General features: G+C 49.9%; 2 protein-coding genes across 2 annotated transcripts; one reads left to right on the plus strand and one right to left on the minus strand.

Moving 5' to 3' along the window:
* Positions 1 to 7,307: 7,307 nt before the first annotated feature.
* Rimbp2 (RIMS binding protein 2) lies at positions 7,308 to 113,137 on the plus strand. The gene is made up of 21 exons (XM_032887187.1): positions 7,308 to 7,458; positions 26,761 to 26,848; positions 34,793 to 34,907; positions 52,487 to 52,591; positions 58,678 to 58,728; positions 66,850 to 67,054; positions 69,813 to 69,949; positions 70,961 to 71,037; positions 72,815 to 72,924; positions 76,170 to 76,982; positions 82,338 to 82,489; positions 83,452 to 83,901; positions 85,154 to 85,300; positions 86,822 to 86,980; positions 91,313 to 91,430; positions 98,363 to 98,547; positions 99,132 to 99,300; positions 100,754 to 100,857; positions 102,263 to 102,334; positions 110,793 to 110,927; positions 111,397 to 113,137. The coding sequence occupies exons 4-21, from the start codon at positions 52,490 to 52,492 to the stop codon at positions 111,421 to 111,423; spliced, it is 3,213 nt and encodes a 1,070-aa protein (XP_032743078.1). The 5' UTR covers positions 7,308 to 7,458; positions 26,761 to 26,848; positions 34,793 to 34,907; positions 52,487 to 52,489; the 3' UTR covers positions 111,424 to 113,137.
* Positions 113,138 to 119,245: 6,108 nt separating this feature from the next.
* Piwil1 (piwi like RNA-mediated gene silencing 1) lies at positions 119,246 to 135,631 on the minus strand. The gene is made up of 20 exons (XM_032886854.1): positions 135,554 to 135,631; positions 135,156 to 135,270; positions 133,858 to 133,983; positions 133,232 to 133,446; positions 132,796 to 132,917; positions 131,607 to 131,687; positions 130,941 to 131,138; positions 130,567 to 130,678; positions 129,292 to 129,418; positions 129,084 to 129,201; positions 128,654 to 128,768; positions 127,419 to 127,606; positions 126,972 to 127,044; positions 123,800 to 124,000; positions 123,583 to 123,686; positions 123,081 to 123,151; positions 122,807 to 122,960; positions 121,180 to 121,305; positions 119,482 to 119,629; positions 119,246 to 119,362 (listed from the first exon to the last, which is right to left on the minus strand). Exons 1-20 carry the CDS (start codon positions 135,629 to 135,631, stop codon positions 119,246 to 119,248), a joined length of 2,589 nt encoding a protein of 862 aa, XP_032742745.1.
* Positions 135,632 to 143,121: the final 7,490 nt, after the last annotated feature.

Below are 143,121 nucleotides of genomic sequence, written 5' to 3' on the forward strand. Positions count from 1 at the left end.
CAGGAGGTGTTAGTGCACACCTTTAATCCCAGCACTCAAGAGGCAGAGAGCAGGGGCAGAGGGCAAGGGCCCGAGGGCAGAGGACAGAGGGCAGGGGCAGAGGGGCAGAGGCAGGTGATCTCTGTGAGTTTGAGACCAGCCTGGTCTATAGAGTGAGTTCTAGAACAGTCAGGGTTACACAGAGAAACCCTGTCTCTAAAAACCAATAATAGTAATAATAATAATAATAATAATAATAATAATAATAATAATAATAATAATAATATGGTTTGTTGAGATGTGGCTCAGTGGTAAACTACTTGTCTAGGATGCATGAGACCCTGAGTTCAGTTCCCATCACCAACTAATGACGAACGAAAAAATGACTAATGAATTTAGGAAGCCCATTCTCTCCTAAGCTGGCTCTCCATTAAGCACACATGTGATTGAGGGCGATGCGACCCCACTGGCTGTTTAAAAGGAGAGACAGCTGTTTAAAAGGATACGCCAGTCTGCTGAGATGGGAGCTAGGAGCAACTTGGCTATGGTAATATGGCGACACCTGCAACCAATACTGAGTCGGTACTCACGTGGGAGACCTCAGAGGTGGCCTCGGCTCGGATTTAAGTAAACATTATGTGGAAGCTAATTCTTCTGGGACCCGTCACGGCAAGGTGTTTGCTTAAATTTTCAAAAGCTCTTGGCACTGAATTCAAACGTTTTTAATGCAACCTCTTTCCTGGGTCGGTCCCTGTGTATTTTGCCTCCTTCTGTCTTGGAAAGGCTTCATTAAAAGGCTGGAGAGGGGCTGGAGAGATGGCTTAGCGGTTAAGAGCCTGTGCTGCTCCTATAGAAGACACGAGTTCGGTTCCCGGCACTAATGCAGGTAGGCTCACAACTGAATGGAAACAAAAGGAAAGGACATACCTGCTCCTAGAGACGGTGGAGGGGAAAGTTTATTATAGATTTGTAAAAGAGCACAGCCAGAGGCAGGCACATCTGGGAGAGTCCAGAGTAGATATGGCCAAACTGAGCCATGAGGAAAGGGGAGGAGAACCTGGTACAGTAGCCAGGAGGCCAAATGAGTAGACAGAAAGGACCAGATAACTAGATGGGTGGATTATGTAGAGAAGGGTAGCCTAGCCCCAGGCTGGAGAAGTTTAAGGTAGGGGGTGGAGTATGCCAGCCCAGAGGGGTAGGGACTGAGGGGTTGCAGGGTGGCTGGTCTTGCTTTGATATGTTAAATAGGCACCTTACCATTTGTCCCACGTTTGAAACTTAACAACTGCCTCCGTGAAAGCCTACATCCTCTTCCAGATGCTGTGGGCACTGCATGTACATACACAGTCTCCCCCATACACATAGTTAAAGATAAAAATAAAAAAAAGATTGAAGTGGTAGAATGAATCTAAAGGTCCCACAGCCCCCAGTCTAAAAAAAAGAAAAGAAAAAAAAAAAAAAAAAGATTGAGAGACTCATCCCACAGTCCTTAACATTTTTTTTAAAAAAACTAATTTGTTTACACGTATGGGTGTTTTGTCTGCACGTATGACCATGCACTATGTCCAGGGACTAGTGGTGCCTGCAGAGGTCAGGTAAAGGTGTGGACCACCATGGGGTTCCTGGGAATGGAACCCAATTCCTCTGGAAGAACATTCCAGTGTGCTTAACCACCAAGCCTTCTCCTCGGCACTCTGCTGGCCTTCGATCTGATGTTCAGGACCACTGACAATGAGGCACACCACCCGACCGCTTCTTACACAGAGTTTGAGCTGGGCTAGCCTCCTGATCAGATGAACCCAAGCCCAAGAGGCTGATGTTCTGCCGAGGAAAAGCTGGGCGTAGAGAAATGTGCGCAGAGTACCTGGCAAGCCATTTACTCACGGGAGAGCTCCATAGACTGCTTTAAAGAATTCGGGCAGGAGATGGGCAGGAAGGGCGGGGGCTGCACAGCTAACTCCCAAATAGATTTTGCAAAGCCCGAAGACATAGACTCAAACCCTGGACAATGATGCTTCATCAGTAAGTTTCACGTGGCACCAGGGGCTGCCAGCTTCGGACTTTGTCTTCAAGATGAAGGAGACAGGGAGCGGAGTGGACAGGGCACGGGTCTATGCCCCCATCAGCTGTGCTGACCTAGCTGTCACAGGCTTCTGCTTAGACTGCAGACGGGCGGGCTACAGAGAGTCCGTGCAAGCTCCCTAATGCCCCTCTGTCTTCCACATTTCCTTCCTTTCTGAAAGTGGCTGAGGAGTTGTGACAAGCTGTCACATGTATTGCCTTCCTCGCTCCTGCCCGGCTGACAATCATGGGCAATCCTTGCCTGCAGAGTCCAGTCCCAGTCTCCGCCTCAGTCCCTAAAGGTCCTCTCCTTCTGTCCTTCCAACCCTTCAAATTGTCCTCTTTGATAAGATCAGCAGGTATATGGCTGCAGGCTATCCTTCCCCAGTGTGGCCTCATTCTAACTGAGCTGGTCACATTGGACCCGTCTTCAAAGAAAAGTCACATAATGAGATCCTGGAATCTTGACCTAGGGGGATGTGGTACAAGTTGTTCCTCACATGTTGCTTATGAGGAACTTTTACTGGGCTCTCGGATGCTGGGTGAGGTGACGTTTTTCTAAAGGTTGATTGGTACCAGTGTGTTGTGTGTGTCTTTGCTATCCAGCCTTAGTTCTGAGAATGGGCAGTGCTACCAGGCCCCACCCAGCTTCCCTTGAATCCACAGATAAAAGACACACACACACACACACACACACACACACACTTGTTAGCTTTCAATTTGCCTTCTTGGCACAGTTGCCGGGCATTATTAAACTTCTGCCTATAGGAGCAGCCACAGACCCGTCACTCCTCCCGAGACCTCACATGGCTGCTTGGCTTTTCTCTTTCCAAAGCATGGCAAACTCTCTCCCTTGTGTCTGTTTCTCTTCCTCCAGGGACCCGGAAGTCCCGCCCATTCCTCCCGCCCAGCCCATGGCCTCTTTACTGACAGATCAAGAACCAATCAGGATAGCATCAGAACCATCCCTATACCAGTGACTTCCCCTTTCAGAAGCAGGTTTCCTTTTGGTATAGTCACATGGGATGTGAGCCACTCATTGTGTGGGTCACGAGAAGGAGCAGATACACAGTAGAAAAATCCCGTTGCCATACAAGTGGAGGGTGGGCTCCTCTCAAAGTAATTCCAGATGAGACTCGGTTCTCAGAATTCCCCAGAGGATACTTGGCCATGCCTGGTGAAGGGTCTGGTTGCTACTGCTAGATACAGTGTAGTAGGAAATTATAATCTTAGCCTGTATAAAAGCCACACAATCCAGGTATTTTAAGCCGTACTACTAGATTGGGCAGATCAAGGGCTATACTAACCTACTTCTCAGCTATAAAACCCCTTGTTACTTGCTGTTTCTCCTGGCCATGTGGTTCTGGCCCAGGGTTATCTTCCTCCTCTTCCAACTTCCTCCTTTTCTCCCCTCTCCACCCAAAACTGCCTCTCATGAATCTCCAGTCCTACCTTTCTCCCTCTACTGCCCAATCACAGGCTCTAGCCTTTAATTGACCAGTTAACTCGGGGAGAAGGTTCACACGGCATTACTTGAGTGCATGAGGACCTGCTCGTCCACATTTTGAGGAAACCATATTTAGCATTAGAATACAAGCAGCACTAAACCAGCTCACTACAATGTAGCCAAGTGCCCGATATCCAGGGAGAAGGTCAAGGTATTTGGTTGGCCGAACCCCAGATACCCAGCCCAACTAGGTCTTCACCAAAGATCAAGGCAGGAAAAGGTTAAGGAACGAGTCTGACAGGAGTTGTGTCTGGGAATCTGGATCATCCTGAGGAGGGCAAGGAAAGTGGAAATTCATTTGCCACGAAGCCTGGCCTTCAGATCACTTTTCTTCTCTGTGGCAGATGTCTTACTTGCCTCTCCCAGGAAGTAACACCCCGGCATTGGTACCTTATCATCTCCCTCCCAGGGAGGGAATGACCTCCTGTTTGCCGTGAGCAAATACTGCCTCTCACTAAGGTCCATTTTCTCATATTGTAAATAGGGGTAGGGAAGGGAAAACCAGCTGGCATTAAGTTTTTGTGCTAAATGGATCTGTGACCGGCTTGGGAGGGAAGTGGTATCACTTACTTGACTGGAAAAGTCAGAATTGTGGAGCTGGTGGGGAGGAGCTGCTCGCCAAATGACTGCCCAGCCGTGGGGTCAGCACTTGACTTGCTGTCACCAGGGTGGGGTGCTAGCATCTTCAACAGCCGTGCTGCAGCCATACTGAAGTGAGAGGCTAGAAGAACATGCGTGAAGTAGACACTGGAGCCGGTGCCCTGTGCAGCCTCACACACAGGAGTGTGCTGACTCCCGACAGGCAGAGGAAGCCGTCCTGGGCCTGCCTGGCCATTTCCACTTCACAGCCAAGCCTGGGAGTCATTTGAGTGATAGATTTTGTTAGCAGCAACTTATAAAGAGGCACGGTTTCAGGACGGACCGTGTGCCTCAGGGGCTTCTTGAGAATTTAAGGTCAAGGGCTAGGACTGTAGCTCAATGGTAGAGCATTTGCCTAGCATACACGAGGTCATAGGTTCAGTTCTCAGCACTGCTGGATTAGACCGAGTACTTGGTACCCAGGTACCCAGGCTGTGGGTTTCATTCACAAACATGAGATTTCATACCCAGCTCCCGTCCTCCCTACCTGGTCTTGGCAGAGTAGCTAAGGAGCATCCTGTAACAGGCAAGGTGTTGACAACTTCTAGCGTGTTTCTGGGCACTCGCTATGGATTTAGCAAAATGTCCATCTGGGTTATGTCAGTTTGTCCAAGCTTCAGGGGTGCTGCCTCTGGCAGCCCCTTGAAAAGAGTTACGTAGCCTTGACTTTGAACCCACCCACAGACGTAAATCACGGCTGATTTTACTATGCCCCTTCCTTTGAAGGACTCTCCCAGCTGGATTAGCAAATGTTCCTTCTCCTTCGAGGTCCCAGAAATGGTATCAATGGCTGTCAGTGCTCATAGGATCTGGAGTACCAGTGGTTGACGTGATTCTGTCACCGGCGATGGAAGCCGACTCCCGGCAGCTGTGTTTGTTCACGTGGGGAGGTGCGGCTGTTGGTGATCGTAAAATATTATGATCCCATATGTCTCCCCAGATCACAACCGTGGAAGTGCCTGCCTCTGCTTTCATCTGGTGTGCGTGTTGTCACCCTGTTAAGAGCTGTCCTCGCTGAGACAAGGAGGGAGGGCTCGGTGGTGGACTGACACGGGTTCAAACGCAGTTGCAGGAAGCCCAGGCTGGTATCTGTCATCTCTGGGTGATCTCGACCACTGTCATGTTCTTTGATGATAGATGGGTTCTCTCCGGGTGCTCTCTGTAGGGCACTGATGATACATGTGATGTGTGTGTGTCACCCCGTAAGGCTCGAGCTCTATCATGCTCACTTTGCAAATGGAGAAACTGAGTCATGGGAGGTTGAACAGAAGCTTGGTTTTTTTTCTTCTTTTATCAAATTTAAAAAAGTGTGTGTGTGTATGGGGGGTGGCATGGCATGACTGCCATAGCATATATTGTGGAGATGGGAGGTGAACTTGTGGGAGCTTCTGTGGTCTCCAGGGATGGGACTCAGGTTTTCAGGCTTCCCAGCAAGTATCTTTTCCTGCTGGGACTCCTTGAGACTTAAAGCTGCTCTGGAGGGAGGCAGTTTGGTTCAGCCTATGGTGTTGTTCTTACGATGCTTCAACCAAGGCAGAGGTGGCAGTATTGTCTGTGGACAAGTCCTAGGAAGGGAAGGGGCTTGTAAGCGATTAGTTATCATTATTTTTTTTTCTTTTCTTTTTTTTTTGGAGCTGGGGACCGAACCCAGGGCCTTGCGCTTGCTAGGCAAGCGCTCTACCGCTGAGCTAAATCCCCAACCCCTAGTTATCATTCTTTTTTTTTTTTTTTCTTTTTTTCGGAGCTGGGGACCGAACCCAGGGCCTTGCGCTTGCTAGGCAAGCGCTCTACCCCTGAGCTAAATCCCCAACCCCGTTATCATTCTTTAAAGACAGCTGTGTCTGATTCTCTTGCCCTGTTGTAAGTCACCCCAGGCCTGTGTCTTCAGAGGATCCCTACTCCTCAATCCTGTGGGTCAAGAGCAGTGACACCCTTGGACAGGATCTTACTCTGGGTATGACATAGGCTTCCAGGCAAGCTGTCACCTGGAGTTGACAATGTCCTACAGGGACCTCTGCTCCTATGCTCACTCTGAAGTGACCCACCTTTCACTCACATGACTCTGGTGGCTCTGGTAGTTAGACACTGAAAGCTGAGATGGGGCAGAATTAATTCCTTCCTGGCTGTGAGGGGATATTATAGCCCCTCATGGAACTTCTAGGGGTTGCCGGTTTGTGGACACAGAGTCTGTTTTCTCAACGGTATTCCTAGGACATTCCTCCTGGCATGTATCCATGTCTAAATGTCCCTTTGTTCATAAGGAGTCCCGGTGTGTTGCGGGGAGAGCTCCCTCTCCTGCAGGACTTCATCTTAACGGTCATGTTTGCAGCAGCCTGACTTCTAAACGAGGCTGTCTCTGGGTGGGTCAGTGGGTCAATGTGTGACTTTGCATGCAGGGAACTCAGGGCATCTGACAGCAGGCCATGGCTCATCTGTGTGGATAAGGTCACAGAGTCTGACAAGGTGACAGGCATCTCCTGGCCTTGTGGCCAGGCCTACTGCTCTCACCCTGACCCTGGGTTTCCATCTCCATTCTTTGTCCCAATCCTGCTGTCCAAACTTTGCTGAGATTGAATCAACTCGGGGGTGGGGGGTGGGGGGGGGAAATGCCAAAGCTGCTTGCTCAGCACTTTGCCTTGCAAGGAATGCAGTCATTGAGTAGCGTCCTAGAGCGGGGCTAGGAGAGAACTGTTGGGAGCATCTCTCCTTCCTTTCTAGGTGTATGGTGTGGAAAGCCGCACCTTGCCATGGCCCTGGAGTGTAGAGCCCTTAGACTCCGCTCCTCCCATTTCTGAAGACTACCCATCCTCCAAGCTCTTCCCTCTTCTCTGTCTTCCTACCCTAGGCCCTCCCAGAGTCTCCCTTTCCTGATCCCAGCTCCTCTCTTCTTCCCTCACCCCAGCCTACCCCTCCCAGTCCCTCCCTCACACCAGCTCCTCCTGCCTTTGATCTTTTCTCACTGCAGCTACTCTTTCACCTCAGCTTCTCCCTCCTCCCAGGGGGGACTCTCACTGGGCTCCTCCCTTCTTCCAAGTCACCCCTCACTCCACTCCTCCCCAGCCCCATTGTGCTCATGCTCCATAGTTGCTCAGACAGTTACCTCTGGTGTGTAAGCCTCCTTGTCGGGACCTGAGCTCTGCCCACACCCTTCTGAATAGCTCCTTCATCAACTGTCTGGAATCCCAGCCGCAGGTGCCATCTGTCCCCCGACAGCACCGTCTGATGCCGCTTCCTGAATTCCTGTCATCTGCGGGGAGACGAGTGACAAGAGGGTAAGGTGGATGTTTCACAAACAGAGTAGATCGCGGGTCTCAGGGCTCTTGGCAGCCACCTGAGTCACTGGGTAGGAAGCTATTCTGAGCTCGTTCCTTGTGTCTTAGCTGTTAACGAAGATCCGGCTACACAGAGCACAGAGCGTGTGTCACCAGGGGAGGTCTGCCATGGTATTCAAAGGGAAAACAATCTTTGTGTTAAAAATGGAGCTGTTCAAAGTTAAGACACGCGTGCAGCGGCGTAGCCTAGGCCGGGGAATCTAACTCCATATTACCACTTTAGATTCCTTTTTTTTTGCCCAAAGTATGGGACTGATGGGGCAACTGCCTCACCAAGTAGTTGTCATGACAACCACAGAGTTTCCTATTGGGCACCACTTAGCCTGACTTGATACCACCACCATATTTATGGAAGCCACCCTTGTCCATTGACTTTTGTGGCTATAATAGGAGCAGCTGCCAGTGAATTCTACCAGATATAAAGTGTGCTATTTCCAGGGTCTCTGACTGTGTCTCTTTCATGGCTGAAGCTATTGGCTTAGGCATGAGTTGACTTTTTTTATCTACCATCTTCCCAAGGTCAGAGCCATTCCATTAAAATGCCTGCTGCTAATCAGAAGCCAGCTCCAGGTAGGCTTAGTTTTAGATTTTAAATACCTTTGTATCATTTCTGAGAAGTATTGCTCTCTGGTTTTTGTGTGTCCCACAGAAAGTGTTTCCTCTAATAGAGGCCCAGCCCTGACTGTGGATGAATGTGTGTATGCCTGGGGGCCGTGTGCAGTTCTTGAGCACACGGCCTGCAGTTAACCTAAGGAGAGGACTGACTAAGAGGCCCCAAGATGAGGTAAGGGCAGCGAGCAGAGGGTTTGGTGTAGTCTGGCTTGCGATGTCTCAGTCACTCCTGCTACACAGGATGTGACGGTCATTGTAGAAATGTCCGTTTCCTCTCAGGGCTTTCATGGTGCACCTTAGCGTCCCGTGGGATGTGCTTTCTCTCACAGTAGAGGGAGAGGTCTCCAAGGGCAGCGGAGTCAGGGTGGATGGTTCCACAAGCAAGCTCTGGGGTCAGAACACTTGGTTTGAATCTTGGCTCTACTGTCACCTTTCTACGTGACTCCAGCAAGTTAGTGAGCCGCTCTGCATTGGTTTTCTATCCACCAAATGGGGATGATGGTGGCACTGGAGCCATGGAGTCATTGTAGACTTCGAGTGAGTCAGAGTTTAAGAAACGTAAGACGGTTCAGGGTGGGTAAGGGTGTCTGCTGCCAAGCCTGATGACCTGAGTTCGATCCTTGGGAATTCACATTGTAGAAGGAGAGGACTGACTCCTCGGACCTCCACACATGCACCATGATGCATGTATGTGCACATGATAGTGTGTGTATGCGCATGCATGCACATTCGCACATGCACCCACACACACAAATATTTAGTGTGTTTTTGCTCAAGAATACCTTCGCAGCCAGCTTCTTTTGTTTCTGGCTCATTTCATGTGTATGTGTGTGTGTGTGTGTGTGTGTGTGTGTGTGTGTGTGTGTGTGTGTGTGTGTGTGTGTGTGTGTGTGTGTGTGTGTACATGAGTATGCAGGTATAGATGCACGTGTGTATGTGTGTGTGCATGTGCGTGTGTGTGTGTCTGTATGTGTGTATGTATGGTATACACATATGTGCAGGTATGTCTTCAGAAGTCAGAGGTTAATCTCGGGTACCTGTTTTTAAGTATCCTCTGCTTTAGATTCGTTTTATGTCTGGAGATCGAGTTTCTCTCTTTTGGGACTCACCAAGCAGGTTAGGCTGGCTGGTCAGAGAGCCCGGGGATCCCTTTTCCCACCTCCCTAGCACTGGGATTGCAAGCATGTGCCACCATGCTGACCTTTTTTCATGGGTCCTGGGTACTGAATTCGGGTCCCTATGCCTTAAAGCAAGCACTTCACCAATGTGGGCCATTTACCAGACCTTGATTCTGGCTTTTATGTCCTTTGGACTGAGTACCTATTGCTGGGCAGTCATACTTGAAGGGTGATGGTAGCAGGGCTGTGGGTTTCATTCACGAACATGAGATTTCACCCCGGCTCCTGTCCTCCCTACCTGGTCTTGGCAGAGTCGCTGAGGAGCGTCCTGTAACAGGCAGGGTGTTGACAACTTCTAACGTGTTCCTGGGCACTTGCTATGGATTAGCAAAATGTCCATCTGGATTATGCCAGTTTGTCTCCGGAAAAGCTCTGTGAGGTAAATAAGACCCTCAGGAACTGAAGGTCACATTGGACTGACGTAAGAGTCCCTGGGGACTGTAACTGGGTACCACTTGGACAGTGCGCATGACTCTTGTCAGTCTAGAGCAGTGGTTCTCAACCTTCCTAATGCTAGCAAAGATGCTTTAACACAGTTCCTCAACCATAACATTATTATCAATGCTACTTCATAACTGTAATTTTGCTACAGTTCTAAGTCATAATGTAAATATTTGTATTTCCCAATGGTCTTAGGTGACCCCTGTGAACGGGTCATTTGACCCCTTCCCCAAGAGGGGTCTCGACTCACCAGTGGAGAACCACTCACTGGTCTAGGTGCTCAGAGAGGTGCTGACCACTGTTAAGGGTCAGCACAGACAGAAGACTGTCATGGATGCTTGCCCGTGGATTCGTCTACTGACGTTTGTGCTGCCCTATCTTACTGGCTGTTTGTGCCGTCTGAGTCATCAGGCAGAGCTGAATCCTTAGAGTCAGGATCGAGCATGTACTACTGCTCACTGCACCCTTAAGATGGCTCTGTGGACAGAGGACTTCCGCTCTAACCATAAGCCTTCAATGTCACCATTACTGTGGGATGCTTCCCTTATAGTTTAGCTAAGCCATTTTCTGAGAGTGCTCTTTATCATTGTATTGAGGGGGGAAAAAAACCTTTTCTTTTATGAATATATTTACTTTTAGAAAGAAGAGATAATTTGTGGCAAAAGTAGCTTGTCATTCATTGTGGGGACATTTGGCTGATTTTGTTGGGCCGACATGTTTTCTGATGGTGCTGGAGAGATGGGTCTGTGGTTAAGAGCACTGGCTGTTTTTCTGGAGGACCCAGGGTCAAATCCCAGCAAGATGTGACAGCTTGCAACTGTCTGAAACTCCAGCCCCCTCACACAGGGATACCTGTCTTGGGATCAAACACCCCCCACACATGCAGGAAAACCACCCATTCACATAAAATAAAAATAAAGGAAATATCATATAAAAATGTCTGCTGACGCTTACCCCATGGAAACAAACAAATCCAGAGAATCTGGGCTCTTTGAGTCATTCTGTCCCACACATGTGACAGGAACATCCTTTATAGTATCAGCAACTCTTCCCCCACCCCACCCCACCCCACCCCAACCCCAGAACTGAGGACTGAACCCAGGGCCTTGTGCTTGCTAGGCAAGCGCTCTACCTCTGAGCTAAATCCCCAACCCCTTAGCAACTCTTCTTAACTTCACTCCCGGGGCATGGCTTCACATCACATGGATTAGGAAAAGAGAAGCTGGAATGATTGGGTACAAGCCACGCTAGGGCAGCCTTTCTCAAATCTCTCCCATACCACGGTGAGTTTCTAGCATTCGTCTCACATCTCAAAATGATGGGGCCACGTCTTAACCCCATCCAGGATGCCTCGATAGCCTAGATTAGTAACCTCCCTTCCCTCCAGCGTGGGAGCTGTCATCCTCCAGTTTTGCTGCCTGCCTGGGAGGCTTCTGTGGGCTTTATTGTGCCTTAAGGCCTTAAACTGCCTAAGCGCTTTCCTCAGTAAGTCTTAGTGCGAGACGAAAACCTTAGACAGGCGTAAATCGAGATTTGCCTTCCTAAACGATTTGTACCGCCATACTTCCGAGCCACCTCCTCACCACGGTGGTTTAGCTAGAAAACCAACTACATCATGCAACACTAAAGGAATCTAGGGCTTGGAGGATGCTGCAGGGGCATACACACACGTGCTTAAGAATGTAGCTCTCTGTCTTTAGATAGAGTCTGGCTGCTCCAAGCTCTACTGCCTAAGGGGAGAGCAAGGAAATCCTGATCCCTCAGCGGCTTTAGCTGTGAAGACTCAGGAAAAAAAAAATGCTGAGATTTTGCAGCTTGCTCTCCAGGTCGCTCTCTCTGCAAAAGCAGGTACAAGAAAATGTTCCTTCTACATATGGGATGTTCACAGCAGACCGCTCGCTCCACTTACCAGTACCAGGGGGCAACAGGAAGCAGTTGCTCTCACCCTCCCTAATGCTGCAACCCTTAAATATAGTTCCTCATGCTGCAGTGACCGCCCCCCAGCCATAACATTATTTCGTTGTTACTTCACAACTGTAATTTTGTTTCTGTTATGAAGCATGATGGAAATATCTGATACACCAGGATATCTGATATGCGATTCCCAAAGGGGTCGCGACCCACAGGTTGAGAACTGCTAGAATAGAAGCACAGTGGGCCTTCAGGGCTCCCTTTTTTTTTTTTTTTTTTTTTGGAGCTGGGGAGGTGAACCCAGGGGTCCTTGGCTTGGATAGGCAAGCTCTACCACTTTCTAAATCCCCAACCCCCAGGGTTCCCTTCTTATCAACAGAGGTGGCTGGTCCTGGGGGCAGATACTAAGGCTGCTGACACTTTCAGCTCCCCTAGCATGACCAGGGTATCTATATGAATTGTCACATTTTCAGAGTGTGAGTTAATAAATTAAGCACCAAAGGATTCTTTCATACAGCTGTCGTGTGCATGTATGCACACCTGCGTGTTTGTGTGTGTGAATGAATGAGCCCACCTGTAGCTATGGCCGCACGTAGTTTTGCCACCTTGGGAACGTTGCCCCTGGAGCAGAAAAAAAAAGATAAAAGCCAAGTACGCTGGCTTTAAATCCCCACCCAAGGAGACAGGCACGTTGTTCTTTGTGAGTTTGAGGTCAGCCTGGTTTATAGAGGGAGTTCCAGGTCAGCCACGGCTACATAGCGAGACACTGCGCCCCTGCAAGACCCCCCCAGAACAGAAGTAAGCAACAACAAAAATGTAAACAAGAAAGTTGGCAGGAAGAAACAAGCCGTGGTTCGGTGCATGATTAACGGTGTCACCAGTGCGGTGGTGTCCCTGCTCCTGATGTGGAGCCCGAGTCATTCTGAGTCAGGCTCGCCCATCTATCACTCCTTCCTGGCTCTGCTTCACAGGACCACAGCTGGACCTCCAGGAGGGGTAGCCTCCAAAATAAGACGAGAAGCCAAGTCACAGCAAGAAAAGGAAAATCCAACGTATTAGCATTGGGGGGGGGTGCTTTGTGGAATGTGCTCTCAGTTCGATCGGGTTTGTATGAAGTCACTGCGAGCTTTGACCATTTCGTGTTACCTCTCTTCTCATAGTATGTCTGGAGACCCATGCTTAATTCATGACCTGGGGCACTGGGACTGGCTGCCCAGGGGCTTCTGAATCTGCTGAGGCCCAGGCCCAACATAATGTCTTAGACTTCTGTTGTACTCCCTGGGCTTCGGGTGTCAGGGAGTCAGAACAACAGGTTCTATCTCCCTGATCACCTTGTTTTCCAAAAAAGTCTCCTGGACCAAAGAGATGTCTCAGTGGGCAAAGCACTTGCCACACAAGAAGTATCAGGCCCTGGGTTGGAATTCCTAGAAGCCACAGAAAGCTGAACATGGAGGTCCATACTTATATTCCCGGTGCACCTAAGGAGAGACAGGACACAAGCACAGGTCTAGCTTGGCATACATGGCCGCAGAGAAGAACAACACTGCCTCAGATGAAGCGGGGAGGGAGGCATGACAGCCAAGGCTGTCCTCTGGTTTTCCTAGGAGGGCCAGGATGTGTGTGTGCCGAATTCCCATAGGCAAATGTGCAGCACGCACACAAAATACACAATTTAAACATTTAAAAACAAAGAAAACAATTTAAAAGCTAAAGATTAAAACGGTATAGCTGGGAGAACAGCTCAGTTGGGAAAGTGTTCGCCCCGCAAACGTGAAGACCCGAGTTCAATTCCCAGCACACATATACAATGCTAAGCTTGCGACCTGCTCCTGTGAGGCCAGGGCTGGGAGACAGAGCCAGGGGGATTCCCTAAGGCTCTCACCCTAGCCCACTCGGTAAGCTCTAGGCCAGCCAGACACTCTTTCAAAAATGGTGGGCAGACCCGAGGAATGACCTGAGGTTGACTTCTGTTCCCCCTCGCCCCCAAATTCCAAATGGCATTGTTGGGAAATAAAGCTGTTAGATGCAGTTTGGTCCAGAGACAATCTCAACTATGGCCACAGAATAAAGCAACATTTGCCCCAAGAGATAGAACATTCTTGAACCTTGTCCTAGCCTCTAGGAGCGTCATGTGACACATTGCTAAGGCTGGGCACTGCTTGACTGTGTGGCCCAGGGATCCGAGGACTCTCTGGGTCACACCATTAGTCCCAGCCAGCTCTCCTGTCCGTGCTGAGCGCAAGGCCCGCAAGCCCCCAGCCGACAGAGCAGCCTCCTTCCCCTCCCTCCAGCCCTCTCAGTGGGCTTCGAGAACAAAGGACTCTGTATCAGAATTGAAATCTTCAGACTGGAACATTGCCTGCTCTGGTCTGAGACTCTCAGGAGTGAGCAGCATGCTAAGGGGGCTGAGGAAAAGAGAGGGGAGGGTGATGGAGAGAGGAGTCTGTATTAGTCAGGGTTCTCTGGAGTCACAGAACATATAGGTAGTCTCTACATAGGAAGGGAATTTGTTAATGACTTATGGTCTGTCGTCTAAGTCCCCAACAATGGTCAGCAGCAGCAGTGACTGGAAGGCCAAGGATCTAGCAGTGGCTCAGTCCTACAAGGCAGGCGGGCGAAGAATAGAGAGGCTCTTCCTTCTTCCAATGTCCTTATGTAGGCCTCCAGCAGGAGGTGTGTCCCAGATTAAAGGTGTGCACCACCACATCTGGATCTGGGACTTGCTTTGTCCCAGATGACCTTGAACCCAGAGATTTCCTTGCCTTAGTCTCCTGGGATTCATAGCCACTACTCCTCAAGGTCTCCATGCCAAGATCCAGGTCAGAAACTTGTATCTCCCAGTCTCAAGATCAGGATCCCAGGCGAGCCTTCCAATTCTGGATTGTAGTTCATTCCAGACAGAGTCAAGTTGGCAACCAGGAATAGCCGCTACAGAGTCCCAAGGCAGGCCTTCTGGTGGCCAGACTCTCCATAGCTCACTACCTTTGAGGATTCCGCACTAGCTTGGTGGTGCCATCCAAAGAAGCAGGTAGGGCACTATTGCGAGCTTGGCTCTGACTGTGCAACTGGGAGCTCCAGGGTGATGGCCTCACGGAGAACAAAGTCTCACGTAGAACACAAGACATGTCTTCTCTATAGGGTCTCAGAGGGACTGGTGTGAGGGAGACAGAAAGTGAAGGGAGTGAGGATGGAGAGAAGGGGGAAGCCAAGCTGCCTAGTGGCTAGACCAAGCATGGCGAGTCTTCCTGGTGTTCTCTGATAGCTTCAAGATGAATGGTAGATCAGCATAGGTGGTCTGGCAGCTAAACCAAATGCCGGTCACCCTCAGTCAACAGCAACCTTGGTGGATTCCTCTGTCTTGAAAAATTCACCAGAGTATATTGGCAATAAGGATGGCTTGCTACCTTCTTTTATTAAGGATGTATTTTATTTTAATTATGTGTCTGTGTATCCTTGGGTATGCATACATGTCCGGTACAGGTACCCATGGAGGCCAGAAGAGGGTGTTGGAGTACCCAACCCTCACAATTGGTTGGGTACAAGTTGGTTACAAGTGGTGGGGTAGCAACCAAATTCAGGTCCTCTGCCAGAGCAGTGTGCATTCTTAACCACTGAGCCATCTCTATAACTCCCACTTCTTGCAAGGTAACCCAGCCTCCAGAACTCTTGGCGATGGTAGCATTCTTAACCCAGTGTCATCTTGCAAGATGCACCAATGTCTAGAACTCTTGGGGATGAAGTTGTGACTTGCCTATCTTGATTTTAACATTTTGATAATATTTCTGTCACTCTACTGTGCTGTCTCCTTGGGGGTCCCAAGACCTGGGAAATGGGGAGTTTTTTATTGAAGAGAATGCAAGCTTCTCTTTGGTCAGCATGGGATAATTCCTTGTGACATATTCTGTGTTTTCCAGTTCCTAGCTCATGGGTGTTGGGAAGGCCCTTTCCCCTGCAAACTCATAGTCTCTTTACCTACTGTTGGTTTCGTCGAGTCCTAGCATTTCTCAGCAGTGTGGTAGTTACAGGGTTAAATCTCTGAGCTGGAATGGTCACCCCATTTCCTTTATGTTCCTAGTAATGTAAAGCGTTGAAGGTATATTTTTCTCATACCGCAAGACAGATCCCCCCAAACAGAAGTGAATATGTATGTGGGCCCTTGGCTGATCCATGTCTAAAAAATTTAAAACTAACAAGTACTAGAAATTGATCAAATCAACAAGATAATGGTTTATGTGTACATAATGTAAGGCTTTTGGAAATAATAGGGCTGTGCATTGGCAAAGGTGTGGGACAATATGGAGCCTCCAAGAGGGGAGGTGGATCCTTTCTGGAACTCCAAATAGTCTTGCATCTCCCACAGAGTGGAAGATTAAAGGACAACCCTGGGGGTGGGAGACAGTAGGGAGAAACCTGAGGGACAGATAGACAATATGGTCTGGGCTTCATTGAACATATGGCTTGGTGTTTAAATTTTAGCTTTTATTTAGAATTTTAAGTTAGCATACCAAGTTGTGGATATTGTCATGACATCTTCATACATGTATGCCATTATAGTTTGTCTTTATTTGTCCCCTTTGCTGTCCCTTTTGCCCCCCTCTTGCTGGTTCTCTTCCTCCTTCCAAACAGCCTCCCTTCATCTTTGTGCTGTATAGATTCCATTACTCCTGCTATCTATTTCTTTTTAAGATTTCTTTTATTTTATGAGTGCTGGAGTGAAGGCCCCATACTGCTCTTGCAGAGGACCATAGTTCGGTTCCATGTGTGTGTGTGTCTGTCTGTGTGTGTGTGTGTGTGTGTATACACATGAGTGCAGTTGAGTACAGAGGCCAGCAGAGGGCGTCAGATTCCTTGTAGCTGTAGTTGAAGGCAGCTGTGATCTGCCCCTCTGTAGATGCTGGGAATCGAACCCTTGTCTCTGGAAGAGCAGTAACCACTGAGCCGTCTCTTTTACCTTTCCTGAGTAGTGGTGGTGGCACATGCCCTTAAATCCCATTACTCGAGAGGCAGAGGCAGGCAAATCTCTGAGTTTGAAGCAGGCCTGGTCTACAGAGTGAGTTTTAGGACAGTTGGGGCTACGCAGAGAAACCCTGTTTCAAAAAACACAACAAAACAAAATAAAACAAAAAAACAACCAACCAAAAACAAACAACCAAACAAACAAAACAATCCCTGTCCCCCTCAAAAAGACTGCCCTTAAGATCTTTTCTTTCTTTTCAGGCTCCTCTTTCTTTCATTTTTACACACACATACATACACACACACACACACACACACACACACACACACACACACACACACACACCCTTTGTCATTCCAAATCTGGTTTATTTCCCTTGAATATGAATCCCTGCAATTCTGCCTGTCTCCCCGCAGGCATCATCACTCCTTTCTCTATGTATCAAATCTCACCATGAACCCCACCCATGCTTTCTGCATCCTCTATACCCACTGGTCAGGCATCACCTCTCGGGACAGGCCCACAGCAGGGTCCCAAGCGTCTTCCCAGATCCACACAGCATTGACTTGGGTTGATGAATAGCAAAGGCAGGCCAACCGGGCCTCTGTTGATTCCTGTCTGCCACAGGACCCTGGTGAATGAATCTGGGGGGACAGCCCTGAGCCAGCCAGACCTCAGTCACCACCTTTGACATCCACTGGGGTGGTTGCTGAATGCACGAGAGTTCTGGATTATAGCATCTGGCATTTCTCTGCCCTGCCATGGATCTGACAACACCAGTGTCACAACGAGGGGATGATTGTTTTTGATAAAGAAAGGCTCATTCCTTTAGTGATTAATTGTAACTGTGGGGTTTGGGGCTCTTTTTGCCCATCAATCTTTTACCTCCAATCCATTTGCTACCTTGTTTTCTGAAGAGATTAGGCGTTCCTAAAGTTAGGGGATTTAGCAGATCCACAGTGATTGAGACTCACTTCTGAGACGAGACTTAAGAGGGTGTCGGCGTGAAGCTGAGCAGAGCTTTGTAGACTTGAGGTGATGTCTCATGTCCTGTTGTCCCCGGGGCTCAGTTCCTCAGAGAAAAGGGAAAATTCAGAGTTCGGAGTCCTAGAGAAGCTACAGTATCAGAGAGAGAGATTCCCACTGGGTCCATAGAGCGACTGCCAGTCCAAAGGTGCAGCTCACACATGGCACCGTCTCTAGCTAGATAGTGCTCTGGCTTTCCATGAGGCCATACATTTTGCCTAGTGCTGTATGCCGGGTCTTAGCTGTGGCTAGTGGCATCTGGCTGCCCCCTACCTCATCTTCTTGGTCATCCATCAAAGCCCTACCTGCTTCTGATTCTCCCAGAATCCCCGTTTTCATCTCCTTGGGGGTGTCTCCGCTCTTGAGATAGCCATGAACTCTCCCCTTTCTGGGCTTGCTTCAAGTCCCCCGACAGCCCTGCTCCTCTCTTTTTCTTTACTTAATTTTGATTTGTCTTTTCCTAGAACCGAATCCATCTGGTGTGCCGTGGTCCTTTGTGTATCTCCCCAACTAGATCAGGGTTTGTCTTGGGGGGTTCGCTGATACTGACAGCATTTGGGGCTTCTGGTCATAGTCACACAGTCAGAACATTGGGACACTTCCTTCCTCAGAGGGGGATTCTCAGTTTGCGAAGCGTCTTGTGTTAGGAACCCTCCAAGGGGCTGCCCCCGCCGTGAAACCCTAACGGTGAGCATCTAATCATTTGTTAGACTGCCAATGTTTGCAACCGCCCAAAAGCCGGTGTGAGGCAGCGTGGTCCTCAAAGATATGATACAGTCTGAGTCCTCCAGCCCACTTCTGCGTTAGCCTCACGAACTGTGGCGGCTTCAAAGGAAACCATTGCAACTTCCCCTGCGAATAAGCCACAGACCAGATGGGCTTTTGAAAGTCTGGTGGGTGCCGAGAGCTCATTTTTAGATCAGCTGATGGGTAGAGCTACGGTAAAACAGAAGGAGGAAGTTGGCGTCTTGGGCTTGAAAACTGAAAACAGCGGTGGTCAGGCTCACAGGCAAAGGATGTGAAGTGAGGGGAGCAGGCCTCTAAAAGAGGGCATAGTCCCAGATCAGATGGTGGGCACCACTTGAGGGTGTCTGCAGAGCCTCCCTGTCACCTGAACATAGTCTCTGAGGGCACAACTTTGGGAACCGAGGAGAACCTGGATGTGGTGGGTCCTGCCTGTTCTGAAATGTTCAGCCTATATCCTGGAAAACCTTTTTATCTTTATAAAGTACCAAGCACCGGATGTTTCTGTTATAGCAACAAAGCAGAGCAAGACAGACGGTATAAAGAGTGAATTGGGTTCCACAATAGATTTGCTCTGTGATCTCCTTAAGTCTCTTAACCTTTCCAAGTTAGCCTCTGGAAGAAGTCTATAATTAGACAAGTCCGATGACAAATGTGTGACCATTGACAGCTGATTGTGACTGTCTAGAAGTGCAGGTTCAGCATTTTTCAGATTTTTCAGCCTTTTTGGGGATTGCGGGGCGGCGGGGGGGGGGAGAAACTATCAACCCTTATTTTCCTATTAAATTTCTTACCTTTCAGTATTGGTCAGTATTGGTCTAATCCTTGAAAACATATAAAGCTTGTAGGCCAAATGCAGTCATCTGTCACCATGCGGGATGTCTTTACTCCCTAGGCTGCGGGGCACACTTTGGGGAGCTGCTTCTCCCTAAGGCTCTATGGACACACTTCTGTCAGCTTTCAGAGTCAGCCCAGTGACCCTGCAGGAAGCAAGAACTACGTGTTTGTTGCCAGTGCTCCCAATCAGTCAGAGCTTAACATTGTGCTTAACGTTGTCTTTTTTTTCTTTTTTCCACCTGAGTCCTGCTCAAAAGGGGGGCAGCTTCAGAACTGACCCAGGCTTGTTTCTAAGCTGATGTCTCCTCTGTATCTTGTCTAGTTCAGATGGGGTGGGGTCACCTCCTGTCATCCCAGGCACTGGGAGGCCTTGCTCTGAGTACTGGAGCTTGTGGACTTAGTAGGAAAGGCTGTTCCTTTGTGATCTGACAGATGCCGCGTGAATGACCTTGGGTGGAGGAGGCTGCATCAGGGAAATGGAGGCGGGAGCTGATTTTCTATTGGACTGTACCACAATCTGTCACGTAAAATATGGTGGCCGTAGCAATGCCCAATGGACTTGCCAGGGTGTGGGTCATGACGATCACTTCTGCCGGAGAGAGCAGGAGGGATTAGGGACATTAAATAACTTGATGGTATAGCATAGGTAGAAATGAGGTGTGTGTGTGTGTGTGTGTGTGTGTGTGTGTGTGTGTGTGTGTGTGTGCGCGCGCGTGTGTGTGTGTGGTGTGAGAGGGCTAGAGATCTCCCTGGTCCTTATTGAATCTTTGCTGGCCACTGGTCATCAGGATCTTAAAGTCCAGGCTGTTTTGCTTAGGGATCATGTGGGCTCTTGGAGATGTCTGGTCTGGATGAAGGCTGTGGAAGAAAGAAGAAGCTTTCTGGGTATCTGTAAGCATGGCCTGTGCCTTGGGTGGTCTCTTTGTAGTACCTCATCTAAGGCCTCCAGGGAGCCTCATCAGATGGTTTCCATGGGGGAATAATGCTATGGTTGGTGGGATATAGGCCATAGGGCCTCATAACCCACCCCTTCAAGCCTACAGCTAGTTTATACTAAAGCTAAATGTAGGATTATTTTACAGTCTCCAGTCTCAGAAGACATTTGCCAGAAATGTATACAGATGTCCACGAGCTATACACACATTCAAGAATGTTCTTACTAACATTTTTTTAATTTAAAATTTTAATTAAAATTAAAAGCTTCATTTTTTAAAAATCAAGGTCTTATTATGTAGCCCTAACAGACCTGGTATTCATTATATACCTCAGGCTAGCCTCAGATTCATGGTACCTGTCCTGCCTCAGCCTCCTCAAGTGCTGATTTTACAGGGGTAGACAACGTGTTATAGACATGTCTATAGACAAATGTCTATAATATTTTAAGCATTTATTTATTTATTCTACCTATCTTTTTTTTTTTTTTTTTTTTCTATTTTTCGGAGCTGGGGACCAAACCCAGGGCCTTGCGCTTGCTAGGCAAGCGCTCTACCACTGAGCTAAATCCCCAACCCCTCTACCTATCTTTCTATCCATCTATCACATCTATCTATCTATCTATCTATCTATCTATCTATCTATCTATCTATCTAATTATCTGTCTATTTATCTATCATCTATCTATCTATCTATCTATCCATGGTTAGATTAGCATAAGGAAAGTCAGTCATCCATCATTCTTAGTGGTTAGTCTTTGGGAAGGGAACAGGTCTTTCTGAGTGCTGATGAAGTTTTCCTCTGGCACCGAGGTTGGCTACTCCATATGTATATCTTATACCATAACACCTACTCAGGGACCATTTGTTGTACCAGCATCCTCATCTGCTGGCTTGCCTGAAGCCGTCATCTTGGGGAATTAGCAAGGCAATGCTGGAGGCCGAGGGCTAGAAGAAGAGGTGGAAAGGCTGGTAGAGCCTTAATGGAGAGTGCCACTGTTTCTAAACCATTGATAAATTCTCTCTGCAAGAAGAGCCTTTTAAGAATGTCACTTAATGTTTTCAGGGCCTTGTTATCTGTGGAGAGACCTGCAGAGACTCATCTTTTACAGTAACAGAGTAATTGATGCACCGTACTTCCCACACTAGTGGCTGGTAAACTCCAAGCTTAGCTGTACCACGTAGCAGCAGACCAATGTCCTAGGTGTGGGATTCCAGCTCTAATTTTCTCCTCTCAGTTTACTGTTCTGAGCAGTCTTATTGCATAGCTATTTTATCACAGGTACCCTTCAGTCCTTTTTAGGCATTAGGACCAGTTTATGTGTTCTTGTGTGCAGTTTTGGATGACAATTAATGAAGTCACATTTCCTGCAGGGATATATTTCCCAAAGCCACAGGTCATGCTGACGTTGCAAGGAACAAAATTACCCAGAAGTTCTCTTAGGCAGGAGCTAAGCATCACAAATTTCAGAAGGTTCCATGGCTGGCTTTCCCAGTCATTGATGAGCAATCACAATCTCATGCATTCCATCTACGGCATTACCAGTTGTGAATTTTTAATATGAATAGAATTAAACAATGCATGACATTTTGGGCCCAGCTTCCTCCATCCAGCAGAATGCTTTTGAAGATTTTCTTGGAGTAGAAGGATATAGATGCTTAGAACTGCCTTCCCTCCCAATGCTTCAGGAGGGCAGACTGTTGTTCGAGCAGCAGCCCCCTCATTCGCTTAATGGTATTTCCTATTTAATTGATCTGATGAGAATCGCCAAGAATAGAAGGGTTAAATGATTTCCTCCTGATCACACTTGGACTGGTTGGGACTAGACCTCCAGTCCAGGCTGTCTGGGTTGTGACTATTCAGATTATCCAGCAGGCAGCAAATTAGCTGCCTGTCTCAGCGTCAGCTCCTTAGGCAGATGCAGCAGGAGATGGTCAGGACCCTGGACAGAGCCAGCATTCCTCCAAAGAGGTGCTGAGAATTTTGTATATCATATTATATTTATATCACATTTCCCACCCCCTCCTACTCCTCCCAGGCCTTCCATTTCCTCTCAGAGTCACAACTTCTTTAATCGTTATTGTTATGCATGTATGAAGGAGACAGTCCTTGCTTGTCCAAACTTATATTTGATGGCGAATGTGAATGTGTACACCTTATTCAGGGTGAACCAGGGATTAAATACCCTTTTCAGGAAGGAATGCCCAGGAAGGGAAGCTCATTGGCCTATCTAGATACCTCAGTAGCATGGAGAACTCCAGGTTTTTATGCTACCATGACTGATTGCCATGGTCCTTTCAGAGGGGTGTCATGGTTACGTGTTTCAGATCCTGCCATTCTCTACTCCTGCCATTCTCAATTCTGAGATTCCCTATGGTCTGAGCCTGCTCAGCCTTACCAGGTCTGTCTGGTGGCACGGTCCACTTGCCCCACACACCATGAGACCTTTCATGAGTTCCTATTCCTTGTCCTTACTCTGAGGGCCTCTCTCACTTGTCTCTCATTCCACACGTATCTGAGGAAGACCAGAGTCCACTCCTACCCTGTGGTCTCCCACAACCAGCTCCATTTCGACATCTATTGGTTTTACCTGTCCTATCTCTTCCCCATGAGGCTGGGACAGGGGCTCTGTCTAAAACACACGTGTGTCAGTTGTTGTGGTAAAATCTACAACACAAATAAGCCCGTGCAATGGAAACACAACTCAATCAATATGGATGCAACCTGCATGCCTAGATTGGGCAGATCTACCATTACACTGCTCTATTCCCCAGCTAGGAGATCCCTTATAACTTGCAGTTTCTCCAGGCCACGTGCTTTAACTCTGTCTTCCTTCCCTCTGTCTTCCTCCACCATCCCCTTCTCTCTCAAACTTTTTTCAGCTCCACCTTCCCTTCGACTGCCCAGTCACCAGCTCTAGCCTTTATTTTACAAGTTAAAATGGGGAGAAAGTTTCCATGAAATCACCCGAGTAAATGATTCACTCCTCATCCTGGGCAGCCCCTCTTGGGGAAGCAGAATTAGCATCAAAATACAAACATCAGAGCAATCCACAACAGTCAGGAACCCACTGGGGCCAGAGTCTAGAGGAAGCAGAACCCACAAGTTCTCCAGAGAACTTGCTTTCCCTGTCTTGCCTCAGTTTCCCTATCATTCACATTATCACTGAACCGTGTATCAATACATTGAGCATTCTTACAGGATGGGAGATAATTTAAGCCTGTTTTCCCCCCTTGGAAAGCTCTTGGCACGCTCATGCTCTTTGGAAACTAGGAAAACTCTGCTTAGCTCTCTGTGCTGTGGCAAGAGGATAGGTCAGTCTGGGAACTGTAGACTGGCTGCATTATATAAATGAACCATCAACGGCTGAAGCCCAAGGTCAAGGATCTGGTTGGTTCTATATTATTAAAGTTCCCTTCATGCTTGCTGGTGGATGTGTCTTTACATGGCAATGTGTATGGGGGACAAATTGAAGGAAGAAGAGAAGAGAAGAGGAGAGGAGAGGAGAGGGGAGGAGAGGAGAGGAGAAGGAAGGGGAGAAAGAGAGAGAGAGGGGAGAGAGAGAGAGAGAGAGACAGACAGACAGACAGACAGACAGACAGACATTGATTTGCATTATTAGAATTGATTGCATTGTTATAAGGAGACCTTACTGATCTCCCAAGAGCCCTGTCTACACATATTGCCACATTGAGGACCCAGGGTTTAAATTTGGAGAGAATAGAATTCACCCCACAGGAAGTGCCCACGGCCACATCAGGCTCAGATGCAGGCACCCCAGAACCCTGCATTGTCTTTCTCCCTGCACAAGGGCAGCTTCTGCCCAGCAGCTGTCTGTGCTCCCCCTGACTCATCAGTATTTGGGTTCTATCTCTGTCCGATGTCTCTAATAAAGCGCCCCACTTTCAAGCCAAGTCCAACCTGTAGACATGTCTATTCTGGGAACGAGTACGCTCTGCGTGTTTTTATTTGATTCACTAGACCATGTATCAAAAGGCGAGTAACCCAGAGAGGAAACTGTGGTTACAGCTGCCGAAGGCACAGCATCCCTGGTGACATTGGCCACCCTTCTCCCCGAGCTACTCCTACACTTGGGCTGGGTTGCAGCCGACTGAAGTGGGCACACCCCATCCACCACCAGTCTAGAATGTTCTTGCGGGTGGCCCAACTGTCTTGCACGTCCCTCGAGGGCAGCTGAGATTCAAGTGATCGAGCAGTCCTTGGCTCACTCCCTCATCCTAGTTGGAATTTTTTCCCCCCATAATTTAGCTTAACACATCAGAAAAAAAATCTCACCAGGTTTTTCCTCCTTTGTATACCAATGATTACTGAAGGTTTGATAAAGCCTTACTCTCTGCTTTGGCTTGGAGGTTTTAGGCTTGGATTCCCAGAGGTGTGAAGTCTAATCCTGGGACTCCTGGTCACTTACCTGAGCTGCTCCTCACAGCCGTGTGTCTGTCTGCAGGGTGTGTGTAGATGGTGCCTTTCCATCTGCAGTGCAGACCCTGGGGCTTCCATACATGTCTCTTGTGGGAAGGGCTATCCCTTATACATTCTCAGCCTGCTCATCCTGGACCCTGTTCCTCTGCTGGCCTTTGAACTTAAAAGGTCAAAGATTCTAACTATGGGCATCATTTGAGAGTTAACCCTCTGAGGGCTAGGGAATGGCTCAGTGAGTACAGCACCTGCTGAACAAGTGCGAAGACCCTGGGTTCGATCCCTAGAACCTGCTCTTTAAAAAATGCCAGATACGGGCTGGAGAGATGGCTCAGTGGTTAAGAGCACCGACTGCTCTTCCAGAGGTCATGAGTTCAATTCCCAGCAACCACATGGTGGCTCACAACCATCTGTAAAGAGATCCGATGCCCTTTTCTGGTGTATCTGAAGACAGCTACAGTGTACTTATATATAATAAATGAATAAATCTTTAAAAAAAATGCCAGATACGTGCTCCAAAGTGGTAGAGATGGGAGGGGAGGAGCCTTTAGACCTGCTGGCTAGCCCAGGCCATTAACAGTCTCCAGTCTGGGGGAGAGATGATACCTCAGAAAACAAGCTGATGATTGTTGATGTGTGACAATTAAAGTCATCCACCTGCCTCTACCTGTATGCACCCATATGTGAAAATGCACACGCACAGAATGAACTATCCGAGGCAGCAACGAAATCTGTGCGAGTCAGATTGCCTGATTTTTTGCAATGCTATTCCAGGTCAGAAGAGACTGGGGTTGGGGAACGGGGGGGAGGGAGGAACCTTGTTCCCCGAATCACTCCTCAGCACAGTCGTGACAGAGAGTGAGTCACAGTCTCTCCAACTCCGGGCTGTGGGCGTATGTAGCTGAGCTTAATTACTGAGCCCTCAGCTGTGGTCAGCAGCCGGTGGCTCCCACCTCCACAGGGTGTCTATTCTGACACGCAGCAGGGCCACATGCACATGTGTGACAGTGGTGTCCAGAACTGACTCGCTCTGAGGAAACCCTACCTTAGGTATCAAACCCCTAGGCCTCCCTACCACTTCTCTCTGTGGGCCCTCAGCTCAGCCATCACCCCACACTGCTCGGTAGAGATGGGCTCGGCACGTTATGGCTGCAAACCTACACACTCCAGAGGCCTTCCAGTCCCGAGCACACACCCCATATACACAGTGGTCTTGGCTCATTAGAGTAGTGACTTCCCTGAGTTCTCTCTAGCATCACCCATGATGGCCTTTAGGGTACGTCTTGCTGTCCATGAGTTTAGTAGGATAAAGGTGAGGACTGGCGGAGCTGTCTCTGGGTGCTACAATGGACGCACGTCAGGACCGTGTGTGTGTGTGTGTGTGTGTGTGTGTGTGTGTGTGTGTGTGTGTGTGTGTGTGTATGTGCTATGCTGCCGCAGGAAACACCAGAACCCGTATGGCTTAAGCAGAAGCATTGGAGACACAGTGCCTCTTCCAGTGCCTGCTCTGGGCTTCTTCGAGGGCAAGCAATGTGCCTCCATATTGAAATACTCACCTTGTACTATTCAGCCACGGAGCCTGCTCGGGCTTAACCTGCTTTCTCCCTCATTCGCTCCCATCTGTCTCTGACATCGGTACCCAGGATTCAGTCTTCGCTTGGTTGGTCTGTGTTCATCACCCCTTTCTGTGGCTGACCCCTACCATGGAACCTAGGGTTGAAAGCAGCCCTCTAAGTACCAGTTTACAACTGGGCTGATTTGAGGACACTGCAGTAGGAGGAAGAGGAGGTAGCACGCCTTTCTCTTTGTTGGCTCTGCCTTGGAGTGGTATCTCCAGTCTTGAATTAAGACAGTTACAGCCACTGGACCCAGCAAGATGGAATTTAATCAGAGAAATCAGTTGGGCCTTTCTACGGCTGCTAGAAGACTGGATGTCGGAGCCTTGCTCCCTCCGTACCCAAAGCAGCTCTATGGTCACGTGACGTCATGGTACATGGTCCCAGTCCCTTTCCGCAGCTAGGATATGCATGGCTTGGGTAGAAGAAAAACAGGGACTCGCCTGGCTGAGGGTCCCAAGTTAGCTCCAGGCCTAGTGCTAGTCTCTAAACCAGAACTACATCCCCCAGGCTCCTCCTTGTCTCACCACACCCTTTCCTTGTTTTCCAGGAAGATGAACTAAAGGCTTCTGTGCAGAGGGAGCATCTCCTGAGGCCCCTGGAAAGGCCTTCCCTTGAGGGCCCGGCAGCATGACCAGGTAATAACACCACTGCTAACCCCACTTGGCATCCCTCCCAAGGGCCTCAGAGGAGCCTCAGGGAAGGAAGGGCTTGTGGGATGGACAAACTCTACCCAGATGAATAGGCCTGGGACCTCAGTCTGCCAGAGCACCCCACAGAGTCTCTCAAACATGAGCCTCTACACAAACACCTACCAGATATCTATCCACACCAGAGTAGCAACGGTCTTTCCTGAATTCTGTCTGCTCCTGTATCCTCTTCTCCTCACCTATGGTGGGGATGCTAGCCAGGCCCCAGCACTCCACCTGGCCCCCATAGCTGCTGGAATTCGTGCCAGCCTACTGGTTTTGCTTACTGAGATGCAAAACGGTTTCTTAATTAGCCCCACTCCCTCCCCGCTTGTCATCCTGCCACGATCCCCTGAGCAGATGGAGCGATCTTGGCTTCTTCAGTGAGCTCCCGTCTGTGATGCCCATAAATACACGGAGCTCTGGTGACCTTGCGCGACCTTGGTGTCTACCGCTCCGCCTCATTCACTAAGCTTTAGACACCCCAACTTTTTCCGCAACTTGGAACTTCAATCTGGTCTCAGCTCCAAATGGTTTCTGGGCTAAGAGGGCCCTACTTTTCTCCTTTTCCCAAAGCCCCAGCCACTGATGCTGCAAAATGTTCCCCTGAAGCTGCCTGTCACTACCAGCCTGAAAGCTGCCTTGCCTCTCCTCTGGGACCTTGTCTCACCTGGGTTTTATGTCCTTCAGTCTGTCAGTCCTTTCTCCGTTTGACATAGCCTCTCTCCTCTGCCTGTCTGTCTCCTCTGGTCCAGTCTTTGTTGTCACCTCCATTGCTTAAGGCTCCAGCATGTGGACTGCAAAAATTTTGGCAGTATTAGCTAAGTCGTGGATTAGTGCTTTGGGGTTTTGGTTTTTCAGAGTCAGTGCTTTGCCAGGTATATCAGATGGTTCTAGAACTCACTATATGTCCCGGCTTTAACCTCCTGAGATCCAGAATGACAGGCCTGCACAGGGCAGCCTTTACTTTGTTTTTACTTTCAGTTTGGGGGAACGAAGCCTAGGTCCTGCTAGACAAGGGCTCTGCCATGGAGCCACACCCCCAAGAGTCACACCCCAAGAGCCACACCTCAAGAGCCACACCCTCAAGAGCCACACCCCCACCCCAAGAGCCACACCCCAGGAGCCACACCCCAGGAGCCACACCCCCAAGAGCCACACCCCCAGGAGCCACCCCCAGGAGCCACACCCCTAGTCCCAACTGGTGGTTTTGAGCTGCCGATTTCAAAACTCTGCCTGACTGCATTACACAGAATAACCAAGCTCTTAACTGTTCGGCACCTGTGTTCCCGACCTTTCCATTTAGAATCTTTTTTAAAATGTGGTTTTTGGATTAAGGCTATAGGTCTGTGGTAGAGCATTTGTCTTGTATGTTAAAGGCCCTCAGGACCACACAAAAAAAGTTTAGGACCAGCGAGATGGCTCAGCGATTTAATAGTGTGAGTGGAGAAAGGACCTGATTGGGTTCCCAGCACTGATGTCTGACTCATAGTCTGTAACTCCAGGTCCAGGGGGATCTGTCGCCCCCTTCTGGTCTTGATGGACATTGCACTCACATGTATACAAACACACAATTAAAAATAAAACCTTTAAAATATGTGTGTGAGGTTCTCCCCGCTCAAGAAATTGTAGTGTTACTAAGAGTAAGCATCCTTGTACATTGCTGGTGCAATTGGTAGCCAGTGGGGAGCAGGCTGGGGGGGGTTCCTCCAGAATTTAGCTAGGATTGTATCAGATCCAGCAATCTCACTTGGGGGGGGTCTATGCTTTTTTAATGGCTGCTGTGGTAAAATACTCTGTCAAAAACAACTAAGGTGAGAGGATTTATTTTATAGTCCACCACTGCAGGGGAAGTCACTGGGGCAGGAGTTTAAGGCATCTGGTCACATTGTATCCACACACAGTCCAGGATCTGCCTAGCTGTAATTGAGAATAACCAAATCAGATTATTACCCACAGGTACATGCGGAGGTCTGTCTCTCAGGTGATTCTGGATTCTGTCAGGTTGACAGTTAACATTATCACAGGGCGTGTGGCCAAACCAAACAAAATCAGGGCCTCAGACCTGTGTTTGTGTACCTAGGAGATAAATTTCCAGTGGTCCAAAGATGGAAGGAACCCACAGATCTCCCGATGATGAATAGGCAACCCACCTTGTTTATCCTAAAGACCAGAAATGTCTGCTCCTGTGGCCTTCTCGGCATACCCTTTTAAAGGCTTTGAGGTACTGAGTGAGCATACCTTTCCCTCCCCCTCTGCTCTGTGAGGGTGACAGAGGAGCCTGATGACTCACAGGGTACAGATGGTAATGGCACACTGGCAGGGGTGTGCCCAGACCTTTCCCACTCCCATACCAGCCTGACTGAGGTTCTGTTTTCTGTTTGTCCACAATGAGAGGCCATTCCAACTTGAGCAACATCACAAGAGGACCTTAGGGACATCAGGGCAAGCCTGCCACCTTAGAATGGACACTGAACAATCAAGCCTTTTACTTGTTTGTTTGTTTGCAGACTGGGGGTGGAAACAAAGGTCTTGTGAATGCTGGGTAAGCGCTTACCACTGAGCCACACCCCCAGCCCTCTTTTAACTGTTCATCTTGAGACTGGTTCTCGAGTCGCCCAAGGTGGCCTCGTCCTCATTCTCTCTCCAGGCAGGCTTTGAGCCATCAATCCCCCTTACTAAGTTTCTTGAATAGCTGCGATCAGAGGCCCAGCTTTGGTTGTACTTACACAAGGCCACTGGAGTAATCAAATTTGAGACAGGAAATGGAGTGGCGGGTGTCTGAGGCCAAGGGAGTGGAGGTTGGGAGTCGTTGTTTAAGGAGACAGAGTTCTGGACATGAGTGACAGTCCTGGGGGGCGGGGAGAAGCAAGCTTGTTCAGTATCTTCAGACTTGAACATAGTTGAGGTGGGGGGCGTAGATATTTTAATCACATTTTGAAAATGAGTGTGCTTTTCGGTTAGTGCCCTTTACCCTACTCCCATCAGCCTCTGTTCTTCAAAGCAGTTCTAGGGAAAGACACAAAGAAACCCAGGCACACTCACACTAAGGACACACAGGAGGAAGCTCAGTGACCTTTTTAGCCCGGGAGTCAGTTTCCATTGACAGTGGCATTTGTTTTAAGCATCAGATAAAGAATGGTAGGGCTCGTAAGGAGCTGAGCTATGGGATAGCTTCATTCCTATTTCTTGAGTCACTGCCCACTGTGGAAGGAGGTCCTGTGGGTTTCTGGGCAAACCGGCCCTCCCTCAGAAGCAGATGCGGTCCCAGCCCGAGGCGACGTCTTTGCCCAGCCTCTGAAATGCGCTTGACGTTCCCTACTTCTGAAGAGCAGGACTTAGTTCAGCTTCATGTTTTCCTAAAGGCCAGAGACTTCTGGGTCTCTACTCGGCACTCCTTTTTAAACAGGCTGTTAGGGAGCTGGCAAGATAGCTCCCGAGTTAAGAGCACTTAACGCTCTTGCAGACCACCTGCGTTCCCAGCACCCATATCCGGGAGCTCCCAATCACGTATCACTGAGACATCTGATGCCTCTGGTCTCCGAGGGCACCTGTGCTCGTATCTATATTCTCACATCCAGACACACACACACACACACACACAATTAAAGTTATAGAAATGAAATCTTTTTTTTTTTCTTTTTTCTTTTTTTCGGAGCTGGGGAAGAAATGAAATCTTTTGACTAGGCTTCTAAGTGCCCAATGAGAGTACCTCCCTTCCGCCCTGCAGGGATGAAGAGAGGAGCCTGGTGACTCATGGGGGCCCAGACAGGAACAGCAGGCTGGCAGAGATGTTCCCAGATCTGTCCCGCCCCCTTGCCAGCCTGGCTGGGCTCTGTTCTCTTCCCAGTTCTGGGTGAGCTAGCTTGCAGGCTCAGAGCCTTCCACGGGAGACAGCAGCTCACCAGATTTCCCGTGGGCTGAGCATCTTGTGTCCTCGAGTAGCTGGGAAGAGGGGAGTCCCAGGACAGCATTAAATGTTACATCTGATTCATAGTAGCACAGGAGCTTGTCCATACAAACCTGGCTTCCAGGAAGACTTCAGGGGTGGTCCCGTCAACTCTAGGTTCCTTCTTTACCCAAAGGAGTTGGGCCTCCGATGAAGGCAGTGTGTTCAGGGGGTTACTTACTCTTTTCCTTCCTTCATGCTGGACTGGAATTGCAATCTGCTTTTTAGTAGACCCCCGTGAAGAGAACAGCATTAATTATGGATATGGGGGCGGGATATGAGACTCCATACCCCTTCCTAAGCTTACGTAGAGCTGAGGGATACCGGGATCCAGATGTGGTCTAGACCATTAAACACTGGATCAAGGTCCCCCTGGTGGACAGTCTGCCAAGGAGCGTCGAGCCTGGAAATGCAGTACACAGAAAGCCCTCAATGCTCTGGGGCTTGCAAAGCCACCTGTTTACTGATTTCACAAGCTAATTCTAATTCCTTCGTTGGCTGAGCTAGACAGAGCTCTGAGCTGTCCCCAGGCAGGACAGATGTCCCACGGCAGGTTGACATTTGAGGCTGTCGTTTGCTTTGGGTGGCTGTAGCTAAGTGTGGTAAGCGTCTCTCTGCCAGGCACCTTGCGGCTCCCTCTACAACCAGCTGTGAACCGGAAGTGTTCGGACAGATACCCAGAGGCTGGTATTGCCAATTGAGCTTTGTCTGCCTGGTGGGGCAAGCATGCAGGCCTGGAGGTGCTGATCCACCTCTCCACCCCCCACCCCCACCCCCGCCCAAGCCAAGTGTTGTTATTGGTTAGTCCATTGCTCAAGGACTGCTGAGCTGCAACCTGTAAATCCAGGGGCCCAACTAGCAGAGTCCACATCCCGCTCTAGAATACCAGCATGCAAAGTGACGGCGTTAAGTCGCTTTATATAATTGAGAATATTATATGGAAGTTTATGACGATGACAGACAGACATTTAGGATTTCGTAGGCTAAGCAAAGGAAAGCACAAGACTCACCCTAGTTTCCATCTCCCGGTTTCAGATACTTATATACGCAGGGATCTGAGACATTTTATGTTTGGGATGAAGGAGAGCTGTGTGGCCTTGTCTCTGGCCATCTGGAGCCCACGCCGTCTGTCCTGGAGAGGTCTCTCTGGGTGCCTGCCTTCTTGCTTTGAATACTTCCCTTTTGCAGGAGGCAGCTTGGCTCAGTCCCCAGAGGAACGTTCTAGACCAAGTGCATCTCTGATAATTTTAAGGGGTGCTTTACAGTCGTGGGAACGTGGGCTGCGAGCCTCACACCTTTGTACAGACACACATCTATCCGTCTCTCCATCCTCATCCCCCACCAAACCCCCACCCACACACCATGGGCTGGGCTCTGCTGGGACCTGTGAACCAAAGCGCTAGGTTCCTGGTGTGTCCTGGGCTTTTGCCAGTTAAGCCACTGCTACTCACCAGGCCCCGAAGTGGCAGCAGGGTTCAGAGGGCTTGCGTGTCAAGGTAACAGGTCTATGCCCTTCCCATGAAACCAACAGCCACTTGACAGAGCCCCTTTCTGCCTGTCAACTCCAGGGCCCTTCTTTACCCAGAGGAGTTGGGCCTCTGATTAAGGCAGTGTGTTCATGAGTACTTACAGAGGAGAGTCCTGACTGGGCCTACCAGCTAGAGAGGGACCAGATGAGATCCTGCCCTGCTGAGCTGTGCCCTGCATGGGTGGTGGCTTGTGTGCCCTGCATGGGTGGTGGCTTCTGGCCCAAGACAACAGGCTGGTTCTTCCCCTCTCTGAGCACTGTATGCTCCGTGTGGCTAGACGAGGACCAATCAGAACCTTTCTTACATCATTTCGTGCTTGCTCACAACAGCCGTTGTCACCGGGCTCTGGTGTCATTGGGGATTATGGCACATGGGTTTCTCAGTCTCAGCAGTAGAGTAAAACAGAATCCATGTCCCTGGTAAAGCAATGGAAGAAACTGAGTCAGGGTCCTCGTGAAATGTGGGTGGTTACTGGACAGAGGCTCAAGAGATGTGGGGTTGGGAGTTGGGGGGTGTTGGGAGTTGGAGTATGGCCTTCAGACACAGCAACAGGGGCAAGGCTCGGTAGGACCTCACCTGAGGGAAGGACCTCACGTGAGGAAATAGAGAAGGCTGTATTTCCACAACTGTAAGGACTAGGATAGCTCCCCCTATAAGCTGACATAGGATTCTGTCCTGTTACAAGCTGAAGCAACATGGGTGCTGTCTGGGGGACCTTGCAACAGGAGCCGGCTTCTGTGCAGGATGCAAGAGACCTGTTTGAAGAGAGAGAAAAAAAAAAAAGCAGTGTGGCAAATTGGGAGTGGGTAAAGACAGGTGGAAGGATGAGGTTTCCATTATCGTCTGTGGTGGGGGCAGACTGCCAGGACAGATAACAATAACAGAGCTGGGTAGGGACGGGAGCGGTGCATCATGGGAAGGCACATCATGGCAGGTAACCGAGTCCCTAAGTGCAGAAGATCGGGGGTGGGGATGAGTTTGATTTGCTTAGGGGATGGAAGCCAGGGTGTCCTCAGCACGTGACATGCCAGGCCAGCAGAAGAGAAAGAGATCTTGCAGGGTCTGGAAGATTTGAAGAGTTTGGATTTTATTTTGATTTCCATGGAAACCCCAGGAAGTTTCTAGAAGGGAGAAGCAGGGCTTGAAAACATTTCAAAAAGCCTTACGGGTCTCCACATGAGACCAACTTCTGGCTTCGCAGAGCCCCCCACCCCCCACCCACTTGCTCTCTTGACGACTGAGGACATAAAACATGGCAGCTTCCAGCAAGCCTATGCCCTGGGGTTGAGGTTCAAGTGTGAGGACCATTTGACTGAAATAGACCACCACATCCTCCAGGTTTGTTGCCGGAAGTCTTGGGTGCCAGCAAAATTACTTGCATGAGCTCCTGCATACCAGTCACCTCCATGACCCCTGGTAGCAGCCTCTGCAAGCACCAGCGGTGCCACGCGTCTGCCCCCTTTCCCTTGGAGTCAGGGAAATTGTCTGGCTAAAGGAAAATGTTCATAGCTCGTAAAGTCTCTGTGACAACGAGGGCCTTGGAGGTAGAAAACAAGGGTTTGTGACAGTCTGTTCTGACATGCTGGGAGGAGGGAAGGAAGCTAGGAGTCTGCCCTTGGGTTGCAATGTGTTGTTTCCTCCTAAGAATTAATGAGCCCAGTGCAGGGACATCAGTGGACACCCTGACCTGCTTTAGAGAAACCACGAGAGAGACAGAGAAAAGGGTATTTTTGCCATTTTTTATCCATTGTCAATACTGGGGAAATGTTTTAAGTGGAAGAATGGGTGCTTCCAGACAGTCTGGGAGACACTTTCTTATCTGTTAGGATTCTTGTGGTATAAGGGACAGGAAACGAATCTTATTGGCCCGAGTAACTTGGGTGGAAAGGTAAACGGCTTCAGGTATGGCTGGATCTAGGTGCTAAGCCTTTCTCTCTGTAGGTCTTGGCCCTCCGTTTTGTCACTGAGCTCATCCAAGATCTGCTCTTCTCTTGTGGTGGCAAATTGCACAGAAGTTATAGACTTTACTCTCAACTGGGGACACTGGGAACAGAGTTTCCTTCTTACCAGGTTCTCACACGAGGCTCACAGGACTTCCGCAGCCAATGCTTTAATGCACGGAGAGAATTACAATATCTCGGGGATGGCCTATTACCCATCTACCAGGACTGGGTTGCATTCCAAGTTGGAACCAATCAGTATGGGTGTGATGAAGATGGGAGGGGACGAGGGGATGTCACCTCTGGGTGCCGGGTGGCCCTGCCTTGTATGAACAAACCTAGGCAGTCTGTCCAGAGGAACTCAGGGTTCTTTACTGCTCCAGAAGGGATTGTGTGGGTGCTGGAGGGGACCAGAGTGGTACCCTCTCACATTCTAGGATGATCCTAATGGCCTCCGTGTCTCTTCTGCTCACAGGTGAAGGCCGAACATGCCTGGCTCTCCGTGGTGACCTGAGAGGAGAGTTCGATTCGCTGTGAGGGAGAAACGCCAGCTCCAAGCCAAACTGGAGAACTTGGAACAGGTCCTGAAGGTAGGACCTTCATGTACAGTGACCACCCTACTGCAGCCAGCAACAGGGTGGGGGTGGGGAAGTAGCCAAGGGCTCAGAAACGCTTCAAAGTTCAGGGCATTCGGGGCCACACTCACTGTCTGTGGTGTAAATGTGACAGTGGGAGGCCGTGTTTCTGGAAGGCACCCCGACTTCATGGTCCATCTCTGAGGTTGCTAAACAGAGCTGAGCCTTACGCAATGCTCATGAACCACAGCGTGGATCACCGCCTGCCCTACTGGTCTTTTTGGTTATTTGCTTCTTTTCTGGTGTGACCCTCATAGCCACAGGTCAGATCAAGTAGCATTGTGGGGCCAAAGCCGGTTCACTTAGAGACTTGCAAGAAGTGTATGTCCATGCAGCTCTCTAATGGAGATATAACCAAGCTCTTCTAGGCAATTGGCTCTTCTCTGGGCTTCCAGTTTAGGAAGCTCTGAAAAAGAGAGTGGGGGGATGGAGGAGAAGGGGAGGGGGAGGAAAGAAAGACAGAGAGAGGGGGAGAGGGGGAAGAGAGACAGAGAGAGACAGAGAGAGAGAGAGAGAGAGAGAGAGAGAGAGAGAGAGAGAGAGAGAGAGAGATTGAACCACATCCGTGATTAAGCAGTTGACTCCACCCACTGGGTCTTCTCCAGGACACAGGCTGCCCCACCACCACCACTACCACCACCACCACCGCCGCCTGGCTCACCTCTCTCTGTGTAACAAAGAAAGCATCTGGCAGATTAAATGGAGGTCATGCCTTGAATCCTGCATATCTGGAGCCAGCTCATGAGGGTGACCAGGAAGGACAGTTTAGATGGGTCACTTGGTGATGCTAGGGGTACCTTGCTAGGTATAGGAAGGGGTGTCACTAGTGCTACACCAGACCTCCTGCCATGCAGGTCAGGACCCAGTAGTAAAGACTTATCCCATGCTAAATGCTGGCAGTACTGAGATTGGGCTGTTCCTAGATACCATCTGAGCCAGCTAAGGATCTGAAGTATTAGTTCAAGTGACAGTGGACACCTGGGTCCCAGACCACTTCCTTAACTGTTTATATATATGGTTCTTACTTCCTTTATAGCAGATGGTTTTAAATTAATTGATTTACTTTACATCCTGGTCACAGATTCTCCTCCCTCATTTCCTCCAAGTCCCTCCCTTTCAACTCCCCGATCCATTCCCCCCTCCCTTTCTCCTCAGAGAAAGGGCGGCCTCCCATGGATCTCAACCCACCTTGGGATATTAACTTGCAGTAGGATTGGGTGCACGTTCTCCTGTTGATGGTAGACAAGGCAGCCTAGTTAGGCAAAGTGAGGCAGGAGAGTCAGAGACAGCCCCTGCTCCAGTTCTTAGGGGTCCCACATGAAGACCAAGTTACACATCTGGTACATATATGTAGGGGACCTGGGTCTATCTCATGGTCAGTTTTTCAGTCTCTGTGGGCCCTCATGGGCCCAGGTTAGTTGATTCTGTCCATTTTCTGTGGTGTTCTTGACTTCTCCAGCTCGTTCGATCCTTCCTCCCCCTCTTCCACCAGATTCGCTGAGCTCCACCCAATGTTTGGCTGTGGGTCTCTGCATCTGTTTCCATCAGGTACTGGGTAAAGCCTCTCTGAGGACGGTTATGCTAGGCACCTCTCTGCAAGTACAGCAGAACATCACTAATCAGTGTCAGGGGTGGGCTCTGTCTCATGAGATGGGTCTCAGTTTGGGCCAGTCATTGGTCGGCCATTCCCTCGATCTCTGCTCCATTGTTGTCCCGGTGCAGATCGTTGGCAGGAAGAGTTGTGGGTCAAAGATCTTGTGGGTGGGTTGGTGTTCTTATCTCTCCATCGGAAGTCTTGCCTGATTACAAGAGCTGACCATTTCAGGTTCCATACCCGTGCTGCTCAGAGCCTGAGCTGAGGTCAACCTCATGGATTCCCTGGAAGGTTCCCTTGTCCTAGGTTTCTGGCAAATCCCAAAGATGCCCCCACCTTGATCCCTCCTATTCCCCTCCCTACCCCCTCTCCCACACAGTTCTCGCCCTTCATTCACCTCCAATGTCTATTTTATTTCCCCTCTGAGTGAGATTCAACCATCTTCCCTTGGACCCTCCTTGTTGATAGTTTCTTTGGTTCTGGGAAGTGTATACTGTACTTTATGGCTAATATCCACTTATAAGTGAGTACATGCCATGCCATGCGTGTCTTTCTGGGTCTGGGTTGCCTCACTCAAGACGGTATTTTCTAGTTCCATCCATTTGCCTGAAAATTTCATGATGTCCTTGTTTTCAATGGCAGAGTAGTAGTCCATTTTCTAAATGTACCACATATTAAAAAAGAAAATCTATTCTTTGGTCGAGGGACATCTACGTTGTTTCTAGTTTCTGGCTATTTCAGATAAAGTTGCAAAGAAGAATTTTCATGAAGCCCACCTGACCAAAGCACGGGGAGGGGTGTAGACAGACAGACGGGATGGAGCATACACAGTGTGGTTTGTTTTTTTTTTTAAGACTCCAGGGAGAATAACACAAAAATGGATTGGGGTCCCTCTTGTGGGTCAGGCCAGTTAGGTAAGGCTCCTTCTTGGTCTGGATCCCTCCTGACTGCTGTGTTTTAAAACTAAATTACTGACTGGTGCTGGAGAGATGGCTTAGCAGTTAATACAAATTGCAGCTTTTACAGAGGTCCCAGGTTTAGTCCCCAGCATCCATGGGGTGGTTCCTAACTGTCCCTACCTCTAGTACAAGAGACATCTGGCACCTTCTTCTGGTACCAACAAAGCATCCGATGCCCATGCATGCATGCATACATACATACATACATACATACATACATACATACATACATATATACAACACACCCATAAAGTAAAAATAAATAAATCACAAAAACATAGTAATTTGAAGCTAGGGAGCTAACTCAGTCAGTCAGTGCATAAGCCTAAGGGTCTCAGTTTGGATCACCAGAAACCCAGGGGGCGGGGGGTGCATCCCTGGAGCTTGCGGACCAGTGGTCTGAATGGATCAGTGAGCTCTAGGTTAAGAAACAAATGAGCGAGAAGCTCTGAGATGTGGCTCAGCTGGTAAGGGGGCTTGCTGCCAAGCCGGAAAGCCTGAGTTTGATCCTTGTACCCCACGTGGCGAAAGGAGAGGATTCCCAAAGGCTGCCTTCTTGTATCTACATAAGTGCGTACCCTCTTCCACACAGCACAGACCTGCACACACACGTAAGTAAAAATAATAGCAACAGCAACAACAACAGTGTGAATAAATAAATACGTATGAAGATGGCGGAGAACAGTGGAGGAGGACAGGGCTTCTCTCAGAGTCTCCCTTGGCTCGGTGTATCCATGGAGACCGGATATAAACAGAGATGTGAACCATCACACAGTTCCCACCTTTTGGGAGAAAGGAGCTGTTGTTTACCCAGGATGACAAATCAGGAAGCTAAGGAATGGATTTCCCTCCCTTGAAACGTGGGAGCTCATTGGCAACATTGTCTCTTTTTTCAGAGCGGTCTTGTTTGGTTTCTGTTGCTGTGATGTTGGGGAAGTCTGGGCTGGAACCTGGAGGAGCTTTACTCACTGGCTTGCTCTTTAGACTTTCCTCAGTTCACTTCCTTCACCATCAAACCAGGATTACAGGCATTGGCCCTAGTACACTGGGTCCTCCCGTATCAATCAATTAAGACAATTCTCCTTGCATAGGGCCTGATCTGGGCCATCCCTCAGTTGAGACTCCTTTTTAAGATCACTCTTAACCATGCTAAGTTGATAATAAAAACTCACCAGGGCAGGGAATCATGTTTGGGGACGGACAAATAGCCAAAGGCAGCACATGGCTCTTAAGGCTCTCTTCTGAACTGTGAGCAGGAAAAGGTGGGAGAATGGGTCCGGCCAGGCTGCCCTCACACAGGAAGACTCAAGAAACATCTTAATGGTAGAAAGTGGAAAGGGAACCTGTGAGGTCCCCACCCCATCAAGTCCATGCCATTTTAAACACCACGAGATGCTGTCCATTTTCCATCGGGGGACAGTAGCTGGTTTAAGGAGACTGCTCATCTACTCTCTTTCTGGGAATACTGGGTCCTAGGTGTCATTGTCAAAGGGATAGAACCATCGCAGGGTTTCTGAGTGGGATCCGAACAGCAAGATTTTCCAGTGGTGGGCTGGAGAGATGGCTCAGTGGTTAAGAGCACTGACTGCTCTTCCAAAGGTCCTGAGTTCAAATCCCAGCAACCACATGGTGGCTCACAACCATCTCTAATGAGATCTGGGGTCATCTTCTGGCCTTCAGGCACACATGCAGACAGAAAGCTGTATGATGTATACATAATAAATAAATAAATATTTTTTTAAAAAAATATTTTCCAGTGGTACCATGGCCTGTGAGGGGACTGTGGTCACTCACAGATGTCACTGGGTAGTGACTATCACCCACCTCCCCACACACACACACACACACACACACACACACACACACACACACACTGCAATAGCAAGCTGACCAAGTACACGGCACACATAGTCTTTCATGGTGACGGTGCTCGAAGGAAAAGGCCCATGGGCAGACAGGGTCAACGTCTTAGATATGCATCTTAGATATGTGCTTGGGATCTTGCCAAGCAGAGGGAGGATGTTTCCAAGTGAATAGAGGTGGGGGTATCATCAATATCAACAGAATGGAACTCCCACATAGAAACACAGGACGTCTGAGGAGTTGAGGTTTTGTCCTCGGGATCTTGGGGTACCCAGTCTGTTTCTTACTATTACAGTGATACCATGTGACGGACTGTCCCCAGACTCGGTGGTTTAAAGCTGTAGACATCCACTGTTGTTCTCCAGTCCAGGTGGGTGGGTTGTTGGTCTCAGTGTCCAGCCAAGGCTGCTGCTTGTATCTGGAGGCAGCCCAACCCAGCTGGACTAGATTACTGTGCTCTGATGGCCACCTAAGTCCTACCTAGCTCCTAGCTCTCTATCCTGTGAGGTCTGCCCAGTGGCATGGGGGACTAAGCAAGGCAGGAGCAGGTATGTCCCCACAGGGAGCAACTTGCATCTGGTACAAGGCTCTGCCACCATGTTCTGGGATGGGGTCCCAAGCAGGTTCTAGGCTAGCCAGGTCACAAAGAAATAGAGAGAGAGGATATCCCATTACCAGACACACGGGTGTGGTGGAATCTGGGTGCCTTATTTATCACATCTGTTCCCGAGAGATGAGGGGACCAGACAGGAAGTGGCAGCGGTGCCCATCAGGGTGAGAGGAGTTCATGTTCTGGATCTGAGTTCAAGGTGGAGGCCACAGGAACTGCTGTCAGTTGGAGGTGGCAATAGGAGTCAGGGCAGTGTTGGGGCGGAGTCAAGGCAGAGTCGGGGCGGAGTCGGGGCGGAGTCGGGGCGGAGTTGGTGGGGTGGAGTCAGGGCATAGTCGGGGCGGAGTCAAGGCAGAGTCGGGGCGGAGTCAGGGCAAAGCCAGGATGTTATGAGGCTTGGATATGGGTTTTAGCAGAGCTTAGGGACCACCCTGTGACAGGAAAACAGGGCGAACAGCTGGACTTGGCAATCCCTTTGTGTTGGAAATAGTTCATGGTGACCACAGGATCCTCAGTGCAGCGGACTCTAAGCTCACACTGGGACATCCTCACCAACCACTGGGAAATGTCTTCACGCACTGTTGGATGGAACATAAGGAGGAATTGACCCAGTCAGTCTGATGCGGGGAAGGTGATGGCAGGCAGGGGTGGGCATTTGTGTCTGTCAACGGGACTCATCAGTCAGGTGTCTGGTGGTCACGGTTGTCTGAATCCTCTGACCTTACAGCTCACACTGCCTTCCGAGTGTGATGGCGCGGACCTGACGTCCTATAAGGGAAGGATGCCTGTCTTAGGTTTTACTGTTTGACATCAGTCTATGGATAATTATTCCAATGGCCACGTATACACGCTGGCTTTTCCATTTCCAAACACTGCTCTGCCACTTGTCTTAGCCCTGATGGCTGAAGACACTAGATGTTGCTTCCCTGATGGCTCCTGACAGAGAGAGACCGAGAGAGGCATGTCCTTCACACCAGAGCACACAGCTGGCCACTGGCGTTTGAGGGCAGTCTTGCGAACTTCGCTTCTGCACCGCCCCACCGCAATTCCTGGTCTCTGTATCTGGTCCCGAGGGTTGGGAACCACCGCGCCGGGGTGTGAATTGTGCTGAGAGAAGCTTTATCCGTGCTCGTGAGTGACAGTTGCACAAACCCTGGTTTTCAGATGGAATTAGAGAGAGGCGGACCAAAGAGAGGCCGCCAAAGCCCAGAGATTGCATCTTGATTTTCACACCGTATTTATTTACTTTACATGCACAATGCGTGCTTGTATGTATATGGACTCAGGTGTGGAGCATGTAGCCAGGGGACAATTTGGTAGGAGTTGAGCCAAGTTGACTTTTAGAAACTGAACCGTGGTCATCAGTCTTGGTGGCGAGCACCTGTACCTTATGAACGAACAAACTATCCCAGCAGCCCCTAAGGACACTCTTTAAGGGTCTGTACCTCCTTCCTCTCCCCCAGTTTGAGATACTAAGCTACTTTGGGTGAAAATAGATCCCAATTTTGAGAACTCTCATGACTCATCGTGGAGAGTAAATCTAATGTGTACGTGGAACGGGAAATCAGGCACACCGAACAGCAATAACCTGCCGTGTTCCCTCCCGTGTCTGCAGATGCAGACTCAGAACCCTGCGTACACATGCGCGTGTGCACAAAAAACCACGCCCCCATTACCACTACCATGTAACAGAATCCCCAACGTGATTTTCCAGTCATTATGTGGAAGACCGGCCAAGGGAAGGCATGTTTTCTTCATGCCTCTATTCCAACAGGACACTCCATAGCCCGGGACCACACACCTCTGCTTCCTGAGGAAGGAGAGGAGGGGAGAGCTCAGCTAGCTCTGTCTCTGTATCGTTTGGCAGCCATACTTCTTCAGGAGGTTGCCCTTGACATTCGTAGGCAACTTAAGCGCCATGTTAATCTTGACCTCCAGCTATAAATACCATTGCTTTAAAAATAAATCGTGCTGTAGGCTAGTGATTCCCCCTCTATTGTGTTGTAATTCGTGTTGCTTTCGGATGATAAGGCTTTCTAATTGTGTAGAAGGTCCTCTGGGAGCCAGGCATGGCACTGGGTAGATATACTGCCTTTGGGGAACCAGGGCTTTTTGTTGCTCTTCAAGGGGGCCTGTATCATGTATGCTCAGGGATAGCCAACACTGTGACCATGTGGACAGTGTCTTAGTTACTTTTCTATTGCTGTGATGAAACGCCTTGACCAGGATAACTTACAGAAGGAAGGGTTTACTTGGGCTTACGGTTCCAAAGGGTTCAAGAGTCCATGATAGCTCCAGGAACAGAGGCTGAGCTCTCACATCTTGAGCTCACACATGAAGCAGAGAGACCAAACTCAAAGTAGTGAGAGTCTTTAAATTATCCAAGTGGCATAATTCTCTCAACAAGGCCACATCTCAAGCCTTCCCAAACAGTGCCACCAACTGGGGACCTGGTATTCAAATATCCTATGTGGGACATCTCATTCAAACCTCCACGGATACAATGTGCGAGACAGTGAGAACTGCCCCTCGGCAAGATTCCATAGCTACCAGTTTGGCAACTCTTCATGTTCCAACCTGTGTGGCAGAGGAGCAAGAAGAGAGGCTTGGTGGCCTAACATACTAGGAAGGAGGGCGGGAATGACTTTGTGACACTGTGGGGACACTTCATGCTATGGATGGGACCCATGGGAGACTCACAAAGTGGAGGACTCATAAGAATAAAATGGAAGATCAGGCCAGAGGACTAGAATTGGTTCAAATACTGCTCTGGCCACGGGCTTCCTGTATTAGCTATTGGACATGTTGCTGTAATAAAAACATTTCTGGCGGAAGCAGCCTAAGGGAGGGAGGGTTCATTTTGGCTCATGGTCTGAGGGGCTACAGTCCATTGTGGTAGAAAGTCATGATGGTAGTCAACTCTACAGAGGCAGGGGCTTGCAGCTAAAATTCCTTATCTTCTAATATCTCAGTAGGGAGGGAAACAGAAAGTGATGGATAATGGTGTTCCGAGAGAGAGAGAGAGAGAGAGAGAGAGAGAGAGAGAGAGAGAGAAAGAGAGAAAGCCCCAAGCTTGTAAAAGGAAGAAATAGAACAAAAAATTAATAAAATAAACAGCAGAAAAGAAATTGAAACTATTCTTAATACCTTAATAAGTCTCAAAACTGAAAACCATACACTAAATATCTATTAACCTCTGTACAGTCATATATCCTCAGCATTAAAAAGATTTATTTTATACATGTGAAAAAAAATGGTGTTCTGCTTAACTTTTCCTTTATTTTCTTTCTTTCTTTCTTTTGGAGGCAAGGTCTTATGTAGCCCAGATTGGCCTAAGCTTGAGGCTGACTTTGTATTTTCAATCCTCCAAAGTGTTGGGATTATAGATGTGATTACAGATGTGTACCATCATACCCAGGTCCATATGCCCACAGAATATACCATACAATGCAGGGAACTGAACCCAGTGCTTCATGTATGCTAGGCAAGCATGCCTAACTAACTAAGCCTTAATTTCTCTGTTTCTTGTTTGTTTGTTTGTTTGTTTGTTTGTTGAGATAAGGTTTCTCTGTGTAGCCATGGCTGTTCCAGAACTCACTTTGTAGACCAGACTGCAGCGCATGTGTGCACGTGTGCACACACACACACACACACACACACACCAACCTCCTTACCCCCAACTCAATTTCTCACTTTTCTTTAATTCAGTACCCCCAGCCCATGGGATGGCACTGCCCATGTTCAGGATGAGGCTTTCCCTTGTCAATTATCTCTGAAAACACCCTCAAAGTCGTGCCCAGAGAGTGCCTCTCTAGGAGATTCTAAATCCAGTTGTCAATAAAGATCAGGTCATCCAGAGACGGTGTCTGTTCCTCTCTGTCTGTGTGCAGGTGATCAGGTTGAGCCCCAGAGAATTCCTTGTTCTTCTTAGTCTAGTCGTGTCTCTCCCTCCTGAGGCAGTGAGCCCAGAATGTACCAGCTGGGTTGATGGGTCGTGAGAAAGGGAACCTCTTCCATGGTCACCCACAGCCTGTGATTCACTACCTATTTCAGAGACATGCACGATCTGGGTGAGGACTTGCAGCATGGGTCATGACTGCCTTGGCCAACATGAAAAGCAGACTCATCCTTCTCTGTCTACATCTCAACTCTCGCTCTGGCCTAGGGCTGGCTGTCAGATGCATGAAGTTCTCGGCTCCCCCAGGTTCTGTCTCATTTGTCCTTGTGCCTGCTGCTTACCTGGATCCATGACCTTCAACATCAAGACTCTCCTCTCCTCTCTTATCGATCTATATGTCTGTCTGTCTGTCTATCTATCTATCTATCTATGTCTGTTTCTATGTGTGCACATTCATGCTGCACATGTGTGCAAGGACATGTCTGCTAGGACAACATGTGAGAGTCAATCCCCTCCTGCCACCTTGTGGGAACCAAGGGTTGAATTCAACCCCTCAGAGCCTCTACCCACAGAACCATCTCCCCAACACTTTGCCTTCCTTTTTTTTTTTTTTTAAGATTTATTTATTTTATATCTATAAGTACACTGTAGCTGTCTTCAGACACACCAGAGGAAGACTTCGGATCCCATTACAGATGGTTGCGAGCCACCATGTGGTTGCTGGGAATTGAACTCAGGATCTCTAGAAGAGCAGTTAGAACTCTTAACCACTGAGCCATGTCTCCGGGCCTTGCCTTGACCTTTTTTGAGGCAATGTCTCCTGTCGAAGCCAACGCTCACTGATTTCATTAGACTGGCTGTCTAGTGAGCTTGGGGGTGGGGGTGGGGGTGCATTTGTCTCTGCTTCTCCAGTACTGCAGTTACAGATGGGTGTGACCACAGCCAGGTCTTTCTGTGGGCGCTGAGGATCTGAACTCAGTTCTGCATGCTTGCGTGGCAAGAACTTCACACACTGGACTCTCTTCGTGTTCCTCCTCCCACTCCTATATTTGGCTGAAGCTTCTTGTCACCTTCTGTGTCATTTGACACTCCTTGAGCTGGGAAGCCATTTCGCCAGAGTGTGTGACATATGAGGGTGCCTCCTCCAGAAGTAGGAGTCCTTCAGGTGAGCTAGTGTGGGTCTGGTCACAGCGGTTTGGTTTTGAGGCCTCAGTCATCACTAATCTCCCCCATAGTCAAGCCTGTTGCGGGTTCTCTGCCCGTGGCCACTGGTTAAATTTCTTAGCACATGTGCACACATAAGTGGAAGCACCTAGAGTGATTGGGGACATAGGTTCCTTCAACTTCCATGGTGCCATTATAGCAGATGTAGTGTGGAAGAATGCTGGCAGAAGCTGTAGAGAGGAGAGAACAGAGCTGTGGGCTGGAAGAGTGGCCCCGACTGCACTGTCATTCATCCTTCCCAGCCACAGAAGCTCCAATCCCATTGTGTGGTATCACAGGTCAGCGGAGGAGAAACGACATCAACTAAGCACAACTAGATAGCCAGCCATGTAGACACAGGAGAGAACTGTGTGGGCCTAGAGACATGGTATGGACTGAGATCTGCATTGGGGCTGTGGTGATTTGAATGTGCTTGGCCCAGGGAGCGGCACTATTTGGAGGCGTGGCCTTATTGGAGTAGGCGTGTCACTGTGGGCATGGGCTTTGAGACCCTTATCCCCTAGCTGCCTGGAAGCCAGTCTTCTAGCAGCCTTCAGATGAAGATGTAGAACTCTCAGCGCCTCCTGCACCATGCCTGCCTGGATGCTGCCATGCTCCCACCTTGATGATAATGGACTGAACCTCTGAACCTGTAAGCCAGCCCCAATTAAATGTCCTTATAAGAGTTGCCTTGGTCATGGTGTCTGTTCACAGCAGTAAAACCCTAACTAAGGCAGGGGTGGTGCTGGTACAGAAGTAGAGGTCACAGTGGCTAAGCCTGGTGTTGAGGCGGGCACGTGAGGAGCTCAGGCCAGTAGCAAGGCTAGGCCCTGCATTTCTTGCTAGCTGTGGTACAGTTTAAATTTTCCCAAGCTGGGTGGTGGCTGCTGTGCCTTTTACAGTGTGGGGGAAGGGGATGGTTTGCCTAGGAGCTGTCTCTCAGGGACTGTGAAAGAAGGGGCAGGGCCGGAGACTAGGAGATGAATGATCATGTCTCTACACACACAGTGTGTGTAGAGGAAGACTGGGGGGCAAAGAGGCCTTTTACTGTCTAGGGTACTGAATGAAGACAGAAGGAGACCAGGAATGGCTCCCAGTTCCTTAGCTAGGGGAGCTGGTTGCTTGATGCTGGTATCTGCTGAGGTCTTCCAACATCTCTGGTAGAGAAATCAGGATTTGTCTCTGGGATAAGCTAAAGCTGTGTTTTGTGTTGGACTCCTAAAGGCTCACAAGTAAAGACTGACAATAAACAGAGGGAGAAGATTCTTCTGGGAGCCGAGCGTATAAGTGGTAATGAGGATGGGGAAGCAGGTCTAGGAAGAACAGAAACAGTGGAATAGCCGTTGCCATTGTTACGGACCCATGGGAGCAGTGGGATCCCCACAAATAGATGTCCAGGGACCGGGAACCTGTCATGTTTGCAGGGGGATTCAAAGTGAGGGGGGCAGGCCCAGAGCTGATGGGCGTATGGATGTTCTCAATGGGAACGTGGGTGGAATCTATTCTTTCTGGAGGTCCTGTGAGCACGGAGACATATGTGGGACAATACTGAGAGGACATGGGTTGGCTGGACAGAGGGACATGGGTTGGCAAGGACATCTACTAGTCAGGCTTTTCCTCTAGCTGTTTAAAAGGCCTCAGTCTATTGTCCTTTGAGGATACACTTTCTACCTCAACCCTGTGTGTGTGTGCACACACATGCATGCATGCACATGTGCATGCGCCTCTGTGTGTGTTTGTGTGTGTCCATGAACACATGCACGTGTAGAGGCCAGAGAACAACCTTGGGCGTCTTTTTCCAGGTTTCGCAATGGCTGTTCTTGGTTGTCAACTTGACTACCTGTGGAACTGACTAAAACCCAGTGGCTGGATACATGCGTGAATGATTTTTCTTAATTAATTCATCTGAAGTGGGAAGACCCCCTTTTACTCTGGATCTTTTGGGGTGGGCAAGACGCCTTTAATCTGGGCCATACCTTCTGCCGGCAGCCTGTATAAAAGACACGGAAGAAGGAAGTTCACTCTCTTTGCCTGTTTGTGCTGGCTCTTGATGGCAAGTCCATTCTGTCACTAGCATTAGAGCCTTCTTCTGTGGTATGCTGGTGTTTACTGAAGACTAGCTGGGACATCAGCCTCACCGACTTAACAACTACTGGATTCTTGGTCCTTCTGCTGGTAGACAGCCATTGGACTAACTGGACCACAGCCTGTAAGCCGTTCTAATAAGTCTCCTTTCTCTATATACACAGATTCATTTTATACCTTCTGTTCCTCTGGAGAATTCTGAGCAATCAGGAATTGTTCACTGTTTGTTTGAGACAGGGTCTCTGACCCCGAGCTCTCCGATTAGGCTGACCAGCAGCCTCTACCTCCCTAGTGCTAAGATTATAGACAAGCACCACTGTAGTTGGCTTTTTATGTGGGTTCCAGGGTGTGAACTCAAGTCCTAATGGCTGGAACCATCTCCCCTGTTCCCTTATATCTTTCTGCCAACACTTCCCTGGGGGAGGCAAAAGCACCTTACCTCTACCTGGTGCTAGGGCCACATAAGCTTTGCGCCTCCTAGCGGGAAGCCTGTGTGTCTGCTTCCCTGGCAACCTCTGAGGACCCAAAGCCTGCAACCCGGCATCTGGAGCCTTGTCTGCGATTGGCTATCCATCTCCTGCATCCTCGTGAGGCGCTTGGTCTCCTCCTCTCATAATCACTTCCTTGCTCGCACTAAATAAAGAGCGCCCGGGCTACATTTAGCAGCGCCCACTTCCAAAATAAACAGAAGCACAGAGATTAGCTGAGATAATAGCTCAATTAAACAGCTGCAAGGCGGCCGGCCACGCACAGGGTCCATGGCGTGGGAAGATGTCCACGTGCCCCTCTTGGAGTTTGGAGATGGCCATGGTGGTGGTCAGGGATACACAGGTTCTGCGTCTTGATATTCCCAGATGGTGTCCAGGCTCTGCTGTGTTCTAGCTGTGTGGTGGTCAGCAATGAACTTGCCCTCTCTTGAGTCTGTTGTGGAGTAGCAACCACAGCGGCACCAACTTGATAAAATGCTGGCATGTGGCTGGGCCAGCCTGTGTCTCACCTCCTGCCATCATGTTACCAAGGGCTCCGTGGTTACTTGTGGGGCTAGCAGCAGAGCTCCTGGTCACCTCACTGGTTGGTGTTTGGAGGGGCTGTGGTTTGAATGTAAAATGTCCCTCATAGGAGCATATGCTTGAACAGCTGATTGCCAGATGGTGGCGCTGTTTTTGGAAGCTGTGGGACTGTTAAGTTCCACTGATTGGTGGATGTATGCCACGGGGTAGGGGTGGGGGGCTCTGAAGGTTATATCATCACCCCACTTCTGGTCCTAGTCTCTGCTCCCTTCCCTCCCTATAGAATTTAATGGATGTATCCAGGATCTCTGCTGTTGTGGGATGGGGAAATTGTCATGTCTTGTATCCTAAGAATGCATTGTGCCTCTTGCTGCTGGTCAGTAAAATCACACAGAGGCTCAGGAGAAGTAAAGGCTACAAAGAGGATGGTTAAGAAATCTCCAGACCCAGTTAGGCAGAGGTGGTGCACACCATTAATCCCAGCACTTTGGAGGCAGAGGCAGAGGCAGAGGCAGGTGGATCTCTGAGTTCAAGACCAGCCTGGTCTGCAGAGTGAGTTCCAGAATAGCCAGGGATCCACAGAGAGAAACTCTGTCTTAAAACCCTCCCCCCCCTCAAAAAATTCTCCAGTCTCAAACTGGAAGCCACAGCAAGGCAGGACCAACCAAACATAAAGACCGGCAGACATGAAGAGCCTAGGTAAACATCCCTGTCCCGTTTCCTGCTCAGGAAGTCAGACTGGAAGGACACAACACTAGAGCAGGCAGCAAGGGAGGGTCCAGACGGACACATTACCTGTGGGTCTCCTGTCCAAGGATTCAGTTGATATGAATGGAGATGTCTTAAAAGCACACACCTGTATCGAAGGGTGCAGCTTTATTCTTTCTTGTTGTTCCCTTAACACAGTGTGACAGTTTACACAGTATCAGGTGTACTGTGTCATCTAGATATGGTGGCAGGAGGAGGAGGAGGAAGAGGAGGAGGAGGGGGAGGAAGAGGAGGAGGAGGAGGAGGAGGAGGAGGAGGAGGAGGAGGAGGAGGTGGTGGTGTATGTCAACACCAAGCTTTGGTGTGTAGGGGACTCGAGAAGCTAGGGCTTGGATCTCCCTAAGGTTCTGAGAAAAACCCCCAGGATGCCTTCAGTGGCTGCCCGGTGGTCTGCTGTCTTCACCCAGATGGAATGACCCAGCTCAGCCCCAGTGTGAATATGTTACAGCAACTCTCTTATGGGATTCTGTTCAGATCTTAGGGAGTTCTGTTTTCCCAGCATCCTGAGTTCCCAGGAGCATTTCCATAGCAACAGTGAAACCATCACTTTTGTCTGCGGAGGTGCAGGATAATTACAGCTCTGGAGTTCCCTAGGAGTGACTTTTGGAGACAGTAGAGGGGACACAGAGGTCATGGTGCCTGAACACTGCACTCAGGGAAGACTTCACTTTTCCAGGCTGATAAACAACCAGCTTAAACCCTTTTTGTACATGGGAAAAGAGAGGCTCAGCCCAGGCTGAAGACTCGGCTTAGCAGTAGAGTGTGTGTGGAGAATCTGCCAGTGAGGGGCTAGGAGTGTGGCTTGGTGGTAGAGTATATGCCTAGAGGAATCTACTAGTGAGGAATTTAATGGTAATGGGAGAACTTGATTCAGTGGTAAAACACCTGTAATCCAGTGAGGGGCAGGAGGCGTGATTCTGTGGTAAACCCCTGCCTAGAATCCCCCAGGGAGGGGTGGGACGTGGGGTGTGGCTCAATGGTGGCTCAGTTGAGGCCCCTGCCTAGAATCCCCAGGGTGGGGCTGGGGTAGAACTCCAAGGTAGAGCATGGATCAAGAGTGCTGTAGGATAAGAATCCTTCACCACGATGGCAAACAGGCTTCTTGATATTTCTGAGGAGAGTGGATCTTTTGGTGCCGAGAGGTGGCGATGCTCACGGGACATTGTCACTTACCTTCCCCCTGAGACAAGCCTCTTAGTTCATGATTTAGCTGAAATTCTTTAAAACTCTGACATCAGGGGATGGGGTGTGTGTGGCTTAGTTGGTAGGGTACATGCTATTTGGTGTGGGCCCTGGATTCATCTCCAAGTAACGCACAGAACAAGGGTGACTGTTTACACCTGCATCCTAGCCCTGGGAGTTGGAAGCAGGAAGATTAGAAATTTAAGGTCATCCTCAACTACAAAGTTAGTTCCAAGCCAGCCTGGGCTAGAGATTGTCACGGTGCTACATGCATATTATATGAGTACTTTAGAAGCTGAGGCAGGAGGATTACAAATTCTTGGCCACCTGTCACTAATCAGTAAGTCATTCCAAAGCCAACTAAATAAAGATAGTAAAGGCGAAATAACAACAAAAACCCAAGACTCAGTAAAATTGCCAGATTAAAAATAAATTACAGGGGGCTGGAGAGGTGGCCCAGCCGTTAAGGGCACCGGCTGCTCTTCCAGAGGACCAGGGTTCAATTCCCAGGACCCATGTGGCATGTCATACCTCTCTGTAACTCCAGTTCCAGGGCTTCTGACACCTTCCCACAGACTCTCATGCAGGCAAAATGCCAATGAACATAAAATAAGAATAAATTAAAATAAACAGATAAATAATAACAACTCATCAACCAATTCAAGCAGCCAGGACGGGTTTCTATCCCAGGTGCTAGGGTACCCCTTCATCATAACATGAGTACATTCCTGATCCTCAGAAGAAGCCAAGAAGGAGGGTCACGGATCTGAAGGGTTGACTGCAGATAGAAAAGCCACATTGATGGGGCCGCTGGATGCTTCTGCTTCTGGTACCTGAGTGTTGTGTGTTGAAACCTTCCTGCTTCAGAAGGAACTTGTACTTGGAGGGGAAAGGTTCAGCCTTTAAAGGGTGGGGTGATGGCTCAGTGGATAGAGTACTTTCCGTAGAAGTGCGAGGACTTGAGTTCAGATCCCAAGAACCCGTGAAAAACCAGGCCCTAGCCTGGAACTCAGCACTGAGGATGGGGGAGCAGAGGCAGAAGGCTCCTGAGGACTTCCTGGCTAGATAGTGTAGCCAATCAGTGAGTTTCGGATTGATGATTGACCTTGTCTCAAAAGTAAGGCTGTGGGTGATAGAAAGACACCCAGTGTCCGTGTCCGCCCTCTTAGGGCACACGCAGGGTGTATGCAGCACATACACACACACACACACACACACACAAACACACACACACACACCATACACACACACACACACACACACACACACACACACACCACACACACATATACACACACACACACACACACACACACACACACACACACACACACACACACACACACACACACACACACACACACACACACACACACACACACACACACACACACCACATACACACAAATACACACACCACACACACATACACACACCACACACACCCACACACACACCCCCCACACACACACACACACACACACACACACACACACACACACACACACACACACACACACACACACACAGTTAAAACTTTTGAAAAGTGGCCCCAGACGTCTCATAATATAAAAAATAAAGAAGCAAAAATTAAACGTGAATGTCTTGTGTCCAGCAGTCTTCATGCTGAGAAGTACCTCGCACATGACTGGGATTCCGGAGAGGGCTCGAGGTGATCAGAGATCCACAGTGAGCCCCTGAGCTTCTGAGGGCTTGAACCTTGTCTTTCCAAGGAGGATGGCTGGGTGGTTCCAGGTGAAAGAGAAGCCCACCCTTTGCGTGCTTTTATCCTGGAAGGATGCAGCTGACAGCGAGGGTGAACACATGGGTCTCTGGGGTTCTGTGGATTCTGATGTCTGTCCCGGATAGATGGGCACTTTACCTGTTGTGTGAGGCCGCGCCTCAGTTTCCCCATGATCAAAAAAAGCGACACCTATGGTATTCACCTCCGGTGTTACTGGAGGGTCGTGCGATTTTGCTGCGGATAAGAAGACGGAAGCAGGGCAGGCTGGGCAGGGACAGATATGAGCGTTGTCTGCTGGTGTTTGCAAAATACCTGCGCTAAAGCAGAGGGAGAGACGTGAACGCCTTCCCACGCCACGCTGTGGGAAGAGGAGGTTCCCTCTGCCTGAGCCGCAGCTCTGCCAGATCTCCTGCGCTGTGAATATAGACAGCCGAAGCAGGGGAGGGTGCCCGGGGACCAGGGTTTCCCAATCTCTCTGCCTCCCTGGGAAGAAACCTTGGGAGAGGAGGAGGCGGGCGTGTCGTGCCGCTCCTGGGGGTGGGGGTGCAGAGAAAGCCTGCTGTACCGCCATGCACGGTGGTGGGCAGCAGGTGCTCAGGGGCCTCCCTGTCCCCACAGCATATGCGAGAGGCTGCTGAGCGAAGGCAACAGCTGGAGTTGGAGCATGAGCAAGCCCTGGCCATTCTCAATGCCAAGCAGCAGGAGATCCAGCTTCTGCAGCAGGTGAGCCCAGGAGGGTGTGTGTGTGTGTGTGTGTGTGTCTGTCTGTCTGTCTGTCTGTCTGTCTGTCTGTGTGCCTGTGCGCTTCGCCGAGAGGGTGGGGTGTGTGTATGTGCTGGGCCTGGGAGGGTGAAGTGTGTGTGTGTGTGTGTGTGTGTGTGCGTGTGTGCACGCGTGTGCATGTGAACATGCTTGCTGGGTCTGGGGAGGTGGTTCTAACTGTGCACCACTTTGAGTCTTGATGGCTGCAAAGCCCCTTCATGGCCTTTAGTCTCCTGTGGGCTCTGGTTTCCCCTAGGCCTACTCCAGGTACTGTCTTGTAACCCACAAACCTTGCAAAGCGGTCCCATCAGATGCTGGGCTCTGTCAGGAAAAGCATGTCAGAGCAGCTCCTGCAAGGGGCGTGTCTCATTTCAGCCTCCAGGAAGCGGCTGCTTCACTGCCTCCCTGATTTCATTCACTCCAGCCTGGGATGAAATCTTGTCCCAGGGAAAGGGAAAGGCAGGAACCCAGGCTCTGGCTGGGATCGTTTGGCACATTCCTGACATGGCCTGTTGGGACATCACGGAATAGCTGCTGTTGGGTGTTTTTTAACATGTGTTAATAAGTGATAAACCTAGCTGTACGTATGGCAAGATTCCATTAGGTAGGTAGATATATGGGTGGATGGATGGATAGATAGACAGATAGACAGACAGACAGACAGACAGAGGACATAGAGGAGATAAGAAGTAAGAGAAGCCAAGAAAACAGGAGACACAACAGGAAGCAGGGTATACCTCCCACCACACTATAATGGTGGGTAGGGCTGAGGAAGCCCATCCCTATCTCAGTCTGTGCTTGCTTTGCTGTCCTGTCTCTTTCCTGGGTAGGAAGGTCCCTATTGCAAGAACAGGGGCTGAGAGGAGGGAGCATTAAAGAATTAGAATATGGAGACCAGAGACTGACTGGCCCTCATCGCTCTCCTCTCTTGCCTGAAGTCTAGCATGCCTACCTCCTGGTCCCATTCATTTTCTTAACAGCGAGCAATTGGCCCCTGCAGGGAGAGCGTACCCACAAAGGTACCAGAGGTACAATACCACCCACACCTGAGCATCCATGGAACTCGAGGCTAGGCTGTGGGTGTTTTTTTTCCCCGGCTCAGTACTGGCCAGGATGAGTTGAGAGTGGAGTGGGTGACTCCTGTACCCTCTGCATGACTCCATGCCAACCATCAAATGGTTGGCATGACTCTTTGCTCGCACAGGGAACAGGGACGCTTGGTGCCAATAAAAATCTGTCTGCTTTTCCAAATCAGAGTCTATCAGCCAGAGGCAACAGGTGGCTGACTTTTGAAACCCCTTTTCTAGTCGATAAGCGAGACTTTTTATTAGGTAGAGATTTCATTAAGCCACTGTTCATGGAAACTGTCACAACCCTACTGCCTGTCACAACAAATTGGCCAGCATACCTGAGAAACAATATTTTGTCAGGATATTATTCTTATCTTCCTCTCGGGGGCTGGGAGGGACAGGAGGCCTCTTGTCTATTCATTGTAGTTTGTAAGCCACGTCCCCAGGCTGGGTCCATCTGAGACAGATAAGGAGTCTGCAGAAATACAAAGGATGTCTCCTAAGGGCGACAGGATATGGCTCCTCACGGATGGCTCCCTGGGAGCCTAGGGTGATATTGACTGAGTATCTATCAGATTTGAGAAAGGACCAGCCCCGCCTGTTTACTCATTTCCTCTCTCTGTCTCTGTCTCTGTCTGTCTGTCTCTTTCTGTCTGTCTCTCTGTCTCTCTCTGTCTCTGTCTTTCTCTGTCTCTCTGTCTCTGTCTGTCTCTTTCTGTCTGTCTCTCTGTCTCTCTCTGTCTCTGTCTTTCTCTGTCTCTCTGTCTGTCTCTGTCTCTGTATCTCTGACCCTCTGTGTTTCTCTCTATCTGTGTCTCTCTCTGTCTCTCTGTCTCTGTCTCTCCTCTCTCTCTCTCTCTCTCTCTCTCTCTCTCTCTCTCTGTTTCCTGTCATCCAATGTCCTTGAACTTTTTGTCCCTTTATCATGGTCTTTAGTTTGGCCATATGGGTACCTCTTCATCTGTGGGGATGTAGGAAGAGAAACTGGATAAAATCAACTGCCAATTTTGTAATTTCTTAGAAATGATGGTTATAACAACAACAACAACAACAACAACAATAATAACAATATCAATATCAATAATGGCATAAGGGAGGGATGGTGGAAGCCGAGTGGAAGGAGACCGTGAACTCTTCCCCAAGTTCGTGGTTCACTTGGTCCTCTCTGGATGGCACAGTCTGTCCCCTGCAATGGCTGATGACTGCTTCCCTCACAGTGCTGGCTCTGCGTTAGACACAGAGCCAATTCAGAAAGGGAACTATGGTGTCCAGGGAGCCCCTGACTCTGCCACCCCAGGGTGGAGGTAAATGAAGAGTTTCACGGCAAACGCATCAGCCCCATCAATGACCATCACCTTGAAGGGAACCAAAACCTCTCATGGGTTTGCAAGGGTCCCCAGGCTGTTTTGCATTACCTGTCATGGTGTAGGAGTTTGCTCCCAAGAAAGTACCCTCTTGGCACCAGCATGGGACACAGGTCCACAGTGGACAGTGTCAGGATGTGTCTGTCCACTCGTTGATTTGGCCATGAGACCAAATGGGTTTCTAGGACAGGTCATCTTGTAGCGGGAGCTCAGTGATCACTGGGCAAACTCCAGAGCTGGGGAGCTAGGTTGGCACAGAGAAGCTGTCCCCCAACTCAGCCTTTATCTCAGTGCCTCCAAGAGATAGAGATGGTGAGTGCTTGTCACTACACACTCCTACCCTTGTATCATTCTGAGTAAACTATGACCATGGCAGTCAGCCTTCCTGGGACCTGGGAAGGCTCTCCTCTTGAGAGCCTGGAGTTGCAAACTGGCTAGATGTCCTGTGATGTGAGTCTGATCCCACAGAGACCTCTCCAGAGCCTTTCTGTGACCCTAGAGTACCACTTTCATGGCTGTGAATTGTCAGCGACCCAGGCCACCCGTGCCCTCATCCTTACTGTCTAGTGTCTGTGCAAAGGTTTTGTACTTTAGAGTCACAGCTTCCAATCCCAGGCCTGTTTCTGAAATGGGAAAGCACAGAGGAGCCAGCCAGCATGGGCTGCATAACATATTCTTTGCCGATTTCTGCCCCTATGATGGAAGTCTAGGCTTTGTTGTTTTACGTGGGGGAGAGTTGGGATATGCACAGACCGACATTATACACGGACTCCGGAGAGCATGGACTCTACTATTGTTTGTGCTGCTGGGGATGGAAGCCAGGACCTTGTACATGCTAGGCAAGTGCTCTGTCACTGAGAGGGCGCCTGAAGCTTTGGCATCATTCCTCTGTTTCCCTAGACATGCCCCCGGGATGTGGACATGTGCCTGTCAACATCTCAGCCCTGATGAGTGTCAAACTCGAGGCTCCTGTCTGAGGCCCTGTAGCTCCAATAGTTACAAGAGTCTCATTTAAACTAAAATCAATAACAGTAATAAAAAATAACAAAAAGAGTCTTCTTAGCTCCATCCTACGCCTATCGTCCTGACACAGGATGGCTCCCAGGGCAAGTGTCCTATGCCTGTGTCTTGTATCCCTCCTGTGTGCATGTCTGTCTTGAATCTATCATTGTATGTGCAGACTATTCCTTCCTTCCTGACAACTGCCCCTGCAGGTGATAGGTCCCTTCTGGGGAGCGCTGTGTGCTTCCTGGAGAGCCATAACTCTTCTCTGTGCTTCTCCATCTGCAGGCATCCTGTCTCCCACGAAGGTCACACTACCCCCCGCCCCCAGTGCTGGCAGTGGCCCCAAAATGTGCCTCGCCTGAGCTACTGATGAGATTTTTTTTTTTTTTGAGACTCTGGAACTGCCAACATGGAGTGTTAAATTTAACAATCTATTCCAATCGCCCAAATGGCCCAGCTTGGAAGTGGCCCATGAAAATGAACTCCTGATCGGCATCCAGAGGCAGAGATAGAGTCGCTGCTGCCAAGTTGGCCCGGCCTCCCCGGCCTGCCTGAGTGCTTTGTTGATTGAATCCTGACAGTTGAAAACTGTCTTTGACTCGATGACAAGAGATATTTATAAAAATCTCTCTGCTCCCTGGCTGGTTCCTCCCTACCCCGTGCCCCCATTTTGTTATTTCTTCTGTTATTGTGGCTGTTTTTGTTTTGAAAGGAACAATTTCAAGTGTCAGCGCGTGAGCCGAATTCAATAACCGCGTGATTAGTGGGGCCGGGTTCTAGCGGCTCGCCTGGCTCTTAGACCCTCAGTGGGGATTTGTGAGAATGAGACTCGAGGCGAATGAGCTTTTTGGGAATCTTGGGCTTATTCTCCTTTGAGTCTGTGCCACGGAGCCAGGTTCTTGTCTCGGCCCAGCCCACACAGAATCTCACAGTGGCGGAGATGAGGTAATATTCAGTTCTCACCCTCCCCAGTGCAAGGTCCAGGCTGATACTCTCTGGAAATGGAAACCCCGGTATGAGCCCAGCTGGGCACATGGCTTCCTAATTAGAGCAGGTGATGAGGCAGGAGACTGGAGTGCCAGGAAGCAAACCCTTTCACAAGCTGAAGGGCTGGGCCCTGGGGGCGTGGCTCAATTGTTACGTTTGTCTAGCATTCGTGAGGGCCTGGGGTCAACCCTCAGCATGGCGTAAGTCCATTTGCTGTGACAGCATGTGCCTGGTCTCCCCCACCCATGGGAGAAAGGAGGAGGAAGATTACAAGTTTGCCTTTGGCTACGTGGTGAGTTCGAGGCCAGCCTGGGCTACCCAAACCTTGTCTCAAAAAGCAACAATAGAAAATGAAACTGAGGAATGCTTGGAGACACAGATGAACCCAGCTTGGTCGGATATCCAGCCTGGTGAGGCAGAAGCCTGAGCTCTCTTTTTACTCTATCCTATGCTGCGTCAGATATCCCGAGCCTCAGTTCATCCACTTTCAGAGGGGAGCATCATATTCTTACCAGTGGGTGATGGCATTTATCCTGTTTTCTCCAAACAGAAAACCCGATGGGAAAGTTTGTCTGTCTATATAACTGTGGGATGACTTTGGATGTGGTTAGGTCCAGGACCTTAACCAGTCACTTCAGGCACAACTGAATCCCAAATGCCACCATAATTCATTTCTCTCTGCCTTCCCCTGGGCCACCTTCGTCTTCGGTTTTCTCTAGCCTTTCCCCTCATGGTGGTAAAATGGCTGCAGTTGCACCAACTTCTCATCTCAATTCCAAAAGGAAAGAACCCCTCCCATTCTCCCAGGATCCCCCAGCCCAGGCTTCCAGCTCGAATTAGGCTCTGTGGTCATCAGATGAACTAATGGGAGAGTCTGGGGTTGTATTTATCTTCTCGGTAGTGAGCGCTGCTCTCAGGTGAGGAGGCTGAGAAGACAAATAACATGAACTGTCACTATGCCAGGGCCTCAGGAGGAGTGGGGACAAGTGAGATCGCTTTTTAACTCAAAAGAATTAAATTCTTTGAATTTAATTTATGAATTTCCCTTTGCCAGGCAGGGGCTCTCATTCTCTGAAATTTCCTCAGTAAAACTAGTGACATGTCCCATGTGGTATGACCTTAATTATGGGAAAAGAGGCAGGCCCCTGCTGCAGGCTGGAGGTGTAGGACCCCATGCACCACGGCACCTCCTTCAGGTCAGGGTGACTGGAGGAGGACTTGAAAGGTATACAGAGTAGTGCCACATCTCCCAGGCAGGAGGATGGATGAGAAGAGAGTGCTCTTCAGGCTCAGCCTGGAGATCCTGCTACGTAGGTTGGAACGCATGGGGGTTCCTTCTCAGCCACAGGGGCAGAGCTGCTAGCCTCACACTTAGCTGCCTAACTAGATGCTACCCTAGCCCCTCTCTCCTGGGCACCATTACCATTTAAGAGTCTGGTCTTTCTCTGCCTGAGTCCCCAAAGATCATCGGACCCCTGGTGCAGCTCAGGGGAAGACCTGCAGCACTTACCCTGGGGCTGGGAAATCAGGACCCACCGGGCGCACACTGGTCTTGCAGATTCCGACCCAAGCCCCTCCTCCCTCATCTAAATGCTTTCTTTTCTTTCTCTCCCACCAACAGGCTCAGGTTGAAGCTAAGAAAGAGCATGAAGGGGCTGTACAGCTGTTAGAGGTGAGCAACTGTGGGCGGCTGGGGCTGGGAGGACTCTATGGTTGCCAGAAAATAAATGGTACCCACCGCGTGCGTGTCAGAAACCGGATATGGCCACAGCACACCGTCACTCACAATATCCCCCAAAGCATGCTGTCTCCTAGGCGCTGTTACCATTTCTGTCCTTACCACTGAGGAAACGGCACAGAGAGGTAAATCAGCTTTTCCTCAGCCACACAGCCTGGGTCAGAGATGGGATTTGGTTAGCTGTTCTCATCGAGACCTGAGGAGAGGCTTTTCCTAGAATCAATGTTGGGTTGTTCCTGGGGGATGCAGTCCTCTGAGGGATGGCATAGGGGACTTTACAGAAACTTTTTGCTCCTGCTGGGGAGATACTTACAGGATTGGAGAAGGGGGAGGGGCTCGTACAGCAGTTCCCAACCTTCCTAAATGCTGGGACCCTTTAATGCAGCTTCTCATGGTGTGACAACGCCCCCCCCCCAACTCCCAATGCAACCATAAAATTGTTTTTTGTTGCTATTTCATAACTGTAATTTTGCTACTGTTATGAATCGTAATGTAAATATCTAACATGCAGCATATCTGATATATAGTCCTCAAAGGGGTCACGACCCACAGGTTGGGAACCGCTGGTCTAGGAGCCAACGTGGTTAGTGCCATAGCAGCCACTTGTAGGATCATTGTCCCAGTGGGAGTGGCCATCTGAGCCACATGCAGACAGATCTTCCTGAATGGTCCCGAGGATCTGGAAGTAAAATGGCCACCAGGTCCCATCATCTGGGGTGGCACACGGGGAGGGCCCGCTCCTGGTCTGTGACTTGGGTCCCCTGTGGGCCTTCTTAGAGAATGGTAGATAGGCAGAAGGAAGCTGGCAGCTCGGTGTCCTAGTCATTCCTCATGCGTAGTGAACAGTTAGCTAGTGGTCACTCTGTGAGTCAGATAGTGGTGAATTGGACCAGCTGTGTAGCTCCCCAGGCTACCCGCGGCTGGGGAAGGTGGGAATTCCATGTAATTGCGAGACGACCCCTTCCCCAGGGGAGTAACTGTTGCTGAAAACAGAATGTGCGCACTTCTTCTATCCGCCCCCCTGGAATCTATGTCTCCCACAGGAAAGGTTCTGGGATCACTATCCCATGCACTGATGTTAATGTTTGGGAAGTTCCCATCGGTTAGATCAAGAGGGATGTATGTGTTCGGATGCCAGAAAAATGCAGGTTTCGGGAGAATGGAACAGGCTACCTCCAGATGGACATCCATGTTCCTGGGGTAACAGTGTAGTCTCACCTCCTCTGGCTGGAAACAGTCTCTTTTTTTAGCTGCCCTGAAACTTACAGATCTGGTCACCAGTGTCATTTCGGTCTCCTGCTGCATTATCATGGCAGCCAGTAGCCAGTGCTTTGAGATTATGCTTGCTAACATCCACGGCACGCCATGCCTTTGTTCAGAAGCTGGGGCGGGCCACTCGGCCACGGGCTGTCCTGGGCACTGTCCACTTCATTTACACCATCTCTCTGTAATTGTCTCGCCTGGCTCTCCACCCAGAACACCCTGGACTGCATGCAGGTATTCAGTGTGGCTTTCCCTCTCGCGTGTGTACTCTGTGGTACTTTCCCTAGGTGGGCAGCTCTGAGCCCTGGGTCTGCTCCTCCTCTTCCTCCTCCTCCTCCTCTTCCTCCTCCTCCTCTTCCTCTTCCTCTTCCTCCTCCTCCTCTCTCCCTTCTACAAAGCACCTTGAGGGTCTGACACTGCACAGGGGCCTGGTGTGGGTGTGGACCAGGGCTTCTCAGCCTGGCACCAGCAGAAGAGTGGGCATAGGAATACAAAAACACTCTTGGAGTGCCGAGCTGGCCCTGAGCACACATCTTCCTGCCACCGCCGGCCAATGCTATGAATTCAGATGACCGTGGGCAAGAGGCTGGGACTAATGTTCCTTGGGGTTGGTTTGCGGTCGGAAGGGGCTGGCAGTATGCCTAGAATTCCATTATAGGTCATCAGAATTCATTCTGGCTCCTGTATGCTCTTCCTCCTAGCTATCCCGAGCCAACAGCAAGCTCCTTCCATAGGGGAGAGGCACTCTGCTCTTTCTTTTAACTTCCCCCAGTGTGGCCCCTGGTTCAGACCAGGCCCTGGTACTCAAGTCAGAAAGGGTAGGTTTCCTCACTGCTAAATGATTTTAATACATAGACTGATCATCACGGCATATCTGGGAACTTGTCACAAATATCAATCCCCAGGCCCAGGGAGAGCTCAGATGAAGTTTTTCCTTATAGGGCCCTACAAGGTCCCATGTGGATGGGCCTCAGCCACATGTAAGAGGTGGCATCAGGCTAGCTGATGGGAAAGAAGGATACTGAAAGTCTTGACCATCTCACGATCAGACTTCATAACGGATAACCCCAGGCCCCTGCAGCCCAGCCCAGACCCTACCTTAGCACTGTGGAGAGATAGGGAGACTAAGTCTGTCACGGTAGTTATCAGGATGCCTTTGAAGGGTGGCTATCTTTGCAGTGTATCAGACACCCTAGATGTTGCCTGAGTGACTGTCTGTAGGTAGAAACACTCCAAAGAAAGACAGCCTGCATTCCCGAAGGCATCAACAGTATGACCACTAGAGGAGGCTGAGTTGGAGTTTAGTGTTGACTGAAGCCCTTTGCATACCCACCAGTTCCGTAGATACTTGCAGGACTGATTCCCAGAGGGTGCACAGACAGTATTTGGGGTGTGGAGGTTGCTGTGCAGGATACCTGAGAGAATGCCAACTTCAGGAGTTGATTAGAAACACAGTGATCTTCCCATAGTTCAGGTGAGGACCCCAAGAGCAAGAGGCAGGGTCCCCAACACATAGACAGCTGCATCCCTCTCCCCACAGCAGGTGAGGCTGCAAGGGAGCTCTAGGGAATGCTGGCCCTTAGGCTGCGTGTTCGTTTGTAGTTGGCAGAAGGGACGAGTGTGCGTGGTGACATCGCCTTCCTGGCACTGAGAAATGTCATAGCCAGAATGATGTACGGGAAAGACCACAGTGTTTGCGGGCAATGTCGGGGTGAGAGCAAGGGGTCTGGGCCTTGAGGACAGGGTCATTTCCTCAGAGCTCTGTTTCCATGGTAACGATGACGATGAACGGGATGCTGTAGGTAGCTCTGCAGGGGATCTCTGCATGTCCTGTTGTCTTTAATTGGAGAAGTGTCCTTTACCTTCAAAGCTACCTTAGCTTGGACACTAGCGCAGCATGAAGCCCCGTGCCTCCGAGAAGGAAGGTCAGAGAAACCGCCTGTGAAGGTGGCAGGGAAGCCGGCGGCAGTCACGTCTTCGGATATTTGCCTCTGGCTTTTAAATGCTCCGCTTGCATTTGCAAGCTGCTGCATTTATTTCCAATTATAGACCCGCTTCGCCATCTGCCACTGCCACAGGTCCCAGCACAGACCCCTCCATCCCCCGCCTGCAGGTGGTGTGGTTCTCTGAGAGGCTTGGGCTGGCCCATCAGGGAAGAGTGGGCGGGTCCACGAGGCTGAGTGAACTCACAGAGGCAAGGTTCCCACCATGCAACGGGGAGAGACTCCACAGTGCTCCAGATAAACACCACAGCATCGAAGCCGTAGCTAGAAGCAGCACAGTCCGCTGCGTGACATACAGGCTATCAGAGCTAACCAGCGAGTGGCCCGGACACACAGCGGCTGCAGGAGCCATCAACAGGGACACATGGGGACTCGAGGCTTCTGTGGGCTCTTTCTCTTTATGGTTGGAAACTGCTGAGGCCCGAGTTGGCGTCCTGCCTTTCGGAGTGGAGAGAGCAGCCGAAAGCTTGGGAAGAAAGCTAGTGTTCATCGGGGTGTCCTGGCACCACACTTGGCTTCTCTGTCTTCTCTGACCTAGAAAGCCAGACTCTTCTACCCCATTTCAGTTCCCTGCGGGCCACCCCCAAAGTCAGGCCCACGGTAGCGCCCCTTGTGGACGTAGTTTATAAAGCAAGCAGTTACCAACACAGCAGGGGCATTAGCCTCAGTGGTTCTACCCAGAAGCCCCCGGGGGGTCTCTGGATCACATCTCCACCATCAGCTCCCTATGTGCTTCCTGGAGGGAAAGCTGCAAGTCAGACACACCCCAGGCAACTGGGTTTACTGAACGGTGTTTAGACACAAAGAATATTAAAAATCCTAGCCTTGGGCTAGAGAGATGGCTCAGTGGTTAAGAGCACCGACTACTCTTCCAGAGGTCCTGAGTTCAATTCCCAGCAACCACATGGTGGCTCGCTACCATCTGTAATGGGATCTGATGCCCTTTTCTTGCGTGTCTGAAGACAGGGACCGTGTACTCACCTAAACTAAATAAATCTTAAAAAAAAACAAAAAACAAATCCAGGGTGGAGAGATGGCTCAGCGGTTAAGAGCACTGACTGCTCTTCCATAGGTCCCGAGTTCAATTCCCAGCAACCAGATGGTGGCTCACAACCATCTGTAATGGGATTAGATGCCCTCTTCTGGTGTGTCTGAAACAGCTACAGTGTACTCACATAAAATAAATAAATATAAAACAAAAACAAACTTAAAAAAAAAAAAAAACAAAAAACCTCCCTAGCTTTAGCCAGTTTCCAGGACAGCAAGCTTCCATTACCCTGCACCTTATACATTCGTGTAGAGAACAGTACTCAGGTGTTCGAGCCAACTCTGTGTTTAAATCCCTTCATTAATTTATGTTCTATGGGTAGTCTGTGCAAGCATGCACCATGTGCCTGCAGTACCTACAGAGGCCAGAAGAAGGCGCTGGACTGATTGGAACTCAAGTTACAAATAGTTGTGCTTCCGTGTGGGTCCTGGGAACTATACCTGGGTCCTCTGGAAGAACAGCCTGTGTTCTTAACCCCTGAGCCATTTCTCCAGCCCCATATTCAAACTTTCAATTTCACTAACCAATACCACCTTTTTTACATTCCTCACACTTACGAAGAAGTATGTATGGCTGTAAAGCTGGCATACAATAGGTCCACTTGTCTCTGGGGCCTCTAGACTGGCTTCTGGCGACCTCTAGGGGCCAAACTGGGTCGTGCGTACCCATAGAACTGGAAGAGCAGGCTAGACCCTATAGTCTGAGCTGGCCATATTCTTTGGATGCAGACCCCCAGTCAGTGCTCCCTGACTACCCCTAGCTTTGGTAAAGTGAAACACTTATTCATTCGTCTATGAGGTCGTAGCATCTGTCGCATCTCTATAGCACCTGTATCAGCCTTTATATTCAGTAATAATTTTGTTTTGTTTTGTTTTGTTTTGTTTTGTTTTGTTTTGTTTTGTTTTGTTTTTCCGGGGCTGGGGGCCGAACCCAGGGCCTTGCGCTTCCTAGGCAAGTGCTCTACCACTGAGCTAAATCCCCAACCCCTCAGTAATAATTTTGGACTCCGAGCTTTAAAAAGCAGCCGGGACACTTTTACAAGCTCCACCTCTCCCAGGTACCCTAGCCACAGCATTTTACCTCAAGTCCAGGACCTGAGGCCGAAGCAGCGCCAATCAGCCGAGGAGCTCCAGCTGGCCTCGGACCTCACCCCCCACTTGGCTCTCTTCTCATAGTAGAGCTCTATAGAGTCTGGTTATCATCAGGGACTTACATGACAACAATCAGATACCTGGCATCTTCTGCCACCGGAGGACACCTACTCATGCTGCCCCTGAATAGCGACACCCCCCACACACATACACACACACAACCTGACGAGACTGGCCTGTCCCTGAGTGCATAGCATTGACATTTTGTGGTATGGGTGCAGAGTCCTCCTGCCTCTCCTTCCTTAGGTCTGGTTGTGTGTGTATGATGCTTACGAGGTGCTTTTTGAAGTGTAGATGAAGTCAGATGCTGTTTCCTGCTCACCCTCATACCCAGGAACCCCCACCAGCCTCTTTGGGTACTCATGGCCCAGTTTGGTTACTCAGATGATCTGATGGCTTTCCCCTCGTGGGGATATTTGATTCCATTCCCTCTGATGACCCTGCTATCATGTACGATACTTGAGCCTTGAGCCTGAATGGAGCTGCTAGGGCCCCAGGATCCTGATGTCGTCATCCCACACATGGATTCTGCTCTTGGAGTCACACTCGTCCTCACTCACGGATCTCCTCATGCTCTCCATGGCCCACCTGTGCCACAGAGCCCAGGGGCTCGGTGCCTTGCCTTCCTCTGAGGCGACTGCTATCTTAGCCAACCTCATTCAGCTTTTTAAAAAGAGGAACCCTGCTGATTTTTTTTAATGAATTGAAGAAATTAATTATAGGCTTGGGATCTGTTGCGGTTATTTTTAGAAACCCGTGATCGCAGACATAAATAGCATCCTGTTCTGGATGAAAGAACTGAGAGACTTAATGCTTATGGCATGAGGAAAGGGAGAGGAGGGAGAGGAGGAGAGAGGAGGGGAGGAGGTGGGAGAGGAGGGGGAAGACGAGGAAGAAGAGAAGGGAGAGGAGGGGGAAGATGAGGAGGGAGAGGAGGAGGGAGAGAAGGGGAGGTGGGAGAGGAGGGGAAGACAAGGAGGAAGAGAAGGAGAGGAGGGGAAGATGAGGAGGGAGAGGAGGGAGAGAGGAGGGGAGGAGGTGGGGAGAGGAGGGGAAGATGAGGGAGGAAGAGAAGGGAGAGGAGGGGGAAGATGAGGAGGGAGAGGAGGAGGGGAGGGAGGGGAGGAGGTGGGAGAGGGGGGGGAAGATGAGGAGGAAGAGAAGGGAGAGGAGGGGGGAAGATGAGGGAGGGAGAGGGAGGAGAGAGAGGAGGGAGGAGGTGGGAGAGGAGGGGAAGACAAGGAGGAAGAGAAGGGAGAGGAGGGGGAAGATGAGGAGGGAGAGGAGGAGAGAGAGGAGGGGAGGAGGTGAGAGAGGAGGGGGAAGATGAGGAGGAAGAGAAGGGAGAGGAGGGGGAAGATGAGGAGGGAGAGAAGGGAGAGGAGGGGGAATATGAGGAGGGAGAGAAGGGAGAGGAAGAGGGAGAGAAGGGGAGGAGGAGTGGAGGAGGTGGGAGAGGAGGAGAAAGACGAGGAGGGAGAGGAGAGGAGGAGGGAGAGAAGGGAAGGAGGTGGAGGTGAGAAGGGAAGGGAAAGAGGAGGGGGAGGAGAAGGACATAGTGTAGGAGGAAATAGTCAAAGCAGAGGTGGAGGAGGATGGGGAGGAGGTAAAGGAGGAGGAAGAAGAATGGATGTGAAGCTCTGTAAGAGGAGGGAGAGGATTTAGATTAAAAGGAAAGAAAAGAGATCAAGAAAGGAGGAGAGAGAAGCAGAGGAGGTAGAGGATGTGAAGGGATAAAAGGAAGAGGAAGAGAAGGAAGAGGAGGAGGGAGAAGAGGGGGAAGAGGAGGAGGATGGGGACTGTCCACTCTTGAGCCCTGATCAAGCCAGACAGCAGCAGACTGACTCAGCCATTTTTTCCCTGTAGTCCCTCATGCCGGTAATAAAAACAGTCTATTGACCAGCTAGGTCCCTATGTCACTGTCAAGTTCTTAGGAGAGCAGTGGGGAGCACACAGATTAAACCCTCTGATGGTCTAGTAGAGAGCCACACAGCACCCAGGAGTAGCCTCCCACACCTGTGCCCAAGGACGGAGCTTGCTGGCTGCCCTTTTCTTCCATGTGTTTGCCTGAAGGGTTCTTGTATTTCCCTAGGCCTCATGGTGGTGTTGGCCAATGACCGTGGTGTTTTTTCACCCAGTACCACGTAGATACTCCCTCATATTGCTACCAGCTGTGTTCTTCAGGGGTCTTCAGGCCCATGGGATGGGCACCCATTGAGATGGCATGACAGCCTGGCTGTTCCCAAATCAGAGCTGTTTCAGCCATACGCTCCAAATATCAAACAGGCGTGCCAACCACAAAATGCCCAGGCTGCACACAGAGCCTGGAACAATCCAAGCTTGGCTGGGAGTTGAGCGATGGCAAGAATTTCTTGGCACATGTGGTTCCTCATGGTGGCCAACAGCCAGGCTGCCTGTGAGGCTGGGCTCCCAGACGCTGCTGTTCTGTGGAGGTGGGAGCAGACCCTGCCATACACAGGCACACAGCACATCTTATTGCACGCACACGCTCTTAAAAAGGCACACATGCCCTGTGCACACCTGTACCACTGACTACCCCTCATTGACCAGTTTTGCCTCTGCTGTGCAGTCCAAGGTCCGAGAGCTGGAAGAGAAATGCCGTGTGCAAAGCGAGCAGTTTAACCTGTTGTCCCGGGACCTGGAGAAGTTCCGGCAACACGCTGGGAGTATTGACCTGCTGGGAAGCAACTCAGTGGCCTTGCTGGATGTCCCTTTGGCCCCTGGCAAGCCTTTCTCACAGTACATGAATGGACTAGCCACCTCCATCCACAAAGGTAAGTGATGGATGTTCCCGAAGGTTCGGGGAGGGTGCCCTGTGGTTGAGAGTATGAGGACCTACCACAGCAGGACTGAGGACAGCCCAGGTTACTCATTCATAGAGTGGCTAGGATACTCCCATTCTCCCTGTGTTGGGGAGAGGGCACAGGTGCACATGCATGTGTGAGTACCTGCATGTAGAGAGCAGAGGTCAACCTCTGGTGGTGTTCATCAGGTGTTCCATCCACCTTGCTTTTGTAAGACAGGTCTCTCATTGGTCTGGGGTTTGCTAATTAGCCTAGATTGTTGGCAAGTAAACTCTAGAGGTCTGCTTGTCTCCATAGCCCCAGGGGTGTGCTGGGATTATGGGGTGTGCTGCCATGTCTAGCCTCTTGCATGGGTGCTGGAGCTGGAACTCAATTCCTCATTCTGGTTCGGCAAACACTATCAATTAAGCTATCCCCCCAGCCCCTCCCTCCAGACCAAAGGCTCATACTTGCAATCCAGCATTTGGGAGACTGACACCAGAGAATTTCAGCTACTTCCAGAACAGCCTTGGCTATACTGCGAGACCCTGTCCTAAAAACAAAACCCCAAGTTGTTGACTTCTTTTTATTCAGAGAGCTGAATGCCAGACTTCCTTTTGTAACTGTATTAAGATAATTTCTGACCTCTTCTGGTTCTCATCAAAATGGATGTACTTCTGGTGTTGTTGTTGTTGTTGTAGTTGTTGTTGTTGTTGTTGTTATAAAAGTAGGCAGTGCTCATTGTTGTGTGTCATCATCAATGGGGTTCTACCCCTCAGCCCCTCAGCTCTTGTATCTTTCCTTCTAGCGCTTGCATTGCAGAGACAACATCAGTGGCTGTTGCTATGAGAAACAAGATGGAGGGGATGGGGCTGCCCACACGCCTCTCGCTGTTTACTGAGCATAGTGCACCCACGAGGTGTCTGGGTGCCAAGGCTATGAAGTCTGTTAGATGACAGGGTCCCATGGGAAGCCCTGTTCAGATGCAAAATGTCAGATAGGCTTCAAGGTGGCCTTTGTCCTACACAGGTGTTTATAGATGGATGGTGAGGCAGAAAGAGTCTGGGGCTGCTCTAGATGGATGGTTGGGCTCAGCACCCACTGGAGAACATAGTCAAACTGTGAAAGGCACAAACCAGCTTCTGCCCCCTCCCCCAAAGACTTACAGCATCCTAGCTGCAAGGGAGTCAGGCAGATCATGCCCCCAGCTTGGCAAAATCCTAGGAGGCCATTTGAGGCAAAGCTGAAGGTTTCTTGTGGAAACTAATTACACGACACCTCTACCTGGCACATGTCCAGTAGACATGTGTTTGGCATCAGCCACAGGCGTGTGCTGCCCTTCTCAGGTATAACGCGCCTGGTGCCCTACTGAGCTTTCTGTAGCTATGATCATCTACAGGAGATCTGCACAAGGTTAGGACCATTAACTTCCTGTCATGACAGGGCTCATGAAGCCTGTCTCTTTCTGAGACTTTATAGACAGTTCATGACTGCCGTGTGAGGGGCTTATGAAGCCCCTACCCCATACAGCTTATGTAGGTAGTTAAGTGTTGCTGGGAGAGACACTTTCTTCTGTGGTGTAGCTGTTTTGTCAGCGCTCCCTGCTCTTCTGATTAGCTCTATTTAAGCTTGTTGGGTCACCTAGACATTCCCTTAAAGATATACTCATGTGGCACAGGACCTAGAGCAGAGGCTTCCTGACTGTGTTTGGGAAGAGCATAGTGTGATTAACTATACTTGCATTAGTGTGTGCCAAGACCTAAACCTATTCCCCCAGCCCAGGACTTCCCACTAATGCTCCGACATCTTCCTACTCTCTTGCCCAGGCGGCTAGCACTTACTCCTCTCTGCTTCTAGGACTGTGACATCGTCAGAGTCCACATGTGACTGGGGCCACTTTGGTCGGCATCTTCTGGTGCCTGGATTATCTTATTTTATGTAAGACACTCCAGTCTTCCATGCTAAGGTATCGATGGCTCGCTAATTGCGTTGGCTTTAGTCACTTTTTATTTCCTGATCTGGTCTTGGGGGTCTCCTGTCCCTCAGTGAGGCAAGCGCTTGATGAGGCCATTCAGGAAGAGGCTGGATTCCCCATAGGCAAGGACATTCTGACCTGAAGGCAGTGGAGGGCGCCAGGGAAGGCCACTCCAATACTTCATGTTTGCATTTGGATTGAAGTGTGGCCATGCTGGGTCAGCGTGCTCCGTCTCTTCCCTGCAGCCAGGCCTGGCATCAGAAACACCCTGAGAAGAAAGGGTGCACACAACTTTCTTTGGTACTGAGAAACCTCCTATCAAATACTTTCTAGGCAGAAAGTTGGACTTCTATTTTATTATTTTATTTTATTTTTGATCAAAGTGACAATGAACTTTAACATACATCAATATGAGCAGGGGAGTAATTGTCATTTAAGAGGGGGAGAGTTATGGTGTAGCCTCAGGTACAGGTTCACTCAGCTGCCCTTGATGTCACAGAAGGTCCAGACTCTGCCTCTCTGTATTATAGTACCTGGCTCTGTGGGTACACTCCTCCTGGTATCAGGCTGTGGAGGTCACTAGGCCTCACAGCCCCTTGATTTCAAGTCAATGGGAGGACCCTGCTCTCAGGACACACAGGCCTTCAGTACAGCCAGCCTGTATGCTGCCCACAGTGATCCAGGCCAGGGCTGCAGTGAGACCAACCTGAGGGGATTAGTATATGAGTGGCTCACCTGCCTCCTTCCCTCATCCATTCCTGTGTTCCCGGCCAGGTCACGAGGGCCCCACCGGACACTACTCTGTGATTGGTGACTATATTCCGCTGTCTGGGGACAAGCTGGAGTCTCCGTGTGTGAAGCCCTCCTTCCTGTTGCGATCCAGCAGCCCAAGATGCAGATTTGAGTCCGAGGTGAGTCCCACCTCGTCAGCTGTAGGCTGTATCTGGGAGGACATCTATGGCTCCACCCTACTTTCCCATTTACCTGGGCCCCTCCTTTGTTCCTATCAGTTTTCTACAGCCACCCTTAGTGACTCACCAGGCGCCAGAAATCACTACTGTTTATAGACAGAGGAGACCCCCAGTATCAGCACCCTGTCAGCGTGTGGTCAGCCAGCTCCCAGTGAGGGTTCTGAAGACAGCAGAACAGGGTGCGTGTGGACTTGTGATCACACAGGGAGGGGCTGTGAAACCAGGAGGGTTTCTCTCTCGTTGGTGTCACTGAATGGCTGAGACATCAGAAGCTTGGCTGGCTGAGTGGAGCTGGGAGATTGGAGAGGAGGGGATAGTTGTGGGTTTTGGTACCTCGAGTAGCAGTAGTCTCTGTGTAAGTCACCCAGGGTGGTACTTGGAGGGCTCTCCGGAGGGAGTGGCATGGCTTGATTGGAACTATGAAGGGGACCACTTTGGCTTCCACACAGAGAAGGGATGGCAGACAGAGGAGCTTGCCTTCCTCAGGACACTATTACTCAGTCTTCCTCTTAGCCCTCTGAGAAAAGACCACACGCCCCTGGAATTATTGCAGTAGGGAACTCTGGGGCCAGCATCCTTAAGTCCTGCAGACCCCGAGACAGAAAGAGGAAAGAATGAATTAAGAGCTCTCCTAGTGTCGCCTTTGCTGTGACTCTCCTTGGCTTACCGAATGCCATGTGGAGGCAGCAAATGTGTCCCTCCGTAGCAAGAGCCTCTGGAAGCAGAGGACATGGTCACTTCTGCCTCCCATAAGCTACTTGGCAAGTGGCATTCAAGTGTCTTAGGCTAGAGTACGGGGGGCGGGGGCACCCAATTCTCTGCCGATGTTTACTCTGGGATTCCTAGCAGATGCCAGTGGAGGTGGGTCCCACTTCATGAGGGTTTCACAGACTGGGGGTGGATCTTGAAGTCTTTAATCACTAAGTGGAAACCACAATGACTGCCTTACAGATGGACAATGACCGGAACTCTAACAACTCCAAGCACAGCAGCTCGGGGAAGGTGCACCTGTGTGTGGCCCGCTACAGGTAGGGATGTGATGCCCCACCCCCACCCTGAGAGGAAGCCATCGAGAGGCACAGAGTGCACAGGCCTCCGAGATTCTATGATTCAGGGCCTCAAATGGAGTTCCCTCTATTTCTAGATGTCAGCAGATACACTAAGGTGCCCCCATGGCCATGCCCTAGGAAAATTCTATGGAGGGGGTTAGACCCTTCTCAGGTTCTGGGGGCTCTAGTACCCTTGGCCATTGATGTATCTCTCTAGTCTCTGTCTCTACCTTCTCATAGCCCCATCTCTATCTGTGTTCCTGTGTCTTATGCATTCATATCTACCCTGGCTAGTGCGATATTTTCTCACCGGGGTGCCATGTGCAGGGATCTCGCTGTGAAGGAGACCACATTCACAGAGACCAGGAGCTGAGACTTGTGACAGACGTTATGGGGGTCACGATTCAACCCACGACAGGTGGCAAAACAGAATGTCACAAGGGGAGACTGTGTCCAGGGCCTCCATTCCCCATCTTCTGTAATCTAGTGGAAATCTCAGGCATCATATCTTAGAAGTATTCAGTAGGGCAGACAGTTGATCAAACAAATACAGTTCTAGAATTTCTTCTTTGAGAAAGTGTGCAAAGATAAGCAGTGTCTACATCTGACATTAGAAAACCAGTTTGATTAGGTTTGTTGATCTCAGCAGCAGAATACTATGCCTAAACTACAAAGGTGGCTTCATTAGGGTTTCATTGCTGTGAAGAGACATCATGACCAAGGCAACTCTTATGAAAGCAAACATTTAGTTTAGGGCTGGCTTACGGTTTCAAAGGTTCAGTCCTTTATCATCATGGTGGGACGCATGGCAGCATCCAGATAGACGTGGTGCTGGAGCAGCCGAGAGTTCTACATCTTGATCGGAAAGCAGCCAGAAGAGGGTCTCTTTCACCCTAGGCAGAGCTTAAGCATAGGACTTCAAAGCCCACCCCCACAGTGATTCACTTCCTCCAACAAGGCCACGCCTACTCCAACAAAGCCACACCCCCTAATAGCACCACTTTCCATGGGCCAAGCATATTCAAACCACCACAAAAGGCAATGGCAGACTTCATGAGGTCTTCATGCTACATTGTAAGGCGAGGAAAACAAGAGTTAAGTAGTATATATACTGTTGTTCTCCCTCAGTGAGTTGATAAATATTTAAAGGCAACAGGATTGGGCTGGGGATTTAGCTCAGTGGTAGAGCACTTGCCTAGTAAGCGCAAGGCCCTGGGTTCAGTCCTCAGCTCAAAAAAAAAAAAAAAAGCAGTCCAGAGAGATGGCTCAGCTGTCAGGAACACACGATGTGCTTCCAGAAGATCCAGGTTCGATTCCAAGCACTAACATCAGGCAGTTTACAATTGCCTGTAATTCCAGCTCATGGGGATCCAGTGTCCTCTTCCAGAGACACTGCACACACGTATGCACATATACATACCCAGACATATTCACAGAAAGAAATCAATCATTAAAAATAAAAGCTACGGCATTCATTTTCTTTGTACTAGCTCATTAGTTTGGAAATGTGAAGTTCAGGTAAAAGAGACAACTGGGAACAAGATGTCTGGACAAGATGGCAGATTCAAAGAGCTCTCAATGGCTTCAGAATGACCTTTAACCTATTGGTGTGAGCTATCCAGAGGAAGCTTGGGAGGAGGCATAGGATCTTGCTAGCATGAGCTGTGGCACCATTAGTGACGTAATAGGCATGAGAAACCACAAGCTGGCAGACCCTGTCCAGGGCTACTAACATATAAATTGCTTCTCCCTGCAGTTACAACCCCTTCGATGGGCCCAATGAGAACCCGGAAGCGGAGCTGCCTCTCACGGCGGGAAAGTATCTCTACGTCTATGGGGACATGGATGAAGATGGGTTCTACGAAGGTCTGTGGATGCATTGCAGTTGGTGGGCACTGGCTTGGTCCATGCAGAAGACCAGCTTGCCAGGGCCCTGGGAGATGTGCCAGGCTCCCACATGTTCTGGCTGCCTGCTCTCTGTTCTGTCTCTCTCTGCCCTCAGAGGTTCCAGTCTCCCTCTGGGATAACTGCCCGGACAGCGGAGCTGGCTTTCTAAGTGTTAATGGCAGTAGATGGCTGGCACTTGGGAGCCTCGGGAGTTCATCTTGGCAGAGCTGCTGGGCAGCTGTGTGCTGACACTGACGGTGACTCTGCAGTCACCTCTCATTATTCATGGGGAACAGGTCTACACTCCACCTCAAGGATGCTCCAACCCCTTTTAAAACCATGGAGTGGGGGTTGGGGATTTAGCTCAGTGGTAGAGCGCTTGCCTAGCAAGTGCAAGGCCCTGGGTTCGGTCCCCAGCTCTGGGAAAAAAAAACAAACAAACCATGGAGTGTTTTCACATAGCCTGGGTGTCTCCTCCTGTGCACTGGGACTCCTTTGCAGGTAGCTTATACACACACACACACACACACACACACACACACACACACACACACACACTGAAAACACCCTGCCTGCCAATGGCGATCAAGCTGTAGACTCTGTAATTTTCTATACAGACCAACATTTAAAAAAGAGTCTTTTCTGTCTGCTGAGGACAGAGCGCTGGTGGAAACTAAGGGCCACCAAACTCCCCAAAGGGCCCATCAGTGTCCTTTCTGCTGGAGCCATTGTGTGACCTGAGTGTGATTTTCCTATCCACAGCGGCCTCAAGATTCTCTTGTTATCTCAGGGGTCTAGCTTCGTATCCGACATTCCTCTCCCATTCTAGTCACTCCTAGAGAAGGAACTAGACTCCGTCCTCCCAGAAGGCCTTGGTTTTGTTGGCTTTTAGCCTGACAGTGGTACTTGCGGGTGCCCTGCTTCCCACAGTCAGTTTTATGGATTTATTTTATTTATGTGCATGAGTGTTTTGCCTGCCTGTTTGTCTGTGCACATACATGCTGTGCCTGTGGAGGTCTGAAGAGGGCATCAGATTCCCTGATACCAGGATGGCAGACAGTTGTGAGCCATGGCGTGGGTGCTGGGAATTGAAGCCAGGTCCCCTGGAAGAGTAACCCATGATCTGAAGCACTGAGTCAACTCTCCAGATCCCACCTTCTGATTCTAGATGGGAATTGGCCATCCCTGGCCTCCTGCTCTGTGGGAAAACCTGATCTTGCCCTAGTCTCCTGAATAGGAGGGACCTTTGTTGAGTTAGCCTTCTCTTCCATGAGCTTTGATTGTTTCTCAGAGTACCTGGGAGCTCTGCGACTTGCTTTCCAGATGCTCGCTTTTGAGAGATTGCATTGCTCCTGTGATGTCATCAGCTGACGACGAGTGAGTAGGCAGCCCTTGCCCTGGGCAGCACTGTGGCTCTGGATGTGCATCCCCAGCATATACTACTGTAGGGCCAACAGGATTCCCAGCTCCACTGCCACATGGCCTGGATGAAGTCCCTGAGATTTTCCCATCATGCTTTGAGGCCCCAAGGACCTCACTCAAAGGGGTCCGTGACAGTGGGACTTGCTTCTGTTCTCTGCGTCTCAGTCTTTCCCATTGCAGGATGGATATAGCAATAGCCTTCACTATCCACTGTGTCTGGAAGGTGGGGTTGCATGCTAGGAAGTGCTTGGAACAGAGCCCAGTATATTGCTCAGTAAATGTTGGACACTGTCATCGCCAACCCCATCCCAACCACCATCCCCATCGCCACCATCATAATTACCTCATCGCCTGAATCTCCAAGGCCACCGCCATCTCAATTCCATCACCATCACCATAACCACTGTCATAATTATCATCAATGCCATCACCATTATCAGTCGCCATCATCACCAGCACCATTATCATCGTCTTTATTACATCATCACCATTTTCATCACCACTACCATAGTATCATTATTACCACCGTCACCCTCATCCTTACTGTTGTCAACATCAGCACCACCATCACTTCCATGGGCCAGACTTCTTTAGTACAAACGATTGACTGCCTCAAGAGCCATACCCTAAGTAGAGGTTAGAAACAGAATATGAATCCTCATTGAGTGGCAGGCTTGCCCTTTATGGGCCATGTCACAGATCTCCCAAGGCATGGGGGTCTGGCAGGGAACAAACCAAAGGTCATGGTACCCCGGCCTCCTAAGATCACCTGGCCTCTCTTGGGATATTCTGTGATGAGTGGGGAGGATAGTATTTTGGTTTTGTGCTGGAGCACAAAGCACTTCTGCTGGTTACTTTTGGCAATTTCTGTTGTGTGCACACCCAAAGGCATGTGCATGCATACTCACATAGGCACACACACATAGGCACACACATATACATACAATATAATATCTGTGTGCATGCACAGACACACACAGAGGCAGGTTCATGCACAGACACACATACATGCACACACATGCACACATGCATGCACAGACACAGGCATGTGCATACATAAACACACACACATATGTGCACACATGTACACATGCACACATACATGTGCATATATGTACACATGCACAGACACATACAGGCATGTGCATGCATATATGTACACACACAGAGGCATATGTGTGTATGCATACACATACATACATACATACATACATACATACATACATACATACATACATACATGCACACTCATGCACACACACAAAGAATTGGGCTTTTCTATGGAAGCCACCTGTATAGTATTTGCTTAGGCCACACAACTTAGAAGTTGACTCTGAAGCCCAGTCCGGCCTGTTCATTTCCTGTCAGGAGGATGCTAAAAGCACAGGTGCTCCAGAGCACTTTACTTAGTAAGAGCCACCTTTACCCCCTGATTACATGACTTAAAAATGATAGGCATTTATTAATCTCCCAAAGCCGTGGATTTGACATGTTTGTTTGTCCTAGCATTTATTGAGCACCCACTGTGTGCCAAGGTTCTCCCAGTGCTGGGCACTCAGTCAACGTGAGTTTCTAATCCTTACTGAAAGGTTTCCTGGTTCTTGGCGTGCACTTGGTGTGTACAGCCAGATTCTCATAGGGCTGGACCAGGAAGCCACACTTGGTGATGGGTTGGGTTATTGCTGGCAGAGGGCACGAAGGGGACAGGCGTGTGGACTTCTGTGATGCCTTGCTATGTGCCAGCGCTGTACAGCCCAGGATCCTGGAGGATGGTGAGTGATATCTATCCTTGTATCCAACAGGAGAACTTTTGGATGGGCAGAGGGGCTTGGTGCCCTCCAACTTTGTGGATTTTATCCAGGACAACGAATCACGGTTCGCTGGCACTCTGGGGAGTGAGCAGGACCAGAACTTTCTCAACCACTCTGGCATCAGTCTAGAGCGCGACAGCATCCTTCACCTCCACTCTCCAACTCAAGTGGACTCGGGGATCACCGACAATGGTGGGGGAACCCTGGACGTGAACATCGATGACATCGGAGAAGACATTGTGCCTTACCCTAGGAAAATCACCCTTATCAAACAGCTTGCCAAAAGTGTCATCGTGGGCTGGGAGCCCCCCGCCGTACCTCCCGGCTGGGGCACCGTGAGCAGTTATAATGTGCTGGTGGACAAAGAGACACGCATGAGCCTCGCCCTGGGTAGGAGAACTAAGGCGCTAATCGAGAAACTTAACACAGCCGCCTGCACCTACCGCATCTCCGTGCAGTGCGTCACGAGCCGGGGTAACTCGGACGAGCTGCAGTGCACGCTGCTGGTGGGCAAGGATGTGGTGGTGGCACCATCCCAGCTGCGTGTGGACAACATCACACAGATCTCTGCCCAGCTCTCGTGGCTGCCGACCAACAGTAACTACAGCCATATCATCTTCCTCAACGAAGAGGAACTGGACATCGTGAAGGCAGCCCGGTACAAGTATCAATTCTTCAACCTCAGGCCTAATATGGCCTACAAGGTGAAGGTCTTGGCCCAGCCACACCAGATGCCCTGGCAGCTGCCGCTGGAGCAGAGGGAAAAGAAGGAGGCCTGTGTGGAGTTCTCCACGCTGCCTGCAGGTGAGCCATATCCTTATGGGGGTCCATGAGGGAAGGATGCCAGGGCGAATGCCGGATAGATGTGTGTGTGTGTGTGTGTGTGTGTTGCTGGCGTCTAGGTCTGATGAATAACTATATGTTCTAGTTAGCCTGAGCTCTCAACTTGACACAGATATAGTCGTGTTAGAGGAGAACCTTGAGGAATTGCTTAGATCCAACTGACCTATGGGCGTGTCAGTGAGGAGGTTGTCTTGGTTGTTAATTGGTTCAAGAGTGTCCAGCCCACTGTAGGAGGCACCATTCCCTACGCAGGAAGCCCTCAGCTGTATATGAAAGCTAGCTAAGCATGAGCCAAAGAGCCAGCCAGTAATTAGAGTTCCTCTGTGGCTTCTGCCTGCCACGAGTCCCCTCCAGTGATGGGATGTGACCTAGAAGTATAAGTCAAATAAACCCTTTCCTCGCCCAAATTGTTCTTTGTCAGTGTTTTATCGCAACCACAGAAAGGAAACTAGAACACCGCTCTTTATCAAGATCTGACACTTCTTTTCTATCCCCAGCGTGTCCAGAGTTTTATCAAGATTGAATTAAATTTTCATTAAGTGCCATCTCTCCATCTATCAAGTCATGATAATTCTTTATTCAGTTAAAATGGTGACTATGCCGCTTTGAATATTAAATAACTTCACACTTCTAGGGTGGAACTTTACCTAGTGTTTATGGCTAGATGGGACTTGTTTTAAATGGTTTATTTTCGTGTGTGTGTGTGTGTGTGTGTGTGTGTGTGTGTGTGTGTGTGTGTGTGTGTTTGCATGGGTGTGTGAGCCTGTATATGCAGTTACCCAAAGAAGCCAGAAGAGGGCATCAGATCCCTAGAGCTGGTGTTACAGGGGGTTGAGAGTCACCCGATCATGGATGCTGGGTAATGTCCTTTGGTTTGGGTGCTAGGCCTCAGGCAGTCACCGGGCAATCCTGCCATCTGCTAGCATATCAGCATTATCTCTAACATTGGATGGATGCAGTGGAAGGCATGTTGGAAGTTTCCACATTAAGGGAGCTAGCTTTTTTTTTTTTCCTGGAGCTGAGGACCGAACCCAGGGCCTTGCACTTGCTAGGCAAGCCCTCGGGAGCTAGCTTTTTGTCTTTTTGGATTAAGTGCATTTCTTTCTTTAACTTTATAATATTATATCATCCCTATTCCCTTTCCTCTTTCCAAACCATCCCATATTCCCCTCCCTGCCCTTTACAAGTTCATGGCCTCTATTTTCTATTAACTGCTATTACATGTTACATGTTACACATACACACACACATGCATGCATATCTGTATATATGCATACACACATGTGTGCAGACACACTAAATACAGCCTGCTCAGTCTGTGCAATGTTACTTGTGTGTGTTTTCAGGGCCGACCATTCGGTGTTCGATAGCCAATTGGTGTACCTGTCTCTGGGGAAAAGCTGTTTCTCCTGCTGTCACCGTTCCTTAGTCGCCTGTAGTTCTTTGTGTGGAGTTGAAGCCTTTCAGGCCAACTGTGGTATTTCAAGGAATTTCCCCACAGGGTCTCACTAAATAGCCCTACTTGGCCCAGAATTCACGGAGATCCTCCTGCCTCTGCTCCCCTAATGCTGGGAATAAAGATATGTGTGTCGCCATGGCCAGCTATATTTTCCTTTAAGAGTCTTTAGATCCGGGGTTGGGGATTTAGCTCAGTGGTAGAGCACTTGCCTAGGAAGCGCAAGGCCCTGGGTTCGGTCCCCAGCTCCGAAAAAAAGAACCAAAAAAAAAAAAAGAGTCTTTAGATCCATAACTACATCTCCCCTTGAATTCCTGTTGGAAATTTACATTCGTCTCTTGCGAAGAGAATTGTCATGTGTTTGTTGAAGCTTTTGGCTTGGCGGAGTTATGCTTTTTATGATTTTATGATCAGATTGTCCTTTTTCTGTTGGTTTGGGGTTTTTCCTAGCTCCTCTGTCTCTTAGCTCATGTTTTCTAGGTGGAACACAGAACTAACTGAAAGCTGTTGTCTGCTAAATATAAATATTTAGACACGCAAGCGTCTTCATTATTCATCCCCATGTTCTCTATGTTATTGTTAAGTATATTCCAATTATTCAGGCAGACTGTTCATAAGTCTAGTTATGAGCAGACTGGTTAATTTCCAATATTTGATAGTCAAAAGAGAAAACCGGGTACTATCATCGGTTTCCAATTTAATTGTTTCAGGGTTGGATACAGTTTCTTGTGAGAGCGCAGGGCACTGAAACCTGCTGTATGGATATTGTCTGCCCTGGTGAATATTCCTGGTGTATTTTTTTAAGCAGTGTTCGCCCTGTGGTTCCGGGGAATGACAGGAACATAGTCAAATTACACAGAAGGGCTTTCCCAGTGCTACACGTTCTCCCTGAGCTCTGCTTGTTTGACCTGTGAGTTAGAGACAGTAATTGTTTTCCTTCGGTTTTTGCTTTATGGAGTTTGGAGTTTATCTATTAGTCATGTAGGCATTTGAAAGCTCGGATTCTCCTTGCTGACATTTTCTCATAAGCAACAATCCACTCTGTCTGATGGCCTTTAGGTCTATTTTGTTTGATGTCTGTGCGTTTATAGCTTTCGAGAGCTAGAATGTACATGTATTATTTTTTCCAGCGCTTACTTTCAAATTCCCCGAGTCCTTATACATTGAGCCTGCCTCTTTTAAGTAGCAGGCGGTGGGATCTTTGAGTTGCCCTCACCCGATAACCTCTGACTTTTAACTAGATTGTCTCTCTCTTTTACCTTTTGTTACCGGTAAGACTTGATTTAAGTCTAGATATCTGCTCTTCCATACCCATCTGTCTGTTACATTTTCGTTAACCTCTTCCCGCTTTCTCTCAGGTTAACTATTTATTAAAACCCATCTTGTATTTATGTCTTCATATATGCGTACTGTGTGTTCTGATCAAATACACCCCCAGCTCTCACCCACCCCACCACAGTGCTTTCCAGATACAGGCTGACTACTTTTTTTTTTCTTTTCGGAGCTGGGGACCGAACCCAGGGTCTTGCGCTTGCTAGGCATGCGCTCTACCACTGAGCTAAATCCCCAACCCTACTTTTTAATTCTTTATTCTCCACAATTTGGGGAGGGTTGTGAATAACACGGTATATTACTTTTTAGAGACTAATTGCTATACTTATACCTGTAGCCTACTACGAATCGCTTTACATTACATCACAATCCCTTTAGTTCTCTTGCGATCTGGCTTTCACGCATGCCTATGTCTGTAGAAGAGTGAGCGTTAGCTGAACTTCCTGTTGTGAATGAGTTGGTTAAGTGCATAGTTAGCAGATACTGAAAATCACAGACAGGTAGAGACCCACCAAGCCGAGATGGCTGGAATGGCCGGACTGTGGGAGGAACCAAGGAGAGATCATCAAACCAGGGGTATGAGGCCCCATTTCTCTCTCTCTCTCTCTCTCTCTCTCTCTCTCTCTCTCTCTCTCTCTCTCTCTCTCTCTCTCCCCCTCCCTCCCCCCCCTCCCTCCCTCCCTCCCTCCCTCCTCAGACATTTTTTTTAATACATGGGATAAACAGTAAACTTCGCTGGGAATGGTTTCTCCTCTACCTGTTCACAAGGCATGGCGCCTTTAAATCTCTCAGCTGTTTGCAGTTTTTCTCTCCATGTTACAGAGGCAGGCCAGGCTCATCCGAAGGAGGATTTTGAGCTAAACATGTATGGGTCTGAGATGATGGTGGTGGAGGAGCAACTCCATTTCCAGAGGCAATTTCCTAGCTCAAACAGCTCACGACACTTCCCAGCTCCCTAATGCATTGCCTTTCTCTTTATTCAAATAATGCGTTCTTTAAAGAATGTGAGAAGACGGCCTTTCATATTTCCTAATGCGTCTGCCATTTACACTGTACTTTTGTATTCCTCTCCGAAGCCCTGTTCTCACCCGCTGTCGTCTCCTTTTAACCCAGACGGGTTCTCTTTAGAGTGCGTATGCTTCTGTTTAAGTGACTTACTGCTTAACCTTCATTTTTCAAACATATCTCCTCATGGAATTGGGCTCTGAATGTTCCGTGTCTCTGAGAATGTCATCTCACCTTTGGTCTGTCACTGTCTCTGTGAAGAATCACCTGTCATCCCTACTGTCATTCCGAATATTTCTCTCTCAAGGAAGGGCTTTGGCTTTTGAAGCTCCCTCTGGACACACGTTCCTTAGGCAAAGGTCACACACGAGCTGCCAGGGGAAAAATGGACTCTGATCCAGGCTGAGTTTCTGACACCTTGGTTATGGTAGAGTCACGTGGATCCGTGCCAGTCAGCTCCAGGTACACGCTGGGGAGAAGGATCTAGCTTCCATCACCAGGCAGCACAGTGGCTTTTCTGAGGCTGTTTCCTCCTTTACAAAATGATGTGTGGAGACTTCCTAGTGAGGACCAAGTAACACAGCACGTTCAAAGTACATAGGACAGCTGGCATGCGGAGGGTCCCCAAGGAGTGGTTTTCTCTTCTGGGATGCCTTGGACACGTCTGTGACATGTATGGCCTTCCTCTTGCGCTCATGAACACATTCCTTCCAAAATGAAGATACCTGGACTCTCAATTAGAGGTGGGAAATTCCACCCCCAGCCTGGAGTTAAAAAACAAAAACAAAACAAAAGGCAGGGTCTCTGTCCTTAGTACCTTACAGCCACTGGAATGGCTTCCAGACCTGTCCAGTCCAGTGCTTACCCATTACCTGACTTAGTGGCTCTGGACAACACTTTTTTCTTTTTTCTTTTTTTTTTTTTTTTTCAAGGCCCAGTGAGCATGGTTCACATAGGTCAGGCTGGGCGCGCTTTGATTAGTGTTTTCCCAGTTGCATAGAATGCTTTGGTGGGTGTTGTGAGGTTAAAGTTTGCCATTTCTAGAGTTTGATGATGAAGAGAGAGAGAGAGAGAGAGAGAGAGAGAGAGAGAGAGGGAGACAGAGACACAGAGACAGAGAGACAGAGACAGAGACACAGAGAGACAGAGACACAGAGAGAGACAGAGACACAGAGAGAGACAGAGACACAGAGACAGAGACACAGAGACAGAGACAGCCAGGAGAAGAAGGATATTAAGAGAGGTAGGAAGAGATCTGTGTCAGGGGTATCTTCCCTCTGGAACCATCCCAGACTGCTTGGCTTCCAAGTCCCCTGCAGAGGGAGTTCCCATTCAATTGGAGTGTAAGAGCAGGCTTCCCAGAGGCAACGTGGGGTCTTTCCAATTGGCATCCCCTTCTGGTACTGCCCTCCCTCTCTTCCCTGTCAATCACGTGGGGAGCTCCACTTCCAGGTGTGACAGAGCAAGGGAAGAAAGACCCAAGGACCGTGCCCTGACAGCATCTGTCCCGTCTCTCCTTCCAGGCCCTCCGGCCCCGCCACAAGACGTCACCGTCCAAGCTGGGGCCACCGCCGCCTCCGTTCAGGTCTCCTGGAAGCCCCCTGCACTGACTCCCACTGGGTTGTCCAATGGAGCAAATGTCACAGGATATGGCGTGTACGCCAAAGGGCAGAGGGTGAGCAAAGGCTAAGAAGCGCTACTTTGCAGGGGCGGGCTTAGGGGAGGGAGGGGACAAATTCTTAGGGGCAGAATTTGAAGAGCTTCTAGCTCCCAAGCCTCCACCAGGCTTCACTCTGGGGACTGTCTGCCACAGGTCTGAGAGTGAGGAGGTCCCATCATATATTGGTTCCTATCTGGGTCCTTGTCTTAGGGTTTCATTGCTGTGAATAGACACCATGGCCAAGGCAAGTCTTAGAAAGGAGAACATTTGATTGGGACTGTCCAGGTTCAGAGGTTCAGTCCATTATCATCAGGGCAGCATCCCCACAGGCATGGTGCTAGAGGAGCCGAGAGTTCTACATCACGTTTGGAAGGCAAATTGCAGAGAATACTCTGTCTCCCCAGGCAGCTAGGATGAGGGACTCAAAGCCTGCCCATAGTAGCATACTCCCTCCAACAGGGACACACCTCCTACTAGTGTCACTCCCTGATGACCAAACATTCAAATATGTGAGCCCGAGGGGTCAGTGCTATTCAGACCACCACAAGTGTCACTCCCCATTCTTCCCTCCAGGGACAGATTGGGCTACTTGACTGGGAGTGAGAGCCCCAGGTGGTTCTCCCATGATTCACTGCTTGCTACGGGGTCTCCTAGTGCAGGTTCCGTGCATATCCAGGAAGCCCACTTACTCGACCGCATTCTTCCCTTCTTCAAGCTGTGGCAATAAACAGGCTCACCTTCAGATCCCTGTGGGACCTGGGATCTGATCCAGAGATGGAGAAAGAAGCCTCTGCTTTTTTGATCTTTTTTTTTGACTTGGGTCCTGGGCTCCCGGAAACGGCTTGCTTGGCTTTGCAGTGAGCCAGATGTGGGGCTCAAGGTATTGGGTTTCTTCTGCCAGGCATCAGCCTTCAGGAGAGGCCACTGCTGGGTCAAATCATGCTGACGGACTGTGGCATGGCTTTCTTTGCGTGCAGGTGGCTGAAGTCATCGCCCCCACAGCAGATGGCGCGGCAGTGGAGCTGGTCCGGCTGCGCAGCCTGGAGGCCAAGGCCGTGAGTGTGCGCACCCTGTCCGCACAGGGAGAGTCCATGGATTCTGCCCTCGCTGCCATCCCCCCTGACCTCCTGGTGCCTCCAGCCCCCCACCCGAGGACTGCTCCCCCACCAAAGCCATTAGCAAGTGACATGGATACCAAAGACCTGGGTCCCCACGTCAAAGTGGATGAGTCCTGGGAGCAGAGCCGGCCACCGGGCCCTGCACATGGCCACATGTTGGAACCACCTGACATGCATAGCACTGGCCCTGGCAGAAGGTCACCCTCGCCCAGCCGGATCCTTCCTCAGCCACAAGGAGCCCCTGTGTCAACCACCGTCGCCAAGGCCATGGCCCGTGAAGCTGCACAGAGGGTAGCTGAGAGCAACAGGGTATGTTGTATATTCCTACCAGGTTGGTCTCTCCACCCAGGGTGCCGTGTGACCTGTCCCTGCACCTGGCAGGTAGAGACAGCTAAGACCTCAGCCTGAGACTGTTGTCCTGAACTGGGCGGGGCCTTTTCTTTCAATACCACATTCCAGCCTAAGTATAGGAGTGTGGAGTGGGGGAGGGGAGCAATTGTAACTGTGGAGATTAAAGTTAGGAATGAGGTTTGGGCATGCTCCCACCATGGCCAATGGGACGTACAATATAAGTCACCTATAAGGTGGCCCTCCCCGCCAGACCTGGGGGACCCAGGACTGAATCGACCCCAGGTATCTACCTACCAGGTGCCCAGATGTTTGTGGCAAGCTTGAGTTTCTCCACTGGGGATGCAGCGGGGCCTATTAGTTTCAGGTTGCCCTGTGAGTCTCAAGATGATCACCCCTGGGACTGTCTGCCAAGGCTGAGGCGTTCTTTCCCGTTAGACTTCCTCTAGCCAGGGCCCGGGTCAGGAGATTGAGGATACATGACCGAGGGTGAGCTCTGGAGTCAGAGGTCCCCAACAGGATGTTTGTAACACATCCTGTGCATCCCCATGAGGGCGTAGGGCTACCCTGACCTCAGGCCCCCAGCACCTCTTAAGACACTGGAGCATCAGACAGACTGTGAAGTCTGGTTTGCTCAGCAGTGGCTACTGACCCACCACATAACGCATGAACTTCCGCCTCAATCATGAAGGGCGCTCTGAGACTCAGTGAGGCTAAGACCTGCACTGAGATGACTGCGTGATGCTTGTGGCAGATCCCAGTGCGGCCTCAGAGTGGCCCCTAGGAGAGCCCAATGGCGCTAGGCTGGTCCAGAGATCCTTCCCAGGCTAATGCTCCACTGTCATAGTCACTGTGTAAACAGTAAGACAAGCAATAGAGGATGAGGGTTCCTATGGAGGTCGGTGCTCCCTCTAGTGAAGCTCAGAGTGATCCAGGCCTCAGGAAGAGGAGAGGGGAGGGGAAGAGCTGGCTTTGGGAGCCTGGACTTCATGAGAACCACCCTCCAGTAGCAACCTAGAGTCACATACTTAAGCCCAGCATCTTCCGTGTGTCTACCCAGAGGGAGGCTGCCGTGCTCAGTGTATTAAGAGGCCTCCCCAGGGTACCACTGGGGATCTTGCCGCCCTCAGTACTTGGGGCCCATGCATCCTCCTGATGTCCCCGCAGCCCCTCCCCCCAACCCCACTCATCTCTGTCCCTTTCTCTTTCCAAGTTAGAGAAAAGGAGCCTCTTTTTAGAGCAAAGCAGTGCTGGGCCGTACGCCAACTCAGACGAGGAGGATGGCTATGCCTCCCCTGAGGTCAAGAGGAGAGGCACGTCGGTGGATGACTTCCTGAAAGGGTCAGAGCTGGGCCAGCAGGTGAGAGCGTGTACCCCCCCCGCATTAGCCCTTGGCTGGCTGCGGCTTTAGCAGAATGCATAGGGGTTTAGAGACATGAGGACATTGGCCTAACCTGCCCTGAGTGTATGTGAGGGTGCCCACGTGTTCATATATACATGTGTGTGTGCCCGTGCATAAGTACCTTTATATGTGCACATGCATGTATGTGCTTGTGCTTGTTTGGTATATGCATGTGTGTAGAAGTGTATGTGCCTGTGTTTGCGTGTGTATGGTGTGTATATGGGTTGCTGTTTGTCTATGTTTGCGCATGTATGCATGTGGTATTCGTTGACGTGTGTATGTGCCTGTGTACGTGCCTGGGTACATGAGTATGTACATATATGTGTGATTATTTACAGACATGTGAAAATGTGTGTCTATGTATGTACACATGTGTGTACATGTTTCTATGTATCTCTGTGTATGCTTGTATGTATGCATATGTATTTGTCTCTTTGGTACATATGTGCATGAGTATGTTTATTCATGTGTTCATATATGGTACATGTGCTTGCTATGTGAGTACATGTGACTGAATTCTTGTGTATCATTGTGCACATGTACACTTGTATTCTTGTATATAAATATGTGTGTGCATGTGTGTGTGGACATGTATATACATGTCAGCATGTGTTCCCATGCATTTATGTGTCTATGAGTATGTGCATATGTATTATGGTATGAGTGTGCATGTCAGCATGTTTCTATGCATGTTCTTGAGTGTGGACACATATATGCACATGTATGTGCATGCATGTGTACACTTGAGCTAAATCCCCAAACCCCCTTTTCAATGATTCTTTTAAAACCCTCCCTGTCACCCCACGTGACCTCTTGCCCTGTCATGTTTTTGTGTGACACTGTATACATGGATGCCCTGGGCCTCAGCCATCTGAATGGTCAGTGTCGGGTTTGAGCCTCTGTTCAGCTAGTGATGTAAAGAGGTGACAGGTTGGAACTTGAGCATCATATGGTGTGACATACCAACACTGCATGCGCTTGTCTTCTTTAACATGTGGGATCTTCACGCCTGTCAGAGTGGGGTGACCTGTGCTGTCCTCTCTCTGCTCCTTAGACGAAGTTGTTGGATCGGGTCTTGTTTGCTTCCCTAAGACAAGCTGTGTGCACATACACTGTGCCTCACATGGCTTTGCTACATGGGCTCTACACACTGGCAAATATGGGCCCAGGACTCAAGGAGACAGACAGCCTGGGAGCCCGACGCGTACAGGATATCCCATGAAGGGCTGGAGAGATAGTTTGGTGGTTAAGGATAGCCCTTTCAGAGCATTCAGGTTGAATTTCCAGCATCTACAAAGTGGCTCACAATTGTCTATAACTCCAGTTTCAGGGGAGCCAATGCCCTCTTCTAGCCTCCACAGGTACTAGGTAGACACGTAGTATATTGACATACATGCAGAGAAAACACCCATACACATGAAGTTAGAGATAAAAAAAAGAAAAGAAAAAAGGCCCATCTGTGTTCCTTTTTGACCATAGCCCCACTGTTGCCATGGAGATGAGTACCACACAGAGAGCAGCCGGGGGTCAGACCTGTCGGACATCATGGAGGAAGATGAGGAGGAGCTATACTCAGAGATGCAGCTGGAGGATGGGGGCCGGCGTCGGCCCAGCGGTACCTCTCACAACGCCCTCAAGGTGAGCACTGAGCTTATGACAGGGTGCCCCGAGTCTGGGGGATGCTCCATTCTGCCTTTTGCTGGGATTATTCCATGAATGCAGTTAGGAGTTACCTGTTGTCTCTGTCTGCTTTGCCAAGAGGTCTGGGTACTGGAGTTTGGGGGATCCGTTTGGAACCCCTAGACACAGCCAGCACTGCAGTGGGAATAGAGTTATAAGCAGCAGAACTAGCCTCAAACCTCACATGTTCAAACCGTGGCAGTGGCGGTGGCGGTGGCAGCTTCCTGGTAGGCACTGAACTGGCAGTGGAGGGCTGGGCCACACACGACTGTGCAAAAGGAAGAATCCACATGGGGTAGAGCCATACAGCTGAGGCCAGAGGAGGCCTAGGACGACTCATTCCTGGGTCCATCACAGACCCCCACACCTGGAGAGAGTTCATACCGTAGAAGGATGGTTACTTCCTGGGAATGTCTGGGTGGGCGGGGCAGTGAAGCCTGCAGGGTTTATTTCTGCAGAAGTGCATTACCCTGCACTGTGGCGGACAGAAAACCCACAGTACTCCTCTACTCAGGGCCTCTATAGAGACCACGTGGATAGTTTTCCCCAACAAAGGTCCCTGGAGGGGCTTTGGGGGCCTCCATGTGGCCCTGCATGGTACAGCTCACACTGTTCCCTGTGCCCCACCCCTCAGCAGGTCCCCTCCAGCCTCTCCTGAATCTTGAGATTCCTGCCTGCCCCAGGCTATGCTCTGGAGCTGATGGGTGGTTCAGGGAAAGGCATTCCACCTTTCAGAAACTCCTCTGGACAGGACAAGGTATTAGAAGTCTCTGCCGCCCAAGAGCTGCTGACCAAAGCGGAGAGCCATGGAGGGTCTTGTGAATCTGGAGGGGTAGCCCCGCCCACCTCTCTGACAAGCAGACTAGCAGTATCCTAGGGGCAGCAGGATCAGGGTAGCCGCAGATGTGTCCCACTCACCCACCGGGCTTCTTACGAGTGAGGGTTTGGAAATTCTCTCAATAAACTGCCAAGGGCGGTTGGGAGCTGTGATCATACTGAACTCACAGTCCTACATGACAGGGATTGGCTAAGCCAAGCCAGGTTTCCTAGAGGGACCAGGGCATCTGACCCTTCACCCCCAACTGGCCATGCTCCCCTGCCTTCCCTGTGTCACCCTCTTTTTCAGCTGCTATTCTTTTCTTTCATAGCGCTCAACACATCTAAGCCAAAAATCCTTGACCGTGGCACTGTAAAGGAGAAAGATTCGCGCGTTAGCAGGTCCTGTGTCCACCCACTCATGGGTAGTGGCAGAGGCAATCAGTAGACCGTGCTAGGTGTCCCACAGACCACTGGGGACAGCTGGCAAGGCCATCCTCATGGGCACCCATCATAAGATGCACCCCCAGATCTCAGCACAGGATAAGAACAGATTTCCTAGAGTCGGCCACATCTCCTCAAAGGGTTGTACAGAGCAGTGGCTGGCATCAAAATATGCTTTTTGGATAAAGATGGCTGAGGGCTGGATCTGGCGGGGGATGGTACCTGTGGAGGGGCAAGCTAAGACTTGAATGCAGGAGTGTTTATGTAGTGATCTCAAGAGTAGCCAGCTCCCTGCCAGGAGCTGAGACCAGATGGGCCAGATGTGGTAAATCTCAGGTGTGGAGTCAGAGGGCCTTGGTCCTTTGTAGGCACCAAGTAGGCACTGGGTCTGTTTGGCAACATTCAGCAGATCACAGGCGCGCTTCAAGAACTAAGCTCCTCCCCCTGACTATCGCTTTGGTTAAGGGAGTGGTGAGTGGGGGTCATCTGGGGTGCTAAGTGCTGGGAAGGGACCAGTCCAGAGGGACAATGTGGGGCCACCTCCCACTACACTTGGCATTCAATGGTGACTGTCCTTGGGCTTCGGGGAATCAGCCATGGTGGCAGAAAAAGTCACTCTCTGCAAAACTCCCCGCAAGGGCCTGGGAGTATTGTTTCCTCCTCTGGCTTACTCGCATGGCGTCTGCTCTGACGTCCCGCTGGCTCATCTGTGTGCCCCCCCCCTTGTGCTCCGCAACCCCCACGTGACCCATCTGCTCAATCCCAGAGCCCCAGCAGGCATGCCGCAGGTCCCCACGAGCAAAGGCTGCCTCGCGCTGCCCTCCTGCCTCGCTGCCAAGACTAATTCTGTGTGTGTTTTCTCTCCTTCCTCCACCGCCTCATGTCTGGTCATACAACCGCTCTCTCACACATGCTGTCCCCAAGGAATACCATAAGGCTAGGAGCTTGGAAGGTGCTTTCCTGGAGCAGCCCGAGTTCCCCCAACAGCCCCACCGCAGTAAGAGACTGTTCAGTATCCCTGAGGTAGCTGAGGAGGACGCGGAGCACGGCGAGCCGCTGCTCAGGCAGGGCATGGGGTCCTCCCGAGCCAGGGCCTTGTTGGCCATGGAGCGTGGCCCAGCGCGGTCCTGTTGGGGACATCCGGTCCTACAGGGATCCTGGCTCCCTGCAGAGCACAGGGGCCCAGGCATCTATATGGAGGACCTCTTTCTGGAAGACAGAGGCTGTCGGTTCAGCCGCTCGGCCACCAGGAGCCCGGACAGTGGTTTGGATTGTGGCAGTGAGGAGGAAGAGTCTCGATTTAGTTTCAGGAGCACCTCGGCCAAATGCAGTCCAGGCCCTGGTCACTGTCCCTGTAGGAGAAGCCCGAGGCCCCTGCTGGCCCGGCGGAGGACGCTGACCCGACAGAGCAGCATCGAAGAGGACTTTGGGGAGCAGGTGGACCCCAGTGACGTCATCAGGAGCGATGACACCCAGCCCAGCCCGGAGAGGCCCGTGCCCAGGAGGGATGGCTGGGACGAGGCCAGCGATCACGAAGATTTTCGGGGTGTCTGGAGGAAAAGCCCAGCTATGCCCGACAGTAGGGCAGCTGAGCGTCTCACACAGCCTCCTCCCCGAGTGGCAGACGGCCCTTTGGTGTGTCAAGTAACCATCCTCCCCGCGCGCTTGCCAAACCAATCCGTGCTCATCCTTTTGTTGGTTTTGCCTTTGGTTCCGGTTTTGGCGTGCATCCGGGGGACTCTCTGGGCCGCTCTCTTTGGTTCTTTTCCCTGCATTTTTTTTTTTTTTTTTTTTTAATTTTTTCGGTCCCCATTGCTTCTCGGTTGCTTGATCATCCCAAAGGTTTCCTTGCTTTGGAATAACAATCTTCCCAACAGAATCGGCGATGGTCTCGGCTGCTTTACTTAAAGGACAACTGAATCTAAGTTTTAATTAAGGGTTAGCTGAACTGCTGAGTATCTGAACTCAGGAAACAACAACCCCCCCCCCCAAAAAAGGATCCTTATGGACTCACGGGGGACTGCTGGTATGATCAAAGGCGTTTTGCCTTTGTTGTTTGGGCTTTTTACGTTTTTGGTTTTTTTTTTTCCTTTTGGCTTTCATCTATAGCTGTTTAAAAAAATATGGAGAATAACTAGGCAAGAAACTCCTCTTTGTAAATTGTTTCCAATGTTTTGCTCTCCCCAATCGTTGACCCCCCTCTGTGTCTACCACAGAGCAGGGGTTCATCCGAGGCCTCACTCGTCTCTGTAATTGTATTCTTTCTGCAACATCTGCCCTGCCCCCAACTGTCAACAGGCACACAGGTGGGCCACCAGCATGGCAGCAAAGCCTTCTTCTGAGCTATGCACGCACGCTGTGACTTGTCCACACCGGGCACTGCCTGCAACCCCTCCACACCCAGTCTCACACACCCTGGCTCCTGTGGCCTGGGGGTGACCTCCATTAGCCTGATTCCTAGCAATCCCTTTTCCTTTGGTCAGTTCTGACCTCTAGTTCAAATGAGAGGTAGACGTCTCTAGACTGGAGGTCCATTCAGGCCCAGTTTAATCACGGTGCATGACTGAGACTGATCGCACACGAGCAATCCCGAGTGTCTAGAACCCTCCTCTGTCAGTGACAGACTTTGGGAATTTTGGCAGTGTATTTCCGCTAGTGACACTTGGGGGTGGACAGCAAAACCAGGAGAAGACTTGCCTTTAAAAGACCTGAGCTGTAAATCATAGTCAATTTGGTTCAAAGAATTTGGCTTTAGAAGCAATGGCACCGACCAAAAGCTCTCTCCTGTGACGCATTTTTACCACCAGCCCCGGCTGTGGTGTGTCCGGAAGGGACCTGGATATAGAAAATGGGGTCCTGGGCCCGGCTGGGTTCTCCCCCAGGTCGCTCAGCTAACCTCTCAGTTAAAAGCTACGTTTAGTTGCCTTTAGTGCTTCCGCTTCCAATCCGGATTGATTTGGCTTTAATTCCTCCTTTCCTCCCGAGGCTAATGATGGATGACATCTAACTACAGTATTCTTCTGGGTCTAGATTTTAGGAAACTCCGCCTTGATGGGACGAGGAGACCGGATGGAGCATGTGAGCCGAAGGTATTCGCACAGCGGCGGAGGTCCTCAGAGACACCGGCCGCCGATAGCTCCATCCATTGGTTAGTGGTCCAATCCGTGTCGTTCACTTTCTGTCCACCACCTATTTAAAAACAATTCTGGGATCATGGGGGACTTTGGCCCCGATGAAAAATGCCCAAGAAAAAAGACAATGGGACTCAGTGCTGGGGTTCAGTCCACCATGCCAGGGAGCGTGTGAGAGGAGAGTGGCTCACCTCATGACCACCACCATGTGGGAGGGGAGAGGAGGAGAGAACAAAATACCTTGTCTGCTAGCTTTGTCCTTTCGCCTCCTACCCCATCAACCAGAGCTCCAGGGATGGCGCATCCCGCATCCCCACATGAATGACAGAGCTCCTCCTGCTACATCCTCTCTGGACCTATTGTCATAGACGCACTCAGAGATGCGTGTTAGTAAGTTCCTGAGGGGGGAGAGAGAGATGCTGAGTTGACTGTATACCCCAGATGTGCTCCAGGTGTATAGGGCCATCGATGTGCATGAGCCACATTGGTGCAGGCCTTGAAAACATCTGGAAGCTGGATGTGTCCCCACGGCACATGTCCCCTTTCTGAGCCACCACTGGCCCTTCCCCTCGTCACCCATCCCGATTCCATTTTCTTTGTCTACTTCATGAAACTTGTGCTTCCTTTTTGTACAAACCATTTGGGATTCAGCTAGTGGTGCCCAAAGGCTGTCATTGGGTTGTTGTCACCAACCTGTGCTAAGGGTGGCCCCAGGCCACATGCTGTTGACATGGAATCAGCAATTCTAAGTGATGTTTGCAACAGGGATGGGGAAGAGCCAAATAAATCAGGCTTTTGTGAACACACACATACAGGCACACACAGACAGGCACATACAGGCACACGCATGCACACGCACACACATACACACCCCACATCCACACACTACATACAGACCATATATAAACCATACACACACTATATACACACCATACACAAACCACACACATACTACATATACACCATATAAAAACCATACACACACTACATACATGCCATTCACAAACCACACACACACCACACACACACACACAACAGATACACGACACAAATAAACACACCATACACAAACCACACACAGACACATATGACACACATAAACACACACCACACACATACAGATACACATGACACACATAAACACACACACACACACACACACACACACACACACACACACCCCAGCAGGGACACCAAGCAGAAGTGGCTGCAGACAAAACCAGCTTCATCGTTTCAGAGCTGAAGGAAACCTGCTCAGGTGACCTCACTGGAAAGATTTCAAACCACAGCAAGCAGGAGGTTTTGGAATACCATTCCCAACCCCAAGAGGAATCCAAACAGCAGGAGGAACCCCTTCTGGATGTCTCCCTCCTACAGTGGCAGGGACGCATTTTCCTTCGCATCTCTAGGATCTTCACCCGGCATCTGTCTGCGGCATCTGTCTGCCAGTACAGATGTCATGGAATGTTGACATCTTCAGCTGGTTATGCTACCAACTGGGGATGAGGCTTAAGTATTAGAGTATGAGCCAACCTCACACTGCCAAAAAGACCCCAAACCAAAAAGATCCCCCACTGACAAAACAAAGTCTGTTTTTAGTAAAACCAACGAGATGGTGAGGGCTGGGTGTGGCCAGACTCGGACACCACCGAGCCCATGAGAGCAGGTCAACACGCGGCTCTGTGCTCCCATCCAACCGTCCCTGACAAAGTGAGCAGAACCAGGTTTGGGCTCTGTCCGGTTCTGTGGGCCTTCTGTCCTGAGGCTTGAGAGCCAGGGCCAGTGCACTTGAGGCTCGGCTCATGCTCTGCTAGGCAGGTTGGCTGTCCAGTCTCAGGGCTCTCCTATGACAAATGGGGCGCACAGTTCTGCTGGAGAAAAAGACAACACTCACAAGGTCAAATAAACCAGCTTTTGTGAGCCCCTCCATCCCCGGAGCGGAGAATCCATAAGCAATAATGGGCATTCTGAGAATCACTGAGAGAGATGTCATTTATGGAGGTAGGATGGGCTTCCTACTCCAATTTCTGGAGCCAGGAACTTAACACTACTGATACAGCAAGTCAGAGACTGTACAAGAAGGCAGGGACATCTCACACCCACAGGCATGTCAGATGTCCTTGTCCCTGAGAGCCAGGGACAGCTTTCACTGTCTGAACTGGAACCCTTGTCATTGAATCTTACACATGCTTTGTCTGGATTCTTTTTTTTTTTTTTTTTTTTTTTTTTTGGGCTGGGGACCGAACAGGGCCTTGGCGCTTCCTAGGCAAGCGCTCTACCACTGAGCTAAATCCCCAACCTTCTTTGTCTGGATTCTTAAGGTGAAGAACCCAGGAGGCCGCAGGCATACATGTAGCTGGCACCAAAGAGAGAGTAATGCTGTGTAACAAAGATCACATCCTTCATCTTAACACTTAAAAGAGCACGAGCCCAGGCAGCTCCCTTTACTTCTCATTCTTGTAGCTACTCGGGAACCTGTGCAAGACACACAACTTAAACCCAGGGCTTTGCATGGGGTGCCCGTGTGTGGAAGGACAAGCCTCCGTGCCTGTGAACACAGGAAAGAAAACATCCGTGTGATAGGTCATCCATGTGGGAGATCATCCATGTGATAGGTCATCTATGTGATAGGTCTACCACTCGCCAAGAACACCAGGCACATGGTCCAAGGAGCCAGTGACTAATAGCCTGGGGTCAGGGGTCAGAAAATATGTTCCTCCCGTCCTTAGTTCTCTTTTCATGTTAAAATTGTAGCAACTAGGGTCTGCAGAGATGGCTCAGCGGTTAAGTTGCTGCCCTGGCAAAGGACCTGGGTTTCATTTCCTAGTAGCCAAGTAGCAGCTCACGACCACCTGTAACTCCAGTTCCTGGAGATCCAATGCCCTCTTCTGGTCTCCACATACAAACGGTGCACACACGTACATATAAAATAAAAAGTAAACATTTAGGAAAAAAAAGAGCCATTAGTATTTTAGATATTCAATTGTGATTATTTTTTTTCCTGGGTAATTTCTGGTCTCTGTGTTCATCTTACTACCTATCCATCAAATGCAAGGCCTCCGGGTGGTGTGGGGTGGGGTGTGTGTGTGTCAGTTTTCTGAAAATGAATGGTTACATTGTATCGGAGTGTAATGTAGTCTACCTCACTAATCAATTTGAACTTTCTCTGGTTGTTTCCTGTCTGCCTGGTGGTTTGGGGAAACACAGCACAATCTCCATCCACAGAAAATGTTGAAAATGGAAAACTAGTTAGACCAATGGGCCCAAGGAACCTGGTGCACATTGTAGATGACATCAGACATTTAGCCTACTTCGGGTTGTAGGCTTACAAAACATACTTCATTTTGGGTTCTTAAATGCTCCAGGCTCTCTTCTAACCCAAGGACCAGAGATTGGGTAGAGAGAAGGTTAATAGGAAAAGGGAGTTGGGGACCTGTTTAGTAGTAGTTCGTTGGGGTGAGTCCACTCTTCGCTGTCAATAGCAAACATCGAACACACATCAGTAGCAGCAGCACCATCCAGCAGAAACAGCAAGGCTCCAGCGAATCTGCATGAGTCAGCAGAAGGTTCCAGAATCAGCTGGAATGCCATGAGAAGGTCTTTGATGTGTCTCTGTCTACGAAATGAAGACCAGCCAAGTCCAGCGAGGCATTGCGCTGCAAAGCGCCGGTCTTCCCAAGCGTCCGCTCCATCAAAAAATCACGTGCTCTCTCACGTGTCTGCTTCGGCAAAACATCCTCTCAGAAGACGGCTTTCAGAAAAACATCACGTGACACGAGCGAGTTTCCTAAGAAACAAGAAATTCCCACTTCATCAGGTGCATAAGCTGTTCGTGAGCGAAGGCATCCCTGTGTGCCTCGGATGATTTAACTGGCATTTTCCAGGAGGAGTTGACCGCGGGCCTCCATTCCTAGATCCAGACTCCACTGTTGACCACAGAGGTCTTGCTGTCCACAGCGAAGCCACGTAATACAACCCCAAGAAGCACGGAGAACTCACAGACAGCAAATGTTCATCAAAGACACATTCAGAAGTTGCCATCCCTGGGCTGATTCTACAGCTGAAACTTAGCCAACTAGTCCTATGACGGGACTGAGTTCCTCTTGTAAACTCCGATAGATCCAAAGTGGGGCCTCACAGCTGCCCACGGGTTCCACCCCAGATTCCACACATCCTGTAAGAGTGACTGTTGGAGTTCTTAGGGCACTTCCTGCCAACACCACAGTGAAAAGCAATCAACAGGCTGTAGGTAATTGGGTTCCATGGTCAAGTTAAAGGTCCACAGAAGACAAGAATGGATCACGAAGCAACAGATTGCCTACGGCGTGTGGTTTCAATAACATCCCTGCCAATGTTTAAAAAAAAAAAAATCAGCCTTTCATGTTGCTAAAGGACATTTGGACATTTTTAAAAATTTTATGGTTTTAGGGTTACTGAATATTATTTAGAGACACACACATACCATGTTTTTAATTAAGATTGGTCTTTATGACTATTATTAGTGTTTTTGCATGTACGTGTGTGCTCCTTATGCATGCAGTACCTGACGAGGCCAGAAGAGGGCGACAGATCCCATGGAACAGGAGCTAATACAAATTGTGAGCCTCCATGTGGGGGCTGGAAACTGAGCCCAGGTCCTCCACAAGGGCATCCAGTGCTCTTAACCTCTGAGTCATTTCCCCAGCCTTCAAAGTATGTTTATGACACATGAATGAGAAAGGGATGAATTTCAGGACAAGAAGTCATTGGTTTGAGTGGTTGGTACCCTAAGGTACAGATAGCATTACAGAAATAAAGATGAGGGAGTTAGTACAGAGCCAGAGTTTCTCATTTTGCCTTATTTTAAAATCTGGAATAGTTTACTACTCTCCCTTAGATCTTCTGACACAGGACAGGTAAAAACTAGGTCTGAGAAAAGGTCGTCAGATCAAGTGTGATGGCCACTCTGTAGTACAGGTGTGATTCTTTAAATCACTACTATTTGGTGAGTGAAAGAAGTCACCTCTTTGGTGTTCTCTGTCCACCTATGTCACCCCCTGAGTCACATCTAGAGACAGTTGTCAGGCCAGTTGCTCTCCCAAGCTTCTCTCCCTCCTGACAGTTTCAGTTTCTGACCAACTGGCCACAGCCTATATTGTGGCAATTTTCAAACTGCAGGTCTCAGCCCCTCTGGGGTTTGAGCAACCCTTTCATAGGAGTCAAGAATAGATAGATAGATAGATAGATAGATAGATAGATAGATAGCCTGTATATCAGATAATTACATTATGATTCATAACAGTAACAAAATGACTGCTATGAAGTAGCAGTGGAAATAATTTTATGGGTCACCACATGAGGAACTGAATTAAAGTGTCACCACAGCATCAGGAAGGTTGAGAACCGGTGCTCTGTCATCTCCCTCTCTGTGAAACGCATGCCCATATCTGTGTGTGTGCACGAGAGTACGCATGCATGCGTGTGTGTATGCGTGCGCATGGGTGTGTGTGTAATTGTCCTCTGTATTTGCAGGTTGCACATTCTCAGACTTGAGCAACTATAGATAGAAAATATCTGAAGGGCTGGAGAGATGGCTCAGTGGTTAAGAGCACTGGCTACTCTTCCAGAGGTCCTGAGTTCAAATCCCAGCAACCACATGGTGGCTCACAACCATCTGCAATGGGATCTGGTGCCCTCTTCTGGTGTGTCTGAGGACAGTGACAGTGTACTTATATACACAAAATAAATAAATCTTTAAAAAATTGTTATTAAAAAAATATATGAAGAGCACTTTCACTTGTACCAAAGATTTCATTCCTCAACTCCCGAAACTGTAGAACAGCTAAGCATCAACAATGTACCGGAAGTGCCCTGACACTGTTTAAAATGTCCAAGATGGAGTGGGGGTAGGGGATGGCTAGAGAGATGGCTCAGTAGTTAAAATTATACACACACACACACACATATATATACATATATGTATGTATGTATGTATATATATATATATATATATATATATATATATATATATCTTTCAGAGGAGGATTTTGAGATTTGAGTTTGGTCCTAGAAAACACATCAGGATACTCACAACCACCTATAACTCCAGCTTCCAGAGGACCCAGTGACTCCCACCTCCAAGGCACCTGCATCACATGCACAAATCTACACATAATTAGAAATAAATCTTTTTAAAAAAAAAAAAAAAAGGATTCAAGGTGGAAGCACGGTTCTATTTGCAATCTTATTTAAGGGACAGGGTTATTATGAAGTTTAGTGTTTGCATGAGGAAATCTGAAGCGATCGTCTTGCAGGTATGGCTAGATAACCACACACCTTGTGATATATCAAGTCACACACACACACATACACATGTACATTAGGATGCAAAAAATAATCACAATTAGATACGGAGAAAGCATTAATTTCCTTCCATGGAGGGTGTATCTGCTGCTGGTTAAACATTCAGAGCTTTGTCGGCCATGTTGAATTCTGAAGTGTGAGAATGGTAAATAACCTTGTAAGTTAGCCTTGTGTCCTGCTGAGGACCCAAGAGGCATCTCATGAGGGGTCCATCTGCACTCTGAGGGGACCAAACACCTATGCAAGGCCTCTTCCTTCTACGGCTTTCACTCACAATATAGCTTGGGTTAGCGTGCTGTTCTGAAGTAATCACCCGCTTCGATTATCCCATCTCTGGCGGATTTCTGGCCCCGTGCTGAGCCCAGAGGAAGAGGAATGCACAGGGCTGCCCATTTCTTTTTTCTTTTTTTTTTTTTTTTTTTTTCCTTCTTTTCGGGGCTGGGGCCCGAACCCAGGACCTTGCGGTTGCTAGGCAAGCGCTCTACCACTGAGCTAAATCCCCAACCCCGGGCTGCCCATTTCATAGATGCACTTCACGCGTGAGCTGTACCCGCGTTGTTCCACCAGGGTCACATGATCCCTGTGCTCTGTTCCCTGCCCGGTCCAGATGAATACACTGGGCGAGACCACCTTTCTCCGGACTTCTATGACGAATCAGAAACGGACCCCGGTGCTGAGGAGCTCCCAGCCCGCATCTTCGTTGCTCTGTTTGACTATGACCCGCTCACCATGTCCCCAAACCCGGATGCTGCCGAAGAGGAGCTGCCCTTCAAAGAAGGACAGATCATCAAGGTACTGATGGCTGTGGTGCCTGGGGACAGGGGACAGAGACTGGCAGTAGAGAGGGGTTGTGCAAACATGGGCAGTAGCAGACCTTTGGCCTCAAGGGCTGTAACATGACTGAGCATGTAGTACACACGCCACACCTAGGCATGCAGGAGTGTGCGCGTAGGTATGGGCACGTTCCAATAGGGCACACAGGCGAAGGCACTGCCCCTTTTCCTAGGTAAAGTTAAGTGTACTGCGCGTTCTGTGCTTAAGGCTTGCCAGCCCTGAGCCGGTGATTGAAACACAGAGGTTCAAGCATCTGACACCTAAACTTCAGGCTAGCACGCCAACAAAGGGGAGGGGAGAGAGAAGGGGAGGAGCCAGCAAAGGGGAGGGGAGAGAGAAGGGGAGGAGCCAGCAAAGGGGAGGGGAGAGAGAAGGGGAGGAGCCACGGTCATGGGTCCCGCTGGCCCGTGACCGATGCAGGTGAGGGGTGGGGCTTGAAAAGTATGTTCTCGGCTGTTTTTACTGGCACTCTGCTTCCGGTGGGGCTGACATGGGGCTGAGCGGAGCGATCGGATGCTCCGATTTCCCTCACGTGACTCCAGGTATATGGAGACAAAGACGCAGATGGCTTCTACCGTGGGGAGACCTGCGCCAGGCTCGGCCTCATTCCCTGTAACATGGTCTCGGAGATCCATGCGGATGATGAGGAGATGATGGACCAGCTGCTGAGACAAGGCTTCCTCCCTCTGAACACGCCTGTGGAGAAAATAGGTGAGCGTGGTCCCTCAGGCTCTGCTGCATGTGGACTTTGCAGGCCCCCAGAAGCCCAGGCTACCCAGCACCTCTGAGTGCCCAGTTCTTGGATACGCCATCCATTATTGGGTAAAAACGGACTCTGCAGTCCAGTACTACACTACAACTGTGTGCTTTAGGGACATTCACGAAACCCAGGTATTTGTGCACTGACTCGTTCTAGTTTGCTTTCTGTGCTGAAAAAACATTCCAGCTAAAAACAACTTGGCGAGGAAAGGGTTTATTCTACCTTCTGCTTCATCGTTGAGGGAAGCTGTGGCAGGACCTAAGGCACAGACCAGGGAGGATCACCGCTTACTGGATTGCTCAGCCCGCTTTCTTTACAACCTAGAGGCACCTGCTCAGGGGTGGCACCACCCACACAGGGCTGTCCCCACCCCTACATTAATCATCAATTTAAAAAAAAAAAAAGCCCTATAGCCTTGCTCACAGGCTAATCTGATGGAGGCAAATCCTGCAGATGGACATTCCCTCTCCCCAGTGTACAGTTACATTGATAAAAGGTCAGAGGTCTAACCTGAGAGGATGGGAAAACGCTAACAGTAAAACCAGTCAGTGCTGAAACATGACCTTTCCTCATGGGACCTGTCTTCTCTTCATTCAAGGGCTTTGGATTTGTAATTGGCACAGGTCTGGAAACTGGTTGATGTTCTGAGATTCCCTATTACCGTGATCCAACAGATCAAACGGAAACTGAGCAGGCTTATCTATTTTGTTCCAAGATACACCATGATAAATTAGCCTGTCTCCAAAGTCAGGCCATCGGAGGCATTGTTTTGCCTGTGCTGTCCATAATGCTAACTGTGCCTTGGATGATTCAATGCTGTGGCCTGGCCATGCTACTCTGGGTGTCTCAAAGAGATGCCACCCCAGCATGTGTGACCACTCACCAAAACTACTCCTGCAGCTCCTGTGCCCCTAGCAGGTGGCTCCGTCAGAGTCTTGTTCTCTAGCAATTATTCACAGCTTTAGAAGCTAGGGGAGGGGATCTTGTGAGTCCTGTAAACTTTGGAGTGTCCTAATCCTTGTAAGTTTCCTAGCTTCCTGAGTCTTAAGAGCCTCCACCTTCTTTCCAGGAGGCAAGGTTTCAATTCAAAGGATAGCCGTGGCTCTCTTCCAGAACCTCATGGCTCCTGCTAGGCTTTCCTAAGCCATAGCCACTTAATACCTCAGACTACCTGGACTTAGTTTGGGAGGAGGTCCCCTATCTGACAGAGACCCCATGGCATGGTGGACACAGGGAGAATGGCACTGTGAAAGTGAATAGTCTAAAAAAACACCCATGAACATTGGAGGCTGAGACAGTTGACCCAAGCTGGGGACGTTAGCAAGTGGTGCCCATACTTTTGGGTAGTGAGTAAGGGTTACCCCAACTCGGGGATTTTCATAACTAGTTCTTATGGTTTTGCAGAGAGAAGTAGAAGAAGCGGCCGGGGTCACTCTGTACCCACACGGAGAATGGTGGCCCTCTACGACTATGACCCTCGGGAAAGCTCCCCTAACGTGGACGTTGAGGTACCAGCCTGGAGTTCTTTCATGCTGACCCGGAACTACTACCAATGGCTTCCTGGCTAAGCTTTTATGGGTACCACACTTAGGCCATGAGCCTTTGAGTCCCGCTCCTCTCTGAGCACAGTAGAGAGGGAGAGCCAGTGACCAGCCACTCCACAGCAAACCCAGGTCCATGTTACCCATGGTCAGTCCAGGTCCAAGGATGGCGGCAGAGACCCCAGAAATCATTGATAAGTGAGCAACAGCCCTTTGTAGCCATACTCACCACTGTCCCACCCTCTCCCACACAGCTCGGGTGGTCATCCTGACATAGCACACCGTAGCACAGGTTACCACGGAGAGGACAGACAGGCCTTATTCCAGAGTATGGTCCACTTGCTCCATTGTGTTCCCATTCATCTATTAGGGTGTCTGGTTTCCAAACAGTGCCATGGAGCTGTACGCATAAAATACACCTGGCCTATGTGAAACTTGGTGATGATCACTGGGTGTGACTGAAGTGTTTGATGTCCCAAGGACAGTTATGGTAGCCAATCCCCCACGTCTCCCGGCAGAACTATTGGAAGAGCAACCTGTGACCCACGCTTATTGGGCATGGCAATGTAGAGTCCCTTTTAGCAGAGAGATAGAAGTTACCGTGACTGGCGATCCCTCACGTGTCTAGGAAAGATGAGAGGGAGGGCTGGTAATCTAGGACACCCTAAGGCACAAAGGCAGAACATGATCAGAAACAAGGACAAACCTCAGAAATATGGCCGTATTTCTGAGGTTTTTGCCTCCAGAGTCACCTCTCCTCAAACCAGATTGATCTGGATTCTCACACGCAGCTTGGCTGGGATGGGTGATTAGTGACACCTGCTGAACCGTATCTTCACGCTTAACGCTGAGAGACACAGCCACGCTCCTGGTTCTCTGCGGTCTGAAGGGCCTCAGGAGAGTTTGACTCCTGGACACCGGGGCTTGTGTTCAACATTCTCTGCTGTCCCCACCCTGGGATCTGCTGCTCAGCAGACATTTAACAGACGGATATTGAATTGATGGAGTTGGGAGGCTTTCTTGTGCAGAAGAGGGTGTTTGCCAATGGTCCTCCAGTGTTTCCCCATGTTCCAGGTGGTAGAGTTACTTGATTTTCTGGGCCTTACCAGGAGGTGGCTATGACCTTTGGTCTTTCTCTCAGGCTTTTTCAGCACAGACCCCGCCCCCAGCCCCTCTGCTTTAAACAAACATCCCCACCCCTCAGCTTTGAGCAACCCCCTCCCCTCCGTCCCCTCCGCTCTGCACCCTACAGCCCTGCATCTTGACACAGTCAAAAGACAGGTGACTTCCCCAAGGGTAGGAAGAGTCCAGGGCCTTGTACAACCCCTCCCATGTTGCAGTATGCTCTTAGCTCTGTCTTCCGTCTTCGCAGGCTGAACTTCCGTTTTGCACAGGAGACATTATTACTGTTTTTGGTGAAATCGATGAAGACGGATTTTATTACGTAAGTTTTTGAAACATCAAAAAAAAATGCTGTTCGTTTTGGGGGTTCCAATCCCTGGTTTGAGCGCTCCCTTAAATTAACACGTGAGCCGAATATGTCTCATTCCGAAGCATTTGCCTGCTTACTGCCTCCCCGAGATAAGTTCCCTTTTGTATTATAATATAGAAATCTGGGGGCCAAAGTGACACATGGATTATAAGTTCAAGGAAAGGCTGGGCTATGTGGCTAGATCCTGTTTCAAAAACAGAAAGGAGGCGCAGGGAAAGGGGGCGCACAGCAAAGGAAAAGGGGGAAGACTGAAGGAGGGAGGGAGGGAGAGAAGGAAGCCGCCATTACAGTCGGTCTTTTATCGCACTCTACTAATTATAGTATTTTTCTGTGTCTAACAAACTGTAGACAAGGCAAACACAAAATTGCCACCGTCCAAACATTTACAAAACAATTTAATTTTCTAGGCTATTTATGGCCTGGGTGGTGGGTTTTCTTTCACGGAGAAGAGGAAGTATAAACAAAACAAACAGGTGGACCAGCCCCGGTTTCACAGCCCCACCCCCGCCCCCACCCCCAGCCAGACACTAGAGTGTCTCATTCACTGCCTGTAGCAGCCATGGTGCCCTCATGGTGCCGCGCTCCTGTTCTGCAGCTGTCTAATGGTCTCTGGGACAAAAGCAAGGCCATATACAAGGTGGGGCTAATTCTGCTTCTGTAACTGGACATCTGCTGCATGCCCCCACCCCCACCCCCTTAGCCACTCTCTGGCTACTCCCCGTGGCCATCCCGCTATGGCCCTCTGAACATAACTGGGAGTCTTGCTTCTCTGTGGGACTGCGGATGGCCCCAGAGGCCCCCCTCCCGCAGCCTCAGGCATTCAGGGTTTCAGGGTTCTGACCCTCTCCTGAGCTGCTCAGATTTCACGGCAGGTTTGGGTGAGAGAGCCACACCCCCTTGTGGGTTTTAGTGGGAATGGCCCATCTCCGTACACCCAGTGACAAAGTCTTTCTCTAGGTCACCGTCTACTCTTTAGCTTTGAGTTTTGAGAGCAGTGTTGGTCTATGAGTTTGTATGACGTCCCAGGTCATCTTCTTTGGATGGTGACTACAAGGCTCTCATTCCAGTGATGGAAACAGTTACTCTTTATTCCTTCAATTTCGTGCCTCTTTGTCATTTTCCAACTTGTGGCTTTGTTTACTTTTTTCCTGAGTTAGAACGTTATAAAGATCATTTCTAAAAACCTGTTTGGGGGCTGGAGAGCTGGCTCAGAGCTTAACAGCCTTGCTTCTCTCTTTTTTTTTTATATTTCTTTTTTTTTTTTAAAGATTTATTCATTTATTATATATAAGTACATTGTAGCTGTCTTCAGATACACCAGAAGAGGGCATCAGATCTCTTTACAGATGGTTGTGAGCCACCATGTGGTTGCTGGGAATTGAACTCATGACCTCTGGAAGAGCAGTCGGGTGCTCTTAACCGCTGAGCCATCTCTCCAGCCCCCCAGCCTTGCTTCTCTTGCAGAGGAATCCCAGTTGGGTCTCAGCACCCATGCCCAGTGTCTCACAACTGCCTATAACCCCAGCTCCCTCTTCTGTCCTCCTCAATTGGCACTGCACACAAGACATACACAGACACATACACACACATGAACACACATACACATGCACACATACACACACACACACACATACACAGGCACACATTCACACATATACATGCACACATACACATGCACACACAGACACCTACACACATGCACACACATACACAGGCACACATACACACACATACACACATACACACACACACAGATGAAAATAAAAATATATTTTTTAAAGAAAGTTGCCTCATAGCGGAGACACTAAATTCCACTTGTATGGAGGATTACATGGACTGCGGTTCCTGACTCTGCTTTTTCGCATTCTATTTTTATATTTTATAATAGCTCTGGGGAAATAATTTTGTAGTGACCCTTGCCCCTGCTGCAAACTTGGAACTCTTGTTTAACAGAGAAAGCCTTTGTCATATTTAGGTTAGGCTCAGGGAAAACTAGGTCTGTGGGACAGGGAATACAATTCCTGTCATCTGGCAGAAGGTGCAGGTGTTTCTTATTCCGTTTAAATCATTCTTAAGAATTTATGGATCTCCTGTTGTTCTTCATCCCAGGCTTCGGTTTGCTTTTTAATTTTGAGACATGGTCTCCTATGCCCTTCAGGCTGGCTTTGAACTTGCCTCGACCTCCCAATGACTGGGTTACGGGCCTGTGCTTCTAGGTTTGGCTGCAGCTGATGGTCACTGGCTACACACAATGCACCTTGGGAATGTGTGTGTTCTCCGTGGAGTGACTGGGTTTGTAGCAGTTGTCATCAGCTGATTCTCTTGACTGCTCCAAATGCTGACTGGTTTGTCTCTATTAACAGTTGTCACCTCTGTCTTACTGTCATAACAATGCTGAATAACTCTCGTGGGGTAGCTGGCTGTGACTCGCCACAGATGTTAGTAGCACACTTCAGTAGCAGACCTACTTACGCAGGGTAGACGTCCATCTTCCTGATATAGAGATACTGATTTAGTTTACTAAATCCTTTTTAATCACTAACCCATTGACATGGAATATCTATGCACATACATGAATGTAGATGTGTGTGTGTGTGTGTGTGTGCGCGCACGCATGTCGGGAAGGCTACTGTAATTTTTGCATTTTAATTTGCATTTGGCCACTTTTCCACCAGTGCCGAGTTTCCTGTTGAAGCCCTGGGGTCTCTCACACTCTGTCCACTTCCTCTCCCATTCAAACACCTTCGTTTCTCTTGTCTTGTTGCTCTAGCTAAGACTTTCCACACCATACAGGCTGGAGTAATGGACCCCCTTGCCTTGATCCTGGTTTTGATGGGAATGCTTCCAGGTCTTTCCCATTTCGTATGCTGCTGGCTGTAGGTTTGTCGTGCATAGCTTTTGCTATGCTGAGACATCACGCTCCTTTTATTTCCAGTGTCTTCAGAACTTCCAACATGTAGCATGTTATTCTTTGTCAACTTTTTTTTTTTGCATCTATTGAGTTGACCATGTGATTTCTGCCCCTGACAATATCTACTCAATGTAACTTATGGTATGTATTAACATATATTGAGTAGTCCTTGCATCTCTGGAACAAACCCAACTTGGTCATGGTCAATGATCTTTGTTAACCCATTGACCATGGAATATAGACGTGCACATGTGTACGCATATACACATACATGCATATGTACTAAATGGGCTTGATTTTCTCATTTCTTCCTTACTATCTCCTCGTTGATGTGTGAGAATTTGTTGAGAATTTTAGCGTCTGTGTTCAGCAGGGAAACTGTTCTGGAATTTTCCTTTTTCTTTTCTTTTGTTTTTTTTAGAAATAGTTTTCTTTTTTTTTTAAATATTTATTTATTATATATGAGTACACTGTCAGTCTCTTCAGACACACCAGAAGAGGGCATCAGATCTCATTACAGAAGGTTGTGAGCCACCATGTGGTTGCTGGGATTTGAACTCCCTTTTTCTTAAATATTTGCCAGCTTAAATATTTGCCAGCTTCTGGCATCTCTGTCATACTAGCTCTGTGAAAAGAACTTGGTGATGGTCCTTTTCTATTTTCTGGAATATTCTGAGAGACACTGGTCTTACTCTTCTCTGAAGGTCTGGTAAGATTCACCACTGAGTCCACCTGGACCTGGACTTTTGTTTTTTTTTTAATGTTGGGAGATTTTAACCACTGTTTCAGTCTCACTGATTATTATGGATCCAATTAAATTGTTTATCTTGGTGGTTCATAATGTATTTAAAAATGTATCCATTTCTTTTAGATTTTCCAGCTTATTGGAATAGACAGTTCTTATGGTAATGACGACTTTCTGAAGGTCGGTGGGGTCTATTGTAATGGCTCCCTTTTCCTCTCTAATTTAGGTCTTCCCTCTCTTTCTGTTGGTTACTTAGGCTAAGGGTTTGTGAATCTTGTTTCTCTCTTGGAATCAACTCTCTGCTCATTCTCTGTATCTTTTTCCATTCCATTCACTGCTGCCCTGATCTGATTATTTCTCTCCATTTGCTGATTTGACACGTTCCTCCTCCTCTGGGGTTTTTAAGTTATCTTGTTAAGCTGTTTACTGAAGATCGAGTTTCTTGATGTAGGCGGAACTGTATCTGTAAGCTTCCCTACTAGGGCTGTCTTTGTTGTGTCCCAGAGGTGCTGGTACGGTATGCTCTCATTTGATCACAGGAATGTGATGATTTCCATGGTGATTTCCTCATTCCTCTTTCAGTTGTGTGTTGTTTAATCTCTGAGAGTTTGTGTATGCTCGAGGCTTTATCTGCTGTCCATCCGTAGTCTTATTCCACTGTGATCAGAGAAGACGCAAGGGACTGGTTCCCTGTTTCTGTTGAGACTTGCTGTGTGTAATATATAATATTTTAAAGAAAGTTCTATGGGCTTCTGAGGACAATACAGATTCTATGTTGGTTGGATGGAATGTTCTGTAGGGGTCCATTAAATCCATTTAGTCTGTGATGCCATTTAAATTCAGTCTGCTTTGGTGTCAGGATGACCTGTCCACGCTATTCTTGTGCTGGGTTATTCTGGGACATCCTGGTGACATTTGTTTGTGGAACTGGATGTTCCTGTGTTTGGACATGTGTTCAGCATGGGGGCGCCCTCGTGAGGGATTGCTCCCCTCATCAATACCAAGTCGCCTTCGATATCTTTTCTTGTACCTTTGGTTTGATATCTGTTTTGTCAGATGTTGGACCACCCTTTTCACCTTCCACCCTAAGGTAGTGTTGGCATTTTTTGGAGAGGTGCGGTTTTGGGTTTTGTTTTTTTTTTTTTTTTTTTTTTTTAGCAACAAATAGATGTGTTCTTGTCAAGCTTTTTTTTTTTTTTTTTTAATCCTGTCTATTAACTTGTGTGTTCTTGTTGTTACCATTAGAATTCAGAGTTCTTGAAAGTTGTCTGTTTATTCCACCATCTTGTTGCTTATTGTGGCACTTGGGTTTTCTCTCCTTAGTATTAACGTAGTGTGGTTTGTTTTTCCTCAGAGTCTTGGGGTGGGTTTGGTTTTCTCTTCAGACTGAAGGATTCCTTTGGATATTATCCATAGGGTTGGCCTGGTGGTCACGAATTCCTTCAGTCTTTTACTCTTTAATTATAGGAGTGCGGGCTGGCAGAGCTGTCTCTAAGAACCTGAAATGCATTTTCTAAGCCATCCTGATTTTAAAAGTGTCACCAGGCAAGTCTGTTGTGCCGAGGAGCCTGCCCTTATCACCTGGTCTTCTCTTGCTACTTTTACTACCCCTTTCTTTGTTCTGTGTGTTTACTGTTTTGATAAAACCTGGGGGAGGGGGGGCGGTTCTTCGCTGGTCTGTCTGTGTGGTCTGGATGGGCCTGTCTCCCTGACCGGAGAACTGTTCATCAGTCTTGAACGAGTTTTCCGGCTTTCGAACCGAATTCTCTTCGTGCTGTACCTATAAACCTGTAGATTTAGTCTAGTGTCGCCTGTGTCTTTGAAGTAGGCAGTGTAGTTCTGTGGTTTGTCATCGGCCTTGCTGGATCACCTCATTTTTGTCACCTCGTCCTCAGGCTCAGATATTGTGCCCTCTCCTTAGTCTATTCTGTCACTGAGTTCTCCACAGAGGTTTTACAGTTGTCTATATTTTTCTCATTTCCAGTACTTCAGACCGAGTTTTCCTCAGTATTTCTCTCGGATTCCTTTCATATCATACCCCCCTCCTCCTTTCTTCAGCTCTGTCTGTCTTGAACATCCTTATGACTGTTACATTGAGTTCTGTGTCACTTAACTCCATCTCACTAGATGCTGTTGCTTCACGATTAGTCATTTGGAGGGCATCTGTGTCTTATATCACTGTGATGGGATGTATGCGTCTGATATTTTGTTGCTCAGTTCTTTAAAAATGGCTATTTTCTTTCAGTTGATATCTTTTCAACATTCAACTCAACGTGGAGTGTGTCGTTCACAAAATAACCCTTCCATCCAGGAAGTGACCTGTGCACCATTCCCTAGGTGGCATAGGAACTACAAGAGCAACCATGGCTGTGGGCATTGCTACTCCACAGCTGACAGGCTCTCCATGGAATAACAGGGACCCTAAGACTTCAGTAACCCTGGGCAGACAACCAAGGATGGTGTGGAGGGCACATGGTTCCTTTAATGAGGTTAGGAATGGGCGGGAAGGAAAAGGGTTAACTGTTAAATTGACTTTGAAAATGAGATGGGTAAAGGATTGAGGAGGTGGCATTGGCATATTGTTGGGGTCCCCAGATTTTAGCGAGTATTAAATCTATGGAAGGTTCTATTTAAGAAGTAAAAGGAAAGGGGTTGGGGATTTGGCTCAGCGGTAGAGCGCTTGCCTAGCAAGAGCAAGGCCCGGGGTTCGGACCCCAGCTCAAAAAAAAAAAAAAAAAACAAAAAAAAAAAAAAAACAAAGAAGTAAAAGGAAAAAGAAAAAAAATGTAGGAAGGGGAACATCTGAGATATGACTGAGGAGTGAGTATGCTTTCATAGTAAACCAGGTAGGGGATCTGAAAACCTTCAAATATGAGCACCGCACACGCAAAAGCCACACATGTGCGTTTGCAAGGGTAGACGTAACAGAGCACTTACAGTTTGACCTCCCGGCACAGTTATGCTGAAAGGTGACGGTCTTAGCTCTCCCATGCTCTAGCAGGATCCCCGTGTTGCTGTGTGCAGGAGGGAGCAGTGGGAGCCATCGTTCCCTGCAGCCTCAGGTGGGGCGGGGATGTCTTTTCTTGGTGGTTCTCTTTGGACCTTTGCACACACCGAGACCTCTTCTGTCCCTGTCCGTTGGGTGCATCGAAGCAGCCGCTCTTCTCTCAGCACTTGGTGCCGCTCTGTCCAGGGAAGCCTGATTGGCAGGCGGTCTAGTGCACGGAGGGCTTCCAGCTGAGCTCTGCTTCCCTGCGGGGATCTCCCCTGGCTTAGAAAACTCAACAGACTTTACAACCGAGCACACGGAGGACTAGCTTTCTTCTCCCGCCGGGTTTTGGTGGTGAGACTTCCGGCCTAGCGGCTTACCCAGAAATCCTTGGGGGATGGGGGGGAATCATGGTTTTACAGTACTGGGTTCAGTTTGCCATGCTGTGGATGTGTCGGGATGGGGCTTTCCTCTGAAGTCTGACTATTCCATGGCACGCGTGTTGCCTTTTGGTGATCGAGCTGTGGGCACTGTTTGCCTTCTGACTGGCAGACGATGCAGGCATAAACATTGTTTGCATGCGCGGCTCCGAGATCTGGCTCTCCAGTTTGGGGGTACGTGTGGATCACATCGTAGCTCTGTCAAGTTTCTGGGGGACCTACCTGCCACACTGTAGCTGCTCCACAGGATCGCCATCAGCTCCACATAGATGGGGGTCCGGTTTCTCTCCACATCTTCACCAATATGCATTTTCTGGTTTGGGAAGGCTCCGGAGTGGGACGTTCCTGACCGAATTCATCTGGATAGTGTAAGATTCATGGATTCCTTTTTTTACTGGTGGGAGATGGTAAGGGCATGTGGAACTTAATGGAACTGTTCTCTCCTTCCACCAAGTGGGTTCCAGGGGTTGAACTCTAGTGTCTTTCAACCAGAATGGCAGCGCCTTCTCTGGTGGTCCGCCCTGTGACCAGTGTTGCTGTGATCTGCGCCCCCCCCCCAATTTGGGGGGGCATTTGTCTATTTATTTGAAGAAGTGTCCATTTTTAAATGTCTTGTTGCTTGGCTGTTGTTCTTTACATATTGTGGTTAGTAATGCCTAACAGAAAGACCTCCGAGAACTACCTATCCTTCCCTTGAGTCCATTGCTATGCATTTGGTTGTGTACTGTATGTGTTTTAGTTGAGGAGATAAGCTGACCGTCAGTGAAGAAACCCCATGTCACCGCTGTCACAAGCTAGAATAGCATTCTGTCTTATACCTCAGACATTTTTTACTTCGATGCAGGGTCTCACCAAGTTGCCAAGGCTGGCCTTAAACTCCCTTGATAGCACAAACTGGCTCAATAAAATATAGATATCAGGCAAGTGCTTCACCTCACTCCAGCCCTAGAGAATCAAGGCGTTAGATCTACTTCCCTGTACAGGACTCAGATTGCCACTTCCGTGCTTCCGAGGGTTGTAAGTTCGAGGCTGTCCTGGGCAACCTTCCTGTTTCAACATAAGTTAAAAGAGGGGTTGGGCATGGGACTCGCAGTAGAACACTTGCCGGGCATGCGCAAAGCCCTGGGCTTGGGCCTGACTGGGCTTGCTCTTCTAATCCAGGCCCCTCGGGAGTGTTTATCCAGCATTTCTCCATGGCCTGACACTTCTGGCCAGAATCAACTGCTCAACATCTGTCCTCTTAAGCAGGGCGTCCATGTGGGAGAAATAGGCTCTGAAGAGAGAAGTGACTCCCTTGACCCTTCCCCCACACCCTGTGATTACAGGGAGAGCTGAATGGGCAGAAAGGCCTCGTGCCTTCCAATTTCCTGGAAGAAGTGCCTGATGACGTGGAGGTCCACCTTTCTGATGCTCCGCCCCACTACTCCCACGACCCGCCCATGCGCACCAAGGCCAAAAGGGTAAGCCAGCCCCCTTAGCTCGCCTGCCTCCCCTCTCCCCTCTCTGCGATCTGGCGCAATCTTTGCATTGCTGCTTTCATGACTTGGGCCCCACCAGCATCTGCCCTCATTTTTTTCCCCTCTGTCCTTCTTTGGACATTGTGCCCGCCAATGCTTAACTCCAACTTACAAGTTGGTGTTCCACAGAAGGACCCTTTGGTTTCAGTCAGTCTGCCTGACCCCAGGGTCTTCCCCTGGCTTCCACAATAGGTGCACAGTTGAGTTGACAGAGAGCGAGGTTCAGGGAGCCAGATGCCACTGGCCTCCCACTTAGGGTTCTAGACGGCAGGGTTTACGTAGCATAGCACGCCTGCCTGAGACTGCATTCTCTCCGAGTGTCTCATCTTTACGTTTCGCCATCACTGCGAGTTCTTATCTGTTGTATTTTACGCATATGTTTTTATCTCTTCGCTCATCTGCTTGGACATAGAAGAAGAGTGTTCATTTCACACCCTAATCAGGCATGTAGCCTTCACGTAAGTCAGCAACCGAAGACACCTTAGAGAGATACCGACTTAAGCTACCCTAAGCGGACAGCACGGTAGTCTTAAGACTTCAATGTGGGCTTAAAGAAAAGAGAGAAAAAAATATGTCTCAAAAAAAAAAAAAAAACAAACCCATTGGACCTAAAGTATTAGGCTATCTCACCTGGTCTCAGCTGCCAGGCAACCGGATTCATAGTGAAACGAATCATCTCGAACAATTTTTTTTTTTATAAATATGTCCATTGAGAATATGGGAAAGGCCAACCTTGGGAACATATTTCTTAAAGCTGTTTGTTTACACAAGAGTGCGCCAGCGTGTACTCACAAGGAGAGCTGCCTATTGCATTGTGAGCTGCCCTCGGTAAAAAGCACAACCGGACCCATGTGTTTACGGTAGCAGATTTGACTCCTGAGAGCCGAGACAAAACTTTAATCCCAGATCATGCCCTGAGGGGTGGCCTTGGCTCTGGGCATGCCAAAGCTGGCCGGAACACCCAGCTGCAGCCCCTTGGCCTTAGGAGCAAGAAGGTGTTCCCTCTCCTCAAAGCACAATCGTTCAGAGCTCATGGAGGTGCGGGCGAGGTGCTGGCATTACTAATGCAATACTGTCTCCGGACGTGGCAGCTCCCATGACGTCATAGCTGGCCCCATGGTATCTTCAGGTGTGCTTTGGGTGCGCCCTAGGTGTTCTCCATTAGAGTTAGACCTTGATTTTAAATCCAAGCAAGCTTGGGGGCCCCTTGCCTTGTATGGTATGGTACGCTCACCGAGTGCCTGGGTCTCGCTTTGCCAACTCTTGCTCTGGGGACATTAGTGAACCAGAGGCCTGGCGATTACTAGCCTCGCTCAGGCGTATGCCGAGCTGCAGATTGAAGTAAAATTGGCACTCAGTGTTTCGGAATCAAATCCCACCCCTTCGAAGCACTGTTGGTCGGCCACCTAAAGTCTCTCAAAGCCCACCATCTCTCTGTGCTGGGGAAAAGATGTACTCCTCTATTGGGGATGGCGAGAGTCTTCAAGAAGGGCCTTTGAGCTTCCTTAGATTACAATTAAGGTTCATTTCAGTTTTTTTTCTTTCAAACAGTGTGCCATCCCCCAAAGTTTCTGTAGGACTAACTAACCCAAGGGCTCACTCCCCACGGCAAGGTCTTATCTACTCCATCTAGTTCACGATCCATCCAAATTCCCACGGAGAGCTTTTTTTCCTTTACAATGATTGATGGGTATCTCGGCCACTTTACCTATCCATCTGATTGACAATAACCTCCCCTGCTTTTAGTCTGAATTTTCAGAGTAAATTATGACCTGGCTTTCTTTGCCAAAGCGATGGCCACCCCGCCTCCCAAGACAAAGACCGCGAAAGCCCATGGAGGGCCAGCCCCTCTCTCTCTCAGAGGGGCCTTGGGAGCGGGCGTGTGTTTCTCATGGCATACTTTAAAAATTGAAAGAAGAAACGAACCACCACCCACCCTTTCCCCTGGCTGGCGGGAGACGGGGCAGTGTTACCGAGTGAATTGTTGTTGGCGCTGACTCTCAATAAAACTGTCGCAATGTACCTACTAGGTTCCTCCCGAGGGTTCAGGGACAGCAAGGAGAGCTCCATCCCCCACAGCCCATCTCCATTCGGGGTCACCTACGTCATCTATGGGTTCTGGTAGTCCTGGGAGAGGCAGGGAAATGTCCTCGAAAAAGAAAAAAGGGCTGCTCTCCAGAGGCAAGAAACTGCTGCAGAGGCTGGCTGCAGTGAAGTGACCCCCCTGAGCCTCCGGACACTTCCAAATCCATGTCACTCGCTTTAATTCCAAACGAGGACTCCCAAAACCCAACCTTGACCCCACCCCACCGCAGCAGTAGAGAGCTACACTCTTACACTACCATTCACATGACACCACCGGAGAGATCAGGGAAGGGGCTGCACCACGGTCCCCTCCCTCTCTGCTCCCAAGGTTCTGTCCAAGGTCTGGGGAGGGGGAGGGGGAAGGGCAGCTGGCTGAGCAGCAGGGGTGGGGGAGGGCTCTCTGCAGCCGCCTCCCCCCCCACCTGCAGTTCCAGCCTGCAGACACTAGAGGGCAGGCAGCCCCAGCAGGACTTCTGACCTCCCCCCACTTCTCAAGCGGCTTGCCTCATCACACATTACTATCATTTCCACTTGGCTCTTGAGATTCCTAGTTTAACTCGCCTTGATGTCTGGCCTTATAAACTGCACAGTGGTTTGTACTGTCAAATAAAAACACCGTGTATACTTCGCATGTGTTGTGCATTCCTGGTCTTCAACCTCACTGACAGTGGCTTCACCTCACAGTAGGCCCAGGCCCTACACTTTCAGCTGCCTGTCTTGGGTCTTTCAAAGCAAGCCAGCAACACACAGGACATGTTTACTAAACCCACTACCCAAGAGAGGGGAGTAGGGGGAGAAACCGGGCAGCATGCATGTCTTTTAGTCAGCCAGGGAGCTGACCAATCAATCTTTGCGTTTAGTGTCCTATCCTGTGGCTTTTAGCTTTCTGTTCCTTTCATTATTTGTTGAAATGCCTTGCCCCGAGATACCATCAAAGCCACCACACATAGCAAAGCCACCACACGCTTCATTAGCCAAACCAGAGGAGCCTAAATTGAAATCTCTCAGACACCCTACACCCATCTTTATCATTCGCTTTGAACAGCAGGCCTCCCCAAAATGCTGGCTGACGTACGGTCACGACTTTGTAATTCCTGTCCACTGTAAAACTGTTTTTACTCTTTATACATACTTTTTGGACTGCCTTTCTTTTTGTAATTTCTGGAAGGTTTGTAAATGAATGACGAAGCTTTTCCCCATTGTGTCTTCAAAAACTATATTGTAAATTGTAATATAATTGTATGTGGTAGATTGGATTAAAAGGCCGTTCCTCGGTGTGTGAAGTGCTGTGCGGATGTGTGCATGTGTACAGTTAGGGTGACATATTTTCTAGAAATAAACTTTGTTATTTTGTACAATGCCATGCCTTTTTGTATCTTTCTTTTAAATACTCTTATCATGGGGGTGGGGGAGGGGTGGATTTCCTTTCTGCTACGTGTCCATAAAGAACTCTATGGGCTCGAGATTTCTGGGACCAATGAAATTATGATCTCGAGCCATGTTCTAGGAGTCATTTATATGACCCTCCTGGTGGCAGTCTTCCTGGCAAAACAGACAGCAACAATCAGCATGGGGTCTGTGTGTTACCGGAGACACACAGACCCCAAGGATCTGTTGACCATGTGGATTCCCACAAAACCTCTTAGCAGCACCCCGGCACCTTTTCCAGGGATCTTAAGAAAGAACCATGCAGGCTCAACACAAGCTAAATCCAGCTTGACTTACCAGAAAGACAGAGATCTCCCCCTGCAGGTTCAGCTCCACTGGCCACATTTTTTCCTGGCATGTGGTGAGGTGCAAGAGCATAGTAGAGAGAGGCTGCTCTCCTCGCTGTGGCCAGAAAGCAGAAAGCACAAAGGACCAGGGACAGATACCCCCCCACACACACACACACACAAAGCCACGTTCCCACTGAGCCGCTATTTCCAGCCAGGCCCAGCTCCTAAGAACCTGTTCAGCTCATGAACCCACCCAGTAGATGAACCGATGAAGCCACCACCCCCATCCCAGCATCAGGTTACTTCCCAAGCGCTCCTCAAATGGCAGCCAAGCCCTGAGCACACCAGCCTTTGGGGGGGGGGGGACAGTCTTAGGTTGAACCCTTAACAGAAAACTGCTCTAAGAGTTAAGACCAGCCTGTGAATGGCAGGATGAACATAACAGTTGAAATGCATCACTTCTGGGGCGGATGCACACCAACGTAGCTAAAGCCAGGGCCACGATGTTATCCATGTAGAACTTATGCATTTGCCTAGCACAGGTAAACAGAATTCTCACAAGGGGGGTCACTAGGTCACAAGATCACTAGGAAAAATGTTTCTCTGTATTGGTGATTCTTCTTGCTGCTCTAAAGGGAGGGTTCGTTCTGGCCCCAGACTGGGGGTGGCATCCGGTGTGAGGCAGCTGGCTACACTGCACTGCACCCGGCTGGGCAGAGAGACACAATCCAATGCTGTTCCTCACTTGCTTTTCTTCCTCAGTTACATCTCTCCTGACACCATCACAGGCAGGTCCAGGGGATCCATGGAGAGTCTAAGGCCCTTTCGGTCCACAAGGAGGAGGAACCATTCTGCTTTTGATAACATTTATAATGCCCTTCCCCCAACAAATAAACTACAGTCATAAAGTGATTTAAAAAAAAGCTAGATTGAACCCCACCCAACCTCTAACTTAAAGGTAACTATGAGGGGGCTGGAGAGATGGCTCAGCGGTTAATAAGAGCACTCACTGCTCTTCCAGGGGTCCTGAGTTCAAATCCCAGCAACCACATGGTGGCTCACAACCATCTGTAATGGGATCTGATGCCCTCTTCTGGTGTGTCTGAAGAGAGTTACAGTGTACTTATACATAATAAATCTTTTTTTTAAAAAAAAAAGGTAACTATGAATTTCTCACAATCAAGGCTCTTCTCTGCCTAGAAGGAAGGGGCTTCCACCATACCCTCACTGGGCTGAAACTCCAAAGGTGTATCCTTTTTGGAGATGCCATACAGAGATATTGCCTTTCCTACAGCTTCATCAAAAATGATCAATAACGAGTTCATAACATACGGACAGCAGGTATGCTACCACATCACTAGTTGAAGGAACGCAAATACAGACCCCCACCCCCTGGCTTAGAGTCACTTGGGCCTAAACCGGACAATGTGCTTTACAGACAAGGACGGAGGCTCCGTACCTGACCAGTGTGCGTGCCCTCTAAATGAACTGTTTCCAGAAGTCCCACTTGGGAAAGAAGAGATGTGCTCAAGACACAGTCTTGGGAGAAGGGGTGGTCCTGTCCCAAGGGCTAGGGGCCATGGCGTTGGAGGATCACCATCCATGCCAGCCCCCCCACCTCCTGTCTCAACCCTGAGAGCTCAGCTCTCCTTGGCCATTCACAATAGCTGAGGTCTTTGATTCCAGCCTGGCTATTCACCAACACACCACAGCCCACTCTCCCAAACTACCCGGGAAGTGAATGGAATAAAGGGTGACCTGTCCCCTCCTTTGCTCGGACACCTCCTTCTGGATCCCTCTGCAGCTCAGGGACTAAAACAACACAGTTCATTTTCCACCTTGCAGAGCTGGGCGTCAGTCTAGACACACAAGGGTGACTTTTATATTCCTATTAGCATCCCCTGTCCCTGTTCCATGTCCCCTTGGCCCAGGATGCAAAGCCTTATCTTGTATATCCCAGAGCTTGAGATTTGCTCCTTTTCAGATAGTGTGCTGGGCCTATAACCCTTCAATCCTAGGATGAACTGAGAGAGGCCCAGACAAGCAGGCAGCAGCTGCCCTCTAGGGAAGACGTGACAATCATGCCTCCTGCTTGTGTGATCCTCTGATGAGCTCTACACGTTCCTCATCCTGGAAGTAGACCACATTCCCTGAGCATAACTCCTTAGCTGTGCAAACCTCTTGCTCTCTTAGAGCAGAAGCCTTACTTCCAGATCCTGGGGGTGGCTTTCAGTCACTCATCTCTCTCCCTTCCAGGGTGGCCATGCTGAGTAATTGTCCCCTTTGTGGTTTTCACTGTGACTTGTCTGTCCCTTGGCTTTTGGAGGATGGAAGACTGAGCTCACCTTGTCAGGGCTACCAAGGTCTAGTTTCTGACCCCCACAACTGTGACGACAGAAGGGTGGGTGATCTTAGGTTAACACACAGAAACCACTCTGGGATCCAAGTGGTTCCACCATGGATCGGAGGCAGGGTGGCCTTGTCTGGGTGGCTCTGCTACCCTGGGAGTTTGGGCCCCAGGGAAACCTCCAGGTTGGCTCTCCCACCCGACTGAAGAAGAGTTCTCTTCAGGTGAGGCTGACTACCTTGTACCTCATGTGACAAGTCCACATACAGCAAAGGCAAGATAGGCTACACCCTACACTTGGCCAGTCAGCACCTGACCTTATCTCTGGACAAATGAGCTATGCCTGTTCCTCCAAGTCTGAATTCCTAGAAAAACCCAGAGCCCAGGGCTTGTGTCATAGCCAGTGGCCAAGGGATGCCCAGCAGCTGGCACTGGATAGGGGCATCAGAGAGAGAAGAAACCCCTTTGAGAGCAACCCAAGCACCCACAGTTATGGGTATGGTATGAGGTTTCTGGCAGTGGTGGTCAGAAGTATGCTGTAGCTCTAAGATTCCTGCCTTCCTCCAATCCTTGGGGAATAAAGATTTGTTGACCCCTTAGGCACCCAAATCTGAGTTTGAAACCCTAATACTGTACTCCCTTTCTCAGGGCCTGAGAGGCCGTGACAGCAGCCTCCCTCTGGTGTCAGACGAAAGACGGGTTAAGGCTGCGTGCCATGAGCCCGGATGGTGGCTCAGAGCTGGCTTTTAGATCTACAAGGAAACACAACTGCTTTTCATTTACGATACATCAGTAAGGTCAGATCCTAGAGGTACCACAGAGATGCCCACAACAGTAAAGTGAGACAGAAACTTTATTGAGCTGTGCCAGGGGCACACACACTGCCATTGTGTAAAACTCATCACACTGTAGCCACTTCAAGCTGCTCTCATGACACAAATAACTCCAAGCCTCCTTCACTGCCAAAGAGCCAGACAAACATCTGTGGCCATACCTTGCCTGGCACCTGAATTGGCCCACCAGTCGCAGCCCTGCAGCCTCTGGGGACAGGGGCAGCTCTTACTCCCAGAGTCTCCTGCAGAAACTGACACCCATAACTCATAACTGCTCCATTTTTCTTTTATTTTCCTGTTTGTTAAGACAAGGTCTCACTATGTAGCCTAGGCTGACCGGGAACTTGGGGTTCCCCGGGCTTCACCTCCCAAGTGCTGAGATCACAGGTGTGTGCCACCACGCCCGACACCTTACTTTTGGGAGTGGAATCCTATCCCAGAGTGGTCTCCTGCATTTTAAAAACAAAGAAAACACGGGCCTTCGAAAACTAAAAACTGTTTAAATAAAGTGAGGGTCACTAATTTCACTCGGTGAGAAAATTGCGAAAGAAAACAACACTCGTTCCACCACCGGCCTCATCAGTCTTAAAACACTTTCACGGAGAAAAGTTTAAAACTTTCAACAATTATTTTTTTTTTTCTTTTTTTTTCGGAGCTGGGGACCCGAACCCAGGGCCTTGCGCTTGCTAGGCAAGCGCTCTACCACTGAGCTAAATCCCCAACCCTCAACAATTCTTTTCATTCCCTATAACCTAACTCTTAAAAGAAATTCAGAGAGGCACCCCCGGCCTTTTTATCTTTAGGATCTGAGGTGTCAGAGGGTCAGAGTCCCACATAGCATCAGCCTAGGATGCTCTGGGTATTTTTGCCTTGCGTCTTTTCCTCCTTTAAATTCAAACATGCACAGAGAGAGAGAGAGAGAGAGAGAGAGAGAGAGAGAGAGAGAGAGAGAGAGAGAGAGCAGCGCACAGTAGGACGTGCTCCCAGGAGCACCTCCGAGAACCTGCCGACTCGGCTGCTTTAGGAAAGTCTATCTGTGGTACCACGGCCCCCTGCCACCACTCTGCCAAGCAAATTGTCACAACGCTCTATGAGAAACAAAGCAAACAGCGAACCTTAGTTAACTCTATAACCGCTACAAACCAACTAAAAAAAAAACGAAACCGCGGCCCCCCAACCCCCACCCCCAGCATCCCGCTAGAACAACATCATATGAGAAACAGAACTAAAGGTTGGCAGAGCTCTGGAGGAAACCAGCATGTAGGCCCTCGCTGCTGGTTAGAGGTAGTAGAGACGGTTGGACAGGGAGAGGTTCGGCTCTCTGTGGATGCTCTGGCCCACGAGGAAGGCCAGCTTGTGTGCATACTGGCAAGGTGCAGGGACTCGGATGACTCCCTGTGGGGGAAAGAGGGCCAGTCACTGGGCTGAGTTGGGTGGAACTCCCAGGCTCCCTACCACAGCACGCTAAACAGGGCAGGCGGACAGAGCAGGAACTCGGACAGGAGTGCACTCACAGGCCAATTGTAGTACACGTGACACAGCTTGTACGTCAGCCGCTGGATGTGGTCGGGCTTCAGGCCACTGCTGTCGTAGATGACATTGTAGTGCGTTGGGGACACACTCCCACTTCTCACTGCCTGGCTCACGATGAAAAAGTCATACCTGGAAAGGGAGAAAGAACCAGGCAAGGTTAGGACACCATTTCCTACGAGGAAAAACCTCATGTTCTAAGCAACCTCATCTTTCCTCCAGCCCCAGTGTGTCTGTAAGGATTCGTGTGTCTCTTCATGAGCCACTGTGGTCGTGTGCATAGAAGACTGTGAAGGCAAGGCTGTGTCGTCCGTGTTACCACACGTCAGTGCCACAGAGCATGCTAGCTATACTCTTGGGCCTCGTGTCCCCTGCATGCTGCACGGAGGGAGGGGACTTGCACACATGGGCACACAGCAGCAGCAGAGTAGGGTGCAAACAGTTCCTCCTCCTGCTTCCATTTTAGTTACAGCAATGCAACAAATGTGATCACTAAAGATTCAGAGCAAATGTGCGAGGGTCAGAGGTAGAATAGCTGTACACGGCGAGTAGAGGACCTAAGCTAAGGCCACGGCTGAGTAGCACACTAGGAAACAACTGGACAGCCATCAGAGTTCTTTGGGCCCTGGCACCAATGAATGACAGCCAAGAGCTCCTGTGTTCTGACCGTAGCAGTGGAAGAAAATTAACCTTGTAATCTTGATGTCACCTAACGAGATAGATGGGAAATCAGAAGTGATCTACACTGGAGTCTGTCTGGGAAAGAACGACATTCAGAGACATTCAGCGATGTGCCCACCAGGAACAGATGAGCTCTAACTGGGAGAGGGACATTTATGTGTGTGGAATTCATGCTGCCACCTTCAAAGGGTCATGCTGCTGGCTCCAAGGGCCTGAGTGGCTCACACAGCTACAGAGCTTGAACAGCATCTGGTGAGAAAACACATCTGCCGCCCCCAAACTCTTTGAGTGTTGTCCCTAAGCCCATGGGCTCCCAACCTTCTCTTCTCGTTGAGTGCCCTGAACGCTGTGATAGTGCCAGGCTCCATGAAGGATCAAAGAGAGGCCTCAGACAAAGACCAGTCCTTCTTGGGTCTTGGCCTCAGTTGGCTGTCCCACTCTGCTCCTTACTTGGCAGTACGCTCTTCCAGAACCATTTCTGTAGACAGCCTTTGAGCAAAAGACCCAAAATGTGTGTACTTCAAAAATAAAAAGGCTGCTCAATCACGTAGCTGAGAGATAGCACAAAAACCATGTGTGGCCATTTCCGGCTCTGAGATGCAAAGGCCCACAAATGCTTCTGAGTTCAGACCTTGGAGCATGTGTCTAAACCGGTCAGTTAAGCATCTAATTTAGGTTCTCAGATCAATGATGCTGTGTCCTTATTAGCAGCTCACCCACCTGGGTCAAGGAAAGCAGGGACACTAAGGAGGTCGCCAGCCCTCACCTACAATGCTGGAAGCCCTGTTCAGCCTCACGCTCTGAACAAAGAGTAGCATCAGACGGGGTGGTGAATGGCTGCCGCTGGGGATGAAGCTTACCACCTTGGACACCCAAGCCCAGAAGAGAGCTGGTCACCAGAGATGAGCATCTGTCCACCTACCCAGTGGAACCTGTGTGCTGTGACGAGCTTAGCTCCCTCTGACTTTCTTACTTTGGAGTCAAGAGGCCCCAGAACTCACCACTCTGGTCTGGTGACTTCCACATCGATGACTGTCCCCGGAAGAGGGTTCTGAAGTCTTCCCCCAGATTGAGCAAAAAACCTGGCATTGACTCGCTTCTTCACTACGATCACGGTCAGTCTTGGGCTAAGGACAGAGAGGAACATAACCACAGAGTTGGTGACTTGTTTCGGCAAGAAGTCACACGCTCACTCATCCCTCCAAGAAGGGGACGCTCCTGTCTTGATGTATCATCTTACTGCAAGCTGGGGAAGGGTCCGCACCTTCCTCCCCATGAGACCAAGGGGCATTAGTGACTTGAAGGGTGGACAGCCATATATCACTTGTGTGCCCTATGGCATGAGGTTAGTCAGGTGTGGCCACAGACCAAATCTTCTGCACCGGTTACACCAGAACACTGCCCTCCAGAGACCTCCAAAGTACTCGAGGTACCACTATGGGCATTTCCTACTCTGAGATCTAAGAGAGCTGCTTTGAGGACTATTAATGTCTGATCTAGTGGATTCCAGAATGACTGGCTCAAAATGGATCACAGGTGGTGTGTCTGTGTGTCTGTGTGTCTGTACACACACATTCCCTAATGTGTGTTCCAAGTTAACATTTGGGTAATATGTCAAATACAAACACATGCCATTAATGCACATCACCAGGAAAGACTATTTGACCTCTGCATCCCCTGTTTCCCTGGAGCCTCAAGGACATGGTGCAGATCCCTGCAGCCCATGGTCATTGGCTGTTTCAGGGTATATGCATATTGCCACCAGCTCCCTCTGCATTGCTGACACTAACAGGAAATATTAGATGCCCATCCAGAGCATACGGCCTGTAGACAGTTTTCCCTAGGGGCAATGAGGAGTCTACTGGAAGGCTCACCACCTCACCCTCTAACCAATTGACGAGCTCTCCTTGGGACAGTCACTATGGATACACAATCCTCATGGTAGTCAGTGGACCAGGCCTCAGAGTTACCCCCGCATCTAACATAATTGGCAGTCCTGACCCAGGCAGCATCAGTTTCTCCCAAGCTCAGATGTGGCTGACCTCCATTCACAGGCAGAATGGGGTCCTAAGAACGTGCTACTCAGTAACTGTTCATGCGACCCCGGGCACAGGGCCCATGTGGTGGGCGCCGGTGGCTTCGCTTTCCCAACATGGTATCCATAAACAGAAAAACAGTCTTTCCTGGGAGAAGTGGGGCCATCCCAGAAATGTTACTAGCTGTCCACGAAGCTCTGCTTTTGCAAGGCCTGCCAGCTGCTCTCAGCTCTAGGTAGAACACGAAACACAGCTGGGCCCTTTATCCATGTGCCGTGTGCCAAGGGCTCTGTTTCAAATGTATCTGCATCTACACTGAGCTCAGAGCAGGGAGCTCAGGGTGGTATGGTGGCAGCAACTGCTAAGGACCACGGAACGTGTCCTACCCTGAGTGACCCACAGGAGGTGAGTAGCACCGAGCTAGAACTTAACCAGACCCAGTCTCAAGAAATGGAAGGCTGCCCTGCTCAGCCCTGCTTCCCTCACCCACAAAACCTTCAGCCCAATTTCTAGGAACCCTGAGCGCCCTTGTCTTTGTCGTCGAGTGACACTAGGCTCAGAGGGGGCAGCCATGTCAGACCCATGGACTTACTTGTAACCTCTCCCGACTGACTTGAGGCAGTCTAGGAACTGTGGGACCTCATAATTGACCAGGGTCTTCAGCTGCCCGTCCCCCACACCGTCTCGGTACACAATGACTCGGCTGGGCATATATTCATTGCAGCCACTCCAAGCCCTCAGGGCAGCTGCCAAAAGTGGGGGTGGGGTTGGTTTTGAGTTCCCAAACCCTGTTTCTCCCAGCCCCAGCCACTTTCAGTAACAGCCCAACGTACAGCGTCAGTCAGGACCAGGGTACACAGACCCACCTTGCAAGCACACCTTGAGACCGTCTACCAGCTCCTGTCCACGGTCCTGAAAGACGCAGCGGGAGAACCAGCTGTTGAGAAAGAAAGCAGGGTGGTGAGGACTTGGGTCTGCCAGATTCAGCAGCTCTGGGCTGCATCCTCGGCAGTGTCATTTCTTCGGTAGGGACAAGTGACCGGCTGGAGTGCCAGGGAGCACCTACCTACCAGAACAAGTGCTCAGTGCTCTGCTTCTAAACAGATCATGTGTTCCGTGCTCCCCCCACCCCTCTGTTCCCCAAGACCAAAGTCACAGCCACTGACATTTACAAGTAGTGCTTGGTCAGGCTCTGGGCTCTGCTGCTATGGCCTGTTCCCTCATTCCACAAACACATTGAGGACTAATGTTGAAAAGCAAAAGGCTAAGCCAGCTGGGCTGTCACACTGAAAATGTGAGTCACATTTCAGGGCCAAGAGCAGCTGTCAACCCAAGGCACTTTTCAAGCTGGCCACCTCCCTGGCTTACCGGGTCATCCCTTCATTGATGCTGGCAACGAATCCGGCGATGGACCTCCGCCCCGCTGTGGTGTCATGGTAACAGTCAATGCCCACGATCATTGCCAGCTTCAGCTTTAGTGGAAACAGTGTCGTTTAGGTGCAGGACCCCACTCATAGCCACAGGCCGGGCCCCTTGCCCTAAATAACCACGTGACCTCCCTGCACCCCAACGAAAGCAGACTCACGGGCATGTCCACCCGCCAGAGCTCGCCTCCCATCTTGCAGTTCATCTGCAGGGCGATCTTGGTGGCAATGGCCATGACTGTTTGCTGCTTGCCCAGCGTCCGGGCCACCACACACTGACTTGGGGTGGGGCAGTCTGTGCACAAATACTTCTTGATGGCATCATACTTGTCCTTCCGATTACTTGACAAGAGACAGACAACCTGGGAAGAAACCAAACACCTCATTACAAAGAACCAGGAAGGGGTTGGGGATTTGGTTCAGTGGTAGGGCATTTGCCTAGCAAGCGCAAGGCCCTGGGTTCGGTCCCCAGCTCCGGAAAAAAGAAAAAAGAAAAAAAAAAAAAAGAACCAAGAAGTGCTCACTGCTCTGCTGCTGGCAGATTATGTCTTCCACGCTTCCCCTGGGGTCCCCACACCAAGGCCACAGCCATTGACAAGACTCTTGGAAGGCAGGGCACAGACCTGAGCCCTGTGGCGCAAAGGACACCTGTTACTCATATCACAATTGACTCTGCCATGTGGCTGGTCAATGGGATGACACTGCTCATTTCATTCTCTGTGGCAGACACAGATATGGGGGTTTGCACATAAGCAAACCTGGGCGGTGAAACCAAGTCATTGCTACCTGAGCCCTGAGCCCAACACACAAGCATGCGGGTGGGTCAAGGGGGAAACAGAGAATGTCCTCACAGGTGAGGTAGGCAGACATGCCGATCTCTGAGCCTTAGCTAGCTCACACCGGCCTGGATGGACAGCTTTTAAAGCCTGCTTCTGGCTTGGGAGCCTGGTCAGAACCTGAACTTTCCTGAGAAGAATGTGACAATTGTGGAGGCAAGACAGAGTCCCTCGTGAGAGCATCCTTCTGCCCAAACTCTAAGGATTCACATTCAAGAGTATAACGTCAAATGTAGCTTGTGACGCACAACACAACCCCCAATGTGTGCCCAGACTCTTTCTTATCTCTGGTCCCCAGAAAACTGGGCTCCATTGGCTGTCTCCATTACACTAGGTAGAATGGTGGCTCTCCGCCTGTAGCCTCCAAGAACATGAAGGCAAAGAAGAATCATGGAGGGGCATGTCGGGTAAGTGTTCAGGTCTCCTGGAATGTGGACAACCTGCTTCTACCCCTCATGGTTGTGTGGCCTCCTGAGGCAGGGGGTGTGGGACACTCCTTCTGTGCTAGTCACTGCTTCTGACTGAGCCAGACAGAAGTTTCTACCTCGTTCTTGAAGGCCACTTGCATTGGCTTATAGAAGCTTTGGACTCAGTGGTCAGACAGAGGCGCTTCAGCACGCGACTGGACATTGAGGGTTGTGACTTCGTGGGCGGTTAATCTGCCTACTTAGTCATGCCTTGGTGACACTGGGAAATGGCAGAAATGACAAGAGCTAAGGCTGGGTAGAAAGTGGCTGTTGTGGGGTACACTGGAGGATGGCTCTGGTCCCTTTTCTCTCTACTCTGGGCCCACCATGGGGTGAGCAGTGGCGACTTTCCACATCCTCCTTGCTGGGATGCTCTGATTCACTATGGCCCAGAGACAGTGGGGCCAAGAGAGCCTGGAGAGAGCCTCTGAACCATGAGCTACATTGAGCTTTCCCTCTTGGTTATGTCTCGGTGATAAAAGTCTGACCAACTCACAGCTAGACCCACCCCTTCCGCAGCCAGCTGTGACCCAGCACCAGGCTTCTCCACACTCGAAGTTCTCTTCACTGCAGCCACAGAGGACTGTGCCCCCAGAGGACTGTACCCCCTCCACTGGAGGGTCCATTCTCTCAATGACTCACAAGGCTCCCACTGAGCTACAAAGCGGGCGGGGCTCTCCAGAGCTTCCCATCACTCAAGTGCTTCAGGTCACGGTCATTACAGCTTTAAACAGTCACTGGCTTTACAGAGTCTGCCCCTTAGGGCTTTGTTTCATTCTAGGAGGCCAACGACTTTACAAGCAGTTGCCATCAACGCCCAGGCTAATGAGAGCCTCGACAATGACCTTAGGACTGGAGGATGCAGAGATCAGCAAAATGAACCAAAATGTGGGCCGCGTTCAGCTGGGAAACTTGAAGAGCTCTTAATCAGCCACGTTCTGAGTCCAATTGTGCAGGGCCCCTCCCTCACAGGGCTGGGATGTGGGGATTGGAGGACACTGATCTCCCAGTGTAGTTCCCTTGCAGCCAGTCTCCAACCTTTAGCCTGCAGTGGCTTCCTGCTCTGTAGCAGGTCTGAGCTTCCCAGGCAGAGGACAATAACAAGGTCCCACCAGGCTGACCTGACCCCTGACCCCACACTGCTGCCACGCTCAGTTTCCACCATGCTCCCTCCCTGCTTGTGCAGGTCTAATACAACAGCAGCAGGGGAACCAGCAGCATGGCCACAAATCAGGGTGGCTCAGCCTTCAGAGGCAGAAGGCTTTGCGCATGTGCCTGGCATGAGCGTGCGTGCCAGGCGGCAGAATCATCAGCCCCAGCACAGTGATGCCAAAGACAGTGCCTGAACTAAGTGGCCTGGATGGTTGTCCACACCTCCAAGACCCAGCTTAAAACTGGATCCAGTGACAGAGTCAGAGGTGAGGAGTATGAGAGAATGGGGTGACGCTCTGGTCCCGTGGTGACCCATAGCATCATAGCCTGGTTATCCCTTGTCACACCTCGCACTACACTGTGAGGACTCCCAGAGGCGCACATGTGGCTGTCACCACCCTACCTTATCATCCCTCCTCTCCTAGGTGTCACATGACAGAAATATGGCACTCACCAACGTCAGGGTATCCCAGCTCAGGAGAGGAGCCCGTGACAGCCCGCTCTGCTCAGCGGCCAGTGCACACTGACCTCACCCTGGGGTCTACAGTCTGGCTCTCGGCCTTGCCCTGTGACCTCCAGTTTCTACGTGGCTACACACCCATGTCTGCCGAACAACCAACAACTGACCCTTCCTATCTGTCTTTCTGCTTTCCTGAAAGCTTCTAGAAGCAGCGGCTCCAAGGCGGAATGTGGCCTTCCTCTCCCTGGCACCCCCTCGCCTCACAGGGCTCGCGTTCACACAGGCGCCAGCGCAGCGGCCTCACTGAGATCGATGTTTGAGGACTACCATCTGAAAAGGAGCTCAAAAACTCCAGTCCTCTGTCCCTAGAGACCCCTCCCCCAGGCCCCAGCGTGGCTCGCTCCTAGCAGCTACTCACTATCTGAGTGTCTGATGTCACCTTCTGCTGCAAGGCTCTCAGATAAGCTTCTGTTCTGTCGTCCACCTCGATCCTAGGGTCAACAATAAAGACAGGTGGTACACAGCCCTCCGGCCGTCGCACAGCCAGCTTCCCTGTACCAATCCCAAACGGTACAACGCAAAGACACAGGAGCGGCCACACGGTGAAGGGCAGGGGTGGTGGTTGTCAATCGCCACCACCGTCTGGGCTTCAGGGCCTATCCCTAGAGCAACCCTGCCCTTTCTCCTCTCTCAGCTGTCTCCTCTGCGTAGAGGGATGGAGCCATGGAAGCCATGGGAGCCATGGGAGCCATAGGAGATCACAGAGCCTCCAGGAGCTCGCTGGAGCATCACTTTGAAACACGCATGCCCTTCTCCTAACTGCCAATCGCTCTCAGACTAGAGAGGAGGTGGCCCGGACACTCACATGATGGCCTTTTTCATCTGGATGCCCATGGCCGGAGTCACTTTGAACAGGTTCTGTATCAGCGAGTTGGCTGCTTCATAATTCCTGCGGGTATAGATCAGCAGCCAGTTATCCAACGGCTTCACGCTGATCAGCGGCGCGCCTCTCGTTTCTTTGGACCAGTCTGCAAATTGTGGGTTGTAATCAAACTAGAACAAAGGGCAGAGATGCGACTGTCAGCCGTGATGAAGCCACTGGCCTCGACAATCCCATCATGCATCTGGAACCACAGACTATCAGAGTGACAGATCTAAAGTCCCCAGTGGGGAAGACACCAGATGCACCCAGAGGGCCCTCCTTACACTATATCCTTCCCAGTGCCCAGGATAAACTCTCCCTCCTGCCTCCGAAAGGCTTATTGAAACAACTTATTGAGTGCCACTTCCCTCCTCACGATAAAGATGTGAAAATTAAGGCTCGGGCTTGGGGTAGTAGCTGATGTTATAATCCCAGGACTCAGGAGGGAGAGGCAGGCAGATCTCCATGTGCTGGAGGCCAGCCAGCTCTACACAGTGAAATCCTGACTGGGTGGGAAAGTAAGCTAAGCCCCTTGACAGTGGTGTCCTGTGCAGAGAGCAAGTTCTGCGAAGATCTCTCACGGTCACCATCTCAGCCAACACCCAGAGAGCCTCTAAGGTCCCTGTGAATCCGCTGTCCCTTCACCTGGCTGGACTGTTTCTCTCAGTCCGACCTGGGGCAGGAAGGCATGGGCTGCTAGAAACAGTTTAAAAGTGTAGGTGTGGGGTTGGGGATTTAGCTCAGTGTGGGTAGAGCGCTTGCCTAGCAAGCGCAAGGCCCTGGGTTCGGTCCCCAGCTCCGAAAAAAAGAAAAAAAAAGTGTAGGTGTTTGGATCATTTTAATCACATAAAACTATTTTGGGACATCTTGTCTTAGACTCCTGAGGACACGTGGCCCAGGCAGAGATGAAGCCAATTAAACGGGGCTTCCTGCACCCTAACCTGCATTGCTTAAAAACTTCAGTCTCCTTTTAGCAGATCTTAGCTTGTTCCAAGCCGGGCGTTGAGTTCTACATGTGCTAGACTCGCAGGCTGCCTCTTGCAGGATGCCAGTCAGGTGGCTCCTGGGGTTTTTCCAGAGCAGGAGGAGGAGTTCCAGGAGGAGTCGTCTGATGCATGATGGGCTGTCTGTCTCCTGCCCCAGTGAGATTTGTCCCAGAACTACCACGCCAGCCTTACCGTCTTTCCACCCTGGTGGATCTTCTCGGATTGTAAGATTCTTCCTGAGAAGGACAGCAAGTTCGAATCGAAGCTTAGGCCCCAGTCTCGAAGCTCTCTCTGCACATTGTCATCCCTGCGGGTTGAACATAAGACTCAGGCATTGCTGAGCAGCCAGCAGCCTCCTGGTGACCCACAGTCAACATGGGCATGTGTGTCTGACAACTGCTGACTCTCTTCCTGCCCACTGCCTTTCTCTGGCGGGATTGGAAAGAACACATCTGCCTATGAGGTTTTACTTCCTGGCTCCCTGAGAAGCAGCTGGTACCAGGAACCCAGGACAGCCCGCCCCCAATAACTCTGCCAACCCAGGAGGCCATACTTCCTGCTTTCCAGAATCCTCCCAGACCCATAGGGAACCCCAATTGCTGGGAGCGCTGAGCCAGCCTACTTGTGGATGTAGTCGATGAGGCGGCCCACCTCCCGCTGCCGCTGCTCAGGGGTCAGCCGTGTGTGCACCGCCAGGTCCTTCATCACGTTGAAATCATTGCGCATCTTATCAGTCAGGCCTGCAAGCAGAGGTACAGGTGAGAGCGGTCAGCGGGGCTGCAGAGTCCCCAGGAGGGTGTGGCTAGGGAGGGAATGGAGGAGCTACGCACCTGTGAGGTAGCAGAGCTCTGGGATGAGCATGGCTGGGCCGGGCAGGGTGCCGCCAGGGCCTCTCCTCCGCTTGGGCTGGCTCACCAGCACTGGCTGCTTCAAGTCTGTGATCTCCTGGTTGTATTGCTGCTCAGGAGGAAAGGGAGGTATGCTCTGCACCAACCAGGCAGCACACACACACACACACACACACACACACACACACACACACACACACACACACACACACACACACACACCACCCCCCCACACACACACCCCCCACACACACACCCCACCCCCCCCACACACCACCCCCCACACACACCACATACCACACACACCCCACACCCCACACCCCACACCCGGAGAGGTAAATGCCTCATTAACAACTCGTCAAATATCCTGAGGGGTGATGTATATACTCCAGAAGTCATTGTTCCTTTCACCCACTGAGGGCCTGGGAGTAGGAAGGGCCGGTCTGATGCAGGAGAATGAGCTCCTTGTAGCCAAGTCCACAGAACTTAGCTATGGAGATGGTGACTTAGAACAGACTTCTCAGGTTACAGTCCTGGTGCTCCCAGCCCCAGGGCATGTTCCAGAAGCTGCTTATTCCACAACAATTTTTTTCTTTTGATTTGGATGAAAAAATTTTTTCCCTCTGAGCATAAAAGGAATGTCGTTTTGTCAAGTAGCCAGGTGGTACCAGTCTACTCTCAATACCCACCCTGGGGCAAGGTGTCACCAGCAGGCCATGCCATTTAAAAACCTGACTCGTGTCTTTTTCTCCTGTGTCCTAAAGAACCAACCACCAGGGTTTAAAAAGTTAATGGTTCCCTCAGACGTGGTCCTCACGCATCACTAAACATGAATGGCAGAAATCTGGGGTCTCCCTCTCCCCGTCTCATAGGCCTTCATCGGGGTCCTGGCCACAGGAAAATGGGGCTACAGATGCTGGGATGACCCTTGGGCCTCCTGTTATCTGCAAGCTCTGTCCTACTAGGCCCTCTCTGGGAGTCGTGTACTCCCAAAGTGGTCAGAGAGACCAGCTACAGCAGATCTGGCTAACCAAGGATCAGATACAGATACAGATACAGAGCGAGGGGCCATGCCAAGCTGCTTGCCCCCATTGGCAGTACCAGCCTGTCCCCATGACGCACTGTGAAATTTTATCATTCTGCTGGACAGAGCCACCAGGGCAGTATGCTTCTGACAAGCGGGGGAATTTCTCAGTGACACAGGCAAGATTGCGCAGGGTCTGCATTCTCCCGTACGCCACCCAGAAAACAGCCTACCTTCCTGTAGTACTCCAGGAAGCTGACCTCCGAGCCATCGGCCTTCTTGAAGGTGCTCTTTGGATTCTGGTCCCAGTCGATGTCATCCACCCTGTAGGTCTTGTTGTTGTACCTGTGGGCATCCCGGGGGACATGGGGCTCCAAGTCATATTCCCAGACCCCTGGAGATGTATGACGCTGGAAGGGCAGGGGAAGGGACTGAACAATTGGAAATGAATGGACGGAAAGGCAGGAGGAGCCTGTCCTTTGTAGCTGACCACAGGAAAGGCAGCACACACGGCAGAACTGGCTCGCTTCGGCTCGCCTCTGCCTGACTCCCCGCCCCCAGCCCCACCACTCTCTAGCCCCCAGCTCGAGATGAAGCCAAGCCATACTTGGTGAGGACGATGAGGCCTATGAGCTCCTTGGACACTTGCTCCTGGAACTTGTGCTCCTCCGTCTGCTGGTACAGATTGAACATGAAGTCTAGAACCGTCTCGCTGCGGAGGACCTTGTGGCTGACGTCTGTGCAAAGCATGATGTTGTTCTCATATTGAAGGATGGAGGTGGTGAAGCCGGGCCAGATCACCAACCTGCCAACACAGGGCGGGTCAGGGGCAGCCTCATACCCCTGTCCCTGTGTCGGAAGCACAACGAGCTGGAGCCTGGTCATTTTCGAGTACAAGATTGCAGACAGACAGCACACTGCCCTTCCCAGGGCTTCAACAGCATTCGCTAAGGATACACGCTGAGCTGATTAAACTTTATGATGGGTCATCTATCATCCCAAGCCACCAAGTCTCAGCAGCCCCAGCTGCCGATTCTGAGGACGGACCACAGGGTGCACGGTCTGTGCTGAGGACTAGGACGCTGTTGCTTTGGTGGGGGTTTTTTTGGTTTTGTTTTGCTTTTAATGTAAGTAGTGTGGTATGAGTCTGCATTGTTCAAACCCAGGTACAGGCCCCCTTAGCTCCGAGCCCCAACCACAGACTGTTTCTACTTTACAGATCATTTCAGAAGTCTGTGGAGCCCAGACAGTAGATTTTCCACAGCATACCGACCTGTGATTTGGAATATCAATCGGGTCACTTGGGTTGTAATAATTCCGTCCAATTTGTTGCAAATTCATGATTTTCAAGAGCCTACAGATTGAAAGTCAGAACCGTTAGCATAGAGAATCCTAGGGACAATCTGGGGTCACATGCAGTCAGGGCAGGGCTGTCAAAGTTATCACACTTCTAGCCAGGTCAGTCATTTCTACAGTGCCTAGGGTTTAGCGATGGATCTTAAAATGTCCAAACATTGGGGAAGAAATGTCAAGATACAATTGAATTGCGTCTACTCCATTTTATCATGATATACCAAGATAGCCCACTTGCGTGTTGCCTGAGGCTGTGTCTAGCTACACAAGCGGAGGTGAATGGCTGCCTTAAGCCATCCAATTAGCTTTCCTTTAAAGAAAATGCTCCAAGCAAATGCATTCCCTCAGGCCAAATGTCCCTCGCACTGAGCTATCCTTCCACAGCAGTGAGTCATCTGTGAGCTTAAGAAGTTAAGCCATGAACCAAAGTACTGCCCCATTTAGATGGCTCCTCACAGGGAGGGGTCTTCTGTAGAACGTGTGTGTGTGTGTGTGTGTGTGTGTGTGTGTGTGTTATATGTGTAGGATATGTGCAGGTGTATGTGTGCACATGCATGCATAAGGAGGGCATCAGGTAACCTGTTGTTAATCTGTTCTAACATTCTCTACACTGCACTCTCTTGAGACAGGGTCTTGCAGTGAACCTGGAGCTAGGCTGGTGGTCAACAGGCTCTACTGTTTTACCCAATCTCCAGCATTGGGGCTATATGCCAATGGCCATGCCTGGCTTTTATGTGTTGGGGGAGAGCAGGGGATTTGAACTTGGTTCTTCACACTTGCACAGAGGTCTCCCCAGAGCCTAGAACATGTCCTTATATGGAAAGTGCACTAGGTGCATGGAATGCCAACTGCTCATCATGTGGCCACCACCTGCCCTAGCAGCCACCCACTCTGGGTGGAGCAGGCGAGGTGCTTTTTTCTAACAGCTCGAAGCCAGTATTTCAAAGGCATAATGTCAGCACCACTGGGGAACGGGCAGAATCCTGGAGGCAGAAAACCACATTTTAAAGTGACCACGTAGTGTAGTACTGCTAATATGCACGCACCCCACCCCCACCCCCTTCCCCTCGACACAGGCCACAGCGCATGCTCCTGGCCCTGGCATGCACCTCCTGAAGATGATGTTATAGAACTGCAGGCAGGTGGGTGAGGTGGGCGGCAGCTCGTTGGTCAGGGTGATGGTAATCCGCACGTGTTCCCCATTCCGAGTCTGACTGAATACTTCCGTGACCTAAAGCGAGAGAGGCGAGAACCCAGATCTCACCTCTCTGTAGGACAGCATGCCCAGGCTCTTGGGGCCTCTGCACTAAGACAAGCCTCTCAAAGCACACACTTGTGTGAACTGAGACTAAGAAGTTGGCTGAGTAGCTGAGAGACTTCACACAACTCACACAAGTCCTTCTGTCTCTTGGGGACTCTAAGGACAACGTGAGTCAGAAAGTACCTCTGGGAGCCCAACTTTCCCTCCCGGGAGACCCTTTCTGAGCTTCGCTTTGGGGTGGGCCCCTTCAGCCCCCCTCTGCCAGCGGAGACATTTGAAATAACCTTGTGCTGTAGTCTCTTAGGTAAAAACAATATTGTCCCGTCGAAAGCATGACACCTTCCAATGAGGTCTTCGTGCTGGAAGAGCAGGGCAGAGCGCAGCCTGCGGGCCTCCATCAGGGGGTTATAGTCGATGTGGTACTGGTACAGGGCCCACTGCGGGCGCGAGGTCAGCCGGAAGTGGTTGGTGCTCAGCTTCACAATGATGCCAGAGGAGCCTGAGGGCCACCACACACAGTCAGCCCCCGGCACAATTATGCTCTATGTGACCTCTTCTTCACACATACAGAGCTGGGGACAGCAGTCAGCTCTCTCCTTCAAGGCAGCTGGCCCTGGGGAACACTGCCCTGTCACTTCAGGGGACATCATGCGACCCACCACAAACGCAACTGATCTCTTTAGAAGGGGGTTACGCAATGTTTAACAAAGCTTGCCAGAATACACAGCCCAGACAGCTCTCAATCTCTCTCTCTCTGTCTGTCTCTCTCTCTCTCTCTCTCTCTCTCTCTCTCTCACACACACACACACACACACACACACACACACACACTGGCAGAGTGCTCTCCTCTTCCCTCATCCAGAGAAGCACCACCCGGCGCCTTGAAAAGTACGCTCTGCTGCGAGCCCACCTGTCTTTGACTCTTTGACATGGTCAAGGTTCTGTCTGGTGTTCACACCAAGGTCATGGAAGTCTCGGCGACGCCCTCCTCTCTCTGCCAGTGACAGCTCCTGAAACCCGGCCGAGATCTGCAGTTCTTGAGGAAAGACAGATGCAACTCAGGCCTTATGTGAGTGGGTGGGAGAGCTACCATGGTGATAGCTCACGGTGGGCAAATACGGCCACTGTTTTCTGTCATTCTGTCACCTCCTCCCTTACAGGGCCCTCTCTACCCTGCCTCTGGCCACTCCTTATGAGACTTCTTTAACAGGCTAGGCTCCTGGGGCTATGACACTAGGACCAGAGGCATAGATTTGTGTTTGGGAAATAAGGTTTCTGTATTGTAAGTCTCGAGGGATCCAAAGATTCTAACAGTGGTTCTCAACCCTCCAAATGCTGCGACCCTTTAATACAGTTCCTCAGGCTGCGGTGACCCCTAACCAGAACATTATTTTCATTGTGACTTCACAGCTGTAATTTTGCTGTTATGAACTGGAATGTAAGTATCTCGGAGATTGCGACCCACAGGTTGAGAACTGCTCCGTTAGGGTGTTGCTTCTACAGCTTGGGTGAGAATATGACCCAAGTGTGACAGGTAGCCTCCTGACCCCTCGATTCTGCCCACAGGCAGCAGCAGGGGCAGGTGCACTCACATGCTAGGTCACACTGGGCATAAACAGTACTAAGCCATCAATTCTCGCTTATTCTGAAAACAGGCCTAAGGGTCTGAGGTTACCAAGCCATTCCATGTGCAGGGTGTATGCAGCCAGTCGTCTGAGAGCAACAACACACGGGCCACCACACAACGTTGGCTTTGTGGTCAGCAGCAGACACTCCAGCTGGAGTCACGGTATGTCTCCTGTAGCAGCGCCTACTAGTGGACTTCCCAGAAACCAGCCTCCCTCCTTCAAGGGGGCAAGACATGTGGGGAGCAATGTTCCCATAGAGACAAGACTCCCCCCCAAACCCCCTTCCCCGGGCAGCTGTGCACACTTCAGCAAAGTGCCTGAGAGCTGGCCGCTGGCTGTACTGATTCTCGACCCAGCCCCACAATGTGAAGACGCGCTGTCTAGGTCAGAGCCACAGAGAGACCAGCTTCTGAGGACATCGCTACAGATGCCAAGACAACATTAAAAAACAAAAATGGCTTAATCACAGGAAGCAGGCAAACTGAGATGACATGTGAAATTCGTGTATGGCTGAGATGGCCCTGGCTCGCTGCAGCCTCTCGTGTCTACCCTACGGTGGCTCCGACTCCTCCCTGCTTACCTTGTGACTTGGACGTGGCTCCGACTACCATTCCCCTCTGTCGTCCTCGGCCAACCAAGTCCCCCTCTGTGGGTGACTGCTGGGGTCTTGGCGGGATGTACCCAGGTTGCTGGCTCTGCTTGTGCACAAACACAACGGAATTCCCTTATGCCGCAGGGTGGGCACACTAGCCCACAGCATCCAGAAACTAAGTTATCAAGCACGTGATCAAGCTCCTCCCAGAACCCAGGTTAGACCTGCTTGGTTGATAGAACCTAGGGCCTCCTGTGCCCCGGACAAGTGTTCTACCACTGAGCCCTAGGACAAATCTTTAACTCCCTGTCCTAGTCCCCGTTAGCTGGTTGCTAAGACACTACTGACCTACTGACCTACTGACCTGGGAAAGGAAAAGTACTTACTGCAGCAGCCCCAACATGCTGCACCGTCTCCTGACCTCGGGCCCTGCCACGGGCCCGGGCTCGGGCTCGTCCAGTCATTTTCTGTCAGAGAGGAAATCATGCAATGGGCTCATGTGTAGTCACCATTTTGTCACTAAACCTTTTTTTAAAGTAGTTAAGTATTTAAAGTATTTAAGTATTTTAAAGCTCTAAAATAAGCCCCCAAATTATGCATGCTTGCATCTTTCCTACTGAAGACTCGCCTCATGCATGCCGGGCTAGCTAGCATCCCAACACAGATTCCTTAGGGAAACTTGGTCCTTACCAGAGACTAGCCACTGTGCTAGATGGCAGAGCTCAAGTGGAAATGTAGTTAGAATTTGTTTTCAGGGAGGCTAGAGACACGGCCAAGGAGGAGCTAAGAACCCTTTCTACTCTTACAACGGATGCGGGCTTTGTTACCCAGCATGCACGTGGTGGCTCATAACCATCAGTTCCAGAGACTCTGATGGCCTCTTCTGGTTTCGACAGGTTTCAGGCACACAAATGGTACATGCATCAGGTATGCACCACACACACCATAACACACATAATACATACATAAGAACTTTGATTGTTTATGATAAGAGGACTTAGGGAGCCAGAGTATAGAGGATTGCAGCGTTGGGGGGGGAGGGTCCTTCCTTTCCCGGGTGGGTCTATGAGTCACACACCAAGTATAACCCACAGTGGAGAGGGGAGTTTGTAGCATGTTTCCGGGTGACCCCTCGAGAGAGAGCCCTTCCTCAGGCCCACGGAGCCTCCCGAAGACTCCCTCGGTGCTAACTGTAGCTTGAAAGGAACACACCCCAACCCAAGCCACGCCACTTCCCGTGCCTCCCTGGGTCCCATTCCCACTGGTCTGTCCCATTCCCATTCCGTGGCCTGTGAGGAGAAACCACAGGGCTGTCTCTCTCTAAACTGCTTCTATGCCTACACCAAGAGCTCCCAGCTCTCCACAGTCGTCCTGCTGTGAGCAGCGGGTTCATGACCCACCAGAGGGGAGAGCGTGAAGGTGGGGTCACCCAGGCTCCGGCACCCAAACCTTGAGCAAATCGCACATGGGCCAGCTACTTTTTCCAAAGTCTGTCATATATGGTTATCTGACAGGTGCAGCACACTGTAGCGAGAGTCACGCCTCATGTTAAATACAGGTACACATACGACAAGGTCTGTGCCAAGCGCTGGGTCATGCGCTTAATGCCTTAATGGAAGGAGGAAGAATCTAGTAATTACAGCTCTCGCTGCCAACCTCATGACTCAGGGAGGTCACAGATGTCTTTGCTCCTGGGCCCAGCACTTGGCATACTGGCAACGGCTACCTCGTTGTGATGTCTAAGGACACCCAAAGCGTACCAGCAAGGAGTTCTGACAGCAGCCATCTACAGTTCTCGGAGCAGCCCCTGGCTGGCAGTGTCTACTGCGTGCTGCTGCTGCTTCCCTCTTTAAAGAGGGAAGTCTCCTCCTCCACCCTTACCCCAGCCTCCCCCCACCCCCATCATAGCCAGTGCTGCCGGGCTGTCTGGGCAGCATTCACAGGTTGGTCCTGTACTAATAATTCTGTCCCTGGGCTCACCCAGTCAGCTCAGGTGTTCAGCTTGGCCTCCTTCCAATCCTACGTGTGTCGCAGGCTGGATGCCGGTGTGGTCGCGCCTACAAGAAAGAGCCACACATCTAGCCCAGTGAGAACAGCTTAAGATACGGATCCCACACGCTCAGCAAGGCGGCCCTTTTGAGACTAGCTTCGAGGCCAAACTTGATCCAGCTAGCAGAACAGAAAAGCTATGGCACGGAGTGCTTAAGAACGTCATAGAAATAAAAATAAATCTTAAAAAATAAAAAAAAGATACAGAAACCAAATTTAAAAAAAGAAAAAGAATGGTACAGATGCTAATTCTCCGCTGTGAGTGACAGATCCTCAACAAGAGAAAGCAGAGGGGAGGGGTAGCATCAGACCATGCCACTAGAGGATCCACAATAGATGGCAATAATTCAAGGTGCCAATCATCTCCCATTTCAAAGACTCCTCCCCCTCCAGCCCCTCACATCTGGGGCCCTCAAAAATCCTGCCTAGGGCACCGTGTCCCCAAACTAGAGGGCCAGTCACTCCAACACCTCCCAGCTGGCTTTACGACGCTCAGATCACCTGCTCACGATTTTGTGCTCTTGTGCTCGCTCTCCTGGTTCTCATTCCCAAAGTCCCAACTCTAAGAGGCATCACCTTCCCTTAGATTGATTCTTTTACCACCACCCCCCCCCGCGCCAGGGTTTTTGGACCCCCCACGTGGAGATTGGCTATTTGAGCAAGAAAAGACCCCATAGCTTGGTCTCAAAGGCACCTGCAGAACTCAGAGCCCCCCCATGTAAGTGAGCCAGGTCTCCCTGCATTGTAACACAGCTGTGATAACGACTGGGATTCGGATTGAAAGCACAGGGAGGCAGGTGGAAAACCAGTGCGGATACGGATAGAGCTGGAGGCTGTAGCAGACTGGGGATATAGTCAGAGAGATGCTATTTGGTGCTTTGGCATGGAGAGGTGGGAACTGGGGGAACCGGGGACCAGACTCAGACACAGGGAGACATGTGGAAGAAGTCCAGGAACAATAGAGAGGTGAGGACAGGCAGGAGGAGGGATGTGGGCCAGGCTTGGGCACAAGGAGAGAAAGGGAACAGGTTAGAGTGGGCCATAGACCCAGAACAACGAGGAGAGGACAAGTTCCAGACAGAGAAAGAGGTATAGATAAAGTGCGAGCATAGGGAGAGGTCGGGACCAAGCCTGGGCTTGGGTACAGGTCTGTTGAGGTCAAGGCACAGGTGGGCATAGCTTGCTTCCAGACCCTGATCGTCGTGGTCCAGCAGCGTCCGGTCCTATCTTGGCCCCGTGCTCAGCACGCTTAGGTCCGCAGCCCCTGAGGCTCCTCACGCCGGGTCGCTGCAGCAGGCTTCTCGCGGGCGCAGGGCTGCCACCACCTCGCACTGCTGCTGCACCTCCCGCGGGCACCTGCTAACAGCCCCAACTGCCAGATCCCTCCGCCCCTCCGCACAGGCCTCCGGGAGCTACCTCCGCAGACCTCTGGGTTAACGGTGAGGCGGACACGTGCTGGGTCCTGATTGGCTGCCACGCAGGTGGCGGTTTTGCGTGGGGCGGGGTCTCGAGACCACACCCAAGCCCCACTCTTCTGGTCCTTGCTCCAGGTGCGAATCCTCCCCTTCCAGCATCCTGCAAGGAAAAAGTTGGGACTCGAGTTCTGGCTGGGCCTTAAAGTCGCAAGCCATTCCACCCCTTAGAAGAAAGGTGAGCTTTGAAGAAAAGCCAAAAGGATAAGTCATTTTCCAAATTTTCTTTCTTTTTTTCCAAATTCTCAGAGAATGTGGCTGGTCCGTGCCAGCTGAGATGAAGCAGGTTCGCCACTTGCTGCGGTATCGCCACGGGACAGGTTAGGAGTCACCCTGTGTCAGACTTCACCACAGATGCAATTGGGGTGACGTGATCAAGTGGGAGTCTCAGTTCTAAGCAGTTGCACGTGATCCACAGGTAGCTAAGCAGGTCCAGCCTGAGTTCATTGACCTTGTTAACAGCCTATTTCCTCGTGGAATCAACGCGCACTCTAGTAAATTCAGTGGGGACATTATAAAATAGAGCAGAGCCCCCCACGTCGTTCAAACCGCAGGATATACGACAAAGTGACCTTTCCACAGATGACAAGCTAGCCGTAGCAGGAACTTACGAGTCAAGGCGGCTCCTGACTTGTAGTGTTGAGTTAGCTAAATAAAGGGACGTGGATATTTTTTCTTTAGCGTGTTTGGCATCTGTCTGGGATTTTACATCATTTTTTGCCGTCAAAATATTTGCGTATACAAAAATGAGGTTATCTGGGAGTTGAGAGTGAAATAAAACCATGAAATTCACTCCGGTTTCAAGCTCACTTTAGACACAGCCTAAAGGTGATTTTGCACTAGGTCGTGAGTGCACCTGCACTGTGGGGACATCCTATGGGGTCCACTGTGGGATTTCCCACCAGTGACATATCAGTTGTCACAAATGTTTGATTTTTGGAACACTCCAGACTTGGAGGTTTCAGAATAAGAATATTCAATCTATAGACATACGGGGTTCTCACAGGTTTGTTTAAAAGTTCCACTTAGAAAGCAGATATGCCGTTTTACATTTGTTATTGAGGAAGCATACTTGCCAAGAGCTGGGAGGGGGTGGGGTGATGGCTTCCCAGCCCTATATTCTCCTACTGAATGAAGGGGACAGGCTATATGCCAGGGTTTCCCATGCTGACCTTAGTGTAAAGAGTCTTTGGGTATGGGGGAGCATGCCCCTTAGCCAGCATTCTGGAGGCAGAGGCTGGAGGACTAGGGGAGCAAAACCAGCCTGATGTGTGCAGGGAAAGAAAAAAAAAATCTAATCTCGTTCACTCTTAGAAAGTTAATGAGAGGGTTGGGGATTTAGCTCAGTGGTAGAGCGCTTGCCTAGCAAGCACAAGGCCCTGGGTTCGGTACCCAGCTCAAAAAAAAAAAAAAAAGTTAATAAGAGCTGGGCAGTGATGGCACAAGCCTTTAATCCCAACAGCACTCAGGAGGCAGAGACACGTGGATCTGAGTTCCAGGATAGCCAGGGCTATACAGAGAAACCCTGTCTTGAAAAAAATAAAGAACAAAAGAAAGATAATGAGAAAACAGTAGTTTGAAAGTTTGAAGAACGAATAGATTCATCCTGGATTTTTGTTTGTTTGTTTGGGTTTTTTGTTTTGTTTTTGTTGTTGTTGTTTTTGTTTTTTTGAGATAGGGTCTGTCTATGTAGCTCTGGTTGGGTTTGAACTCACTACGTAGACCAGGTTGGCCTCGAACCTGCAATGACCCTCCTGACTCTGCAGCCAAAATGATGGGAATATAGACCCAGAGCTTTCCCTTTGTAAGCACTAGAAGTCAAGGAAAAACAACTCAATCTCTTCCACAAGTGACAAGCAAGCTATTCCACAACGGCACCAGCAGGTGGTGCTGTAACGCAAGAGATCCATCTCAAGCGGGAGCAATCTGGTCCTGAAGGGACAGCAATGGGAGTAAAGGCAACTGTGGAGTGCTGGACAGCTTGATACAGGAAGCACCAAATGGCGAGTTCTAAATACCTGGGAAGTGTTAATCACAAGCTACAGGCAATGACCCAGTTCTCCCATCAACAAATGCGTCTGATGTCACAAAGTGCACCTGAGTTCAAAATGCCCAGAGAGAGGAACTCGGGAATCGTTGTAATTGCAACTTTTTCTTCTATATTGTCAGCTGACCAGAACCCTCTAAGTATTATTAGGTACAACGATACCTCCACGAATATGGTAGTGCACACCTGTAACCTCAAAATTTAGGAAGCTAAGGCAGGAGGACTGGCACTTCCAGGCAAACCTGGGGCTACGTAGCAAGAACTTGTCCAAAAAAAAAAAAAAAAAAAAAAAAAAAAAAAAAAAACCAAAAAAAAAACCCACAAACAAGCAAAACCCTAAAACAACAAACAAACACACAGGAAACAAGTCTGGTGTGGTGTGGTGGTGTATTACCTTTAATCTTAGTTCTTGGGAGTAGATCTGCAGGGTGCAGGGACCCTATTGGGAGAAACCCTGCCTTGGTGTATCGGGAGTTCCAATATAGGTGAAGGGCGATGGCGCGTGGGCGCTGTGGGAATCTCAGATGGACAGCAGAAATGGAAGACCTTTGTCGCGGAGGGATAGGGGTGCAACTGGGATGAAGAGGGAGTTTGTTCATCAAAAGAGACCCATGGACTTAAACTACGATATTTTCTCACAGATGTATTTGAATTGTATTTACGCAGTTATGAATGCTGTGAGGTTTTAAATGTCATTCCTTAAATGTGGCCTCGTTCTCGTTATCCCTCTCGTTTCTTTACTGTGAAAACTCTTTCTTCCTTACTGGAGACTTGACCTTTCAAATCAAGGGGAAACGCTCTTCTGAACCAAGCAGATGTGAGTCCGGCATGAGATTTCTATACTGGTTACACTTCCTTTGCTGTGATAGGACACCATAACCAAAAGCAACTTGAAGAATTATTTTGGTTTATTTTAGCTTTTGGTTCCAGAGAGAGAAAGAGTCTCCTTGTGGAGAGGAAGACATGGCAACAGACAGGGAAATCATGGTGACAAGAACAAGAAACCGGTTGATCACAGTTTTTTCTTTTTATTTGCATACCGGAAGCAGAGAACAGACAGTACAACCCCGCTGGACTATAAACCCTAAAGCCCACCACTAGGGGCATACTTCCGCCAACAAGGCTCCACCCTCTGAAGGTTACACAACCTCTCCAAACAGCGCCACCTACTGGGGAACCATGTGTTCGAGCACAAGAGCCAAGGGGGACATATCTTATTCAAATCCCAGTACCTTACAAGTCCAGTTCGCATTTGGCTTTCACTAATCCACTTTCAGGGCAACTGTACCCCCATCAGCCCCTAAGGAAAAATAATTATGAAAAGCTAACGTCAGGAGAACAGGCTTGTGAGGCAACCACAGAAATACCCAGTTGTGTGGGTATTATGCAAGGCAGCATAAGCTATGGTGCACGTCATAGCAATTTTCGGTCATTAAAAAGGTGCATGTAGGTGTGTGTCTTTATTATCCTAAAATGGTGCACAGTTGAGCAATTGCAAATTGCTTTGTGTTACAGGACCTCTTTGGGAAACCTCTCTCCCCATCTTTCCCTCTCCTATCAGGGGGCCCTACTCCATTTCTCTCCTCTCCCTTGGCTTCTTTGCAGACCATCTCTTTTTCTCTCTTGCACCTCTCTTTAGCCATGAACTTAGAGATGCAGCGCATGTGTGAACACACATTGCATGTGAATCTATAGATCTGGGGGGACATTGCCCTGGTTCGAGGCAATGACGGTGACCTTTGCTGCTCACACAATTGCATGTCTATGCAGTTTGAGTTTTGTTTTTGTTTTTGTTTTTGTTTTTGGAGCTGGGGACCGAACCCAGGGCCTTGCACTTGCTAGGCAAGCAGCGCTCTACCACTGAGCCAAATCCCCAACCCCGCGGTTCGAGTTTTGAGGTATGATTCAAAACTTGCTGATTTCTATTTTAGAGCCAGTGCCACTCCAACACACACAATCAGCCATGGCATTATCAGAGGCTCGTTGATTTCACTGTAAAAGTTAGGTGTCCTGTCAGGTCAAGCTCTTGGTGACCCTAGGAAGGAAGACATTCAGCACACCCAGGCTGAGCTTTGAAAGAGGCTGCAGGGGTTGGGGATTTAGCTCAGTGGTAGAGCGCCTACCTAGCAAGCTCAAGGCACTGGGTTCGGTCCCCAGCTCAAAAAAAAAAAAAAAGAGGCCACAGAACGACTCTTCCCAGGGTAACGCTGATCCTGTGTCTGTCCCTGCAGATGAAAACTTCACGAGTTCAGCCACAGCCTCTTGTCTAGAAGGCTACGCTCGCCCTGGGCAATTTCCCTACAGGGGGGACGTTTGTTAAGCAGGAGCCTGCTGGGCTCTCTGGTGGGTCAGGGGGTTAAAGCTACATAAATATGTGGGAATCATC

This window comes from Rattus rattus, chromosome 16, assembly GCF_011064425.1.
Source record: "Rattus rattus isolate New Zealand chromosome 16, Rrattus_CSIRO_v1, whole genome shotgun sequence".
Classification (NCBI taxonomy): Eukaryota; Metazoa; Chordata; class Mammalia; order Rodentia; family Muridae; genus Rattus; species Rattus rattus.

Excerpts from the sequence above, each read along its gene's own strand:
- Rimbp2 (XM_032887187.1), top strand. The coding sequence starts at position 52,490 with ATGCGAGAGGCTGCTGAGCGAAGGCAACAGCTGGAGTTGGAGCATGAG. Across the intron at positions 52,592-58,677 it reads AGATCCAGCTTCTGCAGCAG|GCTCAGGTTGAAGCTAAGAA; the intron begins GTGAGCCCAGGA and ends TCCCACCAACAG. Across the intron at positions 91,431-98,362 it reads GCCGATAGCTCCATCCATTG|ATGAATACACTGGGCGAGAC; the intron begins GTTAGTGGTCCA and ends TGCCCGGTCCAG.
- Piwil1 (XM_032886854.1), bottom strand. The coding sequence starts at position 135,631 with ATGACTGGACGAGCCCGAGCCCGGGCCCGTGGCAGGGCCCGAGGTCAG. Across the intron at positions 127,607-128,653 it reads TCCACCAGGGTGGAAAGACG|TTTGATTACAACCCACAATT; the intron begins GTAAGGCTGGCG and ends CCTTTGTTCTAG. Across the intron at positions 123,152-123,582 it reads ATCAATGAAGGGATGACCCG|CTGGTTCTCCCGCTGCGTCT; the intron begins GTAAGCCAGGGA and ends CTTTCTCAACAG.